The 140,314-nt window shown below is 44.2% G+C and overlaps 13 protein-coding genes across 18 annotated transcripts in view; 7 read left to right on the top strand and 6 right to left on the bottom strand.

Moving 5' to 3' along the window:
* Positions 1 to 17,239: 17,239 nt before the first annotated feature.
* On the bottom strand, positions 17,240 to 20,271 carry LOC129592638 (uncharacterized). The gene is made up of 6 exons (XM_055488714.1): positions 20,168 to 20,271; positions 19,837 to 20,107; positions 19,337 to 19,461; positions 18,924 to 19,126; positions 18,658 to 18,828; positions 17,240 to 18,561 (listed from the first exon to the last, which is right to left on the bottom strand). The coding sequence occupies exons 1-6, from the start codon at positions 20,269 to 20,271 to the stop codon at positions 17,240 to 17,242; spliced, it is 2,196 nt and encodes a 731-aa protein (XP_055344689.1).
* A 1,145-nt stretch (positions 20,272 to 21,416) lies between these two features.
* LOC129592698 (uncharacterized) lies at positions 21,417 to 27,634 on the bottom strand. Its single transcript, XM_055488797.1, has 2 exons — positions 23,195 to 27,634; positions 21,417 to 23,003 (listed from the first exon to the last, which is right to left on the bottom strand). Exon 1 carries the CDS (start codon positions 27,631 to 27,633, stop codon positions 26,455 to 26,457), a length of 1,179 nt encoding a protein of 392 aa, XP_055344772.1. The 5' UTR covers position 27,634; the 3' UTR covers positions 21,417 to 23,003; positions 23,195 to 26,454.
* Positions 27,635 to 43,396: 15,762 nt separating this feature from the next.
* Positions 43,397 to 45,045, bottom strand: LOC129592699 (uncharacterized). 2 transcript variants are annotated; one of them, XM_055488799.1, is made up of 2 exons: positions 44,920 to 45,045; positions 43,397 to 44,744 (listed from the first exon to the last, which is right to left on the bottom strand). In XM_055488799.1, exon 2 carries the CDS (start codon positions 44,491 to 44,493, stop codon positions 43,567 to 43,569), a length of 927 nt encoding a protein of 308 aa, XP_055344774.1. In that variant the 5' UTR covers positions 44,494 to 44,744; positions 44,920 to 45,045; the 3' UTR covers positions 43,397 to 43,566. The 2 variants fall into 2 exon arrangements, with proteins under 2 accessions (XP_055344774.1, XP_055344773.1); XM_055488798.1 differs by having other exon boundaries at positions 43,397 to 44,751; positions 44,920 to 45,044.
* Positions 45,046 to 47,272: 2,227 nt separating this feature from the next.
* On the bottom strand, positions 47,273 to 48,986 carry LOC129592696 (uncharacterized). Of its 2 annotated transcripts, none has more exons than XM_055488795.1 (2): positions 48,830 to 48,986; positions 47,273 to 48,653 (listed from the first exon to the last, which is right to left on the bottom strand). In XM_055488795.1, exons 1-2 carry the CDS (start codon positions 48,917 to 48,919, stop codon positions 47,433 to 47,435), a joined length of 1,311 nt encoding a protein of 436 aa, XP_055344770.1. In that variant the 5' UTR covers positions 48,920 to 48,986; the 3' UTR covers positions 47,273 to 47,432. The 2 variants fall into 2 exon arrangements, with proteins under 2 accessions (XP_055344770.1, XP_055344771.1); XM_055488796.1 differs by having other exon boundaries at positions 47,273 to 48,660.
* A 4,194-nt stretch (positions 48,987 to 53,180) lies between these two features.
* On the bottom strand, positions 53,181 to 55,967 carry LOC129592695 (uncharacterized). Its single transcript, XM_055488794.1, has 6 exons — positions 55,815 to 55,967; positions 55,395 to 55,665; positions 55,178 to 55,302; positions 54,706 to 54,908; positions 54,442 to 54,612; positions 53,181 to 54,387 (listed from the first exon to the last, which is right to left on the bottom strand). The coding sequence occupies exons 1-6, from the start codon at positions 55,916 to 55,918 to the stop codon at positions 53,333 to 53,335; spliced, it is 1,929 nt and encodes a 642-aa protein (XP_055344769.1). The 5' UTR covers positions 55,919 to 55,967; the 3' UTR covers positions 53,181 to 53,332.
* A 3,754-nt stretch (positions 55,968 to 59,721) lies between these two features.
* On the top strand, positions 59,722 to 66,128 carry LOC129592598 (PH and SEC7 domain-containing protein 1-like). The gene is made up of 6 exons (XM_055488672.1): positions 59,722 to 60,079; positions 60,414 to 60,623; positions 61,821 to 61,973; positions 62,678 to 62,872; positions 64,739 to 64,897; positions 65,168 to 66,128. The coding sequence occupies exons 1-6, from the start codon at positions 60,068 to 60,070 to the stop codon at positions 65,624 to 65,626; spliced, it is 1,188 nt and encodes a 395-aa protein (XP_055344647.1). The 5' UTR covers positions 59,722 to 60,067; the 3' UTR covers positions 65,627 to 66,128.
* Positions 66,129 to 67,052: 924 nt separating this feature from the next.
* Positions 67,053 to 74,612, top strand: LOC129592583 (uncharacterized). Its single transcript, XM_055488650.1, has 10 exons — positions 67,053 to 67,620; positions 68,320 to 68,414; positions 68,571 to 68,669; positions 69,145 to 69,643; positions 70,117 to 70,599; positions 71,039 to 71,707; positions 72,057 to 72,170; positions 72,232 to 72,442; positions 72,879 to 73,261; positions 73,804 to 74,612. Exons 2-10 carry the CDS (start codon positions 68,335 to 68,337, stop codon positions 74,161 to 74,163), a joined length of 2,898 nt encoding a protein of 965 aa, XP_055344625.1. The 5' UTR covers positions 67,053 to 67,620; positions 68,320 to 68,334; the 3' UTR covers positions 74,164 to 74,612.
* Positions 74,613 to 75,702: 1,090 nt separating this feature from the next.
* LOC129592582 (regulator of nonsense transcripts 1-like) lies at positions 75,703 to 81,828 on the top strand. Its single transcript, XM_055488649.1, has 8 exons — positions 75,703 to 76,656; positions 76,756 to 76,851; positions 77,637 to 78,162; positions 78,611 to 79,798; positions 80,138 to 80,251; positions 80,422 to 80,632; positions 80,710 to 81,059; positions 81,176 to 81,828. The coding sequence occupies exons 1-8, from the start codon at positions 76,586 to 76,588 to the stop codon at positions 81,524 to 81,526; spliced, it is 2,907 nt and encodes a 968-aa protein (XP_055344624.1). The 5' UTR covers positions 75,703 to 76,585; the 3' UTR covers positions 81,527 to 81,828.
* Positions 81,829 to 82,793: 965 nt separating this feature from the next.
* LOC129592593 (regulator of nonsense transcripts 1 homolog) lies at positions 82,794 to 87,490 on the top strand. The gene is made up of 8 exons (XM_055488666.1): positions 82,794 to 83,025; positions 83,145 to 83,243; positions 83,405 to 83,870; positions 83,971 to 85,176; positions 85,729 to 85,842; positions 85,939 to 86,164; positions 86,265 to 86,635; positions 86,826 to 87,490. The coding sequence occupies exons 1-8, from the start codon at positions 82,991 to 82,993 to the stop codon at positions 87,207 to 87,209; spliced, it is 2,901 nt and encodes a 966-aa protein (XP_055344641.1). The 5' UTR covers positions 82,794 to 82,990; the 3' UTR covers positions 87,210 to 87,490.
* Positions 87,491 to 89,850: 2,360 nt separating this feature from the next.
* On the top strand, positions 89,851 to 91,931 carry LOC129592639 (uncharacterized). The gene is made up of 2 exons (XM_055488715.1): positions 89,851 to 89,970; positions 90,901 to 91,931. Exons 1-2 carry the CDS (start codon positions 89,934 to 89,936, stop codon positions 91,929 to 91,931), a joined length of 1,068 nt encoding a protein of 355 aa, XP_055344690.1. The 5' UTR covers positions 89,851 to 89,933.
* Positions 91,932 to 91,998: 67 nt separating this feature from the next.
* Positions 91,999 to 92,820, top strand: LOC129592640 (uncharacterized). Its single transcript, XM_055488716.1, has one exon. The coding sequence runs from the start codon at positions 91,999 to 92,001 to the stop codon at positions 92,818 to 92,820; it is 822 nt and encodes a 273-aa protein (XP_055344691.1).
* Positions 92,821 to 93,636: 816 nt separating this feature from the next.
* Positions 93,637 to 103,243, top strand: LOC129592592 (uncharacterized). Of its 4 annotated transcripts, XR_008690998.1 has the most exons (9): positions 93,637 to 94,193; positions 94,280 to 94,378; positions 94,549 to 95,013; positions 95,085 to 96,275; positions 96,360 to 96,473; positions 96,534 to 96,759; positions 96,841 to 97,208; positions 97,611 to 97,698; positions 98,135 to 98,566. XR_008690998.1 is itself a non-coding variant. In XM_055488665.1 (8 exons), exons 4-8 carry the CDS (start codon positions 95,217 to 95,219, stop codon positions 103,117 to 103,119), a joined length of 1,788 nt encoding a protein of 595 aa, XP_055344640.1. In that variant the 5' UTR covers positions 93,637 to 94,193; positions 94,280 to 94,378; positions 94,549 to 95,013; positions 95,085 to 95,216; the 3' UTR covers positions 103,120 to 103,243. The 4 variants fall into 4 exon arrangements, 3 of the variants coding, with proteins under 3 accessions (XP_055344640.1, XP_055344639.1, XP_055344638.1); XM_055488665.1 differs by lacking the exons at positions 97,611 to 97,698; positions 98,135 to 98,566 and adding an exon at positions 103,099 to 103,243; XM_055488664.1 differs by having other exon boundaries at positions 97,611 to 98,566.
* Positions 103,244 to 132,398: 29,155 nt separating this feature from the next.
* The window catches only part of LOC129592584 (zinc finger RNA-binding protein-like), an 8,427-nt gene continuing 511 nt past the window's right edge, over positions 132,399 to 140,314 (bottom strand). The window contains exons 4-18 of the mRNA XM_055488651.1: positions 140,252 to 140,288; positions 139,913 to 140,188; positions 139,198 to 139,286; positions 138,800 to 139,102; positions 138,398 to 138,532; positions 137,929 to 138,061; positions 137,620 to 137,864; positions 136,516 to 137,183; positions 135,924 to 136,155; positions 135,333 to 135,495; positions 134,800 to 135,152; positions 134,132 to 134,227; positions 133,929 to 134,061; positions 132,999 to 133,099; positions 132,399 to 132,902 (exon numbers count right to left, since the gene is read on the bottom strand). Coding sequence (XP_055344626.1) covers positions 132,714 to 132,902; positions 132,999 to 133,099; positions 133,929 to 134,061; positions 134,132 to 134,227; positions 134,800 to 135,152; positions 135,333 to 135,495; positions 135,924 to 136,155; positions 136,516 to 137,183; positions 137,620 to 137,864; positions 137,929 to 138,061; positions 138,398 to 138,532; positions 138,800 to 139,102; positions 139,198 to 139,286; positions 139,913 to 140,188; positions 140,252 to 140,288 — 3,153 coding nt within the window. The 3' untranslated portion in view covers positions 132,399 to 132,713. The remainder of the gene's footprint in view (positions 132,903 to 132,998; positions 133,100 to 133,928; positions 134,062 to 134,131; positions 134,228 to 134,799; positions 135,153 to 135,332; positions 135,496 to 135,923; positions 136,156 to 136,515; positions 137,184 to 137,619; positions 137,865 to 137,928; positions 138,062 to 138,397; positions 138,533 to 138,799; positions 139,103 to 139,197; positions 139,287 to 139,912; positions 140,189 to 140,251; positions 140,289 to 140,314) is intronic.

Genomic DNA, 140,314 nt, shown 5'->3' on the forward strand with positions numbered 1-140,314 from the left:
TGTCGCACCCAGGCGCACCGGAGAGGGTATTCCCCTAGTTTTTTTGTTCTGACCTTTGATGGGAGCTGATCTGACGGAATGCTTTATAGCTGGCGGAAAGATAGATTAGAATGCGGATAAGCTTCGCTTTTTAAATTTTCTGTTTATGTTAAATTGTTGAATGCTAAAAATGCGGTTTTTGTTTTCATAAAACCGTTTTTGTCTACGTTCCTTAGCGGAAAAATATCCCTTCTGAAAAATATTTTTACCTTCTCTACCTTCCCCTGCTGGAGGCTCGCGCGCTCCTCATTTAGGTCGCCGTGAAAAGATTTGCCTTGGGCCGCTTTCTCCCCCCGGGCGGCGGTTAGACTCGAATCCTAGTGCGTACGCCCGGTGGGACTGGGACTCGCTGTTTTGCTCGAGTAGTCCACATCATTTCCAGTCGAACACCAAAATTCTCAAAATCGACTTTCAGTCTCTCACAAAATGATGTTTATTTGAGATTTGAAAAAAAAGGATAAAATATTCCACTTTATTGGCACGGCAGCAAAAGCCAACCGCCCTTTGGAAGCAGTTTTAAATTTTAATTAATACATCTAATCAACCCGTTGCGAAAGGCAACTACTTTATCTTTGGAATTTGGGTCGCTCCCACTTTCCAGGAGATTCTGCATGTTCAGTCTTTAAGAAACATCACTTTCCGAGCCTACATATTTTAAAAACTAACTCTTAATAAAAATCTTATGAACTAAAGGCAGTCCGATAACTAACGGACACCAAAGTTCCATCAAGTGTAGATGTCTTTTCCTGTGCTGTTCGTGCCAGTGGTGGCTTGGGTGGGTTTGCAGTGGTGGGTTCTGCACTTTTCCCGTAGACTTTGTATGTTAAGTTCTTTTAAGATTTTCTCTAAAACTTCACATACTTTCAAAAAACTAACTGGTTTCTGCAAATCTGCAAACTCGCGGCTATTGAATGACATATAGACATCAAAGTTTGGTTCAGTGGATCGCTCAAAAAAGGGTGACAGAAATGGAATTCGCTAAGGCTTATTTTATTAATATATAGGATATTCGGACAAATTTAGCAAAAATTATTACAGTTAGCATCATTCAGAACCGTACACAATGTGAAAAACACTATTTGTCCAGCTCGTCTGTTTAACGAATAAGCTAAACTGCAAGTACAAGTGATAGTTTACAGTTTACACTATTTTATCCCCAAATTGCTGCAAATCTAAATGGCACAACATTAACACTAAATGGTTTTATTCAGAAAGGGACAAGCAAGGAGAAAAATTTTAAATAACACCAAAATCAAAGGATCCTGCGAAATACAAACTCGTCAGCACAGTCTACATCGGTTTTGAAACAAAGCTCGGTTATTTAATTTCGCAAATATTACAGTAAATAAATAATATAGTAATTACGCTGATAGAATTAGTTAAGTTGCAGTACCAAACGGTGGTTGTAAGATAGATAAGAACGCAAACACTAAACACCATCCAGTGGAGCTTGCAAAAAACAAAGGCAACATTTCACACAGTCATTAAATACTGTAATTCACTGCACGATCTAGTGAGCCATCACGAGATTCTGTTGACATCATTGCTTTATTCCGTGGTCGAAAACCTGCAAAGACTACATCTGGAGCTGACTCCGCTGAATGGCGTGGCATATGATGCTGTGCACTTGCGATCGAACTTCGATCGGCCTGGCTGCTGACTTCCTATCTACAGTAACTTTTAGAGAAATAACATCTGCAGCGGAGGTACGGTGATTTGGGCTGCTACAGTTTCGTCGGCGTTGTGCACCGTAACAAGAAAAAATTGTCGCCCGGCGTCTTTCGTACTGCATCGGAATGGCCCTTAGTAGATGCAGTCCTTGTAAGCTCCGGTAAACGCCTCGTGCTCGTCGCTGCGATTGGCGAAGACGCTTTGATTATATCCAGTCTGCCCGCCAAAGTGCTGGAAAAGCGATCCGTACGTGATGCCGGTATGGGAATGGCCGAACGCTTTGTCATTGGCACAGGAAGCTCGCTACTTTTCGAGGAAATCCCTGATACTGGGGCATTTTGTCGCTTCCTCGAGTCTATCCGTAACTTCCTGCTTTTTTTAAAGTCTTTGGAGTCCAGTCTGTCCGTCGAAATGCGGGAAAAGCGAATTTTACGTGACGCTGCCGATTTTGTAATGGTCGAGGCCTAACGATCGGCATCTGTCAGAATCCGATAAACGGCCCGCGCCTACAATGCGCAGTCTACTGTAGATCTCGTACGAGCGAGATTTCATACGGCAAATTTGATTGATTAACGGTGTACATAATTAGTGTCCTGTTTAAGCCATAATTACGGTATTTTTAAGCAGCCGTGTGAATTTGATGGTGTCATCCTCTACTCAAGCTATCCGTGGCGTTGAATTTATTAGCAAGTAAACCATGGTGTGGCTGCGTATTCAAAGACGTACAATAATTATTAATTTTATAATATGATTGTATTTGTGGCCGTTGGAAGAAGAGTTGTGCATACTTCTGTACAGTACATTCGATTCCGAATGCCACCTCTCGGCATAAACTGGTGTTAAATTTTTGTTGCCGACAATGCATATGAGCAGTCCCAGCCCTGATACACTGAACATTAATCATTTTGAGAAGCAAGGAGAAAATAAATCTGCGTTTCTAGCGAAATCGATGCAGAAATACCACCGTCGCCTGACGCCATTCTTTTGAAAAAATTAAACATAGCAACGGGTTCAGTGTACAATCCAAAGCAAACAAAAAATCGCTGATGGCTAAAATCCTCACATCCAAAAGCGGTGTGACTGCCATGACGCCGCGGGCCACGTGTCCCGGCGTCCAGAAGACCACCACGCTCAGAAATAGAATTGATAAGACGCCAAAATGTCGGCTGGCTTCGCGCAATTTCGACCTGTGTGTACCCTCGGAGTGGTCGGTGCTTTTAACTGTATGCGTTCGGGCTGACCCCGAGAGATGTCCATGGGATTCCGGATTGTGCTGCATTGGTGCAGCCATCAACCGCATCCTCCGTCGGAGAGTGATCTTAACACGCCAGGCGACAATCGGATAGATTATCATAACCAGTAACTGTGGTGCCGGATGGGTGAGGTATCCGTACATAATGAAATATAACGACGGTTGCGAACCAAAATTTAACTGATACAGACAAAAGTCATTTAAACTGGGCGCATAATTCCGGATATCTTTGGCGGCAAATATTGGCATCGAGAGGGCGTTGACAAGAACCACGACAAATAAAATCAACCCGAAGGATAATTTTCGTGTGTGTAACTCACGGTATGTAAACGGTGAGATGACCGCCCATAATCGGTTCAGGCTAATTAATGCGTGCATGTACAGTATGCTGGCGCTGATAGCTTGGGAAGAATACAGAAATAAACGGCATAAATCGTTTCCAAAGATCCATTTTCGCTCCAGATAGTTGCTGATGTTCATCAAATTGCTCGTGCATGATTTACTAAAGTCTAGAAGCGACAAGGTTACAATGTAGCTGCTGAATGGTGTCCAAAGAGTAGAAGATTTACAGAAGACGAGGAGGAGGAAGGTATTGCTCATGTAACTGATAATGGTGACAAAAAGGTAAAGGTAGCCCATGTAGACCGTATTTTGCCGGATTATAGCGGATGTTGGCGGTGCAATGACAGGCAGTGACGAGTCATAAGCAGTTGTGTTGTTATACAGATTATGCACCATTTTGGGCCATTCAAAATTATAACCAATAAAAAAGCGTTGTAACCACAATCACCACAACTTCATAAAATGTATGATCTGCTTCAGTTGGCCTGAATATTAATACGATTTAACGACCCCAACACGGCAAAACATCTGCCGGTACTTAACCAACATCAAATTTCGTTAAAGTAAATCAAATCCCTAACTCGTAGCTAGCTAGTGCAGCTACGGGTAGAAACGCGCTATAATTTTCCTCGAGAAAAATTTCGAGATTTTGTCGGGCATGCGTGACAGTCGGTGTCCCGAATTAATATTACGTATTGATAAAACACACAGCATGACAGAAACCTTATTGTGTCGCATGGTAGACCAACGCGGAGTTTACGCCCTCAAGAAACTGCTCTTCTAATTAATAAAATGCAGGTTTCTCGGCAGCATGGTTGGTCACAAACACCGTGGGCACGCTCGATATCTTAGGTTTCACACTTCCACTCCCAGGAAAATACTGTAATCAGCCGCTGCCGCCTACGTTTTATCATATAAAATAATCTGTGGGTCGCAAATACTCATGCAAAATATGTAGGTTTATGGCGTTAGGCAGATCGCGACATAAAAATAACATGAAAGCAAATGATCTATACCCGTAACTAAAGTAAGTTTTTTAACAAGGAAAAAATGCTTTTGAAAAAAATACTTAACTTCACCTAACTAGATTTGCTTAATTCTACCAAATTTATCTGGAGATAATAAACGAGTACATACCACTATTGACTATAAAATCTGAAAGGACCACAGAACATGAGCTTAACTGTAAATACGTATTATAACAATATAATTGTATCTTTCTTCTCTAAAAAAATAATTTATTAATCCATGGGATGATAGAGATTTTGTTAGCTCTTTAATACTAAAAATTTATTACTGATGTAATGTCATCGCGCTTGCATTTTTTTATTAGCCTACAAAAGAAAATTATAACAATTACGACAGTAGAATTGCACAGGATGCTGTCCCGTAACGCAGTCATGCGATTACTCTCATTGACCCTACTCGTACCAGTAGAAACCGATAAGAAAAACTATCGGAGGACAAATTCAGTTAGAACGTAAAAATTATTACCATTCAGTGAACCTTGCACAGTGCGAAAACCATATTTGTCGAGTTATCAAAGTACCGTAATTCTCATTACGGGTCATAATTGCACCTCTGAAGACATCACTGCTTTTTAGGTGAGTCTGAAAGGATCATATCATTCTGTCTATGTTAAATTGTGCAGCAGAATTACGATGTTCTGCACCTTGAGTTTCTAGATCGGCTTCGATCGGTCAGTACACCGGTATTCCCTCATTTGTGGCCGTAGGAAATGCTTCTGCGTGGGGCTGAGCTGCTGTGGTGCCGTCGGTGTAAAACACCCTGGCAAGAAAAAGAACACAGCGCCGACATTGCCGGCTTCCCATTTCCCAACGGTGTGGAATGTTCCACAGTCAGTTCCGTCTGCAGCTGACTGAGGTGCAGTCAGCTCCGGTATAGATCGAATGCTCTCTACTTTCGTGTCTGGCCAATTAGGTGGTTTAATCATGAGGGCTCACCAAAATCCACAAATCTCTTCCGATGCTACTTAATCTGGCATTTGCATTTCATACTGAATTACTGATCAACTATTGAGTACGTCGAAGATTTTGCCTCCTTAACGAATAAACTAACTTCCGGGTGATTGTTTACAGGATGTGATGCTAGAATTGCTGCAAATCTGGATGGCACAACATTAACGCCAAAGGGTTTTATTCAGAAAGGGACAAACAAGGAGAAAAATGATAAAAAGTTACCAAAATCAGAGGATTTTGTGAAATACGAACTGGTCAACAGCCACATCGGTTCTGAAACAAAACTCATTTTGCAATTGTTACAAACATTACAGACTTCCTGGTGAAAGAATTACAGACAGTTAGGATACAATCCAAAAAGCCACGCGCATGATTAATAACAAGGCAAACCCATACAATGACGAAGGCAGCCTTTCACACAGTCATCAAATAACTCACTGCACGATCTAGTGAGCCATCACGAAGCTGCGGTTCTGACGACATCACTACTTTTTTCCCTGGTCTACAATCTGCAGAAATCAAATCTGGCTCCGTGTGTGCCGGTTCAGTTTCCGACGGGACGTTGATCGGTCTGGCTGCTGATCTCCTCTCTACAGTAACCTTTGGAGAAGTAACACCTGCGGCTGCGAGTACGGTAACCTGGGCTGCTGTTGTCCCGTCGGCGTTGTACACCGTAACGATAAATGTATCCTCCGGCGTCTTCTGTACTGTATCGGAATGGCCCTTAGTAGATTCACTCACTGTCAGCTCCGGTAAACGCCCCGTCCTCTTTACTGCGACTGGCGGAGACATTTTGATTTGATCCAGTTTGTCCGTCGAAGTGCTGGAAAAGCGCGCTTTACGCGATACCGGTCTGATAATGCCCGAACGCTTTGTTAGTGGCACAGGAAGCTCACAATCCGATGAAATTCCTGATACTGGAGCGTTGGGTCGGTCCTGTGCGTCACTCCGTAACTTTTTGCCTTCCTTAAAATCTTCGGAGTCCAGCCTGTCCACCAAAGGGTGGGAAAAGCGAACTTTGCGTGAGGCAGCCGATTTTGAAATGGTCGAGCGTTTTGCTGATGTCAGTGGCACAGGCAACTCGCAATTATCCGAAGAATCCTCTGACACGCGTCCGTTGGTTCGACATTGACCGTTGTTGCGTAGTTTCGTGGCTAATTTACCCTTTTTGTCGCTCTCCCCCCGCTTTTCGTTTGTTCCTTCTCCGAGTTTCGTCATGGCGTTAACAAGAAAAGTTTCACCCGGCATCGCCGACTTTCTTACCGTATCGGACTGGTCCTCTGAAGGCGCGCTCATTGACAGCTCCCGTGAACGCCGCGTACTGTTGTCTGTGATTTGTGAAGGCTTTTTGATTAGGTCTAGGCAGTCCGTCCGAGTACTGGAAAAGCTTAGTTTACGCGATGACGGTTTGGTAATGGCCGAACGCTTTGGTAGTGGCACAGGAAGATTAGAACTTTCCGATGCGATATCTGATACTGTAGCCTTGTGCCGGTCCTGTGTGTCATTCCGTAATTTCATGCCTTCTTTAAATTCTGCGGGACCCAGTCTGTCCGCCGAAATACTGGACAAGCGACGCTTACGTGATGCTGCCGATTGTTTAATGGTAGAGCGTTTCGCTGACGTCAGTGGCACAGGCCGCTGAGGAATTTCCGATGGAACCTCTGGTACTGGTGCGTTCAGCCGGCTTTGTGCGTCATTCCGTAGTTTCATGCCTTCTTTTAAATCTTCGGGGTATAATGGGATGAAACGCTTTTTGTCCTTCTCATTCCACTCATCGTGTCTTCTTCGTCCCAGCTTTGCCATGGTACTATCCTCATACGGGCGATAGTAGAGACATTTCTTCGGCAGCCGACCATGAAGATAATCCTCTCGGTCTGAGGGATCGTGAAGTCCATTACGCCAGATCGTACACGGAAAGTTCTTGGTTTCTTCTCTACCCAGAAGATGCCGCAGGACATCGATGCGCTTATTTCTTTTTCCGATAGACTGATCACAGTATGGGCAGAACCAAACTTTCCTTCCAAGGCTGACAATCTGATGGCGAGTGCTATCCGCTTTGCGTTCCAAGGTGGAATCCGGTGAGCCGAAACGTCTAACCGGCGTATCGGGAACTGACTTGCGACTAGAAGTGTGTGGACGGATTTTTTTCCCTGTCTTTCTCATGGCTTCTACCTGAAAGTTGAGAATCAAATTTAATTTTAAAATAGTTAACATTTACTTAAAACTGCACAAATGCGTCGGAGCTAATGATTAATTAATCGATACAATTATTGAATAATTAATCTAATCCACACAGATTGTGCAGAGAGATTTAAAAGGCACGGAACCACAAGAGTCTTACAGTGCACAGATTCCAGTGAGGTATCGGTTTAACGATGATTACTTTTGGTTAGGTTTCTGGAACAGAATCACGTGAGAAGTTCTTTGCAGCTGGAAAATAAGGCTTGGATTTAAGAAACTTGAAGGGTACAGCAAATTATGATGACTTGCACTTGGTAAATCTGGTTGCTAAAAGTTGGCAGGCAGGCGAGCATGTTGGAGACAACACGCTGCAGTCGAATTTCTCTATTAGCTCCGGCTAGTAGCTGGCGCTCTTGAATTCGGAACCGGATTCGGATAACAGTTACGTAATGTTACAGGTATGATGATGCGACTACTGATGGTTGTTAGGAAATTTATTCTGAAAGCGAGCGTTTTTCCTAAAGGTTAGTGTTACCTTTGAATAGAGTACCAGATATCGTTATTTTAATTAAGCCTGCTGTAGCACCTGTGTTACCAGTACCGAAGTAGGATACCTTGCAGAGCCGCTATATATCTGTAGAGATCCGTTCCTCTCCTTGTGTAAATCTTGTTTTACCGGCATATTATGATTACATTATGATCTTGTCGGTCAAACTACAAAAGATTTTCTTGCTGTGTAATTTTCCACGCTAAAATCCTTTGTACGTATTCGGTGATTGAATCCTTTGCGTTTGGTGATCGCTCGGATTTATCTATTCCCTATACGTTGGCCTAAATGCTCGTAATATTATAATCCATGAAATAGGTGACGTGAGATTGTTTCAAACACACCTTTTTCCTAGGCAGTCCTAGTGTCATCCTTTATTCACGAATATTCTTGCTGAACACGCCTGTAATTATTCTGTGTACGATTTTTTCGAAAGTATAGAATGATATTTTTCACGAGCGAAAGGTCACATTTTTTAATTTGGTGGTGGCGATTAATAATCGCCGCAAATTCGTAAAATTTGTTACTCGTTTTACCGCTTTCAGAGTTTTGGTGCTTGTATGCGATGTTGGGAGTGTTCCAGAAGCCTGGAATCAGCAGAATGACTATTTACTAGTCGTTGCATTTTATCTTCGTGGACGTACATGTAATACACGACAGAAAAGATTCCGTGTTTCGTATTAAATGTTTGATTAAAATATTTGGCCTCATCAGACATAACAGAATATCGCACATAGTGCAAAACAGAACGCTATCATGCAATCCACTAAGAAATTGCCCATATATTATATGCCAGCAACACGTACGTATTTCGAGTTACATTGTACGTATTCATCGTAGCTGCTTCATGGAATATAACTGCTGTACTAAAATATATAATATAAAATATTGTACATCCTGCAGAACAGAGTAATACTTAACTGTTCAGACAGCAAAATAATAATTTAGATGTATTTTTGAGTGCCAAGAATTCAGAAGGTGTACAATACTGTACAATACAGGATCACAATACATGTACAATTATTATTTTATTATTACAATTTACAACTTTGGACGAATATTTATTTAAGTGAGCGATACAAAGCTAGAAATCTTCCTTTGAGAGATTTTAGGTCAAGAAACACAGAATAAAGTGACAATCCACAATTTAATTTCTCGTATAAGTCTTTTGGTTCTTCCGTATATGTTTGGAAACCAAGTATTTTGTTCGCCCATTGTCTGCGCTCTTCGGTTTCACCGAACGACCGAAATGGCTCCTCTTCCGTGACAATGGGTTGGTTGTATGAATTGCTTCCGAGACTCTGCTTTGATCGACTCCGTCAAATGGCACAATTGCTTGTTGTTTCCATGTTACGGTTAGTAGGACAAACTGAGTAACACAAGGAACATCTACATATAGCCTTATTTGCTTTCTCTAGAATTGCGGTACCAGTAGAACTGGCGCGTTGAGGTTACGGCTGCATAACGCCATTGTTTTGAAGTCAACATACACAGCAACGGGTTCACTGTGCAGTCCAGAGAAAACAACAAGTTGACAACAGCCAGTGTTCTCGCATCCAAAAAATGTGCAGTCATCATGTAGGCGTAAACAACATGATTTGGAGTCCAGAAAAGAAGCGAGTTGACAAACAAAATGGTCAGAACAGTGAAATGGCGATTTCTCTTTTGCCACCGGCTTCCTTCGGGAATCTGCGACTGTCGTCTAAGCTGATCTGCCAAAATCATTGAATCAACGGCACGTGTAACGCATTGTGAGTTATATTGTGAGACTTCCGCTTTGCGGGCTGGTTGCATTACGATATCATCCCGTGTCTTCCGTAAAATCTTCACTTTCCAGAAGACCATGGGATAGATGATAGTAACAATCGCTTGAGGAACGAGATGGGTTAAGTAGCTATACAAGGCACGATATAAAGTATCGTAGCCAAAGCTGTACATGCAAAGATGTGCAAGGCCGGAAGTACGAGCTCGGCAGTCGTGATCGAGAAACACTGGCAGGGACAGCGTATTAATGACAACGACCATCGCAATGATTAAACCAGCGGCCAGTTTACGCGTGTGCCGCGTTCGGTAGGAAAACGGAAAGGTCACGGCCCACAGACGGTTTAGGCTGATTAGCACGTGCATGGTAACAATGCAGGCGCTTGTGATCTGAGCACAATATAGATCAAACAAGCACAGAAACTCGCCGAAAATCCAGCGGAATTTCAGGTAGTTACTGATGTTAGTTACGCCGCTAGTGCTCGATTTGATAAGGTCCAATAAAGACAGGCTCAAGATGTAGCTGTTGAACGGAGTTCGGAGTTGCGGGGATCGGGTATAAACTAGCACGATGAAACTGTTACTCGTGTAATTAAATATGGCTAAGGCTATATATAAGTAGCCCACAAAAATAGTATTTGGCTGCTCCCTTGATGAAACAGCCAGGGATGCATTAGTCGTAGTACTGTCGTTGAAGCCAGACATATTGGTTGAATATCCACTGCCAGAATAGTTGTTCGTCACGTGTGCCATGTTCCCGGGAAATGCTTAATCTTTTATGAAAATACTGTACAAATGCCGAAATTCTGCAACACTTGTCACGCGATGCATATACAGCGCAAGCAAAGATGCTGATAAACAAATGTGCAGAATAGTTATCAAGTATACGTTAATTCGTGAAAAGAAACGGCACCTGAACACTTTGCTGAAAAAATTCTGTCGATAAAGACACGTCGACAAAACGCTATAATTATTTATGTAACGTTTGTGGCTGTGACGCGCGATATTTTATAAAAGGTAAATTGTTCCAATGTTTGCACACTACCACGATTTAAGAGGTCGAACCATTTCGAAAATAAACAACCACGTCTTGATCGACATAAAAATGCGACAATCTTTGGAGAAAGATATCCTTTCCTCAGAAGATTGCACTACTTCTGGCTTCACCCAAAGGAATAAGTGGGATCGGTTTTCAAAGGTATTGAGTCTTTGTCCGCACAGCGGTTACCCAGATTGACCGGAGAATCCTGAAGAATTATCGGCATCATCGTACCAAGAATCTAGCAGGAAGTATCTTTTGCTGGAGCAAACAACTGCAAAGACTACCCGCCCCAGCTGGAGGCCCCAAAGGGAGTTCGTCCTCTTAGCTTCTGCTGACATTCTTTACAAATACTACATATATGCTTCTGCGCCCAAATACACGTGATCATAATGACCATGCATTTTGTGGTGATGCATATTGCCTTCTTGACCTTTAAACTGTACAACAATTCTTTGAATTTTAATGTTGCAATGATACTCTAGCTGCGTCACGATAAATCTCTCTGGATACCATTAAGACGTTATACTGGCTTTGACTACAAAAATGCACGGTGGATTTACGTGAATCTGGATTGCATTTTGCAAATGCTGAATCGCGTAAGCGTCATGCAGTGGCTGAATAACGTTTCTCCACTGCTACAGTTCACAGATTCTTTGTCGAACACGCCGGTTACGTTATCAAGAATTTGATATCCTCCTAATCGACGTGGTTATATAGCCTCGGCCTCGGCTTCGCCTCCGCGTTTCTTGTGGTCCATGGCCATTTTATTTGAATTTGAATGAATATTTATTAGATTAACATCAGTCTATTCGTCGTAACATGATCGGTACATGCAATAGGGTAAACACGAATTTTCTATGAAAATCAGTTCATGCTTCTCTCAACCTTGAAAGCATTCCCTTTCGCTGTACATACAGATAATTTTACGATATCCCCTACCCGAAAAGAAAGCCGAAATATCACTCTATAAGGTGTGAAATTCGAAACAGTGATAGTGCACTGGATCACTAGTTCGGTAACTCATCACTTCACTGGCTCTTTTCACTGGAAGTTGGTGTGTGCCCACTGGTGTATGTCCGGTGAGTAGTGGTGGCTCGATTACCTGCTTAGCTAACCGGTTCCGTTCTCCGGACAGTAGTGGTAGCTCGGTCACTCATGTACACTGTACAATAATGACAGCTCGGTCACCCGCTCACCTCCCGGGCTTTGTGCGCCGTACAGCAGTGTTAGCTCGATCACCCGCTCAACTAACGGACTTTGTACACTGACAGTAGTGACAGCTCGGTCACTCGTATCACCTCCCGGGCTCTGTGCACGGACAGTAGTGGTAGCTCGGTCACTCGTTTCATCTCGGCTTCGCTACCGCGTTTCTTGAGGTCTACGACTGGTCTGTTCGAATTTGTATTTTAATCGTTTTTATTCGTATATTTTGGCTCTGTGAACTGGACTGTAGTGGTGGACTACAGCTTTTTGCGCTGGACTGTAGCTTTTTGCGCTGGACAGCATTAGTAGCCCGGTCACCCGCTCCGCTAACGGACTTTCTGCGCCGGACATTAGTGACAGCGCGGTCACCCGCTCTCCTACCGGGCTCTGTGCACCGGACAGTAGTGGTGACTCGGTCACTCGTTCCCTAACGGGCTTTTTACACTGACAAGTAGTGACAGCTCGGTCACTCGCTCACTCGGTCACTCGGCATCGGACAGTAATGACAGCTCGGTTAACCGCTTACATAGCTATCCATAGTGGCAGTTCGGCCACTCACTGGCTTAGCGGGCTATTTTAACTAGAATGTAGTTGTAATTTGGTTAACTAACGGGCTTGTGCACTGAACAGTGGCGGTAGTTCTGTCTATCACTGCTTGGCCGGCACTTGTTTAGAAATTGTCCTCGATGACAGCGTTGGATGTGTAGTCGTTCTTGTCGCAATATTAAACGCCAACGGTCTGCTAATTAAATTGATTCTGATATTTTAATTAGTGTAATATACATACTTTCATTTTTTAACTATATTTTATTTGGTTTACGTGGCAACATTGCCTGGTTAAAAATACCACGATGATAATTATTATTATAATAATTTAGTTACATTTGGTGAAGGTAGTTAAAACTCTTCCGCTGTGGCGCTCGAAGCGGGAGAGGTTTTAAACGAAATGAATACTATCTGGCCGGGTTTTCGATTACGGGCTTTCAGAATATAATATTGGTTTTGGTCAGTCTTTTCTGGTTTGCCCGCTCTGGTGTATCCCATTCGTGGCAATATAGATCTGAATCTTGATATTCAACTAAATGATTGTTAAGACAACACAACACCCTGGATGATGATTTTGCGAACTCGTGACATGGACAACTACTGTATATAAAGCTATGCAATACTTGTTTTCTGATATGTGCGTATTGTGTGCCCTTTTGGGCAACAGTTTCTCTGTTTAAACCTTCTCACTTATAATCGTGGATCAGATTAAATATCAACTAATAAGCCTGGCATTTATTTGTATAAAAATACTGTGGTGCCAAGTCGAAACCGCACTTTTTCGTAGTTATATGCTAATCGGATGCGACTTTCAATTTTCACTGGCTAAATTTAAGTTAATAATAAAACAAAACTTAAGACTTAATTGACAAAAATGTTTGTTGGAAATACGAAATTCGAACTTACTTCCTCATTTGAGTATCAATCTTTTTCTCAGTATTTCAGCGGAAACGAAAGTAACGATTAACAAGGTGCATGATACTTTTCCAAATACGCAAACGTACAACACCAAACCAACAGTACTCGTATGGTTCTGAAGACATCAACATTTTTAACGTGGCCAAAGGTCCGAAAGGATCATAACTTATTCGGTTAAATATTAGGCATTATTGTGATGTTGCGCACCTCCTCTGGCTAACGAAAAAACGAAACCACCGTACAACGGATTGTTACAATATACATGACAATCATAATCTTCGGATTTTTGTAAATCTAGATGACACAACATGAACGTTAAAGGGTTTTTTCAGAAAGGCACAAAAAGAAGATCAAAAGTTATAGAAAATGATACCAAAATCAGTTGCACCAAACAGTGAAGTTGAAACATCAACAGCATCGTAAACACCATCCAGTGAATCGTGCAAAAACTAAGACAACCGACATTTCACACACTCATTAAATAACTCACTGCACGATCTAGCGAGGCATCACGAGGCTGCGGTTCTGATGACATCATAACTTTTTTCCTTGGTCGAAAACCTGCGAAGATCACATCTGGCTCCGCGGGAGGGTGAGGCATATGGTGGTGCGCATCTCCACTTTCCGATTGGACTTTACTCGGTCTGGCTGCTGATTTCCTCTCTACGGTAACCTTTGGAGAAATTACACCTGTGGCTGCGGGTACGATAACCTGGGCTGCAGCTGTTCCGTCGGCGTTGTACACCGTAATCAGAAATGTGTCGCCCGGCGTCTGCCGCACTGTGTCGGAATGGCCCTTAGAAGGCGCACTCATGATCAGCTCCGGGAAACGCTCCGTTCCCTTTTCTGCGACTGGCGAAGACCTTTTAAGTCTATCCACCGAAGTACCCGAAAAGCGACCTTTACGTGATGCCGATTTCGAAATAGCCAAATGTTTCGCTGAAGTCAGTGGCGCAGGCTGCTCGAAACCATCCGAAGAATCATCTGACACTTGTACTTCGAGCCGGTGTTGGGGGTTGTGCCCTAACCTCGTGGCATCGTTGTATTCTGAGGGATGTAACCAGGTGGTATGCTGTTTGTCACTCTCTTCGCACATTCCGTCCGTCCGTTTTCCGAGTTTCGTCTTGGCGTTAACAAGAAAAGTGTCATCCGGCATCACCGGCTTCGGTACTGTTTCGGAATGATTTTTAGAAGGAGCACTCATTGTCAGATCTGGTAAACGCCGCGTAGTCTTTACTGCGACTGGCGAAGCTCTTTCGATAACTAATTTGTCCGCCGATATTCTGGTCTTATTCTGCTGATACTTACGTGATGCCAATTTGGTACTGGTTGAGCGTTTTGTTGACATTACTGACACAGGCAACTCGGAACTTTCCGATGCAATCTCTGCGCTGAGCTGGTTTTGTGTGCCATTCCGTAGTTTCGTACCTGCCATTAAATCGTAGGGATGTAACTGGATCTTACGCATTTTGTCCTTCTCGTTCCACTCAGCATGTGTTCGTTTTCCCAGCTTAGTCATGGCGTTATCCTGATACCGGCAATAGTACAGACCAGACCTGGGTAGTTAATTTTAACTATTTAACTTAACGCGAGTTTTTCTCGAGTTAACGAGTAATAACTTAACTTTGAAACTTAACTCTAGCGCAACTCAAAAATAATATAGCGCAACTCAAGATTAGCGTAACTCTGCGGATTCCAGTTGCTTTCAAAAATGAAATTAAAATATAGAAAATGTTATAAAAAATTCGCTCTGAACTTGGCCATGGATCGCTAAATTTCCATACTATTTTATTGCAAGCGCCTTTCGGCACAAAATTGCTTTACCTATGTACATTACGACCGCCTAAGCCTCTGGGCTCTGGCTATATGAATATGCATCGGGGAATGAATGCTAGCTGTGTTCGTTTAATCTGAGGTCAACATAAAAGTACTGGTAATCATGCGTTAAGTAAGGACTGCTAGTTTTCGGCGTATATTTTGGCGGAGCCTCTTGTTCTTCGTGGAAAAAATCACCCCATCTTTGTCCTGCTGTAAAAATTGTGAAATTCTGAATAGCGGTGAATATTGGTGCGTCGCATAATGACGCAGACAATTCGACGGCGACTAACACGGGTCGGCGTCGGATTATAAAGCTCTAGCAGCGCTCAGAAAACGGCGCGGAGCACTTTAGGGAGTTTTTTACGGAGCAAGCTTGTGCCAACGGGAGGTTCATGTGGTTCACAGCGAAATCACACGAAAATCTGTTTTCTTTGCATCTCCGCTACCTGTCCATTGGGGAAGCGAATTAATGCAGTCAACCGCTACACCAACTTTGGCACTCATGTATAGCAAAACGGCAGTACAAAAATGCGGCGTTACGTTGCCGGCGCTCTCCTGTATTCCAGAAGGGCTAATTGTTTTGGTTTAAAAAACGTAAAAAATGATCTGTTTTCAATAATTTGATAGTAGCGATACCGCTGCGCGTAAGAGATTAATTGATTGAAAATGATTAATATAAAGTGCCGAAATTTTTTTTATTGCGACTTAACTCGCGGTAAACTCGTAATTCCAGTTATTGCCGTTAACTTAACTCGTTAACTTAACTCGCGACCTGCGATTAACTCTTAACTCTAACTAAGGGCCGAAATTCCATAACTGCCCAGGTCTGGTACAGACATTTCTTCGGCAACCGACCATGAAGATAATCCTCTCGGTCCGAGGGATCTTGAAGTCCAAATCGCCAGATCTTACACGCGAAGTTCTTGGTTCCTTCTCTACCCAAAAGATGACGCAGGGCGTCTTGGCTTCTTTGTGAGACGGCTTTTTGCAGTACGGGCAGAACCAAACTTCTTTATCTCTTTTTTCGAGACTGGCAGTTTCACGGTGAATAGCGTTCATTTTACGATCCGGGGTGGAATCCAGTGACTCGAAACGTCTATCGGGCGTATCGAGAGTTGGTGCGCGACTAGGCGATAGTCGACGGTTACTGTCTTATCTTCCACCTTTACTGTCTTGCCTTCATGCCTTTCACCTAAAAGTTAATAAAGTCACATCACTTTGCTAGTTTACTTCATAGAAAGCAAATAACGCAATGTAGAAAGGGAGATGCTTGATTAATCACTGATTAATACCCGCGCGCAAGCGGGAACAACTTCAGAACCCCCAAGAACAGAACAACACCAGTGGGATGTATGGGTTGTTGAGAATCTGGAGACGAAACTCATACTCCGATGGCGAATGGTCAGTTGGGAAACCCGTATCTTGGTATTTTGCGCGGGGTGACGGACAGGAAACCCAAAAGACATTAACGGTTTAACACACAGTAAAAGCCGTGTTAATAAAAATTACATGCGCCGATAATGGAAAGGTCACCATTTAAGTTTAATTATGACGCAAAAGTTTGCGTCCACTACAAATGCAAATATAGGTTTTCTAAAGCGTTATTAAAACACACTTGCAAGGAGCAAAATATATTTCGGAAAAATTATGGTTACGTCATGTCTTTCTGTTGCAGTCTATTGCGATTTTCTCAGTGTGCGCTAACTACCTACTGAGTAGTACCGTACTTTCTACACATAGTATCTACAGAGACTGTAAATACAGAAGTGCTGTATATTTTATGCAAAATTTAATAACTTTACAAATTTATTTGTCAAGATTTTCATGTAATGCAGCGGAAACAAAAGTACCAGTGTGCGAGGTACGTTATCCATTTCCAGTTTATATACAGGTACTGTACAGCAAATCACCAAACCACGAAAAATCAAATTACACTGAATTCAAAATGGTGTTACAGCATGTGGACCCATGTCCATAGGGGGTATGGGTGTAACATCTGTATGAAGTCCACTGTTGCAGTATGGTACAGCAGCTATATTTTGACAGCTGCTCATCTCCGACCGGAAGTCGAATACTGTCCCTGCTGCGCAGGTTTGCAACCATGCCTTAATCCCCGACGAACCCGTGGTGCAGTAGCACCAGTATGGACTGCACTGTCCCAGGGAGAACCACCAGTTATTCGGTAAATCTCGTAGTTGGCAGTTCGCTGGATTGCACATGCCGGACGTGGCCGCTGGCGCAGATCCCCATGCCGTGGTGTTGACAGGCATTCCTGCCGCTTTCTGGCAGTTTGTAGTGCTGGTGGCCACGCACGTCCGACTGATCCCGTCGAAGACTTTCTCTGGACCGCACCCGTACCACGCCCCCGATCCACCAGTGCATTTACAATAATTCACACTGCACGGCGCGGTGGCGTAGTTGCCGATGGGCTTATTGACGCAGAATGTCGGATCACACCAATCAAAACCACCGGATGGACGACCGGCCACGGGGGCAGGCGTGGTGGCCTGTGTTGGCGGAGTTGTTGTTGCTCTTGTTGTTGTTCCTGTTGTTGTGGCTCTAGTTGTTGTTGTTGATGTCCTTGATGTTGTTGTTGTGGGCGTTGTTGTTGTTGTCCTTGACGTCGTTGTTGTGGGCGTTGTTGTTGTTATTGTTGTTGTCCTTGACGTTGTTGTTGTGGGCGTTGTTGTTGTTGTCCTTGACGTCGTTGTTGTGGGCGTTGTTGTTGTTGTTGGCGCCTGTGTAACTACGGCTGTTGTCATTTGTGTCGCTGCTGTGGAAGACATGGTTCCGCCGCAGACGGGAATGGTACTCGAGCTGGCGCAGCCCATGATACTGGCCGATGCATCATACGACTGACCGGTGGGGCAGGTGATGACTTTTGGCGCGTTGATGTTCACCAAGTCCCAACCATTAATCGTGGCGTTCCACACACGGTCCTGGTAACTACAGACGCAGTACTGGTTGGCGCAGACGTTGGCTGGTGTCATCGCGTACTGCAGACGACCCTGACAACCAACTGCATCACAAGGAATATTGTGAGTGATTGTCGTCGCGGTGGGGTTGACCAATCCCGCCACAATATAGTCCTCAATGCCCAGATGATTTATGCCGCGGATGAACTTTAAGATCCCGTTGCTGCCCCAGCCATAGCCCCAGGAATTGGCAATCAGCCAGTAGTCAGTGCCGTTTTCCGTGCCCCAACCGATCAGCTTCATTGCGTGACCGCCGGAGTAGTTGCCGGTTATATGTTGGTAAACTCCTAGAAACCGAAAGGTCACCATAACTGGTTTTATAATTTGGAAAATAAAGACCTAGAGGTCACACGCGGTTTGTCAGAACATGGGACATTACTAACCGGAACTGTATGAAAAAAAGTCAGCGTATACTTCGATGGTGACGGTCATTGGGCCGTTGGTCATCAGTTCATACTGAATCTGGCGAATCACCGTGTCGGTGGTGGCGATGGATGCGGCTGCTCCACCGGAATTGTTGGCGAACCTGTTCCCCAGTGTATACCAGCTGGAACCTGTAATGTGCAAGGCCGAAAGCTGATAAACGTTCGCTTAATTGAAATAACCTGATGCAAGTGAGTTTTATGCGGCACTGTCTTTCGCGACCTACCGTATGTTTTGTTTTGGCTGTAATTTATCGCGCTAGTAGAGCAGGTTTGAGTGCACTGGTTGGTTGACGTAGCTTTCGCTTCAGTCTCAGTGTATGAAGCATACGGCATGCATCCCTGGTTTGTCGTGCTCTGGTAGTCGCCACCGGTTACAATTCCGCTGCTGACGGCCATCGCGTAGGGTACCCGAGGATCATTTCCGTCGCTACAACATAATATGATCTTTAACAATAATGAAACAGTACCGCATGCATAAAGGATACGTAAGATTTAACAAAGATTAAGAATTGTTTACAAACAATCCTAATCGCAATCGTGATCTATGTAACTCTGCGTTTTTGTAATGATAGCTTTCTGGTTTAAAATTTTTGGGATTATTCCACTAAGGAATTTTGTCGGCATTACATTCACGTACCACCAATTCTTATTGTTTCCTCCACTGCAAACAACCACATCTTGCGCCGATAGTTTCCGGTAAGCGTTGGCACTACCGCTGGCAATGCAGTACCGGTCCGAAAGCGCTGAAGTGCCAGCTTGCGCCTAATAACAAGCAACATATTTAGCCCTTACACCATTAAAGTAAGTACTGGCTCGACCGACGTAATTTTATTACAGCCCACGTCAATCACTAGGCTCATAAAATTGTGTTTTGCTGATACACTTCATTATACAAATTCTGAACGTGTAATTCGTTGAGTCGCAAAAAGTTTCAATAAGTTACGTGGAGTTTCTTTTACGAAACTTACTGAAACTTCATTCAACTCAACGAATTACACCTTGATCTAAGCACCGGCTGATCTAAGGGTGATTTTTGTTGCTTTGCTCGGTATTGGCGGGTCTTCACGTAATCCTGCATTCTACTAACCGGTAGGTAGCATTTGACTAACTACATATATACAAATTGTCGGTGCTTACCCAACAAGAACCGCAAGCGCCTTGATCGCGGATCTCGTTCATGCTGATGCAGTTCGGCCACTGGCTGCGCACATCAAAACTAGCCGGCAGCGCCACGCGGAGACTGAAACGAGCCGGTTCGACGTGGGGATCATTCTTGGTAGATTCTTTTGTGGGAATTATGGTGCCACACAGGGATTTTAGTTCGTGATGTTCCATGCCGGTGAACTCGTTCTCCGCCGGCTCCCATTTGGCGCCGCGTTGCTGCTTCAGGAAATGCTCTTTGACTTTCCTAATTGAAGAAAACGACAATCTAAACGGTCAGCAAAGAAGGGTAAAAAATTGGCCTTACTGGATGTTGTCGCGATGCAGTTTATTCAGCTTCGCACCCCGTCTGGCTGCTACAACCGTAGCGCCCACTAATATTACGGAAACCATACAGGTTGTGATGTGCATGTTGCTAAAGCGGTAATATTATGTGAATTCGAAATGCTGAGTATCAGTACAAACTGTTTATGTCCATTAACATCTTCTCTATGGTTTAAATATGGAAGTTTTGACAAGCGTCTGTTGTTTTGTTTTTCGTACTGGCGCGGTAATTTCTACGTATTTCGTTTGCGGAATCAGTAGTTGTCACGAAGTTGTGCGGAAGCCTGGAAAGATTAACTGAACATGAGCCCTGGGTTTCCAGCGATAGTGTAGCTGCGAAATACTATTTTATGCCATAAACGGAAACCACATCACAAGTGGTAGCCTGAACTGTTATAATTTGTTGCGTGGCAGCACTACTTGCTTATTATAGCAAATTCTGTATGGTGCTGTTTCTCCGTCGGTAATTCCGCGTACTTGTAATGGACCGCCAACCGGTGTCGGAAAAGTCCTTATAAAATGTCAGAGAAGGCATTTTTAGCCAAAAGTTTTATCCCTTTCGTTTCGCCACAGTTGATAATACACTGATTGTGCATGCCGGTAAAGATTTTATGTCAGGCATCAATCATATACAGATTGATGCCTAATCTGTATATGATTGATGCCTAACATAACAGATTAGGCATCAATCTGTGCGGTGGCCTTTTGCTCAACTTTTGATCATCATGTAACACTTTTCGTTAATCCACAACCTTGTTCTGATCAGTTTGGCAGCAGAACGGAATTCAGCCTAAAAGGACCGATGATTACTTACTTAAAAGAGCGAGATAAAAGTATGACAAAGATGCCGCCGGCAGTAAACGTGTGTTAGGTGTGTCGGAATTAGGTTGTATGCTGCGTTGGCTCACTGGGTAACGCGTACATGTATAGCGTATACCGTAAATTCATTAAATTGTAATCTTTTTTTTTGGTATTAGATTTATGGTATCAGAATATACAGCCACTGCATCACCCAATCTTCGTTTCTTTATAAACTTACTAGGCATTTTTAAAGCTTTTTAACTCGCTAAACCTATTTATCCCGTATGAGCAAAGAAAATTGTTTGATGGTTTCGAAATCAAGGCTCTTCCTCTCGTCCCACTTCTTGAAATACTGTAAAATTAGTAGACTGTAAACAAGTGACAACACTAACTCTAAATGCTGTACCCAGAAAGAAACCGAACGGATAGAAAATTTAATGACACCCAAAATTGGGGATCACGTTGTATACGAGCTGGTCAATGCATCCTACTAGTTTCAAAACAAAACATAATTATTTAATTTTGCAATTCGAACTAACGGTTGATAAGCTAACTGGTAGCAGTAGTAAATCAAGTGAAGCGTCATTAAAAACATCATTTTTTTCACAAGCTCATCAAATAACTCACTGCACGATCTAGCGAGCGATCCCGAGGCGGCGCTTCTGATGATATATCTGTTTGTATTCGTGATCGAAAACCTGCAAAGGTCACCTCTTGCTCCGGTGAACGGCGAGTCGTATGGTGTCCAGCACCTTCAGTTTCCCATTCGATTTGGATTTGTATGGCCGCAGATTTCTTCTCTACTGTGATCTTGGGTGGAGAAGTGCCGCGTACGGTAACTTGGGCTGCTATAGTACCGTCAGCGTTGTACACCGTAACCAAAAAGTTGTCACCCAGCGTCGCCAATTTTTTCACGGAATCGGAAGGATCCTTAGGAGATGCACTCTTGTTCGTCTCCGGTAAATGCCGCGCGCTCTTTACTGCCACTGGCGAAGATTTTTTAATTAGATCCAGTCTGTCCGGCGAAGTACTCGGAAAGCGAAGTTTTCGTGATGCCGATTTGGTAATGGCCGAACGGTTTGTTAGTGGCACAGGAAGCTCGCAACTTTCCAATGAAATCTCGGAAACTGGGCCGTCGCGTCGCTCCTGTTCGTCATTCCGTAGTTTGATGCCATCTACTGTATAAAATTTTCGGGATCCAGTCTGTCCGCCGAAGTGCTGGAAAAGCGACGTTTACGTGATGTTGCAGATTGTGCAATGGTTGAGGGTTTCGCTGACGTTAGTGGCACAGGCAGCTTGGAACTTCCCGATGAATCTTCCGACACTTGCACGTTGCGCCGGGGTTGAGGCTTGTTCTGTAGTTTCGTGCATTCTGTAAAATCTTCGAGATCCAGTCTGTCCGCCGAAGTGCTGGAAAAGCGACGCTTACGTGCTGCTACCAATTTTGCAATGGTCGAGCGTTTCGTTGATGTCAGTGGCACAGGCAGTTGAGAAGTGTTCGATGAATCCTCTGACGCTTGTACGTTGCGCCGGTGTTGAGCCTTGACCCGTAGTTTCAGGCCTTCTTCAAAATCTTCGGGATACAATGGAATGGTTCGCTGTTTGTCGTTTTCTCTCCACACTCCATCTGTTCGCTTTCCGAGCTTCGTCTTGGCTTTATCCTGATAGCGGCGATAATATATACATTTCTTGGGCAACCGACCATGAAGATAATCCAATCGGTCTGAGGGATCATGAAGCCCGCTTCGCCAGGTCCTGCACGGATAACTGGAACGTCCATCTACACCCAGCAGATGTCCTATGGCATTGAAGCGCTCGCCTTTCCCGATCGACTTGTCGCAGTATGGACAGAACCAAACTTTACGATTTCGTCTGACAGCTCCTGGGTTTAAAGAATCCACCAGACGCTCCGCGGTGGATTCGTGTGAGTCCGATTGGCGTGCGGACATCCCGCGGGTTGGCTCGAGACCGGCAGCGGGTCGACGGTTTGGCTTGTCTTTCTTACACATGGCGTTTACCTTAAAACACACAATATTGTGCTTCACAAAAACTAGAGTTTACTAAGGCGCAAAACGGGTTCTCCGCATTTTAATAAATTTATCTAATGGGAACAGCGAGCCGCAGTGCGCTTAATTAAAAAAGCTTATTAATAGTTACATACCGATAAAAACTAAATCTGACATATTCTAATAACACATTCTAACAGTACCTAAATCCAATTCCCGAGACACGGTATCGGATATAGCCTTCTTGATTTTTGAACTGGTTCAGGAAAAAAGTGGCAAGTCGTTGTGTTATTTGAAAACACGTCGAAATTTTATGCATAATCTGGTTGTAATGGGCTTTCGTTTTAGACAACATTTGCAGCCCAGTTTCCAGCATCTGCCTACAACCTCCACTAATGCTAGATCCAGCAGTGATCCAGATACGGAGACCTAAACGGAATAGATCCCGTGGAGTGAGCTATGCGATAAGTATAGCGAACTACGCGGAATCGCGAAACGTCGCACCGCTAATAGCTGACTTTTAATAATATTGAAAATTCCGACAACAGAAAATCAACAATGATCGGCGCAGCTCGATCGTAAAGCGTGGAGCCCATTCAACAGTGTGTAACACTGTGCAGCACGTGCTATGCCGCGCCCACTAACACAACTCAAGCCAATCAGAAGAGACACAACACAGACACGTAATCCTAAGGCGTAGCGCCACAGGCGTAGCGCCACTGACGTGAACGCTAGTGATCCCGGTCTCACATGCCTCTGGGGGGATGCCGAGCTCCTGTGAGGCTGGACACACTCCCGAATCCACGAGAAGACGACGGTCGCCGGTGTCTGTGTGTGCTCAAAAACATCAAATTCTCTTAATCCATTTTATCACATCAATTACATAAAGGCACAATTTCATTTTAATACGATGTGAATAAAGAGATCCAATTATAAAAATACTATCAAATCATTAGGAACAGATCAACAATAACAGATCAACAAAAGTATTAATCAAATTGTAGACTAGGATCCTCCATTTCTGACTCGCAAAGGTCACAGGTCCTGTCCACCGTTTGCCGCACATTGGCCCATTCCGCTCTGTTGAGCAATCCTGCGCATCCATAATGCGACTTTCCATCACAATCCGCTTGAGAATCAGGTGCGTATCAAGTACGACTTAGGAATACTGCTTCAATCTTTAGAATCTGGTGCGTATCATTCGTACGACTTCAAAATGAGATCCAATAAAGGTCATGGAGGGACGTCAATGAAGACAAGCGTAGTTCGCTTCCTCCCTAGTAAAGGTCATCCTTTGTTGAGATGATCCGTTGAGATGTGCGACTCGTTTTGGGTTAATGGTCCCAAAGGTCATGCGACTTGAATTCCGATACGGTGACTCTATTGGGCAATTGATGATCCCAAAGGTCATCCCACTCGTCAAAACTTCTGTTAAAGGTCATGGAGGAACTTAGCCGATTTTCTGCGGCTTCAAGCACTTCTTTGCTTGCCTCCCTGGTAAAATTTGCAGTTTGACCTTTCCGTCGCACATCCAACTTCAATATGCCTCGAGCGGCCAGAGTGCCGGCAAGTTTACCGTAGCATCTCTGATGGGGCCGGCTAGTTACCGCATTAAGTTTTACCCCATGAAAATTCCATCTTAAATCTTTTACTCTTGTTCGCCGCTTGTGGCTTACGTTAGTACGAGAAATCCGGCTTGATTACCGTAGTTTTTCTCGTTTTAATTATAACACTGAATCGCTTGAAAAGAGTGCCGGCATAGTTTACCGTAACAACTCTAATGAGGCCGGCTAATTGCCGCATTAAGTTAACCTCATCAATATTCCATCTGTTGTCTTTCTCTTTTTCGCCGCTTGTGGCCCCGTTTCGTGTTCAAGAGATCCGGCTTGATTACCGTCGTCTCTCTTGTGCATTTATAACACTGAGTTGCTTTTAGAGGAGGGCCGGCTAACTGCCGTAGCAACTCCCTTGGGGCCGGCTTTATAGACCGAATCAATTTCAACCCCAATAGATATTCCCCATGATTTCTTTATCCTTTCGATTCTGTGCTATAAACGCTGAAAACAACAAGTACACGAACGCGGTTTCAGTAATATGTTACGTGACCTTTATACTTTACCATTGCGCCTAGTTAGGCTATACCGTACTGAACTGAGACTTTCGCATTCAATTCTGATTCTGATGACCTTTCGTTACTTTAACGTGATGACCTTTCCCGTGCTATTTTTCAGTCCAATCGTCTCATTCTAACACGGCGACCTTTCACGTTTTTGACGTTTCCACCAGTTCTCCAGCGATAACTAATTAACATTCAACTGTTTCTGATCTGTTCGCCATTATTCGAGTACAAAGTTCTTCCAGTTCTAAGTTGACAGCCTTGTAACTCAAAAGGTCATGTCGTTCCATTTAATCGACATATATTATCCATTGTCGCATTGGTTATGACCATTCTCCACGCATTTTGTTGTGCTCTGGCAGCATTTTTCATTTCGCTGGTGTACCGGACGTATCCCGTTTCTGGGGGAATGCCGAGTCCGTTGGTTCGGTTTCCTGACTCTGTTTCTCATCGGTTGTCTATCTCGTCGATGATCCGGACGAAGACTGAGTCGATTTCGGTTCGTCAGTCTTCTCTTTTACGGCTAAGTTTCGTGACCTTTCGGTTTCTCCGTCGCTGAAGCCTCTTTCAACAGTGTAAACCACGATTTTTTTTTAAACCACCTGTCGCGCGGAGACCGCTTCTGCATCTATTGCCGCTTTTTCTATGGGGAGCATGACCTTTTCTTTCCCACCTTCTTTCAAAGTCTCGTGACCTTTCGGTTGTTCCGTAGACACGGAACACTCTTGACCTTTAGGTTGCGCTTCCTTCTCCACGGTTCCAGACGTTTCTTGACTTTTAAACTGTTCGTCTTTTTAGTCGTCAGTTATTTGACCTTTCGGCTTCTTCAAATGTCTGACCTTTGCCATAACAGCCTCGTCTGGAGTCTGATGACCTTTCGGTTGTTCCCGCATTTTTCCAAATCCTCTTGACCTTTTACTTTTTCCGTTTGAATTCCAGTTGGAGTCTAGTGACCTTTCGAATGGTCGCTCACTTCTTCCGTTTGTTCTTCCGTCTGTGTTTCGATTTCACAACCTTTCGACTGGGCGACAATTTCTGATGACCTTTCGTCCCGGATGACCTTTGTGAAGACCGTCCTGACGAATTTGAGGACCTTTCGACCTTTCTGATGATTCCGGACTTTTGTGACCTTTTCGTTGTTCATTTGAATTTCGGTTGAAGTATCTTGACCTTTCGATTGACCTTTCATTTCTCCCGTATGATTCAGTCTGATGACCTTTCAAATTGACGACCTTTCTGGCTAGCAACGAAAACAATAACGATTGGCCGCTTTGCGTCGTATGGCCTTTATGCCTTCCCAACTCCTATTTTTAATGAAGTGAACCCCATTATTCATATTTATCAGGGTTATTTGTTTTCGCGTCCTTTAGTTATCCGATCAAGGAGTTCTTTCTCGGCTGCATCCTCAGGTTCGCCTTTCTGTGTTAGCAGTTCCGTAGGAGTTTGTTTCTTCTTCTTCTGCTTGACCTTTCGCTCATTGATTGCTTTCGCTATATCACGGCCCAATTGTTCAGCTTTTGATTTGACCGCCTCTATTTCCTCTTCTCTCTTTCTTATGAGGTCATCCTCATTGCCGGTAGCAGTGCGTGGTTCGAAAAAATTCGAATCGCGCTCTGATATCTCAGCGCCAGTTCGCCGTTTCGAAAGGTCATCCTTATCTCCGGTAGCAGTGCGTGGTTCGAAAAAGGATTGTTGCAAGTCCTTTTCGGAAGTACGCTCTGGTACTTTGGAACCTAATTCGGTCTCTTTTTCCAGTGACCTTTCTGCCAAATTTCCAGCTTCTGCGTTCAGCTTAATTGTAACTGCCGTCTCGAAGTCCTTATCTTCTTTCCTTTTTCTTCCTCTCTTCTTATTTGGTTTATCTCCGTCTTGGTGACCTTTGGTCTCTTCATTAACTTCATGTAGCAGAGGTGGTTCGAAAAAGGACTCTTTTTGGAGGGTATGCTCTGCTACCTGCTCTTTCTCGTCTGGTAAGGGCGGGTGCCATGGTTTCAGCCGATCGATCGAAACGACCTTTAAGTCTGCTTCTTTCTTCGGGTTCTGCTCGATGACCTCTGCTTCGTTTGCTCGCGGGAAGCTAAGGATCTTCCACACTTTATCGTATTTCGACTTAAAGTCCGACTGGTTCTCTTTCTTCCCTTGTTTCGTGTCCTTTGGTAATCGTATCAGTACGAGGTCGCCCACTTTGAAGTTCGGCTCCGATTTTTTCTTATTGTAAATTTCCGCATTCTTCTCGTATGCGTCTTTGATATTGCATTTCGCCACTTCTTCTGCAAAGGTCAAGTTCCTTTTCATGGTCTCCACCCATTCGTCTGGAGTTCCGTAATCATCGGGTATATTCGTTTTTGTAACCACATCTTCCGGCATTGTCATTTCTCTGCCGTGTAGCATATAGTATGCTGAATATCCCGTTGTGGCGTGCACGACTCTGTTCATCGCCGAAATAACATATGGGAGATACTTGTTAAACTTTCGCTCATTTCCCGCTTTTAGGTATTGCGCCAAGCCATCAGCAATCGTCTGCATCTGTCTCTCCACTTGGCCTTGACCTTCTGGGTGATACGCCGTTCCAAATCTGTGTTTAATTTTAAACACATTGGTGACCTTGCCAATACTTCAGCTGTAAAGTGTCGTCCGCGATCCGTATGCAGGATGTGCGGTGCTCCGTGTACCAATATCACGTGCTTCACGAACACTTTAGCGAATTCTTTAGCCGTTGCTGTTTTCATCGGTACCGCGATCACGTATTTCGTCAGTTGGTCGATAAATACCGCTATGTACTTGTATCCACGTTTCTTCGTCGGTAACAAAGGTCCTTTCAAGTCAGCATATACTCGGAAGAACGGATGTCCCACTTTAATCTCTTGCAATTTTCCGGGTGGACATTTCCTCGGTGTTTTACGGAACTGACATCCTTGACAGGCGAGTATGTAATTCTTCACGTCTGTACTCATCCTGTCCCAGTAATATCGGAGTCTTATTGCTGACAATGTTTTCTCAAATCCCAGATGTTGCTTTCTCGTCGTGCAATGCGTGGATTATTGCTCTTCGCATTGACAACGGTACAACATATGACCTTTCAAGTTTTCCATTTTTATCCTTTACTCGGTATAATATACCATTCCATAACTGGTAATGCACTTCAAATTTCGATCTTGTTTCCGCGTCTGGTAGGTGTTCGTCTATGATCATTGCCAGATGGGGATCTTTCAACTGTTTATTCCGCAATTGCAAGTTTGAGTCATCAATCCTTTCTCCGCTGCTTTATCAAGTCCAGTGACCTTTCCATTATGAACTTCGGCCTCTGCTTCAAGTCCGGTGACCTTTAAGTCACTAACGGTGGGCAACCAACTTTTTACACGATTCACATTAGCTTCTATTTCAGCCGACTCATTCGCCGTAGCTGAAGTGACCTTTAACCGTTTTTCTCGTTGTTCCACCATCTGTAGGAACAGCTGACCGATTTCGATTGCTGGTTCTTTCGTGTCAAATTCCTTTTTATAATCCTCGAAGTTTGGAATCTCATCGAATTCCTCTTCTTGACACGTCGGGCCTTCAATTGGTGCTCTTGATAACGCGTCCGCATTATCGCAGTACTTTCCCGGTTTGTATTCAATTTTGAACTGGTGACCTTGCAAGGCCATTGCCCATCTTGTCAAGCGCGGGTTCATTCCGACTTTGTTCGTTTCTGACCTTAAAAGGTTGGTCAGTGCCTGATGATCCGTCCTTACGGTGAATTCTGCGTAATCGATATACGGCTTAAATTTCCTGACAGCGAACACAACTGCCAGACACTCCCATTCCGTCACACCGTAATTTTTCTCCGCTCCATGTAGGACACGACTGGCGTACGCGATCGGATGTCCATCTTGTGACAGTACGGCTCCGATTCCTTCTTTACTCGCGTCGCATTCAATGACGGTCGGTTTCGCGGGGTCAAACTTTGCTAGTACTGGACCTTCACACAACAACTTCTTCAAACTATCGAACTCTTCTTCATGTACTGCCGTCCAGTCCTTTTTCACGTGCTTATCTTGTCTCAGCAGTTCATATAAGTGGGAAGTCTTCTGTGCGTATCCCATTATGAATTTGCGATAATAGTTCGCCAGTCCAAGGAATGACCTTAATTGTCTTTCAGTCTGAGGCCGTTTGAATTCGGAGACCGCGGTGACCTTTTCCGGGTCCATTCGAATTCCGTCCTCGCTGAGTATATGACCCAGAAATCCCATTTGTCTCATTCCAAATTCGCACTTGGTTGGTTTAATCGTGAATCCCGCTTCAACCAGACTCATTAAGACATTTCGCAGGTTCTGCATGAAGATCGCCCAAGTCTTTCCGGCGAAGATTACGTCGTCAATGTACCCGAAAACGCAACCCTTTCTTTTCGCTTTCGAAAGTACTTTATCCATACACAATTGAAATGTTGCTGGTCCGTTGCAGACTCCAAATGGCATTCTTTTAAATCGGTACATTCCATCTTGTGTTACAAAAGTCGTCTTGTTGATTGACGCTGGATCCATTGGGATCTGCCAGAATCCACTTTGTAAGTCCATTTTTCCGTAATATTTGTTGCCTGCACACGCGTCAAGCAATTCATCTGGGTTCGGTAGCGGATAATTGTTCTTTCTTGTTAACTTATTAAGCATGATATAGTTGACGCAAAATCGCGTTCCCATTGTTCCGTCGCCATTTTTCTTTACTGCCAGCACGACTGGGAAACTCCACTCGGCGTCTGACGGCTCGATTACATCTTGTGCCAACATCTCTTCGATATGCTTCGTTATAAACTCACGGCCTGTCCAACTCGTTCTGGCCGGGTTACATTTTACTGGTTTCGCATCTCCCGTATCGATTACGTGGGTGACCCCTTTCACATCTCCATACGGTTTCTTTGATGTGGGTAAGACCTTCTAGAATTCCCAGAATGCGTTGTACACGTCGTTTTTCTGCTCTTGGGTAAGGTCAGGTCCCAATTTCAAGTTTTCGATTATCTTTGTAAGTTCAGCTTTCGTTGTATCGTCCACCTCAGGGTCTTCGAGTACGTTCTTTACTGTCCCTGCGTTGACCTTTACGTTCTCCATATGTTCATACGGCTCGACATAGCCGAGAAGCTGATTTTTCTTCACGATCCGGTATTTGCTACTATGGTTCGCAATGACGATTTCAAAGTACTTTCCTCTGTGGTCCGTTACTCCTGCTAATGGTTGCACTTCCGTTTCCACTTGTGGGACCGGTGTGAACATCAGCTTGTTTTGAGCCGGGGCATATTTTCCCATCTTGACCTTTACGCGTGTGCAATTTGACGGTTTCAGTTTAATTCGTTGGTCACTGTAGACTTTGATCACGTCTTTGGACATTCTTGCTTTTTCCACTTTCAATCTTCTGACTTTAATATCCTTTTCTTTTTCTTCATCCACTTCGTCATCCTCATCCAAGTCCATTAAATCCTCTTGCTCCGAAAGGTCACTTACACCTGAATCTTCCGAAGTTGTTGAATTGTCGCTTGAACTCGTCCACTCTGAATCCGAATTACTGCTCTCATATTCCTGTACAGTAGCTTGACCTTTGTCAGCTTTTTCAATTGGGCGCTCATCAACTCCTTCGTCTTCTGATGAAAGGTCACTTTCGTTTTCCCGCGAATCGCTAAGTTTTTTCGCTTCCGAATTTTTGAGCAGAGGTTTGTCCCCTTCTTTTGCCTTTCGTCCATTTCGCGCGGCGACTCTTGGGTGACTCCTTGTTACCCGAATTCTCGTCGGTGACCTTTCTGATTGATCGGAGTTTGACCTTTCTTCGTCCGATTTTGACTTTTCCAGTTCATTTATTTCTTCAAGGCTCGTTAATGGCTTTTCGGTCCACTCGACCGGCGGACATTCCTCACCGTTATCGAGTGACCTTTCCCCGTTTTTTGCCTCAGTTACTGGGTTTTGCTGTTCATTCGATATTCGTTCAACTTCTTCTTTAAACTTCTTCCACATTTCGCCTCTGTCCGTTAACATCTGCGCAATGTCGAAAGCCGACTTTGAACTTTCTTCTGTTTCGTTCGATTGTCCTTCGGCTATCTCTTGAGCTGGTTCCTCTTTCTCTGCTTCTTTGACAGTCCCTTTATTGGTTTCATCCTGTTGAACTGTTTCGTAACCTTTAGGTCGGTTAGGACCAACAAAGATGCAGTTTGCCATCAGCTCTTCGGTGACCCATTCATCATTTGGAATCGTTTCATACATGCACCATGTATCACCGCCTCGTTCGGGGTAGTCCACTCCATCTGGATCTGGTGCAAAGGTCACCTTTTTCTTTTGCACTAATCCCGGTAACCTTCTTTTCCGGGTAACCTGTAGTTCTCGCATCTCTTTTACGTCAAATTTGGGGATTTCTTCCTCGAATTTCTTCCAGTATTTCTCGAATGCTTTTTCGTTTCCCTCTTTTAACGCGTTGTAGTACACTTCAAGTGATTCGTAGACGGGTGTGCCAAGTCCTGCCGGGAAAATAATCGTTCTCCCTTCTCCTTTATACATGTGGTTCACACGGAAGTCCCAGAAAAGGTCAACTCTCGCTTCTTCCCACATTTCTCCTTCCTCGGTCATTTCTTCTATCTCTCGTTCAAATCTCCTTTCTGTTGCTACCGGATCGAGAGGATCTTGGATTCGTTTCTCGACACGTTGCAACCAGTGGTTTAGCCATCTGCCTCTTCCAATTATAAAACTTTCTACACATGACAACCACGTTCGATATCTATTCCAATGATACCGTTCGATGTGTGGTTTCCACATTTCGTTTGTCCGCATGATGCTTTTCGCTTTCTTTTGGGCATGACCTTTAAGGTCTGCTAATGCGGCATTACATCTTGGCCATTCTGAAGGGTCATCTTGAGAGGCATTTTCACAACACTCCGCGCATTCCCATTGTGGTTGCACTCTGCACGGATCCTCAAAGTAACCGTGGTGACAACTCCCGGCTCGTTCTTCTGGAGTTAATGTCCTTTGACTCGCTTCAGGTTTAACCTGTTCCTGTACTGTGGTATCTTCCTCACATTCGATTGGAGTCACGCTTTTATCCTCAGAGGATATTTCAATAACCTCTGGTTCTTTTTCTGTTCGGTGACCTTTCAATTGTTCGAGTGCCTTATCGCGGATTTCGCTTGTAAACATCTGTTCCTCTTCAACTATTCGTTTCAAAACTCGTAACCTTTCACTCTTTTTATCCTTCCCCACTTTAGCCGTCTTTATTTCCAGTGCCTCTGGTACTGGGATAGGCTTTGCCCACTCCATGTCTGGCACAAGAGATTGTTTCGCTGCAACTGCCGCTTCTTTCTGTGTGGCAATTATCTCTTCAATCGTTGGTGACCTTTCGGTAGCAGGTCGTGGTTCGAAAAAGGGTTCCTTTTGAGATTCACTTTCTGTTACTTCCTCTTTGGTTTTATCTGAAAGCCTTTCATTTTGGGTAGCAGATCGTGGTTCGAAAAGGTTCGAATTACGCTCTCGTTCCAAGTTCTCAGTTGCTGGTGACCTTTCGTCTTCCTTTCCCAGTGCCTCTGGTACTGGGATAACTTTTCCGACTTTTCCATTTTCATTTTTCGTTTCCAGTGCCTCTGGTACTGGGATAATTTCTTCCTGCTGCACTTTTGTCATTCCCGGTGCCTCTGGTACCGGGAATAGTATCTTTTTTTTCTTTTCGTTTCCCGGTGCCTCTGGTACTGGGATTAGCGTTTTATTAACCATTTGAGCATTTCCCGTCTGTTTTACAAGTTCGGTGACCTTTCCGACTTGAACTTTGGCGACTGGTTTTGGGTCGTCTTCTTTCTCTTCTCACCTTCGTTATCCATTAGTACGAATTTCTTTTCCAAGAAGTCAAATCCCAATAACACTTGTACGTCGTCACACTTCGGTCGGACGTAGAATGAATGTTCGCTAGTCTTTTTCCTTAAGGTCACTGGCGCTACACAGTAGTGCGTCACCAGGAATCCTGACGTTCCGCTAATTCCATTTATTTTCACCAATCTGTCAGGTGGCAATGGGAGCATGTGGAGTCCATTCTTCTCGCAAAACGGTTTGCTGATCAGCGACGTCTCAGCGCCGGTGTCCAACATTGCGTTGACCTTTATGTCTCCCACTTTCACTTCGTGTGTGTACGCTTCAATTCTCTTGGGCAGTTTTCCATTTTGAATCTTCAGTGTATGAATCTTACATTTCACAGGGATGAGCGATACTGGTCCTGGATCCATATCGGGAAGCACTTGTCCTTTTGCTGGAGTGCTATGACCTTTCAATATCTCGCTCAACTTATCAATCCTATGTGGAACGTTAGTCCGAACATCGTAATATTTTCGCGGCTTTTCTTTATTTGTTCGCTTCTCTGTAGCCATTTTAACACCGGTGACCTTTTCCACATTCTGCACTTGCTCATTTGCTTTTGTGCTATCCATGTGACCTTTAGTCACTTCATTTATCGTCTGATGGATCAATTCCTCTTTACGATTTTCATTTCGTTTATCTCTCAGCTTCTCAATGACTTCACTTGTTATTTGGTCAGCTCGCTTCAATTCGTCTTCTTCATCATCTCTCATCTCCTCTGGTGACCTTTCATATGTGACCATATTATATCCCTTTTCGGTCATCCATTCGATCACTTTCGCGGACACTTCATTGTTCGTTTTCGTCGGATCGATTTGTGAAGACATTCCGTCTGTTCGGGCTGGTGACTTGTCATTGGCATCCTTTTGCAGTGCCTCCGATAAGTCCCGTGACCTTTCAACTGCGCCACCCTGTTGCATTTGCGCCATCTCGTTTGACCGTCCTTTTTGTGCATTTTGCGCTAAGTCCTGTGACCTTTCGTTGCGCTTCATGACAAATCCGCCGTTTGTCAGCTTTTGTAAGGGGACTTTTTCTCCGTAATTCGGCGGTTTATCCTGTGGCGGAGCATTACGTGAATAATTCCAGTCAGCAAGTGTCTTCTTATATTCCTCTGGATTGAATGCTGGGACTGGGTTCGGTGACCCTTGCGCTGGTTTCCCGGTAACCAACTCTTCTAGTCGCTTTCTTTCACATTGCGTTCGCAACTGTTGCATGTCCCAGTAGTCCTCTTGTGACATTTTCGCTTTCTGCTTTGCCTTCGGCGTTACGGGTATCCACATCCCGTGATTCCCATTCGGTCTGTAGGCCACTTTTTGCCAGATTTCCTTCCGTTGCAGCGTTATTGCATCTACAAGTGAGTCATCGGAGTTCTGTTGTGCCAATTCGCCATTCTTTTGCTGCGCTGTTCGCAGTGTCAAGTCTGTTTCTTGACCTTTTAACACGACGCTGTCGCCGTGACCTTTCGCATTCGCACTCGCTCCTTGACCTTTAACTTGGACTTTTCCAACAGAAGGTGACCTTTCATCTTTACTAATGGCGGTGATGTTTTGCTTAATCCATTCTTGCCTTATTCGCTTCTCTTCTTCGGATTCTGAACAATTCCAAAACTTTGGCTTTGGCTCTCCGTAACAGTCGCAACTTGGCTCATTCGCTTTATCATTTCCTGCCAAGTATTTCCGGAATTTCGCGTGTTGCTCATTTCCCTCTTGCGCAGTATCGTTCTGCGGTGGTGAATTTTGGTCTTTCGATTTGCCATTTATCTGTTTTCGGAACCATTCGTGGTGCATTTCCACTTCTTCTGCGGTATCAGTTTGTGGTTTCTTCTGGTTTAACAGCGCTTGTTGAATCTTGGCATTACGTAATGCACGACGTTCAGCTAGCACTTTCTCGCTGCAATACGGTGACCTTTCATTTTGCTGCACTTTTTGCAGTGTCGCGCTACCGTCACGACAATTTCCACTCGCAGTACCATTTTGCGGTGACCTTTGGTCCCGTTGCGCGCTTCCACTCGCAGTACCATTCTGCGGTGACCTTTTATCCACTTGAACATTTCCACTCGCAGTACCATTCTGCGGTGACCTTTCACCTTGTGACGGTATCCCTATAACCGTTCCATTTCCTTTTTGCGATGACGGCATCCATATAGCCGTTTCTCTTTGCTGTGGCGGCATCCATCTAGCCGTTTCTTGTGGTTGCGGCATCCATATAGCCGGTCCACTTTGCTTTTTCGCTGACGGCATCCATATAGCCGTCGCAGTGGTCACATTCACTGCAGTACCATTCTGCAGTGGTGACCTTTCCCTTTTATCCGGTGGTTTAGGGTCGGGTCGATCAGTAGGCTCACCGGTGCCTACTGATCTTGCCCGTTTCCCTGAACCGGCGCCCCACCTTGTTGTACGCCTTGCACATTTGCTTGTTGTTGTCCGATATTATTTGCCGGGTTAGGATTCTGTCCGCCACCGTTATTATATTGGCCGCCACCCTGTTGGTAGTTTCCTTGGCCGCCGCCATTGTTCTGGCCTCCTCTGAAGTTTCCGCGGCCGAAGCCTCTGTTTCTTCCTCTGAAGCCGCCGCGGCCGAAGCCTCCACGGCCGAAGCCGCCATTCTGGCCACCGCCATTTCCATTTCCGTAGTTCCCGTTTCCATTCCCTTGTTGGTTTTGGAAGTTTGCCTTATGTTGGTACCATTGGGTGATGAGGTCATATCCGTTTGCGACCGCTGGGCGCCAGCCACCTATAGCTCGGAGGCGTTGCCACTCGTTAAAGGCAAACAGATTCGGGTTCTGTTCTGGTGGTGTATTGGCGAACTTGCACCCCTGTGTCTGATGGTTGCCGTACATACAGTACTGGCACATCTGCACATTGTTCGCCACCCATCCGTCAATCATCTGGAACTTAAACTCAGTTCGTGACCCTTGGTTTTGCTGTTGATTCCCTCTGAAGTTCCCTTGACCTTGACCTTGTCTCTGATTCTGGAAGTTCCCCTGACCTCCATTCCAATTTCCATTTCCGTATCCATTTCCGCCAAAGTTTCCATTACCCCCACCTTGTTGTGGTAACCCGACATTCATAGGGACCATGTTCTGTGGTGCAGGTGGGGCCACATTCTGGGGAGCCACATTCTGGGCTACCGGTCTCACTTGAGCTGCTGCCTGTATCGCCGCCACCATCGCATATGTTATCGGTTGTCCCGTCTGACTGTCGATAAAAGTCACCTTTTCCGTGACCTCTCTGACCGGAGTCTCCACACGGTATTCGACTGGTTGCTGGGGTGGTGCAGCTGCCATTCTCTGTGGCGGCACATTTTCGACTTGCCCTTGGCGGATGGTCACGTATTCCTGATTACGTTGACCTTTAGGCGCCTTATATTTCTCTTCGCCGGTGGCCCAATGTCGGAAGAAATCCTTCACGTCCGTTGGCGTCTTGCACTTTTGTATGCGCAGGGCTTTGTAGAGTTCGTTATCCCCTCTACATCCTTCAATTAGGAAACCCACTGCTTGTTTCTCTGTGATGATCCGTTTTGCTTTGAATCGCATCATCGCCTGGTAATACTGGTCAAGTGATTCTTTTCCGAGTTCGAATTTTCTTGCATAGGCCTCACGTAGGCCTAAGACTTCTTCATCCCGATCTCCGTATTCGTCTTTGAATTTGTCCATCCACTCTGTGATTGAGTATTCAATCCCATCTTCTGCTGCAATGTCCTTTTCTCCTTCGAACCAAGTTTTGGCAGGACCTTTCACCGCACTTGCTATCTCAATCATGATTTGGTCGTCCGTCAGCTGGTAAGTCCTTTGGGTTTCTTTCACCAATCGTGTCCACCCACTCACTGTGTCACGACTGCCGTCAAAGGTCATGAGTGGTGTTTTCCTGGCCATCGAGTTGAGTGCTTTTGTTAATTGCACCGCTGTATTTTCAGCTCTCTGGTCATCGTCTTCTTCGCTACTTCCATCATCACTTTGATTTCGTTTTGACTTTCCATACCGGGATTTCCTAGGACGCTCCTGCCGGCTGGGGGGTCTATCCCGTCGCCCTTCATCGATGAACACATTTGTTTCCATGTGCGGGGGAAATTGTGAAGGGTCACCTCGACTCATATGCGGGTAACTTTCCGATGGTGGTTCTTTGTCATCTTTAGCCTTTTCCCCGTCCTTTTCGTTTTTGACACTTCCTCTGCCAGTACCAGTTCGTAGCGGCATATCGAAGTGGAAGCTTTTACCCGTGCCCGTTTCATGCGCCTTGCTGTAACTGGGCGGGGGCGATTCCACCGTTGATGTTCTAACTCCGTGTTGTAGGAGCTGTTCATCTTTGTGTTTGTTGGACATTTGAAGAGCTTTATTCTCATCTTCAAGGCGCTTAATCCTTAAATCGAATTGTTCTTTCTCATTCTTCAGGTTCTGATTCTCTTGGTTAACCTTCGACATCTGCTGATGCAGTTGAAGCGTTTTGTCTTGAATGACCTTTTCAGTATCATTTTCCACTTTCCTGATGTGTCCCGCCAACTGGGTCACATCCCTTTCCAACGTCATGTATTCTTCGGCTGCTGCTTTCAGCTGATTTTTCGTCACGGTGACCTCATCTTCTCTTGTCATCGCCGTGTGTGTCATATCAATCAGCTCCGTATTCAGTCTGATAATCTCCTGTGTCTTCTGATGGACCGTTTGTTGCCACTCTTTATCCTTCAACTCGAGCACTGTGACCTTTTCGTCCAAAAGGTGTGCCTCATGTTCCCACCTCATGCCTTGCTCGGCAATTGTCTTAGCAGTCTTTTTCAACTCGGTATTCTCTTCGGTGACCTTTCGAACATCTTCTTTCAACGACTTGTTCTCTTCCATCACCTGCTTAATTTCATTCTTCAGCCTCACACCTTCAGTGGCTGTGAGCTCCCTCAGGTCCTTAGCCACTTTGATAGCGTCATCGGCTCTCTTCTGATGATCTTGTGATTCTTTCTGAAGGGTTCCAATGTTCTCGTCCCGTAACTTCAATTCATTTCTTAAACACTTCGTTGGTGTTTGTCAGCAATCGTTGGGTCACGTCGACGAGTTTGGCCGCGTATTCGTCTCGCTTGGCTTCCGCTTCGGTGACCTTAAGTTTAAGTGAGTCGCATTCGTCCTTCAATTCCGCTAAGTGCCGTGACCTTTCGGCTGATTCCTCTGACATGCTCTCGTTGAGGTCACTGACTGCAAGATGACCTTCCATTTCTCTGTCATCCACCATTTTCAAGTACTCTTCAGCGAGTTCTTTTTGACGCTCGTATTTGATCTTCCATTCGTCCGCTGCACTTTCCAAATCCACCTGTTGTTGTTCCAGCTCATAAATACGAGCATCCAGAGATCCTATCCGATTTTGATATTCCTGTTTCTTCTTCGTCACTAGGCCTTCCTTGGCTTCGAGTTCTTCTTCCAACTCCTTCACGCGTCTCTTGAGAGTTGACGTGGGGCTGTTCGGTGGTGGCGGTCTAACATTGATGACCTTTCCAGTTTGTGTCCTTTCAATAAGGTGCTCGGGTATGTCCTTAAACGGTGTCATCCCTTCAGCACGGTCAGCTTCTTTCATCGCGGTCTGGAAGGACATATTCATTGTCGCTTCATCATCCGTGAAGTATGACTCGTTCGATTCGTCTGAGACCATCGGAGTTGCCCAAAGGTCATCACCGACAGTCTTATCGTGCAGTGAAAGGTCATCCAATCCCAGTTCAGCCAATTCCATTTCTGTGACCTTTGTCCTGTCAGCTTCCGACTGAACCAGGTTTACATTTTTATCCTGTTCAGTAGTTCCGATAGTGGTAGCATCCGACTGTGATGCTCCGACTAGTTCCACTCCTTTCCCTGTGGGTATTTCCTCCCCGGTGACCTTTTTCTGGTTCATCGGATCGCTTCCCGCCGTAGACGCGGGAGTGTGCTTCTGGTCGTCGCTTGAACTTTCCTGATTGGCGACCGCCTCGAGCGCCTTCTGATAAGTGCTATCAGAGCCTCGTGAATCCTTCTTCTCGAATGCCTTGGGCGCTCGAGTGTTCCGCTCATGTCCAACTGGACGTGAGTACGGGTACAGATCCTTTTTGTATGGATTTGGTGCGCTTTGCTGTGAGCTGCGGGAGCTTTTGCTTCCCTGACTGCTGTTAGATGTCGGTTCCTCTTGTTCTCTGTCCATATTGATCGGATAACTTGGACGCTCCTGTCAATTGTTCTCACACACACGTTATTGTATGGTTTATTCAATAATCCTAAAGGTCACTCTGAACCTCCGAAATTTTTCTAAGTCCTTATTAAAGGTCACTTTTCGACTGAAAAATTTCGACTAAGTCCTTTTGTAAAGGTCACTTTTTCGGTAAAAAGTTCGAGAGATTTGCCCTAAAAGGTCACTTTCGGACAAAACTTCGAAACCGCTTTTACAACTCAGAATACGTTAGCGAATGAAATCCTACAGCTACTGATATCGCTGTACTATTAATCAACTCAATTCCAACTCCGTTAAAGGTCACCGTTGATCACTTTCAGATCATAAAGGTCACTAAAATTAGGTCAATTTGATCAATTCCAACTTTTTGATAAAGGTCACTTTTCAAAGTCAAAAGTCAACTTCTGGTCTCAAAGGTCACTTTCCGACTCAACTCAACTCAAAGGGTCACTTTCCAGTTCAATTTCTGTTAAAAAGTCACTTTCCGCTCAATTCCAGTTAAAGGTCACTTTTAAGCTCAATTCGATCAAAGGTCACTTTTCCTTTGTCTCAACTCAAAAGGTCACTTTTCGTCTCAATTATCTTATCTCAAATCAAATTTCCCATTACAGCTAGAGTTCAGCGGAAAATCCCCATTCGGGTTTGTTTACTTCTTTCTGATTGGTCCGCTAGCTCAAAATATTCAGTTCAAATTTCGGCCAATCACAGCTCAGATAATTGACCAATCACGTTATTCCGTTAAAAATTTTTATCTGCCTGACGTCACGGTCAACGGCCAGACATGCGCGCCGCGTGCAAAACTCCGCCTACTTCTACGCTCAGCTCAGTACGGACCAATGAAAAATGAGAATTTTACCATCTAACCAATCCCGCAATTAATAACGGGTTTTCTACCTGTTTCCTCGTCCGTTCCACGAGAATCGATCCAAATGATCCAGATTCTTCTTCCACTGTCCGTTCCCGCGCTGCCGCCGGTTTTACCGTAACGGTTGTGCCGCACGCTTTTTGGTCGGTTACTGTGCCGGCTGACTGCCGTAGCAACAGTAGTGGCGCTCTACTCCAGTTTGGAGGAGTCTGATCTGTCTTTTCCCGTGCGCCCCTTTTGGCGCTTCGCCGCTTGTGGCCCACGGCTTAGGCTTCGCTGAAGCCTTGCCGAGTAACGGTGACACCAGTGCAGGTCTTCGCTGAAGACACCGCACCGAGGAACACCGCCGACTGAACTCTTGAACTCTTTCACAGCAGTGGAACAGCACAGGTCTTCGCTGAAGACACTGTACCGAAACCAAGGCTGGTAATCCCGTCCGATGAGGAACTTGCACCGCTTGTGGTGTTGCGCTTTGCTGTCGGATAGACCTGTGCCTTACTGGTCGGGTTTCACGTCAAATAACAGGCCAACTTTGCCTGACACAATTCAAATCAGAGAACCGCTGTCGGCTCTGCTACCATCTAATGCTAGATCCAGCAGTGATCCAGATACGGAGACCTAAACGGAATAGATCCCGTGGAGTGAGCTATGCGATAAGTATAGCGAACTACGCGGAATCGCGAAACGTCGCACCGCTAATAGCTGACTTTTAATAATATTGAAAATTCCGACAACAGAAAATCAACAATGATCGGCGCAGCTCGATCGTAAAGCGTGGAGCCCATTCAACAGTGTGTAACACTGTGCAGCACGTGCTATGCCGCGCCCACTAACACAACTCAAGCCAATCAGAAGAGACACAACACAGACACGTAATCCTAAGGCGTAGCGCCACAGGCGTAGCGCCACTGACGTGAACGCTAGTGGTCCCGGTCTCACACTCCGAATGAGCGCTGCAGAAGACAGAACCGGATTCTTGTTACATCGTTACGCAATGTTGTGCTGGCATGAAATCGGTAGGCAGCACGTTACAAAAGACAAACTTTTCTGCCTGAAAGCTTTGGATATTACAAAACCGTTAAGATGGACTGCTGTTTCTGTCTGGCAACAATAAAACAATATTACCTATGTCGACAGGTTTTGTGGTCGACTTGCCGTAACCCAGCTTCTTTGTCGACACTAAATTCTGTAGGTGAAACGTTTCCTGAGACCTGACGTGTCTCACACTGGTATCGCACACTGGTATCGTACTTTGTATTAATTTTGTGGTTTTTATAGGTTTTGTTTTGCGATTCGTTTCGCCGACATAATTACGCATCACTAGGTCCGATAGCTGCTTGGTTCGTCTTGTGGTGGGGATATTTTACTTATCAAAAAACGATTCTAGATCTATTTATCGAAAAGAAGTTTTATAATTATTTTGACCTTCGACGCGTTAGACGACAGCTCGACTCCCTCCAACAGACAGTGCTGTAACTGCCTCTAAACGGTGCATTTTCAACGACGTAATACTCTCTGAAAATGCTGTTTATTGCTATTAATACCCAGAGCAAACACGACAGTAGGAGTGACCTTTAAACCCGAGAGAATGCCGTGTACTCTCGAGAAAATGGGTAGTGCCTAAAGTGTACAACGGGAATATTCATGAACATACTGTATACGACTGTACTATTCATGAGGAAGAAAAAGAGTGTTTGAAAAGTCCCACGGCAACATATTTCAAAATGTCACACATTTCATAAGATCATAATCGCCATAACAGGGTATTTTGTGAGCAATGCTCGTCTCTGCATATATATTCTGAAAAAAAAGATTATAATTTAGGTCAATAACAGGTACAAATGGCCTGATATGGGCAATCATCAAACGCCCATCAGGAAAGATATTTGCGCTGTAAACTTACACCATGGCAAAAATGGGCCAGTTTATCCGATGATAGCCACACGTGCTAATCAGCCTGAACCGTCGAGGGCCATGACCTTTCCGTTTCCTACCGAACGAGACACACGCGTAAACTAGCCGCTGGTTTAATCATTGCGGACCTGCGGTGGTCGTTCACTGGGCCAGGTCAATTGCATCTGGGTAACCATTGCGCGTCGGGTAACGGAGAAACGCGTAAAAATCTGTCCATGACTCAGCGAAAAATTTATCGTCCAATCGTAAGTCGAGTACGCTTCCGTGGCAAGAAAGAAATTGAACAACTGAATAACTGAAGTGGAACCGAAAATTTTATTTTTGATGCTTTAATGTGGTAGTACGTCAAAAAAGTTAATTCTGAGTTTACGAGTGTGATCTGGGTCGCTGGATGCACTTTTGGTTCAAACAAACAAAATTTTGTTCATCTGTGCAGGAGAGTACGAGTTACTCGCAGTTTGGGTAACGGTTGCGCTTCGATTTCGAAGCGCAACGGTTACACGCACGGGTAAGCTGAAAACCCATCCCAGAATTCTGGTTTACCAATCAAATCGTTTACCTGCTTACGCGCCGTGACGTCATGATTTTTTACCCGACTGCCGCTTGCGCGTCGCGTAAGACTTACACAGAGCAATTGACCTGGCCCACTGATATGGAACGGCTTTGGACGATTTTAGTGTCGAGAAGTACGTTTATTCAGCGCCCTGAACGTGTAATATCCAAAAGATTTACTGATATGGAATAATCATTGCATGCTTCTACTTTTTACGTTATTCTGTGCTGTTTGTCTACCCATCGGTTCAAAAAATACCCATATCCATCTGAACGTTGTTTATCCTGCCTCGGTGACAATACAAGCGCTTGTACTAGTAAACAGGCACATAAACTCGCCGAAAACCCAGAGGAATCTTAGGTAGTTGCTAATATTGTCGACGACTTGACGCTTCTAATGATCCACTTGATGAGGTCCAATAAAGACAATGTCAAAAGATATCGGAGTTGCGGGGATCGGGCATAAACCAGCACGATAAAACTGTTACTCACGTAACTAAATGGCTAAGGCCATAGTACTCGTATATAGCTAAGGCCATATACGAGTACTAGTACAAGTAGCCTACAAAAAGCGTACTGGCTGAACTCTTGGTGAAGCCTCCAAGGATGCGTTGGAAAAAGTGCTCTCGCTGGTGCCAGATATATTGTCAGATGTGCTCTCGCTGGTATCCGCTAAGCTGGGAATTGTTGTACATCAGATGCGCTATGATGTGGGTCACAAACAAATTCTTATTACAAGCAACAGTAACGTCCTGATATTATGCTAGTTTTTCCGAATTTTAGTTTCGCCGGTCGACAGATTGCTACAGCTCATAAGTGGCTTTTCATACGTCATTCTTGAATTACTATGTATAAATTAGTGTGCACAAGTGGCAACATTCACGGCAAAACTGATTATTCCATACAAAAAGGATCAAACGGAAAAAAATTTAGCGACAGCAAAATCAGAAGATCAGAAGATTGCATATGTACGTGTCGTCATAGGTTATCGGTTCCGAAACAAAGCTCAGTTATTCAATTTTATAAGTAATTACTACTACATAGAACAGTTACCAATCTCAAATGACATTTTCTCAAGTAAAGCATTCACACGGCGAAACCATCATTTTCACAAGCTCATCAAATAACTCACTGCACGATCTAGCGAGCGATCCCGAGGTGGCGATGCTGATCGACAATCTATGCCGGCCACTTCAGGCTCCGTTAAACAGCGATGTGGATGTCCTGCACCTTCAGTTTCCAGGTCGGTTATGTTTGACGTGACCACTGATTTCCTCTCTACGGTGATCTTGGGTGGAGACGTACCGCGTATGGTAACTTGAACTGCTGTTGTACCGTCAGCGTTGTATACCGTAACAAGAAACCTGTCGCCGGGTATCACCGACTTTCTCATCGAATCGGAAAGGTCCTGTGAAAAAGGTACACTCATGCTTCTCTCCCGTAAACGCGGCGTACTGTTCACCGCTGCTGACGAAGACCTTTCGGTACCGTCCAATTTATCCGAGGAAGAATTGGTAAAGCGACGTTTACGTAATGCCGGTTTTGTAATGGCCGAACGCTGTGTTAGTGGCACAGGAAGCTCAGAACTTTCCAACGAGATCTCCGATACAGGGGCGCTGTTCCGGTCCTGTCTGTCATTTCGTAATTTCATCCCTTCTTTAGGATCTTCGGAATCCACTCTGTCCGCCGAAGGACTGGAAAAGCGACGCTTACGAGATGCGGCCGATTTTGTACCGGTTGAGCGCTTCGCTGACGTCAGTGGCACAGGCAGCTCGGAACTCCGCGATGAATCCTCTGATGCATGTTTGTTCTGCCTGTGCTGAGCGTTATTCCGCAGTTTCGTGCTTTCTTTTAGGTCTTTGGGATGCAGTCCGATGGCACGCTTTTTATCGCTCTCTTCCCACACGCCGTCTATTCGTTCTCCCAGCTTCGTCATGGCATTGCCCTGATACGGGCGATAGTAGAGATATTTCTTCGGCAACCGACCATGAAGATAATCCTGTCGGTCTGACGATCGTGCATTCCATTTCGCCATATCATGCAGGGATATTTATTGTTTTTATTTCCACCCAACAGATGTCGCAGAGCATCGTTGCGCTTCCCTTTTCCGATCGATTTGTCGCAGTATGGGCAAAACCAAGCTCTACTTTGTCGCCTGCCCGTTCCTTGGTGTGAGGTATTCTTCGAACGTTCGGAGTCCGACTGTCGTACGGAATCACCATGGGTTGGCGTGCGACTGGAAGCGGATCGACGGTTTTTCTTGTCTTTCTTACACATGGCGTTTGCCTGAAAACTGATACATATTATGCTTCACGAAAAACAGCATCCATCAAAAACTGCGTAAAGCAGGTTTTCTCTAAATTCGCACTTTATTAAGCTCAAAAAGCCTGGAAGAACCTACAGTTAGGTATACACAACCGAGCAAAAATTGAAGGTCGTAGCATATTTCTTGCAGACTTACAGTCCACAAATCCACTTCTCGAGACACGATATTGGATTGGAATGGCCTCTCGCTTTTGGAGTTGGATCCGGAATGAAATCGAAAGTCATCTGAAAAACAAGGTTAAATTTAGACAGCTAAATCGTAAGAGCGTTTGAGGATGGCCTATAGCCTAGTTTAATCTCGCCGTCATGAGCTTTCGTTCCAGGGTCACGGTGTACACTGTATCCGCCTAGTACGGCGATCAGGCATAGCAATGCCCCAGTATCATGATTTTCTGCTGGAGTATCAGTTGTTTTGTCTACTTTTATTATATGTTTTCTCCCATTTATTCCCTTTTATGAAAAAAAACTATTTTTTAGGGACACCCCTGTTCCCCCATATTGTAGATGTATAGGGTAATCCTATACAAAGTAGTGACAAGTACATAAGTAGCACTAACTATAATACCAGGCAGCAGCAGCAGCTTTTTCCAACCGCAGCTTGTCATTGCAAGCTCCGGATGGCATCAAAAAGTGACCAGATGGCGCCGCACAGTGGAAAACCGGGCACGTAATCGTATTTACGAAAGGTATCGCTTCGCCCACATAAAAATTCATCACAAGATTCGATGGCTGCTGTTTTCGTTTAATGGTGGCCGGTGGAAATGCATATTACAAAAATCGAACGTAACTGCTAAAACGAAAGTTTACTATGTCCTCTGACCTGGTCCTATACCGACAGTTCTATGCCTGTTCGAACAATTCCACGACAAATACTTTTCATTTTAATCAATAGTTTCATAAATCACCGAAGACCAAGCGGAATCTTAGATAGCTGCTAATGTTGTTGACACTTGACACTACTGGCGTTTTAGCCGAAGCCAATTTAAATTCGTTCGGATTACCAACCGGCAGCGGTCCGACCGACCAGCGTCAATATCAATCACCTACCAGCGTTACCGCTTACTGCTGATTTATAGGTGAGGTACTGGGCTCGTGTACCCGGCCAGTTAACGCTCTCCGGTTAGACAGACATACATTACTTCCGGTCGTATCGTCCAGAAATTATAACACAATAATTGTAATTTTCCCTTTTTCGTTTCGCCCGACTCACTTTTGTGAGTCGGGCCCGTGCCTGTGGGAGCAGGTGATGTTTTAGAGAGCAGCGTCTTAATTACTTTTTAATTACTTTTTATGGCCCCTGCGCGCGGTTTGTGCGCCTGCGCCCCAGATCGGCGGCTTATCGCAAATCACGAATTATCTATAGATGTGTAGTCAGATTCTGTTGTCGTAACCCGGCTTCCTTGTCGGCACTAAACAGATGAATCCTTATGCGCCTCACACTGGTATTGTACTCTGCATTAATTTTGTGGTTCGTTCACCGACATAATTATGCATCACTAAATCCAATGGTAGCTTGGTTCGCTTCGTGGTGGGGAATATTATATTCAAAGAGAATCTAATTGTCTAATTGTTTATTGTTTTTTACGTTCGACACGTTAGACGACAACTCTACAGCTGTTTCGACATTTCCACCACGTATACGATACTTCGCAAGTTACAGGTTCGTTCCAACAAACAGTGCTCTAAGTGGTGTAGAAAACGGTGTGTGTTTTCCAAAGAAGCAAATTTCCCGAAATGCTGAATTAATTGTTATTACAAATAATACCCAGAGGAAACACCACAGCAAAGGTGACCTTTACCTCCCGTGGGATTACCATGTGCGCTAGAAAACGTTATGGGTGCCTAAAACGCATCGCGGGAATATTTGTAAATATAGCTATTCATGAGGAAGAAATGGGTGCTGCTATTCATGAGGAAGAAAAGGTGTCGAAAAATCCCAACTTCAGCTTATTTTATAAGATCATAATCCTCATATTTTAACTACTTTTTTTGTGAGCGATGCTCGTCTCTGTGTATATTCAGAATGAAAAAAAAGAATATAATGTCGGTAAATAATAAGCAAATAGGGACAATCACCAAACACCCATTATGAAAAGATTTGCGTTTAAAAAATTGAAAAATATTTGCGTACCGTAATAGGCGGGATAAACAACATTCGGAGGGATATGGTTATTTTTTCGGGCGATGGGTAATCGAAAAGATTTAACAAAGATCATCAATTTAGAATTGTTTACAAACTATCTTAATCGAAATTGTGACATATGTTTTAATGATCATGATAGCTTCCTAGTTTAACATTTTTTTGGTCTTATTCGATTATGCAAGTTTCGTCGACATTTACATCGGGCGTAGTGAATGTTCCCTATATTCGCGTCCGCGATGCACTGTTTCACTTGAGCTGTCACGAAGTTGTGCGGAAGCTTGGATTACTGAATGTGGGGCCTGGGTTTCGGCGATAGTGCAGCTAATCGAACGGACAGAATATTTAATGACACCAACATTAAGGATCACGTTAATGCTAATCGAACAACACAGTCTACTAGTTTAACAACACTCAGTTATTTAACTTTTCAATTTGAAGTAATATTTGACCAGTTACTTGGTAGGAGTAGTAGATCAAGTGCTACGTCAACAAAGGCATCAGTTTCTTTACAAGCTCATCAAATAACTCACTGCACGATCTAGAGAGCGATCCCGAGGTGGCGCTTCTGATGACGTTTTTGTTTGTTTTCGCGATCGAAAACCTACAACAGCCTCATCTTGCTCCGTTGAACGGCCAGGTGTGTAGTGTACAGCTCCTTCAGTTTCCCATTCGCTTTGGATCTGTATGCCTGCTGACTTCTTCGCTACGGTGATCTTCGGTGGAAAAGTACCGCGGACGGTAACTTGGGCTGCTGCAGTACCGTCTGCATTGTATACCGTAACAAGAAAGGTATCGCCCGGCGTCGTCGACCCTCTGCCCGAATCGTAAAGGTCCTTTGAAAATGCACTTATGTTTTTCTCCGGTAAACCCGGCGTACTGGTTCCTGCGACTGGCGACGACCTTCCGGCTAGGTCCAGTCTATCCGAGGAAGTACTGGAAAAGCGACGTTTACGTGATGTGGGTTTGGTAACGGCCGCACGCTGTGTTATTGGCACAGGTAGCTCAGAACTTCCCGACGAGATCTCCGATACGGGGACGCTGTTCCGGTACTGTCTGTCATTCCGTAATTTTATCCCTTCTTTAGGATCTTCGGGATCCAATCTGTCCGTCGAAGAACTGGAAAAGCGACGCTTACGAGATGCGGCCGATTTTGTACCGGTTGAGCGTTTCGCTGACGTCAGTGGCATAGGCAGCTCAGAACTCTGCGATGAATTCTCGTACGCTTGTATGTTCTGCCTGTGTTGAGCGTTCTTCCGCAGCTTCGTGCCTTCTTTTAGGTCTATGGGGTGCAGTTCGATGGCATGCTTTTTCTCGCTCACTTCCCACACTCCGTCTATTCGTCCTCCCAGCTTGGTCATGGCTTCGTCCTGATACAGGCGATAGTAGAGACATTTCTTCGGCAACCGACCATGAAGATAATCCTGTCGGTCTGACGGATCGCGCAGTCCATTTCGCCATATCACGCAGGGATATTTATTGTTTCTGTGTCCCCCCAACACATGTCGTACAACATTGCTGCGCCTTCCTTTTCCGATCGACTTGTCACAGTATGGGCAAAACCAAGTTTTAGTTTGTCGCCTGTCCGTTCCATGGTGTGAAGTATTCTTTGAATGTTCTGAGTCTTCTGACAGTTCTGAGTCCGACTGTCGTACGGATGCACCGCGGGTTGGCGTGCGACTGGAAGCGGATCGACGCTTTTCCTTGTCTTTCTTACACATGACGTTTGGCTGCAAACTGACACATGATGATATTATGCTTAACGAAAAACAGCGTTCACTAAAAACTGCGTAAAGCAGGTTCTCTGTAAAACCGCACTTTAATAAACTTAGAAAGCCTGGAAGAACCTACAGTTATACACAACCGAGCAAAACTAGAAGGTCGCAGCATATTCCTGCAGGCTTACAGCACACAAATCCACCTCTCGAGACACAGTATTTGAAATGGAATGGCCTCTCGCGTTTGGAGTTGGATCCGGAATAAAATCGAAAGTCATCTGAAAAACAAGGTCAAGTCTAGACAGCTAAGACTGCCTAAGAGCGTTTGATGGCTTGTAGTCTAGTTTAATCTCGATGTCATGAGTTTTCGTGCCAGGGTCACGATGCCCACTGTATCCGCCTAGTACGGCGGTCAGGCATAGATCTGCCCCTGTTAATGGAAGTTCTGCTGGACTATCAGCGTCTCTGATCTTGGTTTATCCCTTTTAATGTATTTTCTCCCATTTATTCCCTTTTATGAATAAAAACTGTTATTTAGGGACACCCCCTGTTGCCCCATAGTGTAGATTTATAGGATATAAATTATATCCGTCAAATTATTATTCTGTCATACTTCGCTATTATTATATCATACAGTACAGGTAGCATTCGCATGGTTATCGAGTTGTTTAGTGGTCGAACTTTATCTAACAGGTGCGCGATTTTTATTGCTGTTGTGGTAATGCATTTGTCGTAATCGAACAGTTCTTCGTGTTCCTCTTTGGCTCTATGGGACGGTATTTTATAATGCATTTTGGGTTGATCCCGTTAGTAGGTAGTAACTGTGCATACTAATTTGTTTGAAAATATTTGAAAATAAGGCTGCACTACATTAAAGCTGTAAATTTTCTTGCTTGCCGAGTGAAGCAGCTTGTAAAAAATATTTAGTTATCCACGTTCAACTAATAACTTTTTTTTCTAACTGTTTTACTCGGATTGAAAGCATCCGAGTGCACCTTTCCGCGGATATTTTATTGGATACTTAAACCGTACTTTTACAGTAATTTATTTAATCCGGCAGGCCTCGATAAAAATATTACGTTATGTTACTGCAAAGTGAAAACGGTATATCTTATCAGTATTGTGTGGATAAAGACGATTGGTCTTTGACAATTTCGTTTTTCGAAATAGGGAGATGAAACAAAATTAACAAATTGTATGAATGTATGTCGGATTTTTGATGCTTTTAACCAGAGTAATACAACACTGGGAACGACCTTTACTTCCCCGAGGGAATAACGTGTGCGTTCGAAAGCGTGAGGAGTGCCCTATGTGCACAGCGGAAATATTCAAGAATAAAGGATAGTTTGCGACTCATGAAGAAGAAAACGAGAAAAGGTGTTTCCATTAAACGTCCCACGATAACCCATTCCATAAGAACATGGTGGTACAATAATAAAATCTAGGTTGTTCAGCAGCAGCCAGTAAACAAGGACAATCTTCAAACGCTCATCAAAAGCTTAGTAATTTTAGCCTTGGTGAACTGCACTGCACAGTAAAAATCGATCAGTTTAACCAATGCAATAAATAAACAAAATTTAGGTTGATATGAGTATATTTGGACCGATGCCTAGTCAAAGACCACCGAACAAATTACAAATGTAGACGCAAGTAATAACTATTTATTGTACATAAATCTTTGGAATATCACGATCATTCTGGGCGTTGCACGTACTCCTCGGCATCTAAAAACGTCCGATATGGTTCGGTGTCGATAATTTTTTCTTTTAGGAATATTCTGATAAGGTCGATATTTGTTCTTTTCTTGGACTGTGCGAAAATAATACGATATTTGTCCATCATATATCGCCTTGTCTGCTTTCTCGAGGATTGTTGTAAGAGTACAAATGACGAATTTGGCGGACCGAGTTAACGGCTGCATAGCGCCACTGCTTAGAAGATAGCATACATAACAATGGATTCATTGTGCAGTCCAGTGAGAACAGATAATTAACAATCGCCAGTGTCCTCACATCCAGAAAGCTGGCGGTCATCATGAAGGAGTAGATGACATGACCCGGAGTCCAGAAAAGAAGCGAGTTGATAAACAGGATGGTCAGGACCGTAAAATGACGATTTCTTTTCTGCCACCGGCTTCCTTCGGGAATATGCGGTTGTATTTTAGAATTATCTGCCACAACACTAATATCTACGGTGCGTGTTACGGAATGTGAGTTATATTGTGAGACTTCGGCCTTGTGGACCGGCCGCATAACAATATCGTCCCGTGTTTTCCTTAAAATCTTTACTTTCCAGAACACGATGGGATAGATGATAGTAACAAGCATTTGAGGGATCGGATGAGTCAGATAGCCGTACAAGGCACGATATAGTGTATCGTAACCGAAGTTGTAGATGCAAAGATGTGCAAGGCCGGGAGTACGGGCGCGGCAGTCGTGATCGACAAAAACCGGGAGGGACAGCGCATTAATGACAACGACCACAGCAATGATTAAACCAGCGGCTAGTTTGCGCGTGTGCCGCGTTCGGTAGGAAAACGGAAAGGTCACGGCCCACAGACGGTTCAGGCTGATGAGCACGTGTACCGTTACAATGCACGCGCTTGTAATCTGAGCACAGTATAAATTAAACAAGCACATAAACTCGCCGAAAACCCAACGGAATCTTAGGTAGTTGCTGATGTTGTTGACGCTGCTGGTGCTCGACTTGATGAGGTCCAATAAAGACAATGTCAAAAGATAACTGTTGAATGGCGTTCGGAGTTGCGGGGATCGGGCATAAACCAGCACGATAAAACTGTTACTCATGTAACTAAATATGGCTAAGGCCATATATAAGTAGCCCACAAAAAGAGTACTGGGCTGAACTCTTGGTGGAGCCACCAAGGATGCGTTGGACAAAGTGCTCTCGTTGGCGCCGGATATATTGGAGAAATATCCGCTAAGCTGGGAAACATTGTATATCAGATGCGCCATGATGCCGGTCACAAACAAATTCTTATAACAAATATCCTACTCGTAGATTTTTATTTGGTAAACGCAGAGTGGCGCGCGTAACGTAGTCATGCGATTCCGCGCAAGAACGATGCAGCAAAAATTAGAGATTTTCAATCGCGCGTTAGCTGAAACGTGAACATGAGTTATTATGAGTGACCTTCACCTCAGGTAGGAAATGTCTGCTAAAGGCTTTGTAGCGGAAATGCTGTCTACGCGACGTGAAGAAATCATAAGGGAGTAAATCACAATTTTTATAATGGGAGCAGCAGGTGTCATATTTTTACAGTTTATCATGAGTTAAGAGTGGGACGACCTCGGGTGAGTGCAGCACCACGTTTTGATTGACATAGAAATACGACAATATTTTGAAGAAGATGGCTGCCCCTAGTGCCTGCTATATGACTGACGTTCTCCCAAAGGGATATGTGGGACGGATTTTCGAATTGCTTGGATTCCTTGTCCATGATTACGCAGATTTCTTGGAAGTCAAAAGAATTGCCGGTATTATCGTACAAACAAACATCGATATCACTTGCTCCCTCAACTACAGGCCCCAAGGGGAACTCTTGTTACAATCTGCAGAAGACAGTGCGGCGCGATTATAATACCCGAATGCTGCACATCTCTTTGACCTTTAGATAGGTTGCACAATTCTGTGGAAGCTGAGGAGACTCGAGGTGCGTCAGCATAAATCTCCGTGGATACCTTGAAGACGTTTAGCAGACTTTGAAAAGAAAATGTAGCTGACAGTAAATTAAGCACATAAACGGCGACTGCGTATTATATATATGAATGGCGTGAACGTCAAGCAGGGGCGGCAGAGGATTTCCCTCCTGCAATATTTACGGAATTTGTGAATAACACCCAGGTGCACGTCATCCAGGTTTGATATCCCACTTAATTTAAATGATTATTAAACGCCCTGAACGATTCCTCCACCTAATTCGTCAAAACCGTGCCGAACCCTGATGTCTTTGTGGGCATAATTCGCAGTACTAAAAGTATAAGCTGTGGATCGGCAGGATAAACCTGGACTATGTATTGATTTAGTGAAATACAATGCTCTGTTCATCTGCTGGCTGAATTAAGCGTTAGCAAGGAGCAGTTACAGTAATTAACAGGAAAATTTGAAGATGAAAGTGAATGACTGTACCATTTGTACAGCAGCCTACAGACTGTACTGTACAAGGATGTCAACTCTAGTGTAGGTAGTGCCATGCACAGTCTTTGTTAATCTTGTAAAAAAACTAACAAATTAACTAACTAACAAGCTAACTAACTAACAAGCTACAGCCGTCAGAATAACAATAGTGCAAGTGCGGGAAAATTGCTTGCCAGTCAAATTCTACTCTACTCTAAACATTAAAAACCCAACTAAATTCTCTATCCACCCGTGTATTAAGAGGTAAAATGTTTAGCACACCAGTCAGTTCGCAAATTTTCCGGCTCATAAAATGCAGAAGTTCGTTTGAAGTCGCGCAAAACATTTACGTGTGCTGTGTGCAATATTCTAGTGTGTGTAATGTAGGGAAGAATTCTGTAGTTTGCATACTGGCACAAAAGACGCCAAATTTATTAATTCACAGCTAGCATTTCCCTGTAATTCTAATTCAGCGGAAATTCAGTAATTCAGCGGAAATTAAAGTTCAAGTACGCGAAATTATTAACATCGATTCCTTTTCAGTATGCAAACTTTTAACAGTATGGTACAACATTAACATTTTGACAGCTGCTGATCTCCGAACGGAAGTCGAATACATTCCCCGCTGCACATGTTTGTACCAAGGGCCTCAGCGGCGTCGAGCTCTTGTCGCAATAGCACCACCAGGGACTGCACTGTCCAATGGAGAACCACCAGTTATTGGGCAAATCCCGTGCTTGGCAATTCGCCAGAGTGCACATGCTAGACGTGGCCGTTGGCACGGGAGTCGTCCAGACGGTGGTGTTGGCCGGGAGACCGGCCGCTTTCTGGCAGTAGGTAGCGCTGGTGGCCAAGCACGTGCGAGTGGTCGCGTCGAAGGCTTTCCCGGTGCCGCACCCATACCACGCCCCGGTTCCACCAGTGCATTTACAGTAGTTCGAACTACAGGGCGCGGTGGCGTAATTGCCGTTAGCCTTATTGGCACAGAATGTCGGATCACACCAGTCAAAACCACCGGTCGGGCGACCGGCCACGGGAGCGGCGGTGGTGGTCGTTGTTGCCGCGGCGGTCGTTGTGGTTATCGGCACCTGGGTCACCGCTGCGGTTGTCGCTTGTGTGGCTGTTGACGACGTAGCACCGCTGCAGGCAGGAATGGAACTCGTACTGACGCAACCCATGGTGCTGGCCGAAGCGTCGTACGACTGACCGGTCGGGCATGTGAAGACTTTGGGCGCGTTGACGTTCTTCCAGTCCCATCCATTGCTCGTGGCGTTCCATACACCGGTCTGATAACTACAAGCGCAGTACTGGTTGGAGCAGACGTTGGCTGAGGTCATCGCGTACTGTTGACGGCCTTGGCATCCCGTTACATCGCAAGGTATGCTCTGAGTGGATGTCGTTGCGGTGGGGTTGACTAATCCGGCAACAATGTAGTCTTCGATGCCTAGGTGGTTGATGCCGCGGATGAACTTCACGGTCCCGTTAATGCCCCAGCCGTAGCCCCAAGAATTAGCAATCAGCCAGTAGTCAGTGCCGCTTTCGGTGCCCCACCCGATCAGTTTCATGGCGTGGCCTCCGGAGTAGTTACCAGTGACATGTTGATAAACTCCTAAAAACCAAAAGGTCATACACGGTTTTTTTTCAAAATGGAACATCAACGTACCGGATTTGTATGCGAAGAAGTCAGAATATACCGAGATGCTGACCGTCATCGGGCCGTTGGTCATCAGTTCGTACTGAATTTGGTGAATTACCGTGTCGGTGGTAGCGATGGATGCGGCGGCTCCGCCCGAATTATTGGCAAAGTTATTTCCCAGTGCGTACCAGCTGGAACCTGTATAGTTAAATACGTTTTTTAATAAGAATGCTGATAAAGTACATACGCTCCACTGAAGAGTATAGCTAAATTAAGGCGTTAAAAACTTACCATATGTTTTGTTTTGGCTGTAATTAATGGCTGAATTGGAGCAGGTTTGGGTGCACTGACTGGTGGATGTAGCGGTCGCTGCAGCCTGAGTGTAGGATACATACGGCATGCATCCTTGGTTTGTCGTGCTCTGGTAGTCGCCACCGGTCACAATACCGCTGCTAACGGCCATGGCATAGGGTACTCGAGGATCATTTCCGTTACTGCAACGTCAGCCGTGTTATGAAGCACTCAAGCAAAGTATAGCATTTTTTAAATTAAAATAACAAGATTTTTACAGCAATAATTAAGCGCCACTGCGGCACTTTTCAGAATCTGTACAAAGCTCTGTGTTTTTTGGCAGCTTTGTAAGTTATACGGTACATTGAACATAATTTTTTGGAATTGCAGTGCGATTTGTCTGGTTAATTAATTGCAGCCGGGAAAAATTGAATCGAAATAAATGACAGCTGTTTTAAAAATAATCACGTACCAATAGTTTTGATTGCTCCCTCCACTGCAGACAATCAAGTCTTGCACCGATAATTTCCGGTAAGAATTAGCACTGCCACTGGCAATGCAATAACGGTCGGACAGCGAAGAAGCTCCTGCGTGCGCCTGACAAAAACTAGTGTTAAAGTTCGTTTGCTCACCTTATAAATGAGAATATACAGCAGCAACATCAAATATTCACCGAGGTCACAGCTTACCCAGCAAGAACCGCATTGACCTTGATCGCGGATTTCCTTCATGCTGACGCAGTTGGGCCATTGGGTGCGCACATCGAAACTGGCCGGTAGTGCCACACGGCGGACGGAAGGAGCCGGTGCAACGTGGGGGTCATTGATGGTGGATGCTTTAGTGGGAATTATGGTACCGCACAGAGTCTTCAGCTCGTCATGCTCCATGCCGGTGAAATCGTTCTCCGCCGGCTCCCATATGGCGCCGCGTTGCTGGTTCTTGAAATGCTCCTTGACTTTCCTAATCCAAACAACGACATTTTTAAAAGGTCACAAAGAAAAGCAGTTTATTGGGATTTGTTTTAATTTTACCATGCTGTTTGAATTATTAATTGGTGAACACGGTGTTTTAACAAAGTCTGCAAAGAAAACGAAAAAAATTGACCTTACTGGATGTTGTCGCCATGCAGTTTGTTCAGCTTCGCGCCTCGCTTAGCTGCTACTACAGTAACGCCCACCAATAAGACAGAAACCAAACAAGTTGCGATATGCATGTTGGGCCCGCGGTAAGCAATGATAAGAAAAAAAATTTTCAAATGCAAACGGAATATGGATACTAACGTCCATCTCAAGGATTTAAATACGAAGTTTTGGCAAGCGTTTGCTGTTTTGCTGACGTCGCTGCTCACGGGATGACTTTCTACGTATTACTTCTGACGAACTGCGAGGTGTCACGGAGTTTTGCGGAAACCTGGACCAATTAGCGGAAAATGGACCCTGGGTTTCCCGTTATATACTGCAACTATGACATATTCGGTGCCCATTTACCTGTACGATAACGACATCATAAGTGGTAACCCAAACTGTTAAAAATCTGCTGCGTTCAGACAACACACACTTGTTTATCACAGCAGATTTTGAATGATGCTGTTAACCTGATAAATTCCGCAAACGTGCAATAAACCGCCAACCGGTATCCAAGAAGTCTTTATGAAATACTCATATTATAGCCATACTTACGTTCATTGGGGGTTACCAGCCGTCCCTGGCTCCGTCATCACCTTACCACTTAAAGTTGATTCACAGCAAAGGCACCGTTACGCTCCCGGCTAAATGTTCCGTTTATGCTTTGTTTTCCTTCGCCCTACACAAGCTATTAGTTTTATGAATAAATGTCAATTTTTTCATTTCGGCACTACTGTTGATAGTGTTGCATGGACTGATCTTGCTGATAACTGATTTACGTAATTATGCAAGCCAGTAGCCACTAGTCTGGCACTGACCTTTGCAGACCTTCGAATTTAACTACGTATATACATATACTATTTTACAATTCGATGTTTTTATTTATTCAGTTAAGGGTATAGAGTTTCATTATGTATTTGTATTGCTAACAATACCGAATATTGTAGGCACCAGCGTAGCGTGCAAGAAGAGTGAGCTTTTGGTTGGTTTTGTTTACGATCGGGTTATGTAGTATTGTGTTATTAAGCGGTACTCTGTACATGCACGTGGTTGACACTACATTGCTCACGAACTGAATAAAAATGTTAGCAATAATTAAATACAGACAAAGAAATCATACTACATATATACGGGTATATCATGGATTATTAAAAATACGAGTTGATCACACTTTGGATGAAAACTATAGTTATGGGAAGTAATAAGGATATCCCTGAAGTATTTGAGCAGCGTAAATTAAAGATTAAGTTTTGTATATACTGCAGTATAATACAATTAATTTCGAAGTCCTGGTGCATGTTTTGAAAATTGCCACATCGGGATGTGTATACCGCGTATCATTTACAGCCGGATAATTTTTCTTTTTTCCTTGCGGCTTAATTGTTCATAAACGTTCAATTCCAAGGGGCTTCCGGTAAACAGGCGTATCGGACATATCGATCGTGATATAGCCCAGAAACAATTAATAACGCATGTGTCTGTACTTAAGCATTGCGTTTCTGAACTTCTTCACTAGCCGCACGTTCGTTATTCCGAGTGGGGTACTGAGCGTCGAACAAGAGATTGCCGCTTTATTGTGGTACCAGTTGTATGTAAGTTTCACAAAAATTCAACGGATACGCGGTTACTGACGTACCTGGTTTAGCATCAGTTTGCACGCACGTTGTGACGCAAAAACCCGCTGCACATTTGCCGAACCGGTATGTAAGTACTTCTTGAACGAGTAAAACAAGAATACGAGTACCGTACGATATTAATCAACATACAGTACCTTCATCGTACGCACACACGGAACAAAGGAATAGTTTTTAATATATTATGCTAGAACACTCTAAGTTCCTTATAAAATTGCGCATAATAAAATGTAATTAATAGTGCAACAATATTATCTTTAACAACTACCAGGAGATCTATAGTAATTAAAAGGAAATATATATATAACTCTGTACAAAGTACATATAACATACATGTATTTTCTGTTAATTATGTACGAGTATTTGTACATATCTATCTGTATATAGCGTAGCGTATTGACTGTATTCCATACGCTAGAATTTTGGTTTACCTTTGTAAAATTAGATAATTGATTTCATGGTCATACACAATATATGTTAGTATATATATTGCTTACCATGTAGACGGTTTGAAATTTTTAGCTTATCCACGTACGCCAGCGGTTCAGGCAATTGTTAATGTATTTCGCGGACAGGAAATTATTTTTCAAGAACTGCGATTTGCGGGCCAACAGGGATCAAATTTTGCATTGTACTTATATATTGCTGTTAACGTTCACATCAGCGGACGCTGAATTTGGCATACCCAGCCTGCATTTATTTAACGGATGATAAGCGGCATTTACGGTGCTGGCTGATTTTTTATGGCCTTTGAAATCTGTTTACTTTTCGAGCACCATCCTTTACAAATTGTGCGTTCGCATCTGGCTCGCATTTCAGTTTATCATTGCCCGCAGATTTATATTATCCCCAATTATGCAATGATCCTCGAACTGCATGCTATCCTGCACCTTCACAACACCACACGCCGATGACCCAACATCGTGGTGAACTGTTAAAAGAAAGCCATCTTCCATGAAAAGGACTTTGGCCTGAACTAAAAATAACCAGAGCGTTACCGGCGTGTATTGGCAAAATATCCTGTCATTAAAGGCACACACATGCCGTTTGCCGGCTGCAACAGCGATTCTGATTTCTTTCCTCGTTTAGCATCGTAAAAATCCGCTCGCTTGGACGGCTTACAGAGTGGCGCATTGATCTCGGAGATGATGCGTGCTTTATGGCATATTTACAGCAAAATGTGGCTTTTTAAACTTGTCCGGAAGGCAGCTGTGCAGCGGAAACCGAACGGGGACTGTGTATGTGTGCCGGTGCCAGAAATCGATGGAAGATCGGCGGACGGGTGTGTAGTGTGTTACCGTATCAGCCGGTCTTTATGGAATTGGCGCCAAAGCCAACCGGATATAAGAGTGCATGATGATACTGCTCTCTCCATACAGCAACATGAATGCATCCTTGTAAATGATCCTTTTCGCCGGCGAACATCATCTTTTGACCCCTGTTCGTGTTATGAGGACGCTCATTACTTCTCGCATTCGATTGCATAAAATGCGCTCCCATTTATCTGATGATTGTATTAAATTTGATTTTAAGAAATCGGTTGACCGTGTTAAATTACCGACTGCAATTACCCATCCGTAGATTATAAAAATCGTTAAGCAAGCGGGCAAAGCCGGTTTGCGGTTATAAGACCAAACAGTAAATATTTAAAAATTTAAAAATTATATAAAAATTTAATCGTGGTTATTTTAAATTTTTTCAAAAATATGGATGAATTGTAAAACGATTTAAAGAAGTGAAATTAAAAGTTTTACGATTCGAAAAAAGCAATAGTACACTTTTCAAAATAAAATAAAATCCTGATTATGAAAGATTTCGTTGCGCTTTTAATTTTCACATTTCACTGCCATGCGACAGAGGTTGACCAGTATGTCACGATCAGCTAGTGAGCCAAATATTCAGCCCATCATTCCGGTAGTGAAAATTAATGGGATCATTCTAACTTTCTGATTATTCATCAGGCGTGAAATGGCCAGACAGACAGTCTGCATTATCTGCTTGCCGAATCAATTACTAATTAACAAAATTAAGGCTTGTAAATCGCAATGACACCTGATCAAATCGGATAAACGCACAGTCATTTGCAATAATGAGCGAAGTTTTTGCTGGCTGGCTCCGCCCTCCACCGCGCTTGACTGACAACCTGTCAGACAGACAGCCTGAGCCTGATTCAGCCTACGTACGTACGTACAGCAGTTGTGGTGGGCGTGCCCAGAAGCCAGTCAGCAGAAAAAGCCGAACGCATGGTGCAGCTGATCACTTTTCACTTGCACTTTTTTTTACACCAGAATGGGCCGCGGCAAAATTAAGCCATATTTATCCAACAAATGATTACACACTCGAGTGCTATGAATCAAATGTGGTGCGGCTTTATGGTGGGTTGTTGATATCGGCATTCCTGGAAACTTCGCGTTTTTTATTTATTCATCAGGCCCCGTTCGTTGTTTAATCCGGTTGGAGCTTTTGTTGGCCTCCTTTTGTATCGATCGGGAAACAGCGCGTGTTGATTCGCACGAAACGCGGGAACAGTGAAATTTCTGGAGTGTGATTGTGGGATTCTGGCTGCCTTCTTTTCGGTTGTTTTTGTTTAGACTGTGCAGAAAAATGCCTGAGCAGGTATGAAAATCATCTTCTTATCAAAAGTCGACTTCAAGCTTGTTTCCTGTGCGTTCGTGCATCTCGAACCATTTTGATTATTATTTAAAATTTATTTAATCTATCGTCATAGCTTTCCGTGAATTTAAAGAACGATTTATTGTTGAAACGGCTGAATGCTGTTTAAAATTGATATCTGTTAAATTGATGCCTAATAGTTCAGTAAAATTGTATTTTATAAGTTTTTGTTGTGTTGGTAAACAAAAACATCAAAACAGTAAGTGTTTATTTTGGTGCGATTTCAGTACAAAAAATTATATCATTATTATCATGTCATTATTTTCCATTTGCACAGAAATCCCCATCCGACCGGCTGCAGCGCACGGAAAGCGGTCACAATCTGCCGCCGACCTCCTTATCCATGGTCAGTTTACAGCAGAACGCCCAGCGTGTCGGCTTCCTGCTCAAGCACGAAAAGGGCTTCTTCAAAAGCCTCTTTGGACGCTCGTGGAAGCGGAAGTACTGCATTCTCAGTGGATACCATTTCTACTTCTTCAAAAATAAGGTATGAATGCAGGGAATGCGTTATCAGTACTTTATCATGCACTGTGCAATGGAATGACAACATTTCTCGGAATGCAGCAGCATGTGGCGTTTCATTGAATTTATATGATTACAGTTAATTTATCTTCCCTTTTTTCCAAAGCGGTAGAATAGATTAGACAGTACTCGTAACGTAAACAATGGCGATTTCCGGTGGAAGAGCCTCGGCTCGCTAGTGCCCAGCAGACGGCCAGTAAAGCCGGTTGTGACACGTTCGGTCATGCGCGTTGCTCTTGGATAAGACTGACCATCGCCCGGTTAGGCCGGTTGCGTTGGACAGCATCAGATAAAGCACGCCGCACCGGATATCCGGCTTGTCATCCATTGTTCGGTGCTAGATCTGCGCAGTGCGCACGATAGCGAGAGGCTAAGCCGCTAATATGTATAAAAGGTGAATTGATTGCTTTTGTTTATGGGAAAATTAATAGCGCTTGAATTTTCTTGAATTACGGTGTTTGGTTTTGGGTTTTACAGCAGAATACATTGAAAAATGATATCACATGGCAAATATTTGCTTAAGTAAATAGCGTAATAAATGAATTAACTAATTTAGTAGTGGCGGTGCTGTTTGAAACAAAATACAGTAAGTATATATAGAGCTATGTTTGTTTGTTGTTAGTATTATTTTGAAAATATTAGCAAATATGGAAATTGATGTACTGATTAAAGAATAACGCTAGATGTGTGAAACAGAAATATCTACAGTGTTTTCTTGGTTATTTTTCTTTTGAAAACAGTTTTTATAAACAATTATTATTTTTATTATAAATTAGTAGATATGTTGATGAATGTACTAATTAAACGAAAGCGCCGCTGTTTGGAACATAATACCTGTAGTGTTTTCTTTATTATTTTCTTTTGAAAATATTTATTATTTTTAATATAAACAGTTATATAAATTAAACTAATTATTATTGTTTACTATGAACAATTATTTTGTAACAATTATTAAGTATCAATTTACTGGTGCAACAGTATATGCAGCTTGTCATTTAGCGGCCTGTGTTGATTGCGGGCGAAATGGTGTCAATGGCAACATGATGCCAATTTTAAGCCGGGTTGATTTGTTTGCGGAGATGAAAGATTTGTGCTGCCGGGTGGACGTATGTACGCGGGGGGAATCAACTATAAATAACCAGAGGATTTTTGTGTTTTGTAGAAAGGAGCGGGCAAAGACGGCGGCAGTAATGGAGTGATCAATCTGCGCTACTTTGATCAGTGTACCCTGCCCACGGAGAAACAGTGCAGTTTGCCACATGTCTTCCGCTTATCCAGCAGCCAGAAGAGCGATAATTATTCATTCCTTTTCCAGGTCAGTTTGTATCTCTGGTAATGGGCTTCCAGAAGCTCCGGGAATTAGCAGCTGACCGCCTTAAGGTCAAAGGACGCTTTTGTTATGCGGCCGAGAAGTTGCTAATCGATTGTGGAATGCAAAAAAACATTTCGGAGTCTTTGCAAAATTAATGACAAAATAATGATCGCGAGCTATCCTAACGATTTCAAAAAAATTGTTGGCTATTTTTGGAATGCGGGACGAATTCTTATTTTGACTTTTAATTGAAGTAGAGCATTTTGTATAAAATAAATTCATAAAAAATACTTTAAATAAGAAAAGTACTTTTTGTAAATAAAGTACTTTTAAAAAATAAATAAATTGCTTGTGATTTAATTTTTGAATGTAATTTATAAATATCATGTAATTCTTTTTTCCAGATTTTAGTAATGTACGAAAATTGCAATTTTGAACGCCAAAATTAACAATAACCTTCCGCCTTTATTGTTATCTCTATTTCCGCGGTGTTCGTTTCGCGATACGACGGGATTGTGCGGCGTTTGTAGCGGTTGGCCATTGGCCCTTTTCACTGATGGTCGAGTGATTTCCGCTGACCGGTATCGGTTGTGCGCGTTCATGTCGCGCCACCGGGAAATGATGCGCGAGGACTGATAATTAGCCGGAAGACGCTCTGGTCATGATTGACAGTGATATGGATGGTCATTTTTGATTATTATTTGTAGGCCGACTCTGTCGACGAGATGCAGCGATGGATGACAGACATTCAGCTGGTGATCTTCCAATGCCAGACCCAAGGCCGCACCAGTGCCGGTCCGCAGGCCGCCTCCCGGCAGGGCAGTCAGCCGGGCAGTCCGTTGGCCGCGCGTCAGCTGGATCCCGCTGTCCACGATCACCACAACCGGCACAGCAGCATACCGGTAAGAAAATAGACATGTGCTAGCGTTATTTATTGAATGTTATAGGTATTTTTATTGTGTTTAAGTACTTATTCTTGCTTTTTTAATTTTTATGTAATGATTTTCTTTCAGTTGTTTTTATAAATTTGTTTCCACTATGCACATTGTACTGCATAAATCTTTTATTTAGTGGTATCTTCGGATTTTTTTCTGTTTTATTTCTGTTTATTACTTGTCGGCCTTTCTTTTTTAACAAATTTGTGAAAAAGCAGCGAGATTAACTTCCTTTTCTTTGTACGAATTTTCCGGTGGATACACGATCAATGGATATTTTTTTTGTTACATACTCGTACTAGCTTCCCCCAGTTGCAGCATTATACGCCGCTTATGGCAGTGTAAATTAATATCGACTTTATTTTTTATCGTTTGATTTTTGTCTGGTGTTTTGCTGTCGTCTAGGCAGATTAAATTTTAAACATATTCAGTTTTCAAATAGCTTATGTTGAACCAGATGAGGGTACCTTTATACAACGTTGCTAAATGAAACCGGTTTTTTAAGTTATGCGCCTGTCTTACCAATTAGTACTTATCATAACGTTCCCACGCGATCGCATTTTGTTGTCCATGCTTCTCAAATGCAGGCAGGCCACTTCACCTGGATTATTCACCTAAATGCACAATGACCACGTGTTGTTGCATAAGGATTAGCCATTCATTTGAAAATTGAAAGTTTAACGGCTTTGCGGAAAATTGCTTGGTTATTTAATAGCTGCTTTTGAACTGCTGTAGTTATTAACTGTGCATTATTACGGTTTTTCATCCCGTCAACCGTAATTTTAATTAACTACTCGTACGTAGTAAATTATTTTGTTCGTAAAAGCCGTTGCGCTGTTTAATTCGTACCTGCACAAAAATAAAAAAGAAGAAAGTATAATAGCCCGATCAATATTTTATTAATTTTTGCCGTAATGTTTTTCGAAAGTTGTTTCTGGAAAACGTTGCGGATTGTTTGACCTGTTCAGCATCTTTTCAATTTATAAAAAAACAATTCATTTGTTTTTGCATTTTTTTAAATTCTGAAGCTTGGTTTTTTTCGTCTGTCATTGTACTTGTACATGGAGATATAAGCGGTTGCCGTCCGGTGAAAATCGATATTTTGGCGCTTTTAAATGGCCATCACTGCCATTGCAGCTGTCAAGTGGCGGAAAAATAATATACTTGCCAGAAAAATGCGGTCATATCGTTGACGAGACATAATTTGGGTTGATGAAAAGTAAAACGGATGCACACAGACGACTAGCCGACAAATGCTCGCTCGCCTGCATAATTGTAATGGGCCGACGGAATCATCAATTATTATTATGGGTTTGAGCACGCATTGCGGCTGCACACTGCATTTGATGAATGCACAACAGTTGCATCGGACATGGAGATCGTTACCAGTTTACCATCTAACTAACATAAATTATTCTTAGCTTTTATCGCTGTTTACGACTTAATTACGTATTTTATGGATGCGACTACATAAGTAACTGGGGAGCTGTAAAGACGTAAACAACAGCATCTGGAAACAGAAAATGTAGCCTGGTCTGTTTCTTTCTGGTAATTTGTAATTGTAATATATTTGTAATAGTAATTTGTAATATCAGCAGTCGTTTTCACCGAAATTTTTTTAAATTTTATTCCAAAATAATGTAAAATTAATGCGAGTACTGTAAATTAATTCGACTTTCGTCCAGCTCTTTTAATCTTCAATCAAATTGCACGTCCCTTATATGCGTATACTGTTATTTATAGAAGGGTATTAAAGAAATTTACTGCGCACTGTGCGCAGGTGTTTTTTTCTGTACGACGCCATAATGTGAACATATCCATTATCCACTGCAGGAATCGGGATCAGCCGGAGTGTACCGCACCACATCTTCCGGCGATGAAAGGGACGGTGGCGATTACGACAATCAAGAACACGAGCCGGCGTCGCGCTCCGAATCGCGCAATGCCAAACCAGTGGAGATGTTGGTGCCGAGAATGCCCAAATACAATCAGGTACAAATAGAGACTTCGGAAAATTTGAATACTATAGTACATACTACATAGTACATACGAAAATGTAAAACAGCCGCTCTGTTGCGGTGCATCATATACTTCTTGCTGAGTCTTCTCTGTGGAATGATGAACCAAATTTTGCTTCTATTTTGACCGGTCAATTTAGCGGGGTTTTTTTTACCAGTTTATACTGCAGTTATATTTCATAATTTATATACTCGTATTTTCCCGTCAACTTTACGGGCATTTGAACCAGATTTTTTGCCGCAGGTCGTCAGTGAACTGCAGCTGAAACTCCACCGCCCCGACCCCTCGGACACCTCCCCCACCCCCCACAAACCCGCTTCCCGCCACCCCAGCAGCGTCCCGCCGGTGTCCCCGCGTCCCGACTCCTCCACCAGCTCTTCCGGCTCCTCCTACCCACCCCACACCCCTCCCGGCCACGTCATCGAACCCCCGGCGCCCTTCCGCCTACCGCCTCTCCCCGCCACACCCGGCCTGAAATCCCCGCACAATCTTGACGCCCAGTTCGACAGCGTCCTGCAGATGATGGAGCATCTGCAGACGGAGGTGGAGGAGGAGCACGTCAACGGGGTGGCCTACGCCGTGCCCTACAAGAAGGACCAACGCCCCGCCGTCCCGCCAAAACCCAAACGGGAACTGTACGAGAACCTCCTGGCTAACCACGTGACACTGCAAGTGAGTCCTGTGGTGGGTGTGACGGGATGAAAATGCGATGGCATGGAACGTGTCCTAACATTTGGATGTACTGTATTTGTTATTTTTCCCGGCAGCTTTTGGCGTGCTGTGAATCAAACACGAAGCTTGTTGGTGTGGCTGAATGATAATCAGTGTTCTTGGCTTTTTGTTGTTGGGGGCTCGGCTCGCGATGTTAAGGGGTGATGGGGGTGTTTGCTTTAACAGAGTGGGTGTGCTGCATATCCGTAGGACGTGGAGAAAATGTACATGATGGCGTGTAAGGCGCTGATCCGGGCGGAAACGGCCAGGGAGGCGTACGAGGGACTGCTCAGCGAGGCCAGGATCAAGCAGCGACACCGTTATGCCAATATACGCGACTTCTATTGTTAACGGTTTAACCACATTGTCAGATTTGAGATTGTACACTACAACACTATTATTTTATTGTTTGTGTCAGATGGAAATGGTGATTGTTGTTGTTTTTGCTATGCAAATTAAAGTACATCGTAAGAATTAAATGCCTGGCTTGTCATCGGATATCCACCGCTTTAAAATTTTAAAAGTTTTATTACGAGTGAACGGTCGCACATTGAAAGAAATAATGTTTTTCACGTTACGTTTCAAGTTCTTCATGTTAAAAGAAGAAAGCAGTACTTACTCAGCACGGTTTAACAAAATTACTTAACTGCAAGTCGGCACTTCAACGCACAGTAAAACGTTTAGAGTTTATTTATAATTTTATATAGGCTACTTCTCTCTGTGGAAGCAGGAAATTTTATATAATGTATATAAATCGACATCAAATTTTTTATATTTTCTCTGCACGCATGCTGAATATGAATTGTCCACTTCTTCCGTTGGTTGTAAAGAATTACGAAGCATTATTACGCTATGATTCTCTGTGGTATGGGTATTCGGGAATATTTGCAATAATTAACAATAAAATGATTTTATGCACGAAATGTTTTTCACGCGGACACGGTGGTCAGTGGTCACTGGACAGTGGACACTAAAAATTACTAATCGATAGAAGTAGGCAAAGCTCCTGCAAAGTTGCAAACCGCCTAACAAGCACATGTACAGTCGATCTGCAGTCTGTCTGCACAGAGCGGCATCTGCTTTATGTAAACGATCTGATACGAATTTAATGGCCTTAAACCAGATTTATGCGTCTTTCTACGCTTTCACATCGTAAGAATCTCCATTATTATCCTATAAGCTGATCGCGATCAAGATTATTTCTGCCCGCTTTCATAATGATCAAAATAAATGGACATTCCTTCGTCAGTCGCACATACACAAGACTGAAGAGGCCGCCAAAACCGGTCAGGCCACCGGCACCGACACAGACACGATAAACGCTGACTCATCACTACTCGTGCGTTGACTGCAGTGGCTGGCTCGCAGTAGCAGCCACTCCCTGTATGATATCATCAATTTTCACTCTTCGCCCAGTACCCAGCTGGTTCTGTCTGTACTCTTGTAGAGTGCTGCACTTTTTGATTTCCTGATATTTTCGCGATTCTGTTCCTCCCTGATTCCTTTTATTTTTCCGAAGGACTATGCATTGTACATTTTGAGCACAGAAAGAACGTTGTGTCTGTGTTTGTTGTTGTCCACTCTGCACTCCGCGCTGTCAACGGTCGCTCGCGGTTTTCCTGCGCCAGAGCAGAGTGCAGTGGTGCTCAGTTCCTGGTGCGCTCTCTGGCTCTTGCAACATCTTTTGACCGTGAATTTCTGAGCAGATCGTACCGTTGGCATTGAAGGCAGTGCGGAGAACAACGCACAGCGGAGATACACGTCTGATTGTTCAACGGGAATTCGTGCTAGCCGTTACGGCGTCACAAAGTTTCTGTACAGTACCCACTACCCAGTACCCACTTCGTTGACAGCTTTTCCATCCTGATCATCATTGTCAATTTGATTGACTATTTGCAACTTTTCGTCCTTTAAGTTTACCTTTGTGGTGGAATCCTTGCATCCCCGAGAAAGTGCACAGATCCGCTGTATTTTTCCGCAACACAGTAAGTCACCGTAAACAGGTAAACAGTAAACCGTAAACAAGCGCGTTTCATCGTGAATTGCCGTACCTGCACACTGCACAGTTCATCGGGAATTTAGTAAGTAAATCTGTAAATGATTAAATCAGTTTACTGCAAGTTGGAGAATCGCAGGAGCTCTCTGCGACGGCAGGAAATTTGGGTTTCAACCGGCGCAAGGGGTTCCCGCTGCAAAAATCAAATCAGCGAAAATTTCAGCTTAAACTGTTTAATCAGTTTATGAGTTTAATGACTTTAATCAGTTTAGTCCGTTTAAAGTTAAACTGTTTAAGGAGTATTTTGTCATTGTTTTGAATGGGTGTTATGCCATTAATAATCATTTAATCAGTGCCATCATAGTTGTCCGATTCAGTTTAGAAAGCGTAAGCAAATTCATATTTTGCACGGTTTTCGGGGCATTGGAATTTTAATAAACACACTGGAATTTTATTGAACAATCGCACAGTGCACGAGCACTTAGTGATCGTTTGAAATTTTAATGTTGTTAATTTTTTGCAAAATTGCTCGCCGAGTTTTTAAATTTTTTTTGCCAAGTGTAGCCTGTCAAGTGTCAGTATTGTGTACCGTAATAAAAAATCAGTATTTTTGCGTAATTACTTTACCGTTTTCCGTTGGAGAATAACGGTGATTGTGAATTTGAGACAGGCTGTTGCTTTTCAACAGGCGCAGGCCGCAGTGATGCCGGAAGTGGAGGTTGTGCCCGCGGCGGCGGCGGCGGTGAAGACGGAAAAAATTCCTACACGGAAAATTTATTGCGCGTACGTTAGTTGTATTGATGAAAAAATAATATTGCCGATTACGTTACCATAACTTTCGTTGCGTAATTGCAAAATTGCGAGTGCTGCGCACTTTGATGCTACGAGTCTGGACGAATGGACGATGATTCTCAATTTCTTGTCATAATTTGTGTGCAGGTACTGCGGCTTAACCGAGCAACGATTCCTGGCCTACTGCGGTGCGGAGAACTGCCAGAAGTGGTTCTGCAACGGTACTCGTGATGGTCTGAATAAAAGGTACGTTAACTGTTGGAAAGAGTAGTGCGGAATTGAGAAAACGCTTAACGCTTCTTCGGAGTTGTGAGAAAACTGAATACGAAAACAATTCCGGTTTAGGTTTTGCTGATCTGGAGATATTTCGGTTTGTGTTGCCACTTCAGCCGGATTTATAAAACGTAAAACGCGTTTACCGGTTTAGGTTTTATTTGTATTTATGCAGTTTATTTAAGCGTTCACAGTTTATATTTTTAACGAATATTATTAATCTTTTAATGCTTTTTAAATTACGGTAATTTTCAACGTCTTTTACGGTCTGATGTTGCGCTGCAAAATGAGTAAATCCGGGGGGAAACGATGATTTTGAATTATTGGCAGAAGTGCGTATTTCAAAAGTTCAGTCATGTTGCTTTGTTAATATTCGTGAAAAATTCGGGATGGCTGAGTTTTAAACAATAAATTCTAAATATTCGGTTCAGACTTGCTACTTTTACAGCCATATCGTTGCCCATTGTGGGAAGTCCAAGCACACGTCGGTGATGGTGTTCCGCGGGATCCCAGCGGGAACCTCCAAGCGCAAAAGCCAATCCGTGGACTTTATCGTCAAAAACTGCACCTACCAGCCGAAATGCGCCAAATGCAACTCCAACAACATCTTCGATCTGGGCACGGAGGATACCGCCGACCCGTACAATCCCGCACGCACCTGGTGCCGCAAACACGCCGTGGTGGAGGGGAAAGTGGGGAAGAATCAGTGGAATACGCTGGTGGCGGCGCACAAGGAGGACGAGAAGGCGCAGCAGCCGGAAGAGGTCTTCTTCATCCGGTTGCCGTACTGGTTGATGCCTGTCGTGCCCAAGGCCAGCATGAAGGACAACCGGGAGTGGTCGCTGAAAATGTGGGGTCTGGAAAAGCTAGAGAGGGAGGTGGATATTCTGGAGGAGTTTTGGCGCTGGAAGCCGGAAGGGACCAAAGATGAATTTCTGGACTGGAAGGTAAGGTTCCATCTGCATCAGTTTGAGGAAGTTTCGTATTTTTTGTTATTTCGATTGATAATACGGCACTTGACAGTTTTGAAATTAACTAAAGCGACTAAAAATTAATTAATTTCATGCTAGCAGTTTTCATTTTAAAGTTAAATGCCGTATATTACTGCACTTTTTCTCTCTGCGATTTTTCTGTTTAATTCTGGAGTTCGGTTTAATTTGTTTCGGTTCTATATTATCTTTAAAATCAAATTAATCAATCGATTCTGTTATCGCTTATAGTTTTTAATTATATTTTTCGATTTGCCGTATGTTTCTGAATAATTTTGGAATCGTAGTTCGATTGAGATCAGTATTTTGTCCTGATTTCCGTTCGTAATTCTTCTGATTTTTATATTATCTTTAAGATTAATTAATTCTGGTTCTTTGTATTAACGTTTTAAAAACTTCTGAGTTTTGGCAAGTTTCGTTGGTTTTTGCAGACGGCCGTGGATAATTTTGTCGTGACGCGGAGGGTTGACTTTTCGGACCGGCAGGAGTACGCCGCGTACTGGGACAGTCTGGTTATGGAACTCTCTCGCCAGGAGAAAGGCACCGTGGAATCCCTGCCGCCGATGCGCAACCTGGAAATCAAATGGATGAGCGCCTACGATATCGAAGTGAAAGTCCCGCAGGGTATCTTCACGGAATTCCTGGAGATCGGGCGTCCCATGGAAGTTTCCTGGATGATCCTGAAGGACGGCGAAGAGTACTCCATGTGGCAGCGCGACGCCACCATTTCGGCCCTCCGCCAACTGGATACCGGGCATGTCGTCGTAGTGCACTGCCTGTCGGCCGTCAATCCCAGTCATCATCGTGTCAGCCGTGAACTGCGCTTCCGCATGGTGTATAATGATGTGAATTATTGGCGGATGAACCAGGCGCTGTACAAACTGGAACACGATCCCAGCTGCGTCTCCCAACAGGTCGGTTCGAATTCGAACGGTTTTGAGCCGCTTTTGAATGAAATCAATTCGAAATCAAAATGAAAAACCAATTGTTAAAAATCTGTTTTCCGAATATTGTGAAATCAAATATTTAATGAAATATTGTTACGGTAGCAGCGTTATTTTCAACAGTCACTAAATTTAACTAAAAAAATTATGGTTAAATCTGAAAATTATTTGAATGGAAATAGAATATAGGTTTATTTAGATGAAAATAAAACAGTTAATTATTTGAATGGAAATAGAATACGAGTATAGAATTATTTAGATGAAAATAAATACAGTAAATTTTAATTGCAGATTCTCGAGACCCCGTTTGCTTTTGAATTGGTTTGATTAGAACCTTGAAATATGAAACTTTAGAAATTCTGATTATGAAATTTATTACGATATTTGAAATTTTGAACCTTGTCAACAGGTGCTGGACATGCTGTTGGGCCGCGTGGTGATGACACAGGAACTGCTGCATGAATGGCGCTCCAATTTCGCTTCCACGGCGTTGGAAGCGGCGGAATGGGAGAGTGATGGGGAAGAGGACGAAAAAACCGTTGCTGAGGCCCTGCCGCGCACGATGAACGGGAGTCTGGGCAAGTTCGTCCCCCCGCCCTTCCACACCGAGTACGTGGATGCCGGGAATGAGTTTCGCAGCTACAACTTTGACCAGATGATTTTGCCGCGGCTGAATCGCCGGCTGAACGAGCGCCAGCGGCTGGCGGTGGATATGGCGCTGAAGGCGCCCGTGTGCTTAATCCAAGGCCCACCGGGTACCGGGAAGACAGAAACAGCGGCGGCCATTGTGGTCAATTTTACCAAGGATCCCATGGGGAAGATTTTGGTATGTGCGCCCAGTAACGTGGCCATTGATCATCTGACGCTGAAGATTGCCAAGATCAGTAAAGATATGAATATTTTACGATTATTTGCGCATACCCGCGATGTGGAGTGCCTGGCGGAAGGGGTACGCAAGTACACGGTGTTTAGCAAGTTCAAAAAGGAGCGTCCACGGGAAGCCATTACGGAGGCGGCGTTGCGGGTTTATGAGAAGGAGTGTGTTAGAAAGGCGAAGATTGTGTGCTGCACGTGCAATGTGAGTGAGATAACATTATGGCCAAGTTTTTTCGGTATTTTCTCACCCATCACTTCATCAGTATTTATTACGTATTTTTTATTTATATTTTTTCCGTATTATACAGAGATTATACAGAGATTATTAGTAGATTTTTTCCGTATTATACATTTTTCCGTCGACATCGTAGTTACTTCTTGAGCAATTCTTATTTTCACAGATATTAACTTTTTTTATATGGTATATTTTTTCCGTATTATAGACGTCGTATTTTATTTCTGCAAAGTGTGTACGTGCTACTATGCGACACAATATTTTTATGTGTTGTCGGTATGCTAATTGTTTACCTGTTTTTGTTTCTCTGATTTAGAGTGCCGGACTGATGAGTTTGGATCGCGTTGCTTTTCCCTACGTGTTGATCGACGAAGCCGCACAAGGAATGGAGCCGGAGTGCTTGATTGCCATCACCCGGGCATGCGAAAAGGTTTCTGAACGACTTTTGGCAATGGTAATAATGGCTAATGCTGCTGTTATGTGATTTACAGTTGGTGTTGATCGGCGATCCAGCACAGTTGGGCGCCGTTGTCCGCTTTCCCAATCTGCAGAAATCCCAGCTGACCACCTCGCTGTTCCAGCGCCTGTGGAAGGTGTGTCCGTGGATGATCCTGACCCAGCAGTATCGCATGCACCCGGCTATCTCCAAAATGATCTCGCAGATCACCTACGAAGACCAACTGGTTAATGACCAATGCGTCCGTAAGTGAATTTGCCATGGTCACATCGCTAGTTGAATTTTAGTTATCGTAATGTGATTGGTTTTAAATAATTAAATTTAATTTTTTTGACACTCTAGTTGAATTTTAGTTAATTAAAAGTATTTTAGTTTTGCTTCATTTCTACTCATCTAATGACCGGAAATTCGTCAACGGTCACTGAGAGCTGGAGTTTTGTTGAACTGTCTCAGTTTTCTTTAGTTTTCTTTGTATTTCGTTTTAAGATTTCTTATTCTGCGGTTTCGTAGTTTTCTTAGGTTTTCTTATCCCTCATGGCGGTCGGGCCATGTGACGGTCGACGCGTTAATGTTTTCGGGACGCTTTTATTAGCTGTGGCTTATTGTTATCTGAAATGACTAGAGTAGTTGAATTATTTCTAAAGGAAAGTTGTGGACGTTTCTTTTTTGTGTGGTTTGCAGTGGCTCGTACATCCGCATCGATCCTGCTGAACGACATCTTCGGGATGATTGTGCCACTGCCGGATCTGGTCCGCTACCATGAACTGCTCTTCGCACCCGACGGGATGATCTACGCACGGGAGGGCATCATTCCCATGTTGTTTGTCAGTTTGGCGCGCAATGACGAGCTGTCCGGCAGTGGGACGTCGTTTGTCAATATGGCGGAAGCGCACTTCATTGCCCGCCTGGTGGCCAATATTCTGCACGAGGGCCATGTCTTCTCCATCCCGGGCCTGGAGAAGCCCCACCCGGAAGAGATTGGCATTATTACCTTCTATAACGGACAGCGGCCGCAGCTGGAAATCGAGCTCAAATGTCACCCGCGTATCAACCAGCGCTTCAAGGTGTGTACATCCTTTTCGGTCATTATTTTGCCGTTGGACAGATTTCTCTTTCATGCATCGAAATGAAACTTGCGTTTGAATTCCTAGGAATTAAATGAACGATTTGCATTGTGAAATTCCTTGTGAGCGCTTTCGTGCCTCGGCATAACGTATAGAGTGGTATCAGTTTGTGCATTCGGCTTATTTTTAAAATGGATATTTTACAACGATTTCTACGCACATTAATTTTAAGTGTAACTGTTTCTGTACAAACTTTTTCATTTTTGGTTACCAGTATATGTTTGTTGGAATGGAATTATTAAGTAATTTTACAATTTCGATTTATTGTAGCTGGTTTTGTATAGTAAATTAATACTTTCATTTGGTTTCATGAATTGTGCACTTAAGAATCCGTTACAACGCTCCTGCTGGATTTTGATGTTTCTTAACTTGTTTTCGATAGTGAGATTAAAATAATATAATAGAAATAACGTGGGTTGTACAGTTTGTATCGATTTGGTTTATAATGGTAAAGATGCTGATATGTTGTGTGCTATGTGTAGGATATCGAGATTAACAGTGTGGATGGGTTCCAAGGCCGCGAGAAGGACATCATTATTTTATCGTGTGTTCGCTCCGCCGACTCATACCGCGGCCGGCGCACCCTTGGCTTCACCGACGACCCGCAGCGCCTGAACGTGGCCATGTCGCGCGCGCGCAAGGCCCTGATCGTCGTGGGCAGTTGGCACATCTTCTATCATTCCGACATGTGGCGTCGCTACTTCCGCTACATTCCCGTCATCCAGGCGGAGACCGTGTGCCATCTGCTACCGCTGCCCTGCAGCACCAAACCGCCCTGCAAGATCTGCCCGGATGATCAGGGGCTGCGCATCCAGCAGGCCATGGTCAATATGGGACACTAGTGCTTTTTTGTATTTTGTAACGCTGGTCGTTCATGCTGTATGTTGTGCTTTCACTGGAATTAACTGCTGGTCAAACCGTTATCGCGCTTGTCGCTTGATGATGTGGGGATTTTTCTTGGGTGGAGTTTTTGTTGCTGCGTTTTACGTCTTTTTTTATCGCGTTGCACCGCTTGTTAACCACATTCGGCCTTTTTTTGTAACGTTGAAATGGGCGGAGCATGCTGATTCGCTGACGGCGGAACAGGAGCGAGCTTTTTGTGGGAACTGCTCAGCCGAAGTCGATTGAATCGACTTTTTGTTCAGCTAAAATAAAATTACTAACAATACATACGTGATACGTTTGTGTTATTGTAATTGCTGTTCGGACCCCCAGACCGCAGTTTTAGCGGTTTAACACGCTTCACGCTGTGCACAAAATTTAAGAAATTCATTCGTCAAATAATTATATTGCAGTAGGTAAGCGTGCTCCGTAGTCTGTATAAAACAATTTGTTATTCACGTTATATACCGGTATGTTATTAATATTAAATAAATCAGTGATTGGCTGTTCGATGCACTGGAAACAACGGTTTCCGGTGCGTTTGTAACTTAGAACACTCTACGGTAATTTCTCGCATCGGGAAACATGCGATCGCCAGAACGATTGCAGTCGTGATGAACGATATAAACTGTGCTGGAAACCTTGCATTCCATACTCAGGGGTCGGTTCTGAGTCTTCTGACATGAAGGTGATGAAACGGCAGCGCGTTCGAAGTCCTGAATAACTACGAGTACCGAAAACATGTGCCGGTTCCGGTACTTATGAAGTGCATTAGGTGCAAGTACGAGTAGCGAAATATTTTGAACAGTTAACATATAATTTTCTACTTATAAAATTAGTCTATTTACTATCACAATAATTATGTAGAAATTTGAAAATTATATTATGTGAAATTATTGCTGCAGTTTAGTACTGGATGCGCGTTTCCACCATGAATAAACTGAAGTGCAGTTAATAAATAGCGCGGAATTAAGTATACTATTTTATTTGGACTCATTGCCTTTTAAACTCTTAAACGTTTAATTTATGTGTGTTTTCTTGTAAATTCCATTTTAATCAAGTACTAGTAATTATATTTTTAGAATGCTATTTAATACTGATAATTAAAAGCCGTGTTATCGGTTGTGCAGTAGACGACAATAATTACATTACACAGCAGTCTACAGTAGTGCACGTGTAGACTTCTAGACTGGTCTATCTACCGGTATATGCAGTCACGTTTGGGTGCACGTGTTGACGTGCACGTGCACTTCCGCCACAGAGGCATTTCCTGTTGGCATAAAATAATAATTATTATCTATGTACTGTATGAGCGGTTATGAATTAAGTGTGCCTCGATTTACTATGCAGCGGGCTGTACGTTTCTGCTGAACGGGCTGTATTGCTTACTCATAAACGGATATGTACAGGAAGTTTTTTTCGAATCGAATCCGTCGGCTTTCTGGTTCAACCGGTAGCATCGAACAGCTGGAAGCAGTGTGCACTGTGCAACTGCTGGAGTTTTCTGCAAATATGTACGTCGATCATTATCAATTTTTGCAGCCTATGCTATTCTGTGCTTGTTCGATTGACAGCCGTAATTACGGTTTATGTCATACGTCAGATATCTACGACACCATTGCTTTAAATTAACCACCAATATTAAATTTTCGGGTATTTTAAGTCCGCTATAAATTTGTTATACTCGTGATCATTTTGCTCGAAATTCAAGATTTTCGATATTATCTCTTCGATACACAATGTTTGACTGTGTACTACTTACTCTAATTCACATAATTAACGTTGCTCGAATTACTGTATTTTGATCATATTTTGATAGCGGGTATCGCTCGTGTTCACGTGTTGTTTGGAGTAAACGATGACGAATTATGAGCAGTTATCGCAAGGTGATTAGCGATAGGAAAGGACACGCGATAACATTATTGACGGATACACGGTTTGCCGCCAAATTCACGCCTCATTCGACATTACGCCGATACAGTTGTGACTGTTGTGGATACCGGTGGAAAATGGAATAAATACGTGATCGGCAATAGACCACGGATTAGGCATTTGTGCAGCCTCCAGATAATTGTGCATTATCGGCACGCAGTTCGACAACCCTGTCAGTAAATTGTTCCAGTTGGCAATATTTACGAGTACATCGGTTTGCTTATAAACATCACGTGGAAGGAAATCTATGCGGATTTTCTGCCATCTCAGCGCTGACAAGAACGGTTTCTGCAGTTCTGACGGCTGCAAAGAATTTCAGTGTATATGCGTTTACATCGGAAAGCAACGGCAACGCTACTGTACGCTTATAACACTATCGAACGCATCGGTGAAAATAAGGATCTAAGTGCCAGCGGGGACGAAACGCTAGGGTAGCTCATCTGCCTGATCATGCCAGTTGCCAAGGCGACAACTTCCGCCGACGGAGCGGAGATGCTTCCGGCGGATGTGATGCGATGCGCGTATGTATATGTATTTAATACTTATGTGCAACAGTTGGATATTTTTCTAACTCTTGTATTGCAGCCATAATAGTGATGATGCATGTATTCCTTCTGTAGATACTGTGGTTTGGACGACGCACAATACCTGACATTCTGCGAAGCGGAAAACTGCCAAAAATGGTTTTGCAATGGCAGCAGCGATTTTAGCAAAAAGTATGTATAAAGTAGCGTAATTATTTTAAAATTCGTGTTAAAATTTTTTTGGTATGGTAGAGAAAAATTTAATGGGACAAAATTAAACATCGAAGCTGCACCTGTACAAATCTCCAGAACAAGAAGCCAGAAACTTTTTTTCCGGAAATTTTTTTATGAAAACATGTTTTCTGAAGTTTTAATACGTTTTTCACTTTGCCTGCGATTATGCGCTGCTTAAGCTTGCCATTGCGAATGCGGAATAAAGCAATACTAATAAATAAAATAATTTATCATGCATGAATTTAAATTATAGCGGATACAAGTCATGTTGCATTTATGTTTCGTATCTGCCGTAAAATTACTTATCGGGCTCTTATGTAGAAATACATCAACCACCTTGCAGTAAATACAGGAACGTACAAAAGCTGTTTGCCTTTTTTTTAAAACTTTTAATTTGGTTTATTTTCATTGTACATAAACTTGAGCGTGTTTGAATTTACTCTCCTCGCATCTAATTACGTCCTACATTGATTTAACGTGCGAAAATGTTGCAAGTGTACAGAATAGCTTGGTAGTGGTACATTATGTAATAATTGTAAAATCTGTATGTGTGTACTTTCTGTGTACGGACTTGTGAATATTTTGTATCGCTAGTCTGAATCTTACTGTTATAAAGACGTAATACTGACCAATGAAAAACGGCATGAAATGAGACGGTCTCTTTACAGAAATATTTGGGTACAGCAGTTACATTATTGTACGCTTTTTGTTTATTCCGAAGTCAGTTGCATAAATTTTTATAGGGCATATAAGCCGTACAGTCACATCGTCGCCCACTGCACCAAAGCCAAACATACCGCAGTTTCGGTGTTTAGCGGCATCCCGGAGGGGACTTCCAAACGTAAACGTCAGTCTATGAAATTTATTTTCGATCACTGCACCTACAAGCCGAAGTGCTCCAGTACCAAATGCCGTTCACGCAACATTCTGGACCTCGGCGTGGAGGATACAGCACATCCGTTCGATCCCGAGAAAATATGCTGCCGGAAGGATGCGGTCCGTGCTCATAAAGTGGGGAGGAAGTTGTGGCACACGTTGGTGGCGGCCCACCCCGAAACCGGGGTTACTCAGTCGGTGGAAGAACCGTTTTTCATCCGCTTAGCGTCGTGGCTGGTACCGGCTGTTCCGAAAAAGATCATGCGGAAACACTCTAAAGGGGCTTTGAAAAAATGGGGTCTGGAGCGTTTGGATCGCGATTCTATCGGTTTCTTGGAGGAATTTTGGCGGTGGAAGCCGGATGGAACAAAAGAAGAGTTTCTTAACTGGAAGGTACATAAAAATTCTACTGTACCATACTTCGACGATGTGTTCGCAAGCCGATCGTTCTTACTATGTAGTATGTATATGTATAGTTCAGCATACATAGTAGTACTAGACAGCACAGCGAAACCAGATCTGATAATCAGAATGATCGTTGTGCTGACTCTAACTAATACTGTAATGGTAAGCGGTTTGCGAACGGATTCGAAGTAAAACAAATATTTCTGTGCTCTAGATCTGACAAAACATTTGCCGCATGGTTGACTACTATTAGGATGACCTTTATCTTTTCTTCTGTACAAGAGCCGAAATGTATCGACAGAAACTTTTTATTAGGAAAACAGCCAATGTACTTATCAGTATGCTTCCGCAGGTTTATACTAATTAAAATGATTAATTAAAATGATTGACAGTTGAGCTAACAAGGCAGCTGATATCGTCGGATATTTGGTTGTAGATGACTATTGACAGTTACTACGAAACTCGCAGGATGCAATTTACTGACGAGGGAGATTATTCCAAGTACTGGGATGAACTGGTGGCTGAAATAGCCCGCCAAGAAATGGGCACGGTGGAGTCCTTGCCACCCATTCGCATTCCGGAGGGACAAGAAGCCAAATGGTTGAACGGTTCCGACATCATCCTGACCGTTCCCTATGGAATGTTTACGGATTTTCTGGAGAGGGGACGTCCAGTGATGGTGGCCTGGGTGGTAATGAGTAACGGCGAAGAAAAGACGATGTGGTACCGGGATGCCACCATTTCCTGGATGAAACCAGGCGACAACGGTTCGACTATGATGCTGCATTGCTTCAAGGAAGTCGCTCGCGATGACTATCGCGAGAAGCGCAATCTGCAGATACGAATTGTCTATAATGATATCAATTTCTGGCGCATGCATCAGGCGCTGTACAAAATTGAGCATGATCCGAAATGTATGTCCAGGGAAATTCTGTACGCATTGTTGGGGTGTAAGATGGAAGCGCAGGAACTGCCGGAGGAAAGTGCGAGCGAAGCCGGCGAATCTATGAGTTGTGAAATGCTGGGAAGTTCTGACGAGTCCCATGATGAAGAAATTCAGGTGGAAAATTTTCAGCCTGTCGTGAAACGCTTTCCACGCACGATGATACGGTCTAATTTGCGGTTGATGGCACCACAACCGTTTTTCGCTGAGTACACCGTGAACGGGTACCAGCACGATTTCCGCCGTTTTACGTTCCAGAACATGAGACTGCCGGAATGCCTGAATAAAGGTCAACGCCAAGCCGTCAGGATGGCACTACTGAACACAGTCTGCTTGATTCAAGGCCCACCGGGGACCGGGAAAACGCAGACGGCAGCGGTGATTGTGGCCAATTTGGTTAAGGATCCGGAGGGGAAGATCTTGGTGTGCGCCCCCAGCAATGTGGCCATCGACCATCTGACCCTTAAGCTGATCGAAGCCAGCAAGGATTTCAAGATTCTGCGGTTGCTCCCGCATGGACGGGATATCGAGAGTGATGCCATGCCCGATGTTGTCAAGCAGTACACCGTCAACGCCCGCTTCGCCAAGGAGCGGTCGGGTCATGAAGCGACGGATGAGGAGATGCGGGCATTTGAGAAGCAGTGTGTCCAGGAGGCCCAGATCATATGCTGCACCTGTAACGTGAGTGCATCGTCTAATTTAAGGAAAAGTAATAGGTGTACGCAGTATAGGTTGTTTATTTCTGCGTTGTTAATGCTTCCAGGCAGATCACATTAGCTCAACGGTTAACGCACGCACTGTTACAACCTAAAGTACGGTTGTGGGTACGCGAATCGATGACCTTTATTTTCGCTTCTGTGATCAGAACGTTTTCACTGCACATTTTCGTTACGTGCTTAGAGCAAAAAATTTATACGCATAACCTTTGTAACAAAGACAAATAATTTTAATGACGTTCAAAATAATTTTAATAACGTCGAAAACTACGAGTGTTTATGTTGTTTCTTTCCACATTTGTAGAGCGCCGGTTTGGCCAGTTTGAGAGGCATTCCATTTCCGTATGTACTGATCGATGAAGCAGCACAGGCAATGGAACCTGAATGTCTGATCCCCATCACGAAAGCCTGCGAAAAGGTCAGTCACACTTTTCTGGGCTATTTGTTGACTTTTTAGCGGTTTACGCCGTTTCTTGTTACATTAGCGGAGTTGTTAACATAATTATGTATCTATATCTGCAATGAAATTATATGTAGCGCTTTTTTAAAACGGTTGCTGTGCGCATGAACGTTTTGTGGGCTCTGCAGCTGATTCTGATCGGGGATCCATCACAACTGGGCGCCGTCGTGCGATTTCCCAACATGCAGAGATCACAGCTGACCATGTCGTTGTTTCAACGCTTGTGGGAACAGTGTCCGTCGATTATGCTGACCACCCAGTACCGAATGCATCCTAATATTTCCGAGATGGTATCGCAGATAACGTATGACAACAAGCTAGTGAACGATCAGTCCGTTTGTAAGTACTGCGTCACTTATGTCACTTATACGGCGGAAACAGATTCTTGACAGATGCAGTGAAATATTAATTTGCAGATAATCGGCCACCGCCGACATCTTTCTCAGAACAACTGTTCGAAAGCGCTCCTCCACCATCCCAGTCTGGCGCATGCAAAAAGAAATCCGTTCCGATTTTATTTGTGGATGCGGGCTACAACGACGAGATATCGGCCAGCGGAACGTCATTCGTTAACATGATTGAATCGCATTTTATTGCCCGATTGGTGGCAAATATTCTTCATAACGGCGACGTATTTAGTGACCCCGCAAAAAAGCCAAAACCAGAGGACATTGGCATTATCACCTTCTACAACGGGCAGCGTCCACAGCTGGAGATTGACTTGAAAGTCCATCCACGCGTTACTGCGAGTTGCCTTGGCTCTGGTGTAAGTGTGGCTATGGCTAACGATCAGTGTGACAATCATTATAAAGGTCATCAGAGCATGTTTACTTTGGCTGCCCTAGCGGCTTTGATTGTTAGTATTTGTTTTCGCGATTGCAGAAAATCGAGATCAACAGTGTGGATGGCTTTCAAGGCCGAGAAAAGGAGATTATCATACTGTCGTGCGTTCGTTCTGCCGACACCTTCTGCGGTAGAAGCACACTGGGTTTTACCGATGATCGGCAACGGTTGAATGTGGCAATGTCACGAGCGAAAACCGCTCTGTTTGTCGTGGGTAGTCGGCGAATCTTCCAGCACTCTGCAGTATGGCGGCAATATTTTGAATACATTCCTCAAAAATCGCTGGAAGCTGTGTGTCACGCGCTACCGGAGCCGTGCAGCACCAAACCACAACCCTGTAAAGTTTGTCGATCCCGTCGTCCTGTTGTGGTCGAGGCAGTGGAGCAATAGCGTACGCGAAACACTGGTTTTGAGTCTTGTTTTCAATCTTCCAAAGTTTGTAGAAATTAAAAATGATTTTTTTAGTAAGCAAATTCCTTATAGCGGGTGGTTTTATGGTGTCAGTGCACACTGCTGTCATGTTGGGGTTCATGATTTTTTGTGTATACGATTCCCCATAGGTCTGTTTGCCTTGTTGCTTGTAGATAACGCTGATTGTTCAGCACATATACAGAAATATTGTGTATGAATTAGTTTTACAGTGAAAATAACACAGGTATCCGTGCAATGGAGTTCGATAGCGAAACAATAATTGTTAACCCTTATCTATGTATGGTTGTTCTTGGGCAATGACCAGTGCACAGATACATTACATCATTATACATAATCCCAAAATGATATGATCCAGAAGTTGAATCGGCAGACACCATTACCGTACATGCATTATCTCTATGCACAATATGTTACTCACGTTAATAAGTCAGCTATGTAGTCACTGACCGGAGGGCAGCGAAATTACTGCACCCATTTCACTTCGCGGGCAGACACCCTTTTTAATTTTGTATGAAACATCTTCGGGGCTTCTGTCGATTACATTTATTAATACATTAGCATTTTAGTCTTGTATTCAGAAGTTATAAAATTTAATAAAATTGCGCGGAAGAACAAGATCGCTGCTTCCGTCAAATTACACGGAACAGAAATACTGAAAGCTGGAACGGTTATTACGCTTGCGGTTGCATGACAGCCCTTCCAGGTTGCAAGTACAACGGATTCTTATTCCACGACATTTACGGCAATACTAACGTTTTCACCATTCAGGAGTAATTTTTTTACCGAAATAACTCAAAAATAGTCAACTACAAAGGAATTCGTAATAATCGTTATCAGGAATGTGTGCTTAACTGCATAATGCATACGAAGTATACATATTCCTATCGGTGGTGCAGTATACTGAATCCAAAGTATTTAATCTCTTTTTGCAGCTGTTAAAGCAAAAGGAACGATTTGAGATTACCACCAAATGTGTATGAATCACACTTCAAATTTAAATGGAGCTCGTTAAGGATTTTATTGCGTGCACGTGATAAATTGTGTTTCAAGCTGTCTACTGTACGTTACTAACTGATTATTAGCTCAGACTGGTTTCCGGCGATAGTTGCTGCTTCTGGAAAACTTCTTGTCACAATAGGTGTTTGCTAGAACAGGTTTTTTATGCATCTATCACCGTGTGACTGTGCGTATCCGGAAATGCACGCCACAAGCGTCTGACGCACTTCCTATTGCCATCAATAAATTTTCAGTCTGTCATTGCACAGAAAACCAAAACGGTTTTTTGTACGCGCAAGGAAACGTCTGTTGCAGTTTTGCTAGGATTGATGGGGTTCGTCTTATCGGCTTGATTTCTGTTGATCTGTCCCAATTTACCCACTTCTCAGCGTGAGAAAACTTCACTTTTGAAGTCCGTTATCCAATATGCCGGTTAAGACGGCACCGTTGCCTGAGTGCGCGTACGTTAACGTATCTCTGTCAAACTTTTCTGTAACTTTCTTTTTATTCGATTTGCGCATACCTTAAAATATTTTACAATAAGTTTGCGTTTATCTACATATCTTGCTTCCTTGTACAGGTACTGCGGATTATCGAAGCGTCAGTATTTGGCGTACTGTAACGCAGAAAACTGTCAGAAATGGTTTTGCAATGGTACTCAGGATAATTTGGGCAAAAGGTACGTAACACGTACGAGTATGTATCTGTACATGCATCGGTAAAGGACATCACGCAAAGGCGACCAACGTGGCGGGAAGCATCAAAGTACAAGATAGTTCATATTAGGAGCGAATTTGCAGTTATCACGCTAAATCTGTGCATTGTTCGTTTCTGTTACAGCCATATCGTAGCTCACTGTGGAAAAGCGAAGCACACAATTATCTCCGTTAGTCGACAATATGTTTCCACACTATATGAGCCTCAGTGCACCCAGAAATTGTGTACGGTGCGGAATATCTTTGAACTGGCTGTAGAAGACATTGGCAAGCCATTCAACAAGCGGAAAACGTGGTGCCGGAAACATGCTGTCGAAAAGGACCTGGTGGGCCGTTGCCGCTGGAATACCTTGGTTGCCGCACACTTGGAAGACGATCAGCCGCAAACGCCTGCACATACGCTTACATTCTTTATCCGGCTTTCTGCCTGGTTTCTGGCCTCCGTGCCGCAAGATATCATGGACAAGAACAAGGCAAAGTCGCAGCGGATGTGGGATGAATGTGCACTTGATAAAGACACTGTCGATACTCTAGAGGATTTCTGGCGTGGGAATCCGCGCGGAACAAAAAAGGAATTTAAGGAATGGAAGGTGAAATTTGCACTGAATTTTCTTGCGCAGTTATGAAATTGTCATGACCACGTATGGTGCTTGCTGTGAGACGCATGCTACATTTGGCACTGTTTTGCAGAAAATGATGAAGGATTTCCAAATCAACCAATACGACGCCTTTGCCGATACGAACGCGTATTGGAGACACTGGAACCGTTTGGTTCTGCAGCTATCCCGACAGGAAATGGACACCATAAAATCGCTGCCGACGATTGAGAACCTGACCGCTAAATGGATAGACAACGGTTGCAACGCGGATATCGAAGTGCTCGTGCCACAAGGCGTCCTCACGCACTATCTCGAGAAAGGTCAACATGTGCGCGTTATTTTTCCGATTGTACAGGTTGAGGGTAGTAAGATGAATCGTACTGCGACAATCTCCGGCAAGAAGCCGGCGGATAATGGCGGCGACCATATTACCATCCACTGTATTGATCCAGTTGACCGGGCAGAAGACCGTGTGACCGAAAGGTTAGAAATGCAGCTGCTGTGCAATGACGTCCACTACTGGCGAATGCTTCAAGCTCTTTTCAAAGTGCGAAACGATGGTATGTGCATGTCACCGCAAATCTTGGATGCTGTACTGGGACGCTGGACGCTGCTACAAGCAGCGCCGTACCACGCGAACTCACCGGATCCCGCCGGATTAGGAACTTTTTATTGGCAGCTTGCAAGTGAACAGCACATTACAGATGTGGCTGAGGAGGTGACTGATGAAGAGACGGCCGAGGTCGAAGTCCAACCCTTGCGCATCATTACAACTACAAATACGCTGTCAGTCCACCACAAACCGCGGCCGTTCCGCAGGGAGTACGAAAATTCCGTGGCAGGATTTCGTGATTTCTGTTTTGACCCTGAAAGTCTCGCGGTCGCAGCTCTGAACGCTAAACAGAAGGAGGCTGTTCAAAAGGCGCTGCTGAACACCGTGTGTCTAATCCAAGGACCACCAGGCACCGGCAAAACGGAGACGGCGGTAGCGATTATCCGCAGCTTAGCACTTCAAGATCCTCAGGCGAAAATTCTCGTGTGCGCGCCCAGTAACGTGGCCATCGATGACCTTACTTGGAAGACAGCGCGTGATAACAGCAGTCTGAAGATTTTCAGACTACTACCCCATGGCCGCGATATAGCATGTGTGGATAAACGTGTTGAAAAATACACCGTAAACTGGAAGTTCAGTCAGCAGCATGGTTCTCCGAATTTGCACGAAACAGAGATGTGGGACGTTAATGAATTCGAGCGAAAATGTGTTAAAGAGGCGCAAGTTGTTTACACCACATGCAACGTAAGAACTAACCTTAACATTAAAAATTTTTACCGATCTGGGAATTAGTATCAAAGGAAACAGCCCGGTGCATGGTACCACTTCTGTATACGAACTATGCAGTAAACCACCTTTTTGTGTGTATACAGTATTTCGCTTTCACGCACTCCAAAATACTTGTCTGTAGTGCCCTTTCTATATCATTTTGCGGCCGAATAACTGGAAAAAACTTATGACTTGACATATTGATACAGATTTTACTTTTCAGAATGTCTTTTACAGCCAAGTTGCAAGATTGGTATTAACCAGGTTTTCGGTACACGACAGTGCATTTAAACTTTTATTCATTTTCAATTACCCCATCTCGGCATAAATGGTATTCATGCCAAATGCATACAAATTTTTCGGCTAGAGAATGACATAAAATGCTGCAAAAAAAGCGTTTCAAAGTGCGCAAAAGCGAAAGTTTAGTAAATGTATACGATGGTATCATGCATCGCTATTTTCTTTAAAGTGATCGGTTTGACGTGCAAAAGATTAACCTGCTTAATTTCTACGTGTGCCATTTTGCAGAGTGCCGGACTGAAATCCTTAGAAAGGATTCGTTTTCCGTATGTGCTCATTGATGAAGCGGCACAAGCAATGGAACCTGATTGCTTGATCGCCATAACCAGGGCGTGCGAAAAGGTCCCTATACTGATTTAATATACAAAATTATGCGCAATAATGCACACGACATTGCATGTAGCCGGACATATTTTAACCTTCAGTTTTGTATTCTAGCTGGTGTTAATTGGTGACCCGGAGCAGCTCGGGACGGTTGTAAGTTTCCCGAATCTCCAGAAATCGCAGTTGGGAAGGTCGCTGTTTGAGAGGCTGTGGGGAGCGGAGCGATTTCCAGCGGGTGCTCGTGTCACGCTGACCCAGCAGTACCGTATGCATCCAGCCATTTCCATGATGGTGTCGCAGATCACTTACGAAGACCAGTTGGTGGATGACGGTTGCGTTTGTAAGTGTTTAAAACTGTTCAAATTAATACGTATTTTACAGTACGAAGTAGTTGCGTTTGAATGGCACTCGTAACATTTTCTGGGCGCTTCAATCTGCAGTGCGCCGAGCTTCGGCATCGACTGTTCTGGACCGCATTTTCAAGTACTCTACGCAACACCGTGTTAATAAAAAACGCGCTTTCTTAAACGCAAATGGATTTTCGCGAAGAGTGACCGGTGATATTCCCATGGTTTTTGTGGATTTGGCGCATAATGATGAATTGTCGGGCATCGGTACATCCTTTGTCAACATGGGCGAGGCGCACGTCATCGCACGCCTGGTGGCTAATATTCTGCATAAGGACGAAGCCGACGCAACCATGAAACCATCCCCAGACAACATTGGCTTAATAACATTCTACAATGGGCAAAGGTCACAGCTGAGAATCGATTTGCAGCGCCACGCTGATGCCCATAGCCTGCCGCACGTGGTACGTTCAGTCGAATTAAAATAATAAGATGTAGACATATTGCGAGCAGTTCATTCGTACGCTTCAGCCTTGACGATACGCTGCACGTACCGTATACTGTAATCAGTACGGTATGTGCAATAGTTAAAAAGCGATTTACATGGATATTGATGACTGATGTTATGAAAACCCGCAAATCCAATGTTTCCAGGATATAGAGATCAACAGTGTGGATGGATTTCAAGGACGGGAGAAGGACATTATCATCTTATCGTGCGTCCGTTCATCTGAAACGTACATGGGCCGGCGCACTCTGGGCTTCACGGATGACAAACGGCGTCTAAACGTTGCACTGTCCCGCGCGAAGAAGGCGCTGATTATTGTGGGCAATAGCGAGGTGTTCGAGCATTCTGAGCTTTGGCAACAGTATTTTCAATATATTCCTCGTGAGCCCTTGGACATGGTGTGCCGTTTCCTGAGAATGTTATGCAGCACCCTTCCTCGTGGAGGATGTCAAATCTGTCCGGAAGGCAGCAACCGACGTGTTCAGTCCGCTATGAGAGCTTTCCAAGTTCGGCAAGATTTGGGCAGGTGATCCAGAAAAAAAGATCAAACAGTTCTTTTGCTTGCAAAAGCATATTAGAATTCCCGGGCAGTCCGAATTTTTTGTCTTCCCAACCGCGGCAGTCGATTTCAACACTGCTACGCGGAATATATAAAAATTAATACAAATACAAGCAACGTTTTAGCCATTTTAACAACCGATACTCTTTTGTTTTATTTTGTCTTTTCTTCGGGTGATGCTCGACATTGTAACTTTTGGTGTTGGCAAGACTAAAATGAAAACTGAAAGAAAATTTAAAAATAAAAAAAGCTAGACAAAATGACAAGTTGACAAAAGATTAATATCGTACAGCAGTATGACAGCAAAGGATTTCCAAGTAAACACTCTGCTAGCCACTGCTGGTTGACATACCTACAGTATGCAGTTCGTGCGCTGACCTTTATGCGCATTGCTGCATATTCTACGATACAGACACTTTTCGAACAGATTGGGTAGGGAAACTATTTTCATAGATAAGAGTAGTGAAACGCTTAGAGTAGTGATCCACATTTTGTAACTTCTAAATCTGGCCATAGCCGGTTTCCTAAACGATTTCATGAGAAATGATGCCATTTGCACATGCTTTAGCTACTGGCCAGGAAGCTTTGTTCTTTGTACCGTGTGACAGCACTTTGTTTTACTTTTTAACCACATTGCTCGTGCTGCAAACGCTGCGGATCATTTCCCTGGATAGATCATGGGCGGTGACCTTTATTGCCACTTGTACACGGCATTTCACCCGATTTAATCGCATTAATTTGGTATGCAAGATTCTCTGGAATGCGGAATACGGATACATCGGAATCACCGATAATCCGCAAGGCGGTTCTTGGTATCCTTTCCTGCATCCATCCTACGCTAGTCCTTTTTACCTTATTAATTGGTTTTGGACGCCTGTTATAATGACTGAGGCCGCGTATGGTGCGACATTTTGGCAGATCTATTTGTAGTACAGTACGTCGCAGTGGTCGGGTGAACAACATTAACGCAACGTCCGATGCTTTAACAAAGCAGCAGGAGAATTCGGCGAATTCAGAAAGAACGTTAAATTTGCATCCTACACTCGCTGCTCTTATTGTTGGCTACGCTGATTATTACAGTCATTGTCGCCATACATCACGTACAATGGCACAAGGTATTTTTACGATAACGGATAACCTACTGGGTGGCGTGTCTGCTATCGGCAGTCAATCCGTTCTTGTTTAATATACATAACGCCCTTGAAAAGCTGGTGAAGCGATGTGCACGGACACGTCGCGGTGATAATGCCGTTCAGTCTACGCAACAAACGTGTTAAAAAGGCACGGGATCTGCTACCATCGGAACCAATAACGAAAACCTTGTCGTTGTTGGCTAATAGCTTTTTTTCTGCGGTTTATACCTATGCTGTTTATACACTATGTACTTACTGAAACGCAGTAAATACGGCTGCATAATATATTACACAATATCGTAATTATCATTTACCGTATATGAAGCACAGCATTCCTTATTAATTTTACTTATCAGCAAAAAAGCTAAAGTTACAGTACTAACTCAACTCACTAGTCACTACACTCCAAGTGTGCAGTACGGATGCTTTCGCAAATGCGCCATCCAAAACAACAGGCGGTCACAGACTGTTATATCTGCCGGTCGCCATAATCATCGGCTCCTTTGACCAGCGGCCCGATGCAGCGTGGTGAATCATCCTTAAGCCGCAGCTCCCACGATTTTCTGATAACGCCAGACTCGTTACCGGCTCACCACTGTCCAGTGTTACAGGCTGGCAGCTGACGCGGCACTTCATGAATTGACCACTTACACACACCTACCACTTACACACACAACCTATGTGTAATCAGTGCCCTTTGATTTCTGAGATTTGTATAAGCTTCGATTCTTCTCCGCCTAAAATTTTGTGGACTTGTTGTATCAGGTCAGTTTAACCATAGTGCGGTTTTAATCTTTCAATAGCGAACGTCCATCCACAGACTGCGGTTTCATAAGATGTCGTCAACAGCAGCAACGGTTGTTAAACAAGAGGCGGACCTCGATGACTGCCCGCGTTTTGTCTCACGGCACAACTGGTCGGCTACCAGTAGGGATGACCTTCTGCAGATCCTCCGAAGTCGCCGTTTTGATCCTGGGCGACATTCCTGAAGATTTTCTCAAAGAAATCAAAGAATTTGCTGATGTGTATGTTCTGCATGCCAGCCAGCAAGAAAGCATTATCAACCCCGCCGACTATGACAGTGCTCTGGAGTTGTTCTTCCGTCTGATGGATACTTGTGCGAATAAACTAGATCACTGTCGCTTTGTCTTCGTTGGGGCATGGTTACAGGGAGGAAGATCAAGCGGAGACCCGGCATCCTCAACTTTACGTTATTACAGCAATGGAATGCTTATTTGCGATAACCTTGCCGTTGGACCGGATATCGAAGTGACCTGTACTGCTGCAAAGTCACTCGCCATCCATGAAATTACTCCGAAGCCAGTGAAAGTTGCCACTGTTCACTTACCTTGTCCTGGAGTACGACATAGAAATTGCTGTTCGATTGAACAGCTGTTTGAGTGGGATTGTGTGACATGCGGTCAGCTGCTGGAATATGGTTTTGACGAGCATTTCTACTGTGGATGCGGGAAAGCCCCGGCAGTGTCGTTCGTGTTCCGTTGCGCGCATGGTGGAGGATTTCTGTCGTCGAGCAGACAGATCTGTTGTGCGCGTTAACTGAAATGCAGCCGCCTCCAGAACTGAACATCCTAATTCTAGGTGAGTTGGTTGGTTGTCCTCTCTTTTTTTTTATTGCATTCTGAAGGAAATCTGTGGTCATCACTTTGTAGTGATTAAAACACTTTGATCGTTTTTCACTAGCCAACTGCAGTACATTTTACTAGCTGGTTTCTTCAGTTAATGTAGAGAAATTTTTTGCGGGCGTTGTGTACTGTATGCTGCGCATTTATTTACTTACTCAAACGTAACCAGTACGTACCCGACGTGGAGAAATCGAAACAGTGTCTCATATCTATGTAAATGTTCTGGGAACTGGTATTTCAGGTAATAAGTTCTGCTCAAATATTCTTCGAGCAGAAGCGTTATTTAACCTTTGAGTTTCGAAAGTGAGCGTTGTGTCCTTATGATCTCTTATTACGGACCTTTCGACTGCGCCTGCAGCGAAAGGAACAGCGCTGTCTGTAAGTGTAAAGAGTAGCACATATTCGGTCTCAAATCAGAGGGAAACAGTAAAGATTAGTTCAAGTTTTATTATATAGACGCTTTATAATAATTACTTGCATACAGTGCTGTTTGTGTACTAAGCTTTGATAATTTTGTTTACTGTATTTCTGTTCACAGTATTGTGTTAATGTGTCGTCGCAAAGTTAAAAAAAACGGTTTTTAGATCCGCTTCGCGAAGCGGCGCTATCAGTGTCATAACTCCTAAGGTATCGATGTATCATAAGGTAATGAATGGTCCACGAGGTGCAGTAAAATTCATTTACGTACTGTATCGTGCTGTACTGTATACGGTATAATTATGTACCGTACTGTGTTGTAGTAGATTGTATTGGACTGCACTTACCACATTCTCGTATTCCTGTTCGTTATAAGCAGAAGTATAAGCAGAAGTTACTGTCATATTAACCAGTTGTCTAAGCATTTACGAGATACGAGTACTGTATAAAACCAAACTCCTTTCCGCAGGTGAGACCGGCGTCGGCAAATCCACCTGGTTGAATGGAATAGCTAATTTTTTGATGCACCCAACACTCGACGCCGCCCTTACCGACCCGCAGGCATTAATTCCAACTCGCTTCACAATGACCGATCGGAGTCTGCAGCAGCGAGTGGTGTCCATGGGGGAAAGTGACAACGAGCACAACAATGTCACAGGTCAGTCCGTAACGCAGCTGCCGAAGACGTACGTTCTGAAAAAGGGCGATACTATCGTATGTTTGATTGACACACCGGGAATTGGTGACACGCGGGGCGTGGATCAAGACAAAAAGAATTTCGAATCCATCATGACGCATCTGTCTAACCTGGAGAAAGTTCATGGCATCTGTATTCTGTTGAAGCCTAACGATTCCCGCTTGAACGTCATGTTCCGTTTCTGCATCAAGGAGCTGCTGACGCATCTGCACCGGGACGCATGCCATAATATGGTCTTTGTGTTTACACACACACGATCCACTTTTTATCGTCCAGGTGATACGTTCCCGGTTCTGAAGAAATTGCTCCAGGCCGAAGGAGGCTTGAATATTCCGTTGAATCTGGATACGGTCTACTGCATGGACAGCGAAGTGGTGCGTTTCATGGCCGCCGCGAAATCGGGGGTGGAGCATGCGGCAACGGAGATGCGGAGTTTCGGTGAGAGCTACCAGAAGTCGGTGGAAGAGACGAATCGCTTGTTACATCACATTACCACACGAACTCCCCATGTGCTGCAGAATACGCTGTCACTCAACGACGTGCGTCGAATGATTTTGACGTTTACCGAACCGCTGGCGCACGTGACCCTTAACGCTCAGACCAACCTCAAGTTAGCCCAAGAAAAAGTGAAGAAAATCGAGGAGACGCAGTTGAGTAAGCAGCAGCTGCAGCGGGAACTGTACGTGCCGGTGGTGGATCTGCAAGCAGTGGCTCTGGGCTATCCACGGACTGTTTGCACATCTACCTCCTGTATCTCTCCGCGTAATCGGCCAGAAAGTGGATTACAGTACATGGTGTCATGAGCATTGCTATTCGTTGGGGATTGAACTCGGGAAGTATCCTAATCCGGAGCTCCAAAAATGTACCGCAATGCAGCCCACGGGATGGGTGTGCGGTCACTGTGGATGTTCCTGGGAGAAGCATTTGCATATCGCCTACGAGACGTATGAAGTGGAAAGAAAAGATGTGGATCAGAACGTGATGAAATTATTACGCCAGAGAGATGGTGAAATATATGCCGCGCAGAAATTTATGAAAGCGTTGGAGCTTCGCAAAAACCAACTGCAATTGGAAGAGGTAGAAATGCGCAAAGTGGCGGCGAAGTTCGGATGTTTCTTGAAAAACAACGCCATGCTGCTGTACAATGACGCCATGGAAGACTACTTGAGTCATCTGATCTCCGCTGAAAAAGAGAAGATTGCCGCTGGAATAACGAAAGATCGGCTGGAGTGTTACGAGCGGATGCTACGTGAATACCGTGCTGAAAAGGCGTTACTGGAAACAGCGATGCGAAGCGGGGACAAAAATCAGCCAATCGCCATCCAGGATGTCAATGCAGCTATCCAATCGCTGTACACGCTGCCGCTGAGTGGACAGAAAATCCGCGATGCTGTGGATACTATGCAGAAGGTGCGCAATCAGCAGGTGCAGCATCAGGAAAAAGTGTGCATGCCACAAGTGACCAACACCCGACGGAAGCCGAAAGCATCGACCGGAGGCCGCCGATCGCGCCGATTTACGCCGTATCATGTTGTGCGACGTGGACGCGGAACGCATCCGAAGATGTTCGCGGGATGCTTAAGAAAGTGTGGGGTCCCATGGAGCGTCTCAGCATTTAACCGAGGTGAGGAGGGATGCTTGTATCGCGAGCTTATTGATTTATATTATCGCTGTATACCGAGCGTTTTTTGATAGAATCCATTTCTTTTTGCAGGAAAGCCTGGCCCTTTTACTCTTTGTAGTTGATTGGTATTTGTTGTACTCGTATTAATAATTCACTGCGACAAGACATGGCTTAACGTTTTAAGGCGACAGACAAATATGAGGATGACGATTGCGTAAGAGCAGTTGAGTAAACCGTCTGCTACAAATCTAACGCGCTTGTTGTAATTTTCTTGCAGCTGTTACAACTACAGTATCTGTACGACAAAATGTATAAGGTCTTGCATATACGATATGTTACTCACTAAGCTATGTACATGTAGTCACTGACCGGAGGGCAGGAAAATTCCTGCACCCCTTTCACTTCGCGGACATACACACTACACTTTTTAATTTCGTCTGAAAATCATCTTCGGGGCACCTGTCGATAACATGATTAATACACTAACATTTCAGTCTTTTATTCAGAAGTTACAAAATAGGATTGCGCGGAAGAACAAGATCGCTGCTTCCGTAAAAGTACACGGAACAGAAATACTGAAATAAATATAGAACTGAAAGCTGCATCGATTATTATTTATTACGCTTGCGGTTGCCTGACAACGTCTTCCGGGTTTTGTGATACAGGGTACAGTATAACGGACTCTTGTTCCACGACATATACATCAATATTGTACTAACGTTTCCACAATTCAGCAGTAATTTGTTTACCGACGCAATTCAAAACGATTCAACTAGAGATGCAGAGGAATCCGCAATAATCATCATCAGGAATGTGTAACTGCATTGGCAAATTATAAGGTGGTGCAGTAGGTCCAACCTAAAGTACCCATCTCTTTTTATATCTAGACTTGAAGTAGCTGTTAAAGCAAAAGAACTGATTTGATCTTAGTCATCTTACCACCCAACGTGCATGAATCACGCTTCGAATTTAAATGAAGCTCGTTAAGGACTTTATTGCGTGCACGTGATAAATTGTATACTTGAAGCTGTCTACGATACTAACTGATCATGAGCTCAGACTGGTTTCCGGCAATAGCTGCGGCTTCTTGAAAACTTCTTGTCACAATAGGTATTTGTCGAAACAGGTTTTTTATGCATCTATCTCCGTATGATTGCGCGCCGCCACAAGCGTCTGACGCACTTCCTATTGCCATCAATAAATTCCCAGCCTGTCATTACACAGAAAAGCCAAACCGTTTTTTTTCTGTACTCGCACGGAAATGCCTGTTGCCGTTCTGCTAGGACTGATGGAGCTTGCCTTATAAGAGTTATTTCTGCCGCTGTATCCCAGTTTACCCAATTCGGATTTGAGAACACGCGGTGTGTTGCAGACATCAGTACCTTTGAAAGCTGTTATCAAATATGCCGGTTAGGACGGATGCTACAGTACCTCAGTGCGCGTACGTGTTAATATCAAACTTTCGTACATTCTGTTTGCGTACATCTTCCTCATCATTATATCTTTTCATTATGTTTTTTTGTCCAGGTACTGCGGATTAACATTACGCCAGTTTTTGGCTTACTGCAACGCGGAAAACTGCCGGAAATGGTTTTGCAATGGCACCCGAGATGGTTTGGGCAAAAGGTGATAGTGTACAATAAATTTTAAAAAAAGCTGCATATAAAGTGCATACAATGATACATGGTAAACTTTGGACCGAGAAAAACTTCTGTTTATGGAGAAATGACTAAAATAACGGATTCCGAATAATACTACTGTATATACATATAATAAACTATCCGCTTCTTTTACAGCCATATCATAGCTCATTGTGGGAAATCAAAGCATACGATCATCTCCGTGTATCCCCAAAACGTCTCCGAGCCGTATCAGCCTAAATGTTCTCGGAAAACCTGTACTGTGCGCAATATCTTTGAACTGGCTGTAGAAAGCCGTTCCGAACCATTTAACAAACGGAAAACGTGGTGCCGGAAGCATGCTGTAGGCCGAGACTTGGTAGGCCGAGGCCGGTGGAACACCTTGGTTGCTGCGCATCCGGAAGATGGTCAGTCGCAACAGTCCGCGGAGTCATCCTTCTTTATACGGCTTTCTGCCTGGTTTCTGCCCTATGTTCCGCAAGCCGTGATGGACGATAAAAGGCTGCGTCGGAGCGCGGTTTATGGGGAGAATTGGCATTAGATAAAGAAACCGTAGACGTTCTGGAAGAGTTCTGGCGTTTTAATCCCCGTGGAACTAAAAGGCAGTTTCTGAAATGGAAGGTAAAATTCCTCAGTGATAACCGTCATGTACGATAAATATAAGATACAAAAACTTTGGCATCGCTTTGCAGGAAAAGATAAACGATTTTTACAGCTCTCATCGGGATGACTTTGCCAATACGAATGCCTACTGGAAGCACTGGAACCGGTTAGTGCTGGAGTTATCCCGGCAAGAAAAGGGTACCATAGAATCGCTGCCACCGATGCGCAAAGTAGGCGCTGAATGGATAAACAACGATTACAATACGGACATCGAAGTGTTCGTACCACAAGGCGTCCTCTCGGAGTTTCTCGAGAAAGGTCAACTGGTGCACATTACTTTTCCAGTCCTACAAGCGGACGGTGAATTAATGGATCGCGCTGCGACCATATCAGCCAGAAGGTTGGCAGATAATGGCGATTACATCATCATCCACTGTTTTAAACCAGTGGATGCGGAAGGTGACCGTGTAATCGAGGGATTAACAGTGCAGTTGGTATACAATGACATCCACTTCTGGCGAATGCGGCAAGCACTGTATAAAGTGCAGAACGACAGTATGTGCATGTCACCTCAAGTTCTGGATGCTGTATTGGGACGCTGGGCGCTTGCAGATGAAGCACTAACTTCTGCGAGCTCATCGGCTTCCGCCGATTCGGGTATTTCTGTTCGCCAGTTCTCGGTCGCAGAGCATGCCAGCGATGTGGCTGACGAGGAAATTGAGGAAGAGGTAAACGAGATCGAAGCCCCACCCTTGCGCACCATCACAACAACGCAGCGCATCAATCGCGCACCGCGGCCGTTCCACACGGAGTACGAAGAATCTGTGTTAGGGTTCCGGAATTTTTGTTTTAACGCTGAACATCTCCCGGTTAATAATGTACTGAACGCCAAGCAAAAAGAAGCTGTCCAGATGGCATTGATTAACCCTGTGAGTCTAATCCAAGGGCCACCCGGCACCGGCAAAACGAAAACGGCCGTTGCAATTATCCGGAGTTTATTACAGGATCCACTGGCAAAAATACTCGTATGCGCCCCTAGCAATGTGGCCATCGATGACCTTACGCTGAAAACAGCGACTGCGGATAGAGGCCTGAAGATCCTCAGGCTGCTCCCGCATGGCCGCGACATAGCATGCGTAAACAGAGATGTTGAACAATACACCGTAAACTCAAAGTTCCGGAGAGAATTTCCTGATTTCTCCGAACCGGAGCCTTGGCGCATTCGTAGATTTGAACTGGAATGTGTGGAACAAGCACAAATTGTGTGCACAACATGCAACGTAAGAACTGGTAAATGTATTGAAACAAAATTACCCGTGACCTCTCTGCAATGAGTAATCTTCAGATCGCTCAATGTTTTATAGAGTGCAGGGTTAAACTGCTTATCCAAGGTCTCTTTTCCCTATGTTCTGATTGATGAAGCGGCGCAGGGAATGGAACCGGAATGTCTGGTTGCCATTACGAGAGCGTGCGAAAAGGTTCGTGTATGTCACTGCAAACATTTCCCCCGTGGCTAATCCTGCTGTTCTTAATATTAGCTGATATTAATTGGAGACGCAGAGCAGCTCGGGGCGGTCGTACGCTTCCCCAATCTGCAGGGATCCCAGTTAATGACGTCGCTGTTTGAAAGGTTATGGGGAGCGGACCACTGTCCAGCTAATGTTCGCGTTACACTGACCCAGCAGTACCGTATGCATCCGGCCATCTCCATGATGGTGTCGCAGATCACTTACGAGGATCAGCTGGTGGATGATGATGGTGTTTGTGAGTATTCCCAAGCTGTTTTGTTACTCAGTTATATTCAGTGTCCATTGCACGGGTAAAAATTTTCCTGACGCTTTGCAGTAAACCGGACATCTACTTCCAGCATTTTGGATGAAATTTACACATTCTCCACAAATATCCATCGCATTAAAGAGCACGATTTTCTCACCAGCAAGGGATTTTTCGGGAGAGTCAACGGCTATATTCCCATGGTATTTGTGGATTTGGCGCGGAATGATGAGTTAGCGGGAAGTGGAACATCCTTTGTCAACATGGGCGAGGCACACGTTATCGCACGATTAGTGTCCAATCTTCTCCACAGGGGTGACGAAGAAGCCAGAAGGCCATCTTCACAAGATATCGGCATTATAACGTTCTACAACGGACAAAGGTCACAGCTGCGTATCGATTTGAGGCGACACGCCGATGCTCATAACCTGCCGCCCACAGTGAGTGCTACAAATTTGATAGGACCGGCTTACAGTGAGCTCATTTTTAAGCAGTTTGTTAGCATACAATGGTATGGCACACTTAATCTACAACTGTATTGCACAAGGTATGATAATATCATACCCATGTGGTGTACAAATGTAGCCCATGTGGTGTACAAATGTCCCAAAATATTGTAATAACTATATTATAGTTATTACAATATTTTGGGACATTTGTACACCACATGGGCTGAGAGATGAAGTACATATGTCAGAGTCAGTGCGACATCGTAGCGCGAAAGCCGGAGTAAACGAAACACTTAAACTTTAGTCCGCTGGATTATGTGTTTTGGGTCGAATGGAAAGATAATAATGCTCTAAACTGAATGATGAATTAACTGTTATACGTACCTGTTTTAGGTTGTTACATCCTGTCGTGTATAAGCGTTCACGCCGGTTAAGGCTCCATGAACAATCTTTACTCTTCCACGCCTGTAATGCTCAATCGGTAGGCACTCGTACTCTCAAACTGTAACAGAAGAACTAAGGTGGAAATAAGACGAACGAATCAGGAACACAGAAGATCAGGAATCCCTCAGGAACGAGCTAACCACAACTTCCGGTCGTGAGTCCTGTGAGGATCGGCAAGAGCTAGGACGATTGTGTCACGAGCAAACCTGTATACTAAGCGATAATCCGGGAACGACTATGCACTTCCGTAGGAACAAGTATTGCTGTCTCTTTATCCAATTCACATCACAGTTCACAACACTAGGAAATTGTAATCAGAAAGCAGTCTCAGAAGTAAATCTCAGACTACTGATACCGATATTAGGCATCACAAGAACTTATATAGACTTCGCGTTATGACATCATATACATCGCTAGTAAAAGAGAACAGCAAATCACAGCATTGATTGACTAGATTATCCGTTATGTTGCAGGTGGAAGGCGGACAGTCAGCATCCGTACGTACATCCGGCGTATGATCCTACTCCCATACGTCACCCCCACGAACGATGCTTGGCCGTGCCAAAGTAAACAATCCATCCCGCAACATCCCAGTGCGATTGTGCACTTCCATCCATCCTGATCCCGATCCACCGCACAATCCACGCGTCCATCCGATGCCCAATGTGACTGTACGCCGCGATTCCAGAGAGTTAGTGTGTGGAATCCTTGGCGAAGAGGCATCCGGAAGTCCACGGGTTTGGCAGGGCGGAGGTCCAAGGATCCAGGAAGGCGAACTATGAATTACTGACATGGTGCCGCTTGAGTTTAGATGGTGTTTTATGTACAGTATACGGCATAAAGCTTTATTAATTGTGAAAGTAAAATCTTAGATGTGATTGTGTGCGATTTTGTAGAACTATGGATTAAACAGCAAAAGCACCCAATCAACCAACCAGTAGTATTCTTACGAATTCTCGAGTACTACAAATAGATCGTATAGCAACAAATGTCAACAACAACAAACAAGCTACAAATAAGCGTATCAAAATGGTGAGTGCCATCTACCAGCGCACTGATACAATAATGTAAACCAGTAAAAGACAACAAAATCAAAAGTCAAGGCAGTGCAACAAAGCCAGTAACAATATGAGATCAAAGAAAGCAACCAAGGTCAATGTCAAAGGTGAGTCAAGGTTACTTGCCAGCACTGGGAGCCAATGAAAAGAGACCAGTAATACCAGAGCCAGATGCAGCGGCATCCAAACGGCGAGAAACTTCCGCAGCCATCTGACGTCGGCGATCAGCATCCAATTCCCGCTGCTGCTGTTGAGCCAAATAACCAGGCACAAAATTATGCTCGGCAGACCCAACAGGACCGGAAGGCGCAGACGGCGCACGTGGGCGATCAGCTGGAGAACGGTCGCGGGCATCGCGGACAATCGGTACTTCAGGTAGCGGCAAAACATTTGGTGGCAGACCGGGAAATTCAGCGTTAGCCGGGGCCTGCACAAGTGGAATGACAGCCGGGGGAACGAGAACAGCATTCAAGGCTGGTGGGCCATGTAGATTGACAGCAGGGTTGAAACCATTGGGCTCACCTGCAGCCACATTTCCGTTGCCCTGGACCGGATTCGGTGCATTCGCTGCTTGGTTGCCCGGGTCGTCAACCTCCATGTTTGCGGCGGCAGCTTCCACTGGAGCAACTGGGTGAGCGTCTCCATCAGGTACTTCAATAACTTCCGGTGCGCCCAGAGGTCGGCCATTACGACGCCAATGATCGTTTCCACGACGCAAGTTATTGTCTCCAAAATTCCTATGATTTCCTCGGCCGTACGGACGAAAGTTGCCACGGTAAGCACCACGGGCTCCACCCCTTCCTCGGTGATTATAACCGGCATTATACTGTTGTTGCTGGTTGGAGGATGAATGAAAAATAGCGTCAACCAGCTTATCAAAAGCTCGGTTAGGATCAATAGGCGGCATGCCCAACTAATGAAAACTAGTGACCTTTTAACGCTAAAAGTGTAAAGAGAAAAAGCGTCAAAATCACAGTCTACACACAGTGAAAATCCAGCATGCCAGAAGGCCGAAATGAAAAATCCACAATGCCGATTTCTGCACACTACGCGCAAGTGATTTTATACCTGTCTGCGGAAGCGAAATTTTAAACTGCGGCAGATTCCACACAGGTAAGAAAAACAGCCAATCAGCGCTTCGCGCTATATCCCTTTAATTCAACATAATCAGAAAATCAGATCTATCCAGGTACAATGAGAGATTTAACACTGATAGCCACGGCACAGCGGCAAAACATTAACGACCAGTTCAATGACTCAGAGCGCGTAAAATTGGAGAATAAAGTTGAAGGGCAAGAATTCTCGTTGTGCTCTAGACTATAATACCATACTACAAAAATACCGCTGCAAATATAAAATAAGAGGAACCATCATGCCATGAATTGGAGAAACTAGGGATACAAAAGGAATACAACGAAGATAGAGCAATAGTGAACAACAATAACATTACAGTTCATCGGAGTGCGGGTGATGCTGACCAAAAACTGCTGGTTCCGCAATTTCAGGTGAATCCTCACGCGCAACAGCCGGAATAGGCATTACAGCCGGGGCAACTGGCTGCAGAGACGGCAGCGGATCAACATCCATTTTCTCAAAATCAGATCCATCATCATCGTCACAATCAACTTCCATATCAACGTTCTCGTCAGCTTCGACATCAGCATTCTGCTCAGGGGATAACACCGCCGAAGGATCCTCACGATCTTCACCATCATCCGAGACAGATACTTCGCTTGGCGCCGAAGACGAGGACGGTGAAACCTCCTTGTACTTGCGCTTTTGCCCACGAGTGCGAAAGTTATATGGTCCAGCAGAAGTGGATGGCTGCGGTTCAGCATTTTCCACGGCAGCAGCATCAACCGCTTGACGAGCAACTGCATCCGCTTTCTGATGCTTGGCCAGAACTTCAAACAACGAACAAAACAGGATTGAAATATAAATACTGGCGACGCAATTCAAAGGCGATAGGCGTGGGCAGGGACCGTGTAATGGTACACAAATCAAATCGATTAATTAGAGCTCCGTTGGTAAACAAAAACCGCGATAAGTATAAACGAGGATAATATCGATGAAACGATTTAATCCGGAAAATAAGCCTCGGTAATCACTAACCATCTCACCCTGCTTGTCCGCAATAGCCATTCGTGGAAATACTCCGGAATGCGCTCGTTTGCGAGCCGTCTGCTTGGTCTTGAAGACCGGCCGTGGTGCATCCGGGTTATACGGCACATAAAGAATTCCGCCTTTGCGCAGATGTTCCTCGTCTAAACACAGTTGAAACGACAATGAACGCAAGCAAAGCTTAACCATGATCAACTGCAAAACTGGCAGAAGAAGCAACAAAACAGAAATGAAGCGACATGACAACGATTGTCGTATCTCATGAGTGTAGTAACGAGAAACACCACAGGTAGAATTCAGACTTGTGAAAAACCACAACATTACAGTAAAACAACGGCAAACACGGCAATACCTCGCTTTGCTTTTACAGACGGAGTCTCGGAAGACGATGGCTCTTCTTCTGTCAAGTCTGGAGTTCCCAGCTGTCTCTCCGCCTGCGTCTGCAGTTTCTTCGGTGATGGCTGACGGATCTCAACGTCAGGGCTAGCAGGGAATAATCCTCGGCGGGCCTGACGGCGAACCACAGCAGCATTGCGTCGTAAGATTGTGCGTCGCCGCTGTGCATCATATCGGCGCTGCAAAGCATTGACTACTGCATCTGCCCAACTCGTTGAAGGTTGCTGAGCCTCTGCTTCACTCCACCGATCCCGATGACCCAGAAGATTGCGCAGAAAACACTGGTTGCGCGGAAGTACGACGAGAGACGCGAGATCGAGTGACACGCGATGAAGAACGGGCTTCATCGCTGTCCGGAGAATAACCAAAACTTAATCCCTGCTGTTGCACGACTCGGGCGCGGTGTACGCGATACAGTCTTCCTCGCAGTCGCTTTCTTTGCAGGAGGCGACATTCTCAAAACGTAAAATGACAAATTAATCGTAAAAGACAGGGAAAACAAATAATAACGATGCCAGCAGGTTCAGAAAATTGAGAAACTGAAGTGCAGAGAAAAAGCACAACAGACAATCTACACTGGCACCGACGCCGAGAACTCAAAATTCACCGAGTATACCACCAGGCGGTTGACAGGCGACCAGCGGTTTTGCGAATTTTGTCCCCACTTTGATTATTTGCATAGAACACACAGGAGACCAATTGTTCTTCGGGATCTGTAAATTTCATCCACAAAAACCAAATTTTAATACAACATACAAATCATGACGATTAAAGGATACGAAAAGGAAAGCCAAAAATCAAAACACGCGGCTGGGAAATATTCGGAACACAGACCAGAGACTGCGCAGTTTCCGATAGCATGGCCATATCAGGGCGGCTGGCAGACGACAAAATACCGGTACATTGCACGAAAAATATCAGCTGTTCATTCATAAAAACGAAGAACCCAACAATATTTATCCTTTCACGGTGACGGGTTTTCTGTTTCATTTTATTACTAGCTTGTTTCTCTTCGCCAAATTTTATCTTAATCATTTCTAATCATCCGAGCATCATGTCAGCACAGCCTGTGGGGCCAACTGGAGAGCCGTTACCTTCGCCCGAAACAGATGCGATTGCCCACTATGAATACTGGAAGGGACGAACTCGCGAATCGGTTCAGTTTGCCATGGCGGAGCCTCTACAGCCAAACGAAACCATCCGAGACCGTCGACAATTGGCGATGCATACGGCAGCCCACGCGTGCATCCTTGAGGCTGACATTACGGGATATTATGTGGACATGTCATCTATCAAGAAATTCGTTGTGGAAATGCATGATGACTTCACGGAAGAACGAGTGGATTTCTTCCTTGGCGACGCTATTAATGCTGGAATCTTGCTCAAGAAGATGAGCCGCGATGGACGTTTCGTCTAGAAGTGGCCGAAGAAGTCAAGAATAACCGTGATCCAGAGACGAAGGTAATCGACACAACTAGCAAGTTTCGTCGGATGATTCGAGTAATCCTCTACCACGGCCGATATGCCATGTCACGCACAGAAATCCAACACTGGATCTGTACGTTCGACGTACATCTGCAGGACGTGGACTACTGGCTGGAGCGCGGGCTGCGCCAACTGGTTAACCAGAAACATGTCGTCGTCGTCTACGGGAATCTTTTCGTGGACAGCTGCATCGACCTGTGGCTACGAAGCATTCGCGGCTGCTGTCTCTGCACCACTCTGGCCCAGACCATCAGTGAGTATTTCTGTATTTTTCGAAGTAGCATTCTTGATACTTACACTTTAAAATAGCACAGCAACGCCGCCTACTGGAAATCACGTTGTCTGTCGTAATTTAACCAGAGTGATTTAAATTGTAGATATCAAAATGGGCACTATGAAGGTTATCGTAAACGGCAAGGAGACCAAACAGCATGTCGCCGATTGCAGCTTTGGTTACGTGGGACAAGACGGGGATTTGGTTGTCGATGGCGTCATGGAGCGGCTGGACGCAATCGAGCCCGAGAAGAACAACACCACCAACGTAAATCTGGTAATCCGGGCTAGCAAAGACGGACGCATTGAGAGAGAACCAATTATCACGCTCACTCAACTAAAAGCTATGGGCGGCCGTCCTAAATATGTCCCCCGATCAAAGAATACGGATACCGAAAAGAAAGGCCAGAAGACCAAGGAGAAGGCCGAAAAGCCTGACAATGAAGTGAGCACTGCAAAACCGGATGCTATTAAAAAGCCCGACGCAATCGACAAATTACTAGAACAAGTTGAACGAGAGAAGGATATTATGGATAACTGCAAGGCGCTGGTAAACACGCTGAAGGCTCGAGCGACGATGGATGCTAAACATATCGCGTATATCCGTGAGGCTCTAGAACAACGTCTTGCGAACTTGAAGACTGCGAAGGAGAATCTAGATCTGGACTAAATAGCAGTGCTGTAACGAATGCGTATAATGCGTTTCCCGCGGCTGTTTGATAATTTGAATCTGATTTTCGGCCGACTTTTGTTTCTTCCGTTTAATCTTTTAATCTCGTTGAGTTGATCTCATCAATGTCTTAACAGGCAATTCTCATAATTCCGTACAGATTCTCATATAGTCATTAATTTTGCTGGTCGGACAGATCTTAATTCGGGTTTTTAATTTGGATTTATGCAGCATTTGAATAACCGCAATAAAATCGGTGTAACAGAATGCGCAACCGTAACAACAGTGAATTCCAGTGCAGAGTGAGAAATTAGCAGCTTAAAATCAATTATCACACCTGGAACCGTGAATCAAATGCTAAAAACAATTGTAATATTCCATCCTGGGGACAAGGTTACAGAAACCACCAAGGAAAAGTAAAAAAGAATTGAAAGAACGTTCAAAACTTGCAAAATTTGTATTCACGCAGGATTGAACCTTGCATCTAGGTGGACAACTAAATCCTGCTCTTGCCCATACGCTAGCATGGCTATACCACATTTTACTTTTAGTTTGGCAATCACTAGAGGCGCTGTTCTACGAAAATTCGCAATATCATGAAAATTCACCGCTACAGCAGCTGATAAATTTTAGGATTTCACCACTATCATGATCGCAGAATTCACGCCGACAACGGAAATATTTCCATAAGAGTGACAGTAAAAACATAGAAACAAAAAGTAGGATGTTAGAAAATGCAATTTAATTTCAAGGGGTTTCGAACCCGCAACCTTCATTGCACCTGTTGTTGTGGTTCAACAGTTCAGTGCACTACGCCACTACAATCTACGAAGTTAAACTTAAAATTCGCTCGTCGGGAGTGACCGTAAAATTAGCGATCTCGAAGCCAACATAATACTGCATATAAATTTAAAAATATAAAACCGAAAAAGAGGGTTGTAAATTAAACAGATTAACTTTTAGGGATTCGAACTCTAGACTTGCGAGAAGCGGGTCGGTATGGATTCTCAGTCTAGCCACTACGCCACGAGGTGCTCTACGCTTTAGCCGAGTTAGATTCAACACCGGAAGCGCCATGTCGTGTATATTTAACCCTACTGCAATAAGGCACCAACGATTACTCTTGATCCCACAAAAGTACAAAAATGTAGGGCAGGGAGAAAAAATGTAGTTTTTAACATGCAGCATGCAACCCTGAGATTAAGACTAGCCGTTTAGGAGGTAGAACATGAGGCGAATGGCCATCATTCATAGCCACTGAACTACAAAGTCATTCGAATACAGACAAACATACGGCCAAGTGCAATGTTAACCATTGAGTGTGTATACAATTTTACGCCCAGCTCTTTGAGTTTAATTCTGACATTCTGGGGACTGTTGACAATACTTTTCCCAAGACGAAAACAAAAATATAGAACGAAAAAAGTAAGTTTCTCAAAATTGCAAATTAGCTGTAAGGGACTTGAACCCGCAACCGTTTCATTTCCCCCTTGCTGCAGTTCAACGGTGCAAAGCACTATACTACGCTGTTCTACGACAGTCATTTTTGAATTCGCTCATCGGAGAGGAACATAAAATTACAGCGGTCAACCGTAATACGTATTCGATGGTACTGTGACATTATAAAACGCAAAAAAAGAAGGTTTTAAGAAATGTGCATTACTTGCAAGGGTTTCGAACCCAAGGCCCTAAATTGACCGAGTCGTAGCGGAGACAAGGCGGACAAGCACTACACTACGAAGTCTCACAGCAAAACACGAAAATCCGCACGGGAAAGGCTGTACAACTATGTGCCGCTCGCTGAAAACTGATAAGGAATTAACGGTATCACAACGAATGTGTAAGTACAACCAAATGCAAAAGTTTAGACACGAAAAAGAAGGTTTTAAGAAAATGCTTTTGATTTTTAGGGATTGGAACCCAGGACCAGCAACAGGTAAACGGATTCGCCTGGTATTGTCCTCTTTACTGGACCACTCGACTACAGGAGTCATCGACAAAAATAATGTTAAAAACACCGCTTGCAGTGTTCATTTTAACACCTCTCAACAGCGATTCACCCAATATTCCTTATTTTAAATCCCACGAATAAGAATGTAACGATTCATGAAATAAAGACCAAAAAATGAGGATATTTACAAAATCGCGTTTTTATGTGGACTGGAACCTCCGACCTCCAATGACGAAGCAACGGAAGCCTCTACTATACTAGCGGGGTCGCTCTACGTAAAATATTGGAAAAACGTCAGCACCGAAAGCGTACACAAACACCAGGCAATAGTGAATGTGCCAGTGAGCAATCTACCTGGGCAGCCAGCTACATAAAAACCCGTACAACATCCTAACGAAAGTGTATCCTCGTGCGGTTATGCATTACATTGTCCAAAAATTACCAACAGACAGCACGGACGGTAACTACCTAGACTTTATTAAGGCCGCAACTCGCATAGTAACTAAACAACAAAAGTGCCTTGCGGAACGAAGCGCAAAAACCATAATGTACCAGCTAAACAGTGTACAACCCGTATGTGCGAAACGCATCCTGAATAAAGGAGAAAACTAACCGCAAAACAATAAAAATACAAGATAAAACGCTACATAAATCTACAATATGAGATCTCCAAAGAGGCATGAGCGTACACATAAAAGAATGAAGGCAAGGAGATCATAGACGTGAACGATGTTTCAGGCATTTCACACAAAATACCAGACATTCTAACAATAGTGGCGAAATCCACATCGAAAAGTCCGCCAGATAATGCCACATCAAGGAATCTTAGGAGGGAGCTTGGATACAGCCTCCTTGACGGCAATTCTGCCACGCTCAAAACGTTGCTGAGCATCAGTACGGTCGGCCATCTTCTGCGCCACAGTCTCCGTCCATGCCGTAACACGATTCTCCAGCGCCTGCTTGGCCGCTTTCTTCTTCTCCGAAGCTGGAGGAGTCATCGTGATTTGACAAATAACCACAGTATCACAGATTGCACAAATAAACTTAAGGCAGCGGAATCAGCGGAATAAAATCACAGTAATTGTAAATGATTAAATTAAAATAAAAATTCATAATGGGATACATTCAGGATAGGAGTTTGACAGCCGCCCATACTGGCGACCGCATACTTCGTAACCAGCGAAGTCGATTAAATGAGAGTGCCACCCGGCGGTAGGTCCGCCGTCAGCTCATTACACCGGAGTTAATGCGTATGCTGCATGTAGCGATAGATATCCGAACTTCACACTTTTAATTCCGAAACTGAATATTTGACACTCTTTAACACCAGAAAAATTATACGACATCATCAGCAAAATTATGACCATAAGGCCGTCGTATTAATGATTTCACGAAAACAGAGCCTTTAACGATTAGGGCTGCTATCACAACTATTAAAAGAGCAGAACAGCGTTCATTTAACACATTCACAACGCGGCAGCTGAAAAATTATACACCAAAAGCATGCCACACTGAGTCAGCATTAAAAACGCGGAAGAGGCACAGAACAGCAGAGATTTAAACAAATGGCCCATACTTTAAATCATCGAGCTGTAATTTAAACACACAAACGGCCGATCGACAAAAGTCCTCACTTCCAAAAGTGGGAATTCCACGCAGAGGATGACGCTGCCCAAAATGCGCTTGCGTTCTTCTTCGGTTTCTGGATGATGCCGAAGTCTTCGTCCACCCACAGCATGTCCACAGGCAAGACATTTGACTGGATCCGGAAAATCCAGCTTGTTCTCTGCCCACCAGTCATGCAAGATCTAAGTCTGGCTCTTCCAATCCTCCAATTGCCAGATCCCCAAATATTCCGGGACAGGTTCATCAATTTCAGCCGCTGGTTCAGCCGGCTGTTGAACTTCAGGCTCAGACCAACGAATGCGGCCACAGGTACCAGGGCCAAAATTCTCACAGTCGACACAGCAGAGTTCTTCTTCCCATGCGCTTTTCTCTTCAGCCTCTTCAGCTTCCAGCGTGAAGACGGCGAGTGCGCGGAGATTCCGGTCTTGGTGGCAGCGGCGGTAAATTCATACCCGCCCGAATACGGTCCGCGGCTGCACGGCAGATCAACGTGTCAGGACCTGGCCAGATCCCAACTTCGACATAATATAATTCAGTTGCGTCTGCCCGGATGATACGCTCTTCGATATCGACGAGCTTCTCATAATTTTCAGGTTCTTCAACTATCAGAACAGCGAAACATGATCAAAAAGCAGTCCTCTGTACATCGAAGCGATACAACACAACCCAATAGGAATTGATACTTACAAAAAGGTACTTACGGCGCAATTTTTCCGCGAACCCGTCAGAAACAATACGGCCAAAAGAGTTCTTATAACCGAAGGTGCCGTTCATTAAGTCCATTTCAGACTGGGGGTTAAGGGATTAGAAGTTTAAGAATTTAGACGGATAAACCGCGATCTAAATTTAGAAATCTGAAAAAGCGCAAGTTGAAACAAGCTAACGAGTCTGAGCAAGAGAAAAAAAAAGTGCTGACACACCGCAGCTGTGCAGATGGAAACAACTGTGCACTATGTGACTGGCACTGCCCTAACATTTAACAACACACGGGCGGTTGCCATGGTACTAATTTCGTGCGTGTTCAAACGTGAAGACTTTGATTTTAATCAGATTAGCGTTTGTATAACAGTTTTCTGAAAGTTCTATCTTGGGTTTGAATTTTCACAGAATTGCGGTTTCTAACAAGACACACGTCTACTGATTTATTTAAAACGCCAAATCCGAATCCCAGAGAATAAAGGTAAGCTACAAAACAGTTCAATTTACAGCGGAGCGGGCTATGCCATAAAACCAGCTATAAAACTAAAAATAAAGAATGCTGTAAAGCAGTTTATAACTGAAAAGGACGATTCTGTCTGTATAAAATAGTGCGCAGCTATTGCAAGAATAATAACTGGGAGGACAAAACAGCCGAAGAACCAACTCGGATATTGTTTTGACAGAACGGAGTTACACAGCAGCGCCCATATTGTCATCGTCGTCATCACGGCGTGGGCGATGGCGTTTGGCGATTGAAGCATCCAGCTTGCCCGGGCCACGCTTCTCCTGTCCTTCATGCAACAGCCAACGACTTTGTTGCAATTGCTGCTGTTGTTGGGATGACGAGCGCGGGTCCGCTGCATTCAGACGATCGAAATAACGCTGCTCTGCTTCCAAGCGGTGATCCTCGTCAATATTGGAAACCAATTCCTCGATATGCTGATTATACGCGTCCACGAGCGTAACAACGGCACCATGGTCTCCCGTTTCCCCCGGGACATAATCCAACGCAGTGAGAAACTCGACAGGATTGCGCACCACATTAATGCCGAAGTTCCGACGAAGTTCGCAGACGATTTGCCCAATGAGCCATCCTTGGCGGAAGTCCACTCGCAGGTAACGCAGCAATGCATAATGTGCATCCTTTGACAGATCCAGAGTGTGGACAAAACGGTTATATTTGTCCACCGTCATTTCCGATCCATTATGGTAAATCTTGCCGCGAAAACGCAATCGAGTCTCAGGATGCAGCTCCACATAATCTCTGTCCGGATTGTAGGGACAATTAATCAAACCAGACGGGGGAATATAACTCTTTCCTCCACGAGCATAGTCGTGCGGAGACGGACGAAGGCCACAATCCACCATGAGATGGGACCATTCAAATGTTGGTTCAGGCCATCCAACATGAGGATCGGGATACATTGGCGGCTGAACTTCGGCCGAGACATCTGCCAAAACCTGCACCGAATCTTCCGAGGAGCTCGTGGTATCCTCATGCATGAAGGAATGATGTGCTGGCACTTTCGGGCGATGCATTATAGCGATATACAGTAATTAAGCCACAAACTCAGTGTAGAAAGAGAGCAAATTCAGACGAGGCTGAAAGCGAATTGATAACTAACATTAATCTTGCAGGTAAAATCTCATTTGCGGCCAGCTAAAAGCGCTTTCCCTGCACAGCTGATGTGCAGAAAGGGCAACGAACGCAACTACGTCACCGCGGAGTGTCCAATGGCGACTGCGCGCACACTCAATCTGTACGTACAAACAGTTTGGGAATTTTCCAGGCAATTTAATGCAGCAGAGAGTAAAAATTTCAATCCTTAGAGTTCAAAAATAAAATAAAAATAAAAATAAAATAAATGTACAAATCTGCACGGCCGCTCGGCCTTTTAATCCAGATTACATAAGGTACAAATTCGGCAAAATTTCGCTAAATCAGACTTCATTTCAGGCCAGAAAAACCGAAGGTTTTTATATAAGTAATCATATGGCGAAATGGTACTGCCATACTTGTGAAGCAACCGACGGTGTACTGATTCAGCTAATATTTTACGCCATTGAAACGGTATCAGAATTTTAGGGATTCTCTTCTGGATATCCTCTCTTTCGCCGTAATGGCAGATAATGCCTTTTACTTTCAGAACTAGAGGGAGATGCCAGGCCGCGTATGCAGATTCCTCGAGAGTACAATCTCCATCAACAACGGCGTCCCACAACATCATGTCACTGCACTCCATCTGGCGATACCTCCAGAATTCCTGCTTATCAAGGGCGTCATCGGATATTACACCTTGTGGCCAGAACTGCTCAATTGGGCGTGCCCAAGCCGGAACTGGGAGAGTTCTGTCTTCTATAACTGCAGCAGAAGTTTTTGCTGGCTGCGCCGGCCCAATCTCCATTGCGTTACAGGTAATTGGCGAAGTATCACTGGCCACCGGGGCAACTAGTTCAGATTGGCCCCCTCCCGGCTGGGATACGTTCAGAATAGCCGGTTCTCTATCACTTGTGGCCCTGCGCTTTTTAGCATCAGCCGACGGGTCTCTTTTGCGTTTTTTGTCGTTGCTCTGATTAATAAATCTCTCCACAGGTTTCACCACACGCCCGGAGCGGGTTTTAAGTAATGGAACCGCTTCCATCTGGTTATCCAGATATTCAGCGTACTCAGCATCAAGGCGCGACGATGCTGAATCAACGGATGGAATCACCGGCGGCGGCGCGGGCGCCTCAACTAACTCATCGGGGCATTCCTTCTCCACACAATCGAGCAACTTCGGTAAGTGCTCGTCTTGCAGAATAGTATCGACGTCGCGGAAATTATACGGCTTTAAACGGCTGACATGTACAGTGTCAGTTTTGACATTTCCGCGCCGGTTACTTTTTACTACATAGTGCACCGGCCCTGACTGACGCACAATTTCCCATCCAGCAGTCCAACGGGGCATAAGGGATGGATTCTTCCCCACTTTTCGATGTAACACGTATACCAAAACCTGATCCCCCGGTTTATACGATACATGTGAAATATTTGCATCATATCTAATTTTATCTTTAAGCTTATGACGAAACTCTTCAGCATTCACTAAATCCAAGGCCTCACCAAGGCCGCGCTGCATCTGCTGTACATATACATGGGCAGGAATCACAAAATCCTCTTCGAATGGCAGGAAGTTATTTATCGGTAAGCGCATCTCGGTGCCGTGCATCATGAAGAATGGTGAGCGGCCCGTTCGCTCCACAACCTTACTGTTAAAGGCAGCACAAAGTGCTGGGAGGAATATATCCCAGTCACTTTGCTGCTCGTTCACATACTTCGCTAGCGCCTTTTTGATTTCCCCTACGCGTTTTTCGACGAGTCCATTGCCCTGCTGGTGGCCTGACGCCGTCGGTGCGTGAGCAACACCCGCGAGAGCGAGAAGCTCCCGAAACATCTCAGACATGAAATTACTGCCGCGGTCTGAGGTGATGTGTACAGGCATGCCAAAGACTGTGAGAATGCGGCGATAAAAGAACAACGCCAATGTGGCGGCATCATTTCTCTCAACTGCCTCAGCCACAATGTATTTGCTCCCGTAATCTACTGCAATAATTATGTTTTTGTTTCCAGATTCCGTCGTTGGGAGAGCCGGAGCAACGTCGATTGCCCAAACTAACCGAGGAGGAACGGTGGGATTGGACTGGAGAGCACCGGCCGGTGCCGTAGCAAGAGGATTTTGTGCAAGGCACGCCGGGCAAGAGGCACAGTAACTTTTAACAGACTCGAACATACGGGGCCAATAAAAATACTTGTACATCCTTTTATAGGTGGCCAGGACGCCCAAGTGTGCTGCTAACGGGGAATCATGGTTATCCTGAAGGAACTGAAGCCGCCAGTGAACAGGTACATACATGCAGTAATAGATCTTCCGGTTTAATTCGAACTTGTAGTAAACAACGCCCTGTTTCACTACAAATTTATTTAGGTGTAATTTCTCGTGCTCTGACATCTTTTCCTTTTTATTTTCTAGGAGCAGCCGCCATCGGACAATTCGCGCATCGCGAGACTGCTCTTCAGCCCAGTATGAAGCCTTATCGTCAGTAATTAACTTCTGCACCTTATCCTCATCAAAGGCTTTCATGTCTTCCTCTGGAATGGCTTTAACTTCGGCCGACATCATCCCAAAGCGGATATCCACATAATCCCTTTCCAGGATCGCGAAACAACACTCGATCATCGCGGCATCACCGGCGAAAGGGTAAGTTTGCCGATAGTCAAACTCGATGTCTGAGTCGTCAGAGTCGGGTTCCGGTTGCTCTCCTGGGTTTCTACTCAAGGCGTCAGCAATAACGTTCTCTTTGCCAGGTATGTGAACAGGCTTAGTATTAAATTGCTGGATATACAACGCCCAGCGCCCAAGGCGGCCAGCGGCATCACGCATATTATTAAGGAAGACCAGCGCCTGGTGATCGGTCTGGACTTCAAACTGGTAGTCCGACAAATAATGCTTCCATTTTTTAAGAGCACAAATAACTGCATAGGCCTCAAGCTCAGTAGGGAAGTAGAGCCTTTTCTGCGTTTCAGTCAACTTGCGGCTTAGATACGCGATAGGACGCCAATTTGTCGGCACATCCGTCGGTTTATCCTTGGGACATTGCATAAGGACTGCACCCACAGCAATAGTACTTGCATCGACAATAACACGCGACAAAGCCTCCGGGTCATAACGGGCCAGGACCGGCGCCGTCACCAAGGCCTCCTTCAATTGTTCCACAGACCTGCACTGATCCGTTCCCCATTCAAAGGTAACTCTTTTAGGAATTAGTTTTTGAAGCGGCTCAGCGATTTCTTGGAAGTTCTTAATAAATTGACGATAATATCCTACCATACCTAGGAACCGTAATATGTCTTTTTTGTCTTTTATAGGGCCAAATTCCTTAACCGCCTGGATCTTCTCTGGATCCGTACTTATACCGAACTGGTCGACCGTATGACCCAAAAAGGTAATCGAATTAACAAATAATTCTGTTTTTTCAGGGTTAATGGTCCAGCCGCATTCCTGGAGCCGCAAAAAGAGCTCCTGTAAATCACGCATATGATCTGCCAGGTTTTTACTGAAGACAATAATGTCATCAATAAAAACCAACACGTTCCTCCACTTCATGTTCGCAAGCGTCAAATCCATGGCGCGCTGGAAAGCCGAAGGCGCGTCCTTCATTCCAAAAGGTAAGACTTTGTATTGAAACGTGAACTCTTCGCCAACCATTGTTGTTTTGCATCGATCTTCTGGTTTGATTTTAATTTGCCAAAATCCACTCTTTAAGTCAATCTTGCTAAAGACCGTTGCTTTATCGAGGGCATTTAATATGTCGTCAACTCTGGGAAGCGGGTAACTGCTGCCCATTAATCTTTCGTTAAGCTTACGGAAATCCACGGTTAAACGCCGGGATTTATCCTTCTTCTTCACTATGCAGATGGGACTGCCCCACGCCGAATTTGTTGGCTCAATGATACCGTCTTTAATCATTTCCTGTGGGTTTTAGCCTGGAGCCATTTGCGGTCTTCAAACGATGTCCGATACGGAGGGGTTCTGACCGGCAAACTCGTACCTGTGTCCACGGAGTGCTCATAAATGGTACAGCATCCCACAGGACGCGCTTTAGTCGGTAGGACTGATTTCGCCTGGTAAAATATAGCTTTCAGTTCCTCCTTGCTAGGGCAAATGTCTCCCACTTTAATTTTTGCAAAAGTTTCTTCTGTTTCAGGATCAACGGCACTAACGGCGGGTGGCGGCAACTGCATAGCCATGCATTCATTTATTTTCTCCGGCACGGAGACACCTTTTCCACACTGGAATGCCACCAATTGCCTCTTGACAATTCTCCTGGAACTCCGGAGAGTCCATTTGGTACACTGCGTCCACAAGCGCGACTTCGCCAAGGTTGGTTTCTTCATTCAAAACGAGCGGTTTGTCAGAAACGTTAACAACGCAGACTCGGCAATTACCATACTCATTTAGCGTTAAGACGCCATCGAGTAATACGGCGTTTTTATTTGACTCTGGTATTTTTCCTTCGTAGAGAAACGGCTGGGTGTACAGGTATTCGTCTTGAAATTCCATGAACTGTTCGTCAGACATCGACGTCGTTGCGCGAATAATTCCCTGTGAATGGGGCTGAATTATAACCGGCGAGGCTGGGAAAAGCTCCATCTTGAAGCAATCAATCGGACCGGGTTCTGGCTCGAAGCGGTAAATATCATGTTCTACCGAATTAACCTCAACCTGTGCTTGTGCCTGTTTCAGATGGGCGTCCCTGTACGCGAGCTCGATGACATCCTTCGAATAGACGCATGCCGGGATGTCAGTGGATTCCCGGACGTCCTGAGACCGTTTGGGCAAATTTTTAGCCGTCGGTTGTTGCAACACCGGTGCCGGCTGCACTGTCTCGGCGGACATCTGGCTTGCGGCCTCACGCTCGGCGTATTCCCGCCGAATTCTACGGCTGTAACTGGACTTTTTACGCCTAGGAGAATTCCTTCCCGAACCTTCCGGTGATGGTTCGTAATTTCCCACGGTGGGTTGTGCTGGATTAACAGCTGCAGATTCAGTCAATGCCTTCTGTCTCTGAATGTCATTCCAGATTTCCCACTGTTCATTAATATTAATTTTTGTCGCAACATCGTAGGTCGCTCTGACATCCTCCGAAACGAACTCAGACGGCTTCGGCGGCGGTGAGTTACTAATCATTTGAGAATTTATTTCTCTTTGCTTCTCCGCCTGTTTATCTTCGTAGGAGACCGGACACGGGCCGATATTAATGGGTTTCATTCCATCAGCAGGAACGAAGCTACCGTTTTCAAATTCACCTGCTGGTGCCGGGTTATCCACAGAAAAGGTAACTTTACGTTTTCCTGTAGCTTTCTGTGCGTTTAATTGCTCCGTGCGTTTCAAGGTTTCAAAATGCCGGCGATCATTAATCGAGTTTCGACACACGTCGCAGTTCTTCTCGTACCGTTCAATTTCTATTATACAGTCCGGCCAGTAAAATAATTTCACCAAGTACGGATATAGCTTTTCATGCCGGCCATACGCTTGCTTATGAATTAAAATTTCGTGGAAGCAGGCAATTAATTTCTGTCGCCATTGGTGCGGTACGTAAATTCTCGGACATGCACCAGAATGATCAGGTACTCTGCACAATATCCCTTCACAAATCACAAATCTGTTGATTTCGTATTTGGTAAAATTCGTATTAGCGTGCGACGGTTTCTTGTACATTTTGTACCACATCCGGCTATCAACACACTGCTGTTGAGTTTCGCGCCAGAACTGCGGATCACGGAATCTTTTTTCTGAAGGAAACAGCTGTTTATCCTGTGGCCTGTCCATCGGCGTCATCCATTTCTTCAATTCTGGATTGCGTGCCATATAAGACGGATAGTCATGGACTTCATCGACGTCCCTGCGGTCGCGCTCAACAGGTATAACATTAAGCAATTTGTTATCCATGCTAAGACATTCGACCACCTTCGCTGATTTCTCTAAAACACCCATATAAAGATACTTCGCCGCAGGATGCTGCTTCAGCACTGCGTCCACCGAGAAATCTGAATGGGAAGTTGCAAGGGATCGTCACCCCACGAACTTGACTGGAGCCAGAGTTAGGCACAGGACTAATCGATGTCGGAGACGAGGTACTCGGACTGCTTGCCGGTGACGGCTGAACAACTTTTTCCTTTTAATTGGCGGCTGGGAAGACGCCTGTTCTCTCCCCACGAACTTGACTGCATACTATTTACAATTGTTTCACCGCCTCCCCACGAACTTGACTTCGGTTCTGGGTTTTTCTCCACTTTAATTTCTTGTTTAATTGCAGGACGAACTGGTTCATCAGCGACGGAAGCTGCTCTAGGGAGATATTGGCGAATCATCTCCTGTACTACACTACGCACAAACTCTTCATCACGCTGATCAGATCCCTTTTAATCGGGGCTACCGGACTGGTGTAGTTCTTTAACTTCCGTTTTCACCGGGGCATCAGCCGCTTTTGTCACTGGTGGCGACGGGACTGGACGCGGCCACTCCTGCTTAGCCTTTTGTAAGTGTAAGATACAAATTTCTGGGTCAGCTTTTGCCAAAATTAAATGTGCTGACACATAAGGCACGAATTTTGCTTCTTTAGCGACGCCAATGCGCTCTGTCAACATCAACGCAGGGATTGACGGGGACGGCTTAACTCCCACAGGAATTAACGGATCAAAATCGTGTGACCTAATGACGTCCGACATCAGGTGAGTTTCGCGACGGAAAAATGCCGGAGCATTAGGCTGTCTACGCGAGAGACGCCAAGTCATCGTGTTCATATCTAGTATAAAAGGCTTTGTAGCTAAAAAGTCTAAACCTAAAACAACGTGGTCCCTATCGAAAGTGGAACTCACAAGCATTGCGTGCTCAAAAGCCATCCCGAATTCGTGGATTGTGACCACTACCGACAACGGCTCAATCAGCTGTCTCCCTTGGTAAGCTGTATGTACAACCCTGCCTTTAATGTGATCAGGACAGCGGTGAATATTTAATTTTAAATCTTTAGCCATTTTGAGAGACATGACTGAAATGCTAGACCCAGTATCTAGCATGGTTTTCACTTTCTGATAGTTTATGTCAATTACAGAATACCAAGCCTGGGCATCCAGCGTCGGCAACAGGCACACGTGATCCGCTAGAGGGTACTGCGAAAAGTCCTGGACTTCCATTTTGTTACACTGGGGCGTCGGCGAAGACAAACCAGCCGGTAAGTCCAACTCCATCATGTTAATCTGCTGCTGCGGGTTATTGTAGCGTGCCAATAATTCTGCGGATGGCTCATACTGGCGGGGAAGTACAAATTGATTCGTACAACCAGCTGCAGGATGAAGACCATGACAGCGGAAGCAAATTTCGACTCCGCGATTTGTTCGCCATTTATCCTTCAGGATATTTCGTTCATCAAACGGAGGCTGACTACCGGCCTGCTGATTTTGCCGGTAATTCTGGTTATTTTGCTGTCGATTATTGTTGTTGTTATAGCCACCTCGTCCGCGGTAATTATTATTATTTCGGTAATTTCCACGATTATTACCGCCATCATAATTGTTGTTATTCGCAGGGCCATTCTGTTGGTACTGCTGATCGAAATTCTGCACCGGTTGTTGGAATTGCGGCTGCATAACCGGCATCATTGGATTCATCATTTGAACTGGGACAGGCATAGGAGCCTGCATAGGAATTGGTTGAGGGAAAGTCTGCGCAAATTGCACCGGGTGTTGTTGCTCAACATATTGTGGCTGTTGGAACACCGGGACAGGGACAAACTGCGGCTGGGGGACATTCAGGACAGGCTGCACAGGAGCCACCGAATTCTGCGGCTGAGGAATCACTGTCTCCGTGTACGAACGTGAATATCCTCCGCGATTGTTGCCATAATTTCCGCGGCCTCCCCGGTTCGAATAATAATTTCCTCTCTGCGACGAGCCACCGCGGCCGCCTCGATTTTCATAATTCGAATTATTATTATTATTATTGCCGGCGCTTCTCGGTTCTGAAGGAGCATTTCTCTGAGTTGATTCAGGTGCCTTCTTATCTTTATTCATGCGCTTCCATAACTTTTCGCATTCCTGTAACTTCTTCTCAAATTCCGCATAATTTTTAGGTGCCGCATTATAAATTTCACGGAACCATGCCGGTCGATGCTCCTGTACGCCATCAAGGAGTGCTTCCACCTGCTCTTCATCCGATGTTTTTAGTTCCTCAAACCATGGGAGGAAACTATCCAGGTAAGCACGAACTGGTTCATAAAATTCTAATTTGCGATTATTCATTTTCCTACGAATGTCGGCCTTAGACAGCGAGCCGTTAAAGTGCTCTACAATAGCGGGCTTAAAGAAATCAGACCATGATTTGCCTTTATTATCTTTCCAAAATTTTTCAAACCATTGAAAAGACGGACCGGTGAATGCACCGATTACTCTGCGACACGTTGTTTCATCATTCCAGTTATTCGTGGCTCTACATTGTTCAACATTCATGAGCCATCTTTGAATTTTTTCTGGATGAGCATCGTCAAAGGCAAGGAGCTTCATGCCACCTACCGTTTTATCGCTGTCCTTTTCCACAAATTTCGCTAAAAGTTCAACAACGCTTTCTTGTGTAAGTGTCGTTCTATCCGAAATTTGGGTCTGTTTATTCAGCCATTCCTCCAGCTGAGGATTTCTGGACATAGACTCATTGCTGGTCGTACTACTGGGGCGACGGTGTTCATCCTCCATCAGGGCATCATCCATCAATTCATTTTCTGTATCGGAACTGTCCCTATTTTCTGTTCTCGCATCTGGCGACTAGATTCGTCAGCTGTTCTTTTCAGAATTTGCTGGCGTAAGTCTGTTGAGCCATTTTCCCTCGGTTTGGCAGGTGCCGTTTCCCTTGGAATTTGACTTTCTGACGATGAACGCAGCATGGTCTGACCCTCCGAGAATTCGACTCGTGATTCCTGCCTAGGCCTGCGTAAGATGCCAGCCGGATTACTGCCAGTAGCTATAGGCTGATCCACATATGACGAGAAATTTTGGGGATTAAATGGTGTAAAAGCGGGAGGACGTAATACGTCTCCTGTTGCTACCGGCGCTTCCCTTTGAAAGTATCCTTCACCACCGCCAAGAGCAGCATCTGTATTTCGAAGCCGACGAAGTTCGTCATACGCTTGCTTTAGATCCACTTCCATCTTGGTAAGTTGGTCTTGTTTTTCATGCCATTCCTTTCGGCATTGCGCATTTTCTTCATACAGCCGATTACACCTTTCAGACTTTTCATATGCATCAGCCTGTGCTGTATTTTTCGCTTGAATCGCGTTCTCACAATTATCACATCGTTTATCCTTTTTCGAATCTTTTAATTCCTTTTGGGCCTTTTGGACGTTCTCTCGCTCTGAAGTCAACAGACCCTGCAATCTCTCAATTTCCTTTTGGGACGCATCATCCTTTTCCTTGGGAATATGCATCGGGCCGACTGAAGACTTATTGTTCAGCTGCACTCTCGCTTGTGTGAGTTCACGCTGTAGAGAGTCTTCCGCATCTTTAGCCCGTTTCTTTTCGTCATCCAAATCTTTGGTAAGTTTCGTGACCAGGTTCTGTGCATCCGTCAAATTTTTATTAGTTAATTTATGCGCATCTTTCTCAGAATTACAATCTTTCTGAGCTTTCGAGAGCTTTTGGTTCAAATCAGTTATTTGTTTCGTTAAATCCGGTGCTGGTTGTGCACTGAGGCCATCAATCGTAGCTTTCGCGTTTGAAAGATCTCTCTGGGCATCTTCCAACTGTTTTTCAAAATTACGATTCGTGTCTTTTAAAGTATCGCGCTCATCTTGCATTGCATTAAATGCGGCCTCCGCATTTCTGTTGGCTTGTCTTAGACTGTGCAAATTATCATTCGCAATGCGTATTTCGTTAGCCAATCTGTCATTTTCTATTTGTTCATTTTCGAATTTGATACGCATTTCATTGAAATCTTTTTGAAATTTCAATTTTTCGTTTCGTTCCGCATCTACACGAGCGTCTAAAGACATTGTATTACCCATTTCATCTACTTTTGTTTTTGTAGATGCGATGAGCGTGCGGAGACTTTGGATCAATACGGGCATAGTTTGCCGGACTATCAAGCCCACGTCCTGGTCAGTTTCTGCCGCAGCTAACTGCTCATCGACTTCCCTAGCTTGGGTAAGGAAGTCCTCATCTGGTTGCTCAAAATCTTTTTCTGACACAAAACTATGTAATTTTAGCTGTGCCGGGTGGAAAGTCATTGTTCCACCACGAATACTTTTGCTTGCTCTTGTTTCTGATCCCTCGAGGATATCTGCTTTATCCGCAGCCGCCAACGCTATTAAATTATTGTCTGACTGGGACGACTGAGGTTCTGTTTGGCTCTCAGCCACACTTGGGGTTTCCGATATGGGTTCATCCAATATCGCACCGGATGCCTGGGCTGGAATTCTCTCCTTGGCACCGCGCGTGACGCGCTCATTTGCTGCCTGTTTTTTTGGAGTTTTTCCAGTTGCTTTTGACGCTGTGAGTGCGGCTTGAGCCGCCTCTCTTCGTCTATTCAAATCTTCCGTATATTCTGGCAGCCACCTGTTTGCATCCTGCAAGGCAGCTTTAAACTGCTCATCAGTAATGTCCAGGTAAGCTTCAGGGATACATCCCTCGTACTCAATCCAAGGTTTAAAATGTGCTGGTAATCTCGTTTTGGAATTTAAGTACCGCCTGATTTCCTGGTAATCAATCCATGACTTTCCACAGAATGCATCTTGTGCTTCTGGTGGTTCGACATTAAGAGCGATGTACATTAAATTCAACGGGATTTCTTTTGCGTTAAATTTGAACCTTGTCTGAGCTCTCGATCCATCGTACGCCCCAATAATCACTTTGTTATCTGGGATCTTACGCGGTGGTGGGCGATTTCTAGGAATCGAACCGCCCGACATTTTCTGCTTTTTATTTTAAATAACCTTTGCGGCTATTTAAAATAATACTTACAGTAGCGATTGTGCTACTGATTCCGACAAATACCGTTATTGCTATTGTGCAATTCTAACTCACTTCCCAATCCTCCTTTAAGGTTTGAATTGTTCCGTGAGTTTAAATAACAGCCGACCTTTGCGGTTTCGACTGTAAACAAATTCCTAAAATTACACTGCTGCACTTTGCGTGCTGCTGTATTTTAGAATTCACAGGTCAATCACCGTTTGCCGGTGTTTACCTTTTTCACGGTCAACTCTCTCTGGCTGCTGATTCTGGCTACCGCTTGCGGCTTGCCTTTATCAGTCTGCTGGAGATCGTTATCTCACCTGGCCACTGACAATGGCTCGGTGTTCGCTATCTGATCTATCTGCAGGCCAGGTACACTGACACTGCAGACTACGCTTTATTCGCCGCGGTTACTGCTTTGCGCAGACAACCCGGAAATTACCCACACAGACACTAGTTTATTACACAGCCGACCTTTAAGGTTTCGACTGTTCCTACGGTCCAATTTAATTAAATTTAATTTAATTGGCGAGGAAGCTCACCAGTGAGGAAGCTCACAATTGCGAGGAAGCTCGCTACAAATAAATTAACTAGGCCAGATCAGGAACGCTGACCTCCTTCGGCGTACCTTTGCGGTTCGACGCCTTTCTGAACGGACCACTTTTTACCAGTAAATTACCATCAAACTTTCCACCAATAATTTTCTGTTACATCGGGAAAATTAAAAGACACCGGTGGGCGCCATGTCGTGTATAAGCGTTCACGCCGGTTAAGGCTCCATGAACAATCTTTACTCTTCCACGCCTGTAATGCTCAATCGGTAGGCACTCGTACTCTCAAACTGTAACAGAAGAACTAAGGTGGAAATAAGACGAACGAATCAGAACACTGAAGATCAGGAATCCCTCAGAACGAGCTAATCACAACTTCCGGTCGTAAGTCCTGTGAGGATCGGCAAGAGCTAGGACGATTGTGTCACGAGCAAACCTGTATACTAAGCGATAATCCGGGAACGACTATGCACTTCCGTAGGAACAAGTATTGCTGTCTCTTTATCCAATTCACATCACAGTTCACAACACTAGGAAATCGTAATTAGAAAGCAGTCTCAGAAGTAAATCTCAGACTACTGATACCGATATTAGGCATCACAAGAACTTATATAGACTTCGTGTTATGACATCATATACATCGCTAGTAAAAGAGAACAGCAAATCACAGCATTGATTGACTAGATTATCCGTTATGTTGCAGGTGGAAGGCGGACAGTCATCATCCAGTACGTACATCCGGCGTATGATCCTACTCCCATACGTCACTTCAGACAAGGAAGCAAAAACTGTACAAGGAAGTGAAGGGACGGTTTAAGGAAGTACCCGTAAAAATGAGAAATTACGCGCTGGAATTAAATATGTCATGTACAACACTAGGATAATCAGTAGAGGAAACCCATTCTACTTCAACCGTTTCCTTGTACCACTGTCGTCGCTCGCCTGATTGGTGACGTTACGGCGGTACATATGGTTAAATCTGGCGCGATACTCGAAAGACGACGATGTCCCAACGGTCGCAACTGAAGTGCTCCGTTGGTCATCGACTCCCGTTGACTCATCGAGTCCCTGTTCAAGTAGAAGAATTTTGGTACCATTTACTCGTACTAAGTCACTTTTGCTCTTAGCGTTAACGCCGTTAAGTAAGTACAAGTACTGAGGGTGACTTGTACGTGCAATTTCTACAGACAAATATCATTGCGACGAAAGTTTTTTTGGTGAATTCACCAAAACCACCTCAAAAGTTTTTTTTTTGTTAATTCACCCATAAAACTTTCGTACAGCGCGCATAAACGAATTTGTTTTGCAGGTTACAGCCAAGAAAACACTAATATAATAATAAGTTACTACATTGATGATCAGGCGGCTTTTTTCAGTTTTTATTGAACACACATACGTAATTCTGCAGCCGTTGCAAGTACTGTCACACGAATTTCGTAAACATCATTGCAACTGAATAAAATGTTTCAAGGGAGGGTACCTCACTAATAACGAGTTTGAGTGTCTCGGTACATAGCGCTAAAATCGGTACATAGCGATTTGGCCCGGTACATAGCGCTAAAATCGTGTACATTGACGGGAATATTCGCTTTCGCGCGCTTTCAAACACTTTTTTGGGTTACTTTTTGACATTGTATAGCCAAATGATTGGTGTACATAGGCGTGAAATCCGTTTTCGCGCGCAACATCCGGTTGCGAAGTTATGAGGGTATCAAAATTCCAAAAAGTTTAAATGCATTCAAGTGTACCAAAAGTCTCATTATGGACCGATCCCTTTCGAACTTTGCACGTAAATGCACATAACCATGAAGATCGTTTTGACACGGATCCAGACTTCTACGATTTTTTTCAAATTTTAAAATGAATTTTAAAATTTTGGAGATTCCTTTTAAAATTTGAAAAACATGCTAGAACAGTGGATCCGTGTCAAAACGATCTTCATGCCTATGTGCATTTACGCGCAAAATTTAAAAGGGATCGGTCCATAATGAGACTTTTGGTACACCTGAATGCATTTAAACTTTTTGGAATTTGGATACCCTCATAACTTTGCAACCGGATGTTGCGCGCGCAAACGGTTTTCTCGCCTAGGTATACAATTCTTCTGGCTACAAAATACCATTAAGCAATGCAAAAAAATGTTTGGGAGCGCGCACCACTGTGCCATCGCCGCTGTTGGCGAAGATCAAGATATTTTGTGCTTGAGCTTGAGCCAACCAGGTAGGCGGCGGATGGGCGGCTGCTGTGTGTAAAGAGGATTCTCCTCTTACACCCCTTTTGCAAACTTCGCTACGTCCTCGGAGCGAAACATCCCAGGATTCGGAGGATCCGCACTCCACGCGGTGGGGAGGCGGGGCCATACTGCGCTTCTGCAGTAGTCAGTCTGGTACCGTCCGAGCCAACGCTGCTTGATGTGCTACCATGTAACAGACAAGCACGAGGAGATCACGAGTGATGCTTTATTGTACAAATAAAGGGGGAACAAAGCTGCGTAATAGCAGGGAAAAGCAAGAACAAAGCACTGATGGCTAATAGCAAGTGAATGCTAAGTGGGTTCTTGAGCGTCTGATGGCGTGAAAGAAGCAACTGGCGGCAAGCACGTGCTGTGTGCCATCAGCTGTGTTATGATGCGCAGACTGGACTCTATCCAACGCGAACGTATGAACGCTGAGTCATACTGCGAGAGAGGAACGAGAGAGCAAGTGTGGCTCAGTGTATGCGCCGCGTATATCCGCTTCAGCGGATGAGTGCAGTGCAGCAGCACACGTACGTACAGCGAGAGAGGCGATATTAAACGGCAAGCAATGGTGCAAGTACGTCCAGTGTGGACCGTACGCACCAGGCGCAGTCGTACGCCTCTGACAACGTGCAAAATAAATATATCGTAGTATCAATAATTAATAAACAGATATTCAAATTCTTCATTTGATCATATTTGTTGAGCCAAGCTCGCCTGGTACATATTGAGAAATAAATACATATTAATATAAATGAATACAGACGAATACAGTATCATTACCGTGTACATAAAAGTACAATAAATACTTTTATTTACACGGTAATGATACTGTATTACCGTGTAAATAATAGTGCAGACCGCCGTTGCATAACAAGAACTGATGTGATAATTTGCGTCCATCGGTATAATAATTCAAACCGTAAAAATTGGCATAATAATCACCCGAGATTACCTGTTCCGTGCAGTTGGCGTCGAAACACTCGGACCACGTTCGGACCGGAAGCCTCTCGTTTGGTCACCGAAGTCGGGAAGATGATACAACAGGAAACAGGCGAGGTACGGGCGACGGAGTTTCTGCGCCAACGGATCAGCATTGACATCCAACGCGGGAACGCGGCCTCAGTCATGGGAACAGCACCAGCATCGGCTAATTTAGACGAAATGTTCTGCGTGATTAGGCCGCCCATTTCTGCAATCGGCTGAGCTGTGTATTCAGTACAAATCTTTCACTTGCATGTATGGAAACCTGTGACTGTATTGTATCGCCAAATTGAATGATAAAGTTACATAATTTATAAATATATATCTAGGTACATATACATCATAACGTACATGCGCATGTACCATGTTCATGTACCATGTACATGTATCACACAATGTCGTGTATCATGTATGTACGTGAATGTATTCGAGATCAAAGTACAAATTTTCGTGATCATCATAACATTGTAGTAGTACACCTGTACAACACTCGCCTACACACACCTAAATTTCTTCCCGGTTCCCGACGACTAAATGTTATCTGTATATTCGTACCGAACTCAGGTATTAACTAAACAGCGCATTAATCTTGCCCGCGAAACATCGGATCAACCAACTCCGCAACCAACCTGGCAAACATGGCCCACGGCGTGCGAATTTTCCAGTAATGTTATCGATTTCACGGTTTACCAGTGCCCTTGGCTGGTCGGAGCGTGGAACGTAAGCGCTTGATGCCGTGGTGACATTCCAGGCTCCGACTAGCCAACTCGGCAGAGCGGTAACGGTGTGTTCGAATCATTCAGCCAGAATGTATCAGATTGATCAAATTATAATTATTTTTCACGGTGGTACCCATAATCAGTCAGTGACTTGAGGCCATCTGACAGGCCAGCCAACTCAATGGGTCGGAAGTCTAGTCTACAATTTAGACATTTCCCTCTCCGCATATCCCATCCGTCAACTTGGCAGGTCCTCGAGTGTAGGACGGTCCCCGATAGGGAAGAATGGGAGAATTAAAAGCCAAACGGGAATAAATCGTAGTTTGTTCAGAAAACAGAACGATGGAAAAATCTGCAGCGCGCGATTTCCATGCGTTACTATATAGAAATATTCGTATATTATTGAATTGAAAAACTCTATTAGCGGAAATTCAGTAGCTCATTCGCAAATAAAATGGCCATCAGTGCAATATACCGTGAAACTTCGGTGAACCGATCATTCATCCGAACCATTAGGTCTCGATTTATGAAAATATTTACCGTACATCGCACAGACCGTAGCGAGCCGAGCTGGGGGTTGATGTGGTAAATTATCCAGTATTCCGTTCTCAGCATTTCGCCATACCCCTTCCACAAACGTTGCAGCCAACCCGACTGCATAATGTTTGGCTGGGAAATGCCGAATGGCTGAAGAATTCGCTGCTCCATGTGTCATTTGCGCGTAGTAGCATGTACGGTTTTTCAGCTGAGCTATTTTACTGGAGCGCATAATAAACCCAGATTATAGACGCGGAAATACCAGATTTTGACGGTACGTAATGGAATACTAGTGCGCCTGTATTTACAAAGCAGTCGATGAGAATAACATGACTGTCGGTCGGTGAGAAGATGATGGTTTCATTTCCGTATTGATGGTTTCATTCTTGCGGGCGCTTCGTTTATACAGGTGCACTTGAACTTTTGCCTTCGATCTTTTTTGTCAGCTGGTAACCGTTCATCGGCTAATTATCCTCTTCGTTTGCATTAAAGATGCAACTTCCAGTGCGCCAATCGGTCAAGAACAGGCATCAATAAATTTTGTAACAATTTAAGCATTTCAGAAATGTTTTTATATTACACGTAGAAGGAAACAGGAAACCGAGCCATCAGGTTTACAAGTACAGCAAAGCCGTGGACAAAGTTGCAAATCTGTTAAATCAAAAGCACAACATTTATTATTTTTTTGTTCTCGATTTCTACTAAATAAAGTTCAAAAACAAATATTTAGCAATATTACTTACAAGAAATGACGTCGGCTGCGCCTCCGCATTTCTTGTGGTCCTCGGCCGGTCTGGATTAGTATGTTGATAAATTGCTAAAGTTCTGAAGCGCAAACTTACGTACCCAAATGTAAGCAAAAGTGGTCTTGATGAAAGAGGCAAAAGTCTACTCGTAGATATCAACTAGGTAGCCGTGGTAGGGCCAGTCACTAATTCACCTAACGGGCAGTGTGCACCGAATAGCCGTAGTAGTTCGGTCACTAATTCACCTAACGTTCAGTGTGCACTAAATAGCAGTGTTCGTTTGGTCACTCATTCGCCTAACGGGTAGCGTCCAACGTAGCGGGTTAGAATACAGTAATTATTTGTGAAGTGTATTTATTACTTTTGCGCAGCTGCAGTCTACTAAGAAGGGAACGTTCAGAACAGAACTTTTGTCATCGATTTTCTCATCGAAAGATTTCTGATTAGCGTAATATTTTCGACGTTTCCCGAAATGTTCTAGATGAAACTCTTTTACGTTTGCGCATTTTCTTATGTTCGAAAACTGAAGGTGTAATTCGCCGGCTAAGACCTTATATCTGACTTCTTTAAGGTCGTTTATTTTCAAACTTGATATTTCTAAACGTAGCAACAGTAATCTCTTATGTACAGTCAGTACAGACGTACTTTTCTTAAGTATGGATGTCCTTTAACTTTATATAGCAGACACGGCTTGTTGAGGTGTTTGGTCGCTCTAATGCATTTTTTTAAAAAACGAACACTATCTGGCCGCGTTTTAGAACATGGGCTTTCCGATGATAGCAGTGGTTTTTGTTGATTCGGTCTGGGATACCGGCACTGGTGTATGCAATTTTTTTTGTTCGTGGTAATAAAGATCTAGAACTAGATACACTGTATCACTTAGCAATATTTAGCAATATCACTTATTAAAACAAATATTTGGCAATATCACTTATACACATATGTAGTGTATATTGTACCTACTAATGTACACTGTACAATATGCACTGTATTCTGTATATAACAAATTTGTAGCGCGAATACATAATAAACTAAATAAATGCATTATAATATTCAATAACTTCACTTAGGGATCGCTGTTTTTATGTATAACAAGTACTTCGCATGGGGCCTTTAGTTTTCCCCTCATACAGTACGGGAAATTTTGTTTTACAACAACTATGGGGGTTGTTTTCCATTACTGGATGTAAGTTCAGGCGTTCTGCAGCCGCGTTATGATCGGAGTGGTTTATCGAAACACAATGATGCGTTGACCACAACTATTACTTTCTTAACTATAATGCTACCATTCGTAATTGCTGAAATGGCCAACAGTTTGCCACTTTCGGTGGCTTAATGTCCTTGATGAAAGAACTTTTTATTCGCGTTAGTAGCAACAAAATTTATCACACTTTCTACATAAATCGTGAGAAACTAAAACACAAGCGAGTTACACGACATCTACAAACACAGGCGGGCGAATGACAGAGAATATTTTGTCTAAATTCGCCGCCGGTGGTGCTGTTCCCATTATAGATGCTGCGTTTCCCGCTGAATTTCGATGCTGATCCGTTAACGCAGAAACTCTAGTGCTCGCGGTTCGCCTGACTGCTGCTGGATCATCTTTCCTAGCACGTTCAGCAGCTGGGTGGTTTCTGGTCCGAATGTTCCGTAGATCTCGAAAGCCAGGGGTCTGAACCAGTAATCCTGGGTGATGTTGCGGTATTTCTTGGTCTTGCTCCGCGCGGCTAACGCTGCTGCCGCTCCGGCTCGAGTGGATGTGGCTGCGATGTATGACAAGGCCATGGTGTTGCGGCAGGTTACATCCCAGGCCAGCGCCTTTCCTCTTTCCCACGGGAAATTGTCACTCCGTCCGGTCGTTTGCCATCTGTGCGGGAGATTCCGGTAGGTTCCAGCTCAGTTTCAGTTTCGGCCGATGCATGGGCGCGCTTGATTACCGCTTTGAGGCTTTCATGGGTCGGTTTCCGTCCGGCACTGAACTTGCAACTTGAACCATGATATCCATGCTCATCCGCTTGGTCACCGCAAAGGCACTGGTGTGGTGTGCATACCGGTGCACGAAGGCGCAGCGCTACAGCTGTCCTTAGGCTTGAGTCGTTCAGTAAGTTCCCAAGGGATGCCGCCGGTAGTGCTTGGAGCCATGCACCCGCCTCTTTGGTGCTGACTGCTAGGATCCGCGCCTGACTGGCGATACCGTCTTCAAAAGCCCGTTCCAACTGTCTCAGTTGTGACCTTATACAGTAATAGGTTCGTCCCAAGTTTTCTGCATTCCCCGAACTTCAGGTGGTTGCGCGTCTTGATTCGCCATCTGCTGCCATTTGGTGGTTGGTTCACTGCAATACGTCTCCGGCTGGAAATTCGTAATGGCGGAGGCTAAGGGAGCTATTGAATAAGCCGAGGCCAGAAAGGCCGGCAGTGCTAGCTTTACAATGTTCCTAATGTCCTTGATAATTGATGCATTGATTGCTGGTCTCTTGAACAGGCTCAGCCTTAGACTGCTACGCATACAACAGGTATATAGCTAAACGCCCCGTTTAGGAATGATCTCCGAAGTAGCCCCAAACCCACCCAAAAATTTTTGTAGAAGAAGCTGCTTAATTCAGTTAGCGCTACGATTACTGGACAATTCTTAGCCATACAGAATTTTTAAGAGCCGAAATTCTATCTGTTGTGAAGGGGTGTATGTATCTGTACGTACCTGTACAATAATTATAATTTTTTTTATAAAGATGTTTTAATGGTTAATGACTGTCATGTTCACAGAAAATTTCACAATAACCTCAGAAACGATCACGCTAAACAACAATCGACAGAGGCGGCCTAATCACAGAGAAAATTTGGTTTAAATTTGCCCCTATCGGCGCTTAATAATTATAATCGGCCTCCTAATAATTATAATTATTAACGTTTCAATGCCGCGTGTAAGTATTTAAGGGATTTGGCCCAGTACATAGCACCAAATTCGTGTACATACACGGGAATTTTCGCTGTCGCGCACTGCATTACTTTATGGTATTTTGTAGCCAAAAGATTTGTATACATAGACGTGAATTCCGTTGTTCCGCGCAACATCCGGTTCGGAAGTTATGGCTGTTAGAAAATTCCAAAAAGTTTAAATGCATTCAGGTGTACCAAAAGCCTCATTATGGACCGATCCCTTTCAAATTTTGCAGGTGAATGCGCATGACCATGGAGATCATCCTTACACCGATCCACTGTCCTAGTATGCTTTCAAATTTTAAAATGAATTTCAAAAGTTTTAAAATTCATTTTAAAATTCGAAAAAAATCGTGGAAGTCTGGATCCGTGTAAGAACGATCTTTATGGTTATGTGTATTTACGTGCAAAAAATTTGAAAGGGGCGTAATGAGACTTTTGGTACACCTAAATGCATTTAAACTTTTTGGAATTTTCTAACCGCCATAACTCCCGAACCGGATGTTGCGCGGAACAACGGATTTCACGCCTATGTATTCAAATCATTTGGCTACACAATGTCAAAAAGCAATCCAAAAAAGTGTTGGAAGTGCGCGAAAGCGAATATTCCCGTTTATGTGCACGAATTTGGTGCTATGTAATGGGCCAAATCTCTTAAGCTCGTGCTGCATGCACGTACTTTTCTGGTATGATTCTGTATGTTAATACCGGGTTAGGTAAGGAAAAGCGATATAAAGGTCATAGTCTAGCGAGACCATTCTCTTGTTTTGTAGATGGTAGCGTACATCAGATGGACATGTTACATTGTCGAGCCGAAAGAGGAATTTTATGGCGTTTGATCTCAATGTCACTTACGCCACCGCATCAGCGAAAGTGACCCGCTTAAATATTTGTGCAGCGTGAGTACAGTAGTCTGCCACCACTTGCGTCTCGTGGGTTTGCGGTGGCTCCTCAAGTCACCGACCGTCTTGTGCTTCCCGCTAATTTACATTTATTTAAATATTTATTTACATTTATTTATATGTGTATATTTCTTTTATTGTAGATAATTTATATTCTGAACAATTTCGTATAAGATGTGGGCGTATAGGCAGACGTACGCGGGGATATTTGGCGCAGAGCGCGAGACAGAACTTGCCGCCGGTCTGCTTCTGCTGGCGCCCGCTGAGGGCGCTGCCGCGCTGCTCCGCGGCGAACTGCAGGATCAGCTGGTCCTCCGCATCGGAGAACTTGGTGTTCGTTCGCTTCCGGCGGCCGTTGCCGAGGCCCATCTTGCGGTCGACCGGTCCCAAGGGGCGTGCCATATTCAGCTACATTTAATTCGTTACCGTATACTTAATTTATATATATTTATATTAAATTTGAACAATAAATTTATTTTTAATTCACATATACCATCACTGTCCATCAGTATTTATTTCATTACAAATTTACAGTATTAACCCGTCGCAATTAAGAATGTACATTATTTTTAACAAAATTATTTTCCATGATAACGGTTTATTTATGCTGAGTTTCGCGCAATAAATAATTTCCCAATGTACCGGCATAAATAGTTTATTAAAATTTAAAATATCGATTTTTTTAATTCATTAAAATATTGATAAGTCGCCAATAATTGTTCCCGGTTTCAACAGGGAATTATTTAGTAATGGCTTAATACTTACTTTAGTGATGTACAATTTATCTGTTTAATTAAAATATGGACAAGTCACGATTAATACGAGTAATTTTCAGTTGCCCAAGGAATTAATAAAATATTAATTTAATTCCATGAATTACTAGCCACTCTCACTCGCATTGCATAATTTCCAGATTTATCTATTTTATTAAAGGTCACTTCTATGCGCTATACCTTGGAGGTTACCGGAAGATTTACGCCGAATAATTAACACGTCGGAATTAATAATTTCCGGGTGCAGTAAGAATTCTTATTTTACTAATCATTTAATAAGTCACCCGTCAAAATAATTCCCAGCTATTTATGAAAACATTAATAAGCCCTAATTACTGATTTCCAGTTGAAATATAGACTGTTTAAGAACAACAAGGTCTAGTAAATAATTGGCAATCGGTAATTAATGCTCTCAGAATTTATTTCATCCAGACAGACGCGGATACAACGCTAATACGTCTGGGTTAATAATTTCCATAGAATACATTAAATTGCCATATAATACTTATTAACACTGACAAAAATTAAGAAATCATCAGTAAATCGTCAATTAATTGTATACGGTCGGAAATCCGTGATATGCTGCTTTTCCTCGGTAAATCGGAAAATATATACGGACTTCCGCCGGATTACCGGCACATTACACTTACCAGCTGTCCAGGAAGAAAAATCAAAGAAATCCAGACAGGAAAAAGCCAGGATAAAACTGCGGTATAATGCGGAAAAATTGCCGTGTGATAAAAAAATAAGAAAAAAACACTGGTAACCGTTGCTGTTCGGATTGTGTTGTGACTGGTGCAAAACAGCAGTCAGAGTGGAGCGGATGCGCGGGAGCAGTGCGGCGACAAGCGCGTCGCGGCGCAACGCGAAGTCGGCGTACGACTCACGTCACCGCCCGTGACGGCGGCAACAACAGCGCCGACGGCGTCAATGCGCGCCGGATGCCGGTTACCAAAGCCGCCAAGCCGTCGGCCGCTCTGCTGCCGGCGGCCGCGTCCAGTGGGCGTGGTTTCTTCATTACGCGGTTAAAATCAGTGCTCTGGGTGTTTTTATCAGTTTAATTTTCTTCTTTATGTCCTTGTTGTCTTCGTGTGGTTAATTTGTTATCAAATTTTACCACAATTATTAATAACCAATTACGAATGAATAATGATAATTTATCCTACAAAAATTTATCGATATAATTCGTATTAAATAATTGTAAAAATGTATTCAGCACTTTTTCATAGCAGTTTAATTTACAAACCTACCAATCATTCGTAAATTAATCAGTTCAATTATTATAAATATTACTATTAAAATTAATATTTATTATAAAATATTAAACATTGCACAAACTTCATTACAATTTATCTGTTGTAAAAAAATACCAGCAGCTCCATAATTAATCATTTCCACAATTCAATAATTCCTAATTCCACAATCGCGTTCCGATATTTTCTACCGTACATATTTCTTATTTCCCATTTATTTATTCCATCGCTTCCGCATTTATTCACCCGACTATTTATTATAAAAATAAATGAATAATAATTCACATGATTAAATTTGATTAATAAATTATCGCCAACAATTCGGAATTAAAAATTGTTTTAATGGCCCAACTTCGACGACGATGCTGTTTAAAAATTTTATCAGAATGCACACACAAACTGGCAAAAAACGCAACATTATGGCAGCGACAAACCAGCAGTAAACGCCGGATAATCAAGCAACAACATAATCCGGGTAAATAAAAATACTAGGAAATATTTTGTAAAAAATGACGAATAATCCAGCGATTAATATTATACAACCTCCGTGACTGCCGCCCGGCGGGAGAACACATCCGCACGATAAAACAAGGATGAACTTCAAGATAACATGGTGTCGCTGGCGAAATCCGGCTCCGGCGCCTTGTCGGCGCTCTTCCCGTTCTCCAGGACGCCCTCCATGGGGACGGCGGTGGGCGGGGCCGCGGGAGGGTACAGGGGGTCGCCCGGCAGGGGCTCCACGTCCAGGACGCGCGCCCAGTCCTCCGTCAGCCAACGATTCAACAATTCCTATTAATTAAACAGAAAAAAGTGAATTACTGGTGATTAAATAGAAGAAAATTGAGATAAATGGAATTTATCCGTTTTTGAGGGGCGTCGACGTACCGCGGTGCCGCGGGTCACGGCCACGCGCTCCGCCCCGCTCAGATCCCCCAGAATGTCCACGGCGCCGCGCTCGCACGGATCCTTGAACCCGTTCGGACAGCCTACAGATGCCAATCGCGTTGCGTCAATTTTACCGGATTTATTTCCGATTTTTCCAAATTTCTCGAGTTTTTCGTTTTTTTTTTATTTCAACTGTTTCTCCATTTAACCACACGTTTTACTGGTTTTCCTGTACCCGTAATTTATCTTATTTTTTCCGTTTATTTTTCCATTAATCATCCATTCCCGGAATCTTCCGTAATAATCTCATAATTATTCTGTTTTTTCTCATTTAATGATTCACCAAACAATCCACAAGCTTTTTTCTATTTCAAAGTTGCACCGTATTCATTTAAGTTTCGCGCAAAATTATTTAGCGCTGTTTTGTGACGAATTCTTCCAGTCATCACTAATCTATTCATTTTATCACCTGTTTTTTTGCAAGTATCAATTTATTTATTTGAACGTTTTGCCTGTTTATTCTCCCTTTATTTAACCATTTATTCATTTTATTTTCTAGTGACATTTTTTCCTTACCTGACACTGACATTTATTCCATAATTTATTTTATTCTCCTATTTGCTTGTTCAAATAATCATTTCATTGTAAAAAATTTCATTAAAAAAAATTTAAAATTTAAAAAAAAAATATAATAATAATAATAATATATTATATAATAATATTTTAATTTTAAAATTTCATTAAATTTCATTGTAATTTAATTTCATTTCATTGTACTTTTACTCTTAGTTATTGGCATTTATTCATTTAAAATTTTGTCCTATTTCTACCGATCATTAATATTTAATTCCATCATCCATTTATCGGATGATTTTCCCCCATTTATTTTTAATAAATATTTGTTTAATTCCCGGTGCTGTTTGTTCTTACCCGGCAGGAAGCAGCCCGAGGCGATGGTGGAGAGGATGAGCCAGAAGGCCTCGGCCAGCGGGACGTCGGCGGGCGTGATGCCGTGGTAGCCGGCCTGCGTGCGCAGCACCGTGATCGTCAGGTACTCCACCGGCTGCTCCACGCACCAATCACCATCCAAATTAATTCAATTATTACGAAAAAATTGTTAAGATATTCCTCACCCATCCGGCCAGCTCACGCAGCGCCGCGTGGTGCTCCAGCACGTGATTGAGAATGCGCATCAGCATGCGGCACTGCGGGAAGAACGCAATGAACTCCTGCAGCCACACCAAACACACACCGCGTTATCATGCGTACACTGATAGCATTTTCTCAGGGATGGTGTGCGCGCCAAAGCTGCTGTAAACTCACTGGTTTTCGCTTCAGCGTTTCAACTCTGTTTCACCACTTATTATAAGCGAAAATAATGTCCATTGAATTTTTTTATTTAATCACCGGTATCTAACAATATTTTGATTGTAATAACACCTCCTTGAAAATGTCCAGCAAATGTTCTATTTTATTTCTACAATTTTTCTGCTATTTCATTTTCTACGCCAGACTATTTAGATTGCCATAAAAATTGTACAGAATCTCAAATAAATTTTGCTCCCAATTTTTTCTTACCCTGTCTCACTTAGTCAATATATAAGCACATATTGGTAATTTATGCGATAATTAAACTACTACTCGTAACTATAGAAAATCAATTTGCAAATCTCCGCTTACGCCGACATACAATCAACTTAAATGACCGGTAGACTGCATTATCGCATAACAATACCGAATAGCATGGACAACGGGTAAAACACAGCTGAATGGAAGAATAAGGTTGTATTCTATTCCCCACCTGAAACCAGCGAGTTCGCCGACTGTGCGCCAGAACGGTCAGCGAGCGCTTCACATCCAGCGCCCCCGCCGCGTCCAGCCCGGGGCCGACGACGACCGCGGCAGCTGTGACGGGCGCCGTGATCATCGTCTGACCGGCGGCCGGGGCGGGCGCGGCGGCGGACGCGGGCCCGTCGGCACGGAGGCCGTCCGGACCGCTGCCATTGGCCGTCGGGCCTGCGATGACCGCCGAGGAGGACGGCGGCAGCGTCGGCAGCGCCCCCGCGGGCGGTGGCGGAGGGGCGCCACTGCCCGGGCCTTCCTGACCCTCCGCCGCACTGCTTCCAGCTGCTGCTGCTGCTGCGTTTGCCTTCTCTGCAGGGGACAGAAGAGACAGATGGCCAATAATACACACTCACAAGCACAATGGACAGACGCTGGACACGGCGCTGCACGGCGTCGGCCCCGTCTCCAATCACAGAGAGAAGGCAAACAGAATCCAGCATGATTATTCGCTGTGCTGCGTATAGAACTACTACGCCACCGACAACCTACCGGTCTCCAGTCGCGCCAGCTCGTCGCGCAGCCCTCCGAAGGCCATGTACACCCACACGGGATAGATGCCCGCCTTGTCCTCCCCGGGACGCTCCTCCTGCACGAAAATGCCGCATTTCTCCGGCGTCGGGATCACCGCGAACTCCCTATTCCCCTGCAGCATCTATCCAACCAAACATCCGTTGGGGAATTCAATTTGTTAACTGCTGACAATTACATTTCATCATAATCATCAGTTTGATATCGACAACACTTTCATCCGACTCAGATTCGAATAAGTAGTAATTTCTTATTATCAAATTCTATCAGAATAAGATCTGCATTCGATAAGTGATGATATTTAACACAAATCATATTAAATTTAAAAATTAAAATTGATGACGATTACATTTAAAATTCACCAAGAATCCTAGCTGATGGCAAATAAATTTACAATTAATTTAACAAAAATAAAATTCCACTGGGAAAAATTTACAAGCACCTGAAATTAAATACATACTTTACAGCAACCGTGAATCCAGTCGTGTTTGTCATTCTAGGACTACGAATCTAGGAATAATAACGCGCAGTACACAATAATGATCGTCGTACCTTCAACTCGGCTTTCAGCGCGTTGGCCACCATGGTCATGTCGTCCTCGCAGGGATGCCGATTGCAGATGAGCAGCACCTCCCCGACTATATTGTCGCTGGTCAGTAGATTCTTACTCATCCGTCCGAAGCGGTACGCGCCCTTCAGCATCCGCTGCGGCGGCGCCGGCGCGGCAACCACAGCAACGGCAGCGCCCTCTTCCATTTTCACGCCCACAGCTTTTTCCTCCGTTCTGCAATCAACACCGTCCATTTTATCATCAAAACCATGGTCGCACCGGACAAAAACCAAAAGAAATTCAAAGAACTACAAATTACAACGAAAAAATAATTTGCAAAGCCCGCGTACATTTTTTCGTAAATAAGTACGTAATAATTTTATTAAAAAATTAATTAGAAAACAGTAAATTAAATTACTCCACAGTACTGTAATAAAAAAATTTAATAAAAAATAACAAATATATAATAAAAAAGAAATTGATAATTTCAATAAAATAATAACAATAATTTACCGAAAAAAACCCATAACACATACGTAAATAATTATAGAATAAAAATTTAATTTCGCATTTAATCACTTATCGTTGACGTACGGGAACATGAGCCTCTCGGCGACGGTCTTGAGCGCCTTCTCCACCTCCACCAGCATCCCGTTCAGCTGGTTCAAATCCGCCGCCCGCGGGGTGATGGCCCGGTGTTTATGCAGCAGATACTGCTGGTCCATCCGCACCGCCGCCACCGGCACCGGCGACGCACGCGCCCGCGGCGGCGACCCGTCCTCCATCCTCCCACCCCCTCCCATCCCTTCCATTCTTCCGGGACCTGGCGGGAAGCGTCCCGTTTCTACCGGCGCCGGCAACAACGGTCCGGAGGCCCGCGGGGGCACGTACAGCGCCCCGGGGGGTTCCTGGTACCGCGGATAATGTCCCAACAGTCCGCGCGGTGGCCCCGGGGGCGGCGCGTCGTTATAGGGTCCCGGCGGGGGGCCGTAGCGGTCGTGGTGCACGGGGTAGGGCTCGTAGCCCATCGGTTCGTAGCCCATGGGAGGGGGGCCGTAGGGGTCCGGACCCGGGGGCGTCCATTGCGGCGGGCCGGGGATGGGGCGGCGAACGCGTTTGGGCGGGGAGGGGGGGCCGCCGGGCGGCGGGCCGGGGCGTTTGGGGGCCCGGGGGGCGGCCTGGGCCGCGAGGCGTTTGTTGCGCTCGTTCAGCTTCTTCTGCGCGTTAGACGGCTCCACGACGATCGACGGGTCCACTTTTTTCTACAAACATCCCAAATTTAGCCATCCTTATGGTAAATAAATTATCGTCTTATTAAAACTGCAAATTTAATAAAATTATTTTAATCAAAAATAAAAATTCAATATTAAAAACAGCAATAAAAATAGTGGACTCAATTAATGCGGAAAAAATCAATTTGACACAAACACTAATCACTTCCACCAAACTGGATAATCGTGCAAATTACTGGAACAAAATAAAAGGAAGAATAAATTAGTGGGAATAATCAAACGCGAATTTATGTGACATTTCCACCGCACTTTCGTTGCTACTTTTCAACGTAAATTAAATACTAATAAAAAAATAAATTATAAATTAGTACCAATTTCATAACTAAATTTTTAAAAAAACCCAGCAAATAATAAATTAAAAGCAGATAAAAAATATAAGTAGAGGATTCAAATAATGTGTACGCACCTGGTAGCTGGTGCGATGGCGGCGGCCGCGGATATGCGAATTCATCCCTGACTCGTCGGAGAACTCGCAGTCGCAGAGCGTGCACTTGTAGTAAGCCACCTTGCCCTCGCGCTCCTGCTTCTGCACGTACTCCTGCCCGATGGGGTCGGCGCCGGCAGTGTTGGGGTTGACCATGTGCTTGATGGGGATCTTGGGGCGCGCCTGGGCGGGTGCCTTGGGGGGCGGCGGCGGCGGTGGGGGCATCGCTGTCAACAGTGAAGGATGACGATCAGGGAGACGGTCACTTGTGCTAATAAAAAAGGGACTCACCGGAGGCCGCGGGGGGCGGCGGCGGGGCGCCGGACGTCGGCACCTCCTGCATCCCCGTGTTGGTGGTGGTCAACACCGTCCCGCCCACAAAGTTCATCTTGGGCGTGATCAAAACCGTCTTCCCGCCCGTCACCTAAATACTTGTGCCATTTTTTAAAATATTAAAATAAATTATTAGGTAGCAACGAATATTAAATCTATTCAAAATCATCACATTTATTGATAAATAAAATATTAATTAAATTAATAAAAAGTAGTTAAAATAGAAAAAGCTTGTCAGTCAAAAACTGAAAATACAGCACTAAAATAAGCCAATATTACTCGTATCTACTGAATAGCAATAAAATTCTGGCCGTTACTTAAACATTTTTAACTTTTACCAATTTAAAAAGATGAAAATAACGTCTGATCCAGTGTAAAGAAGAAAACAATCCAAAACTGAGAGAAATTTGTGAGAATTTGTCCGTACCACTTTGGTGCAGATGGAGGAGCCGGTGCTGGGCCCGCTGCTCGTCGGCGTCCCGATGGTCGGCAGGGTGCGCTGCGTCACCGTGGGCTCGTTGACCGGAATGGGTTTGCCCAGTTTCATGTGCAGCTTCAGCGTCTACTCAAAAAAGATCGTCACTGCTTGCCGTCTCATTTAAAAACTAAAAAAATCACTCTCCCATTCCATCTCACTGAATTTCAAAATTACAATTTCCAAAAAAAAGTGTTTAAAAATTCCCAACAGCCTGGATAATCTGCTCGCAAAAGAAAATTGGCTACAGCAGCTGAATATATTAATACAATATCTGGAAAATATTTATAAAATCGTACTACTAACAAAAACAAAGATTAAAAAAAATAATAATAAATTCAATGAGGATTTTACCCGTTGATGGCTCTTGCCGTTAAGATGCGCCTCATAGGCCTGCTGTCCGGCCGTGTGCACGCCGCACAGCTCGCAGAAGATGCTGCGTCCGTGCGGCCCGGGACGGTGGGGAAACGCGGCCGGGGGCGGGGGCGCGGCGACGGCGGCGGGGGTCGAAACGCTGGGAGCAGGGGGCGCTGGTGTTGCGCCGGTCCCGGAAGCGGCCGGCGCCGCAGTGGCCGCCGGAGCCGGGGGTCCGGACAGCTGTTTGGCCTGCTCTTCGCGGCGCTTATGTTTGGCGCCCACCAGATGCGCTTTGAAGGACTACAAATGAAGATTAAGAAATGAAAATTACATGCAAATGAAAATAAAGAATTAAAACGGCACGGATCCAGCCCCAGTTGAAAATTATGGCGTACCGTGGCGCCCGCGCAGACGATCTTGCAGATGTCACAGTAGTGCTGCACTTGCTCCTCGGGATTTTTCGGTTTCACGGGAAATCCACGGCCTACAACGAATGAATTCATTTTTTTGCGAAAAATAATTATTTAACAATTATTTAACAATTTTAATTGTAACGCGGTATCGAAGAAAATTGTGAGAAACGATCAGCTGAATAAAAAAAATCAGCTGAATAAAATTATTTTCGCTAACGAATTGAAAGATCTATATTTACCAAATCGTTAAGTTAATTACGGGTTCGTTTAATGAATATTTATTAATGATTTTTTTGTAACGGGCAACATACAAAAACTGGAAAATGTCGATGAAAAAAATTTAATTCACTAATAATTCAAATAATCATTTAATTATTTCATTAAAATTAACAGTGAACTAAAAATAATATTCGCCATCCCAGCCACCGAAAAAACGTTTAAAAATGTCGCTATAATTGTCAAAAAGCTGCGCAAAAATTAATATCGGTGCAGAGTCGCAGACTAGAAATTACATAGAAAAAATTTGAATTTATTCTGTATTTATTTTGTTTTTAGAATTACTAATAATAATACACAAAATAGAAAAATGTTCAAAAATATATCTTTTTATTAATCCAATAAAAATTTCAAAAAATAAAAAAGACGTGATTTCAAGACTTTCAATAAAACCGTGAAAAAAGCAGGAGAATAAACGTACCTGGTCCGCCAAAACTGCCGCGACCCCCGCGGAAACTCCCGCGCCCGCCCCGCGCGGTGGATCCCCCGCGGGGCGCACTGCTAGTGGTGGACACCGTGGGATTCATCTGTTCCACACGGCTCTTCCAACTGGAATTGGCATCCGATCCGCCCGATTGCAGATTCTGCGAGTAGGTCGACGCGTACGGCTTGCTGGGCGGCTGCAGACCGCGCTCTGCCAACATGGCCGTCGCCGCCGAGTACACCGCGGCATCCAGACCGGAATACATCTGGCTATCTGCAAAATCACCGCGGTCGAGGAAAAAAGTCGCTAATGAAAAGAAAAAACAAGTCTACGTACTCTGCTGCTGCTGCGAATAATTGCTATACTGCGTGGTCTGTAAATACAGCGCAACGGGTTAGG

The sequence above is a fragment of the Paramacrobiotus metropolitanus genome, unplaced genomic scaffold (assembly GCF_019649055.1).
Source record: "Paramacrobiotus metropolitanus isolate TYO unplaced genomic scaffold, Prichtersi_v1.0 Parri_scaffold0000054, whole genome shotgun sequence".
Lineage (NCBI taxonomy): Eukaryota > Metazoa > Tardigrada > Eutardigrada > Parachela > Macrobiotidae > Paramacrobiotus > Paramacrobiotus metropolitanus.

What these genes read in the sequence shown, in the direction of transcription:
- LOC129592698 (XM_055488797.1), bottom strand. Translation starts at nt 27,633, where the DNA reads ATGCAGACGATTGCTGATGGCTTGGCGCAATACCTAAAAGCGGGAAAT.
- LOC129592582 (XM_055488649.1), top strand. Translation starts at nt 76,586, where the DNA reads ATGCCAGTTGCCAAGGCGACAACTTCCGCCGACGGAGCGGAGATGCTT. An exon ending in AGCAGCGATTTTAGCAAAAA is followed by an intron (nt 76,852 to 77,636) that starts GTATGTATAAAG and finishes AAATTTTTATAG; the next exon opens with GGCATATAAGCCGTACAGTC. An exon ending in TCATATGCTGCACCTGTAAC is followed by an intron (nt 79,799 to 80,137) that starts GTGAGTGCATCG and finishes CCACATTTGTAG; the next exon opens with AGCGCCGGTTTGGCCAGTTT.
- LOC129592638 (XM_055488714.1), bottom strand. Translation starts at nt 20,271, where the DNA reads ATGCACATCACAACCTGTATGGTTTCCGTAATATTAGTGGGCGCTACG. An exon ending in CTGCATCGCGACAACATCCA is followed by an intron (nt 20,108 to 20,167) that starts GTAAGGCCAATT and finishes TTCTTCAATTAG; the next exon opens with GAAAGTCAAAGAGCATTTCC. An exon ending in GCGCTTGCGGTTCTTGTTGG is followed by an intron (nt 19,462 to 19,836) that starts GTAAGCACCGAC and finishes GCTTGTTATTAG; the next exon opens with GCGCAAGCTGGCACTTCAGC.
- LOC129592699 (XM_055488799.1), bottom strand. Translation starts at nt 44,493, where the DNA reads ATGGCGAAATGGAATGCACGATCGTCAGACCGACAGGATTATCTTCAT.
- LOC129592695 (XM_055488794.1), bottom strand. Translation starts at nt 55,918, where the DNA reads ATGCATATCGCAACTTGTTTGGTTTCTGTCTTATTGGTGGGCGTTACT. An exon ending in CTGCATGGCGACAACATCCA is followed by an intron (nt 55,666 to 55,814) that starts GTAAGGTCAATT and finishes TGTTTGGATTAG; the next exon opens with GAAAGTCAAGGAGCATTTCA. An exon ending in CTTCTTCGCATACAAATCCG is followed by an intron (nt 54,388 to 54,441) that starts GTACGTTGATGT and finishes TTTGGTTTTTAG; the next exon opens with GAGTTTATCAACATGTCACT.
- LOC129592640 (XM_055488716.1), top strand. Translation starts at nt 91,999, where the DNA reads ATGCAGCCCACGGGATGGGTGTGCGGTCACTGTGGATGTTCCTGGGAG.
- LOC129592639 (XM_055488715.1), top strand. Translation starts at nt 89,934, where the DNA reads ATGCAGCCGCCTCCAGAACTGAACATCCTAATTCTAG. An exon ending in ACTGAACATCCTAATTCTAG is followed by an intron (nt 89,971 to 90,900) that starts GTGAGTTGGTTG and finishes TCCTTTCCGCAG; the next exon opens with GTGAGACCGGCGTCGGCAAA.
- LOC129592583 (XM_055488650.1), top strand. Translation starts at nt 68,335, where the DNA reads ATGCCGGAAGTGGAGGTTGTGCCCGCGGCGGCGGCGGCGGTGAAGACG. An exon ending in TCACCCGGGCATGCGAAAAG is followed by an intron (nt 72,171 to 72,231) that starts GTTTCTGAACGA and finishes TGTGATTTACAG; the next exon opens with TTGGTGTTGATCGGCGATCC. An exon ending in GTATCAACCAGCGCTTCAAG is followed by an intron (nt 73,262 to 73,803) that starts GTGTGTACATCC and finishes TGCTATGTGTAG; the next exon opens with GATATCGAGATTAACAGTGT.
- LOC129592696 (XM_055488795.1), bottom strand. Translation starts at nt 48,919, where the DNA reads ATGACTTTCGATTTTATTCCGGATCCAACTCCAAACGCGAGAGGCCAT. An exon ending in GAGAGGTGGATTTGTGTGCT is followed by an intron (nt 48,654 to 48,829) that starts GTAAGCCTGCAG and finishes GTCAGTTTGCAG; the next exon opens with CCAAACGTCATGTGTAAGAA.
- LOC129592592 (XM_055488663.1), top strand. Translation starts at nt 95,217, where the DNA reads ATGCGCAAAGTAGGCGCTGAATGGATAAACAACGATTACAATACGGAC. An exon ending in TTGTGTGCACAACATGCAAC is followed by an intron (nt 96,276 to 96,359) that starts GTAAGAACTGGT and finishes AATGTTTTATAG; the next exon opens with AGTGCAGGGTTAAACTGCTT. An exon ending in TTACGAGAGCGTGCGAAAAG is followed by an intron (nt 96,474 to 96,533) that starts GTTCGTGTATGT and finishes TCTTAATATTAG; the next exon opens with CTGATATTAATTGGAGACGC.
- LOC129592598 (XM_055488672.1), top strand. An exon ending in TCTACTTCTTCAAAAATAAG is followed by an intron (nt 60,624 to 61,820) that starts GTATGAATGCAG and finishes TGTGTTTTGTAG; the next exon opens with AAAGGAGCGGGCAAAGACGG. An exon ending in ACCGGCACAGCAGCATACCG is followed by an intron (nt 62,873 to 64,738) that starts GTAAGAAAATAG and finishes TATCCACTGCAG; the next exon opens with GAATCGGGATCAGCCGGAGT.
- LOC129592593 (XM_055488666.1), top strand. Translation starts at nt 82,991, where the DNA reads ATGCCGGTTAAGACGGCACCGTTGCCTGAGTGCGC. An exon ending in GCACCGTTGCCTGAGTGCGC is followed by an intron (nt 83,026 to 83,144) that starts GTACGTTAACGT and finishes TTCCTTGTACAG; the next exon opens with GTACTGCGGATTATCGAAGC. An exon ending in CAGGATAATTTGGGCAAAAG is followed by an intron (nt 83,244 to 83,404) that starts GTACGTAACACG and finishes TTTCTGTTACAG; the next exon opens with CCATATCGTAGCTCACTGTG.